The sequence below is a fragment of the Rhopalosiphum maidis genome, chromosome 3, assembly GCF_003676215.2.
Source record: "Rhopalosiphum maidis isolate BTI-1 chromosome 3, ASM367621v3, whole genome shotgun sequence".
NCBI lineage: Eukaryota > Metazoa > Arthropoda > Insecta > Hemiptera > Aphididae > Rhopalosiphum > Rhopalosiphum maidis.
This window is the reverse complement of record NC_040879.1, coordinates 52,615,131-52,737,026: the sequence shown is the minus strand read 5'-3', so window position 1 is coordinate 52,737,026 and position 121,896 is coordinate 52,615,131. Positions and strand designations below refer to the sequence as shown.

Here is a 121,896-nt window from a genome sequence, read left to right as displayed (position 1 = left end):
TAATTTTATTTTAGGGGTTGTTGGCTTATATCAGAGTACCTTACAATTCACACGAGCAACAGTCGTAAACTAGGGAATGTTTAAAAATGTTTTTAGTTTTGACGTTTATTTCTTCAGAGTGAGTAAATTACACCTTTTACAAGTGTATCTAAATTTGTCTACATAATGATGGCTTTATATTTTCTAACTAAATCCTACATATTGGTATAAGATATAACTACTTGTAACAGAAATGACTGCCAATTTCACACCGTGTCAAAGTACTTGGATTATAATATGTTCGACAAAACTGAGGAGTCAATTAATTTTTTTTCAAAAAAACGTTTATATTGATTTCTGTTGTTATTTATTTGATTTTTAACGCAACCTAAACCTTTCATGGCATGTTTCAGTTCACGATTTTATTCGCCTGGCCCTCTCGAGTCCACGCAATCAGCATTGCTCGAAATAAAAACAGAAGCTCTGGCTTAAATTAATTCAATTGAATAGATGCCCATAAAATTACGATGCTCTAAAGAAATTCAAGAAAAATCTTTTTGCTTCCTTGGCTTATGTTCAATCGTATTATAGCCCCCCCCCCCACACAGACCATACGCACCTACATCAATATAACAGGTTGGTTTAATGTAAATATTTAAAGTTTAATGTTTGACGACAACATAATGTTTGTTATTCATTTTTCGCCTCTTCGGTGTTTAGTTCTAGTACAAAGTACTTAAGTGTACGTCATAGCTATTGTTTATATCAGGTCGTTTGATAAACTAGTCTTGTGTTGTACGAACTACATGTTTTAATTAATAAAATGAAAAGCAATATTCATATTCCGTCTGCACTTCGTTTAATATCAATAACTATCTTTGTTGTTGCGATAACTTCTACCGCAGCTACATTTGTTGGTAATTATTTCATTATTTACAATTTATTGGTTCATTAAAATATAAAATATAACATTCAATTTTATACATTTTTTTTATTATTTGCATTTTTTAACGTTACAAATTACAATACCAACATATCTTTATCTATATAATTGCAAATATCAATATTTTTTTTTATAATTTTATCAGTAGCGTAACTATGGAATGGCAAGGCAGGCAATGCCCCGGGGCCCTGGTCTCTTGTAAATATAATTTGTATTATAAAAAAGCGTAGGCAAGTGGGTATTGCTCTGCTGTATGACAGGTATCATTGTATACGAAAAACGATTCTGAACGGAGATGATATATCAGTCTAGGATAATTAGTAGGATATACTATGTTATTACCTATATTTAAATTATAATATATTGTTATTTTATGTGATATCGTAAAAAATTAAATTTCATACGCTCACAAAATGTTTTCTATATTGAAGCTGGAGTTCTTTTTCACAGTTATTTGAAGGAAAACTTATGGAAAACCTTGTATTGGGTTTTTTAACCTTAGGTATAAATCACAAAAATGTTATGAATTTTCAATTTCAAAATTCCTCGCTAATTTTTGTGATTTTGACACATTTTGTAAACATTTGAACTTTTAATGCTTATAAACAAAAATTGTGACTAATGGTTTTCGATTTTTTTTTTATTACGATAAGTACAACTTATAATAAATCTTGTATTAAAGTTTAATGAATTTTTGGAAAGCCAAGTTATTTTTATCCACATTTCAAAAAAAAAATTTAGAAAAATCGAAAATTTCAATTGTCTGCAAAAAGCATTAAAAGTCAAGATATTTTGAACATTTAATCGTAAATATATAACGCTAATATAAACATTTTGTAAAATTTCAAGTATTTACAATGATTCATTTTTGAGTTACAGCAAAATAAATAAATCGATTTTGTCAAAAACTGATTATGCGTAAAAATTCCCGTTTTTTTTGTTACTTTTTTAAGGTTTTGCCGGGCGCTTTTGAAAACTACTGGACATTTTTTGACCCCCCCCCCCAAAAAAAAATACTTATTACATTAATTTTCCTCTTCAAAAAGGGCTGAAGTAAAAAATCAAAGCATTATTTTTATTTCAAAAAGTGATGACAGACACAAAAATAAAAAAAAAACACGCATCATTGTAAAATCAATAGATTCCTCACTCCGTTTAGAATCTTAAATGATATACAAACATTTGAATTTCATTTTAAAATTCACGAGACAGGTACTGTAAGAAATTCTAACAGTACTTAGAAAAAAGTGCAAAACATTCTTATCATATTATTAGAAAACAAACAAATGGATACTAAAGAACTGATAGAAACATTTTCTGAGATGGAAGCTAAAAAGAAACTTTGAATTGCTACTTTGCAGTTTTGTAAATAAACTATAATTATAATAAGTAATGACTGTTTTTTTTTTTTTTTTTTGGTAATATAAATATATGGGGGGGGGCCAACACTTGATACTGCCCCGGGGACACAAATTTATAGTTACGCAACTGAAATTTATACCTACTATTTTACCTTATTAACAAATTACATTTTATGCCGCTAATAATAATTGTATTTATCCTTTTAATATAAATATTATTATTATTCACTCCCCTATTTTATGGATTGATATTATAATCATGTATATCATAATATGTGAGGGCAACTGGTGCATTTTGTTATAGGTAGTTTGGGGGAATTGGTATAAAAAAGTTATTTTTGAGGGCAATTGGTACACGTTCACTGTTTTATTTTAAATATCAATATCAATATTTTAAAAACTATTAAAAAGGTTTTTAATTAAAATGTTTTTTTAATTAATTTTTAGAACAGTGTAAAGGTAATATATTATAAATTATTGATTTATTAATACCTCTGCTTAATTTTATTAATCTTATAGTTTTATTTATCAAACAATTTCAAACTGTATATGGAAAAAAACTACATTAATGTAATATTAACTAAAAAGAACTAAGAACTATGCATTCAAATTATATAAGAATTCTTTTCAAAAACGTAAATATTTTGGGTTTATGAGTTTTTAATGTCAAAAAAATCAACCAGACATTGTATCAATATATATAATTTTATAAGGTTTACTGGCTAGAGTTTCGTAATAAGTTTTATTTTTATAAATATGATTGCCATTCATTGCAAGTAAATACTACGCTTTTCACTTCCGTGGATTGACTCAGTGTTGAACGAAATACAATAATATATAAAAAGTATTTGATTATTAATCAAATCAATTAATTTAATTAAAAATAATTATTAATTGCAGTTTGTAATACTACCTATATTGGCGATTTCACGTTATGAGGAACGAGGTAACCATTCGCGGTCGGTGAGATTAATCAGCCCCTAGCCTACTCTCGCCGACCGCGGATGATTACCTCGTTGCTCATAACGCGAAATCGCCAATAGTATTATAGAGTGTAGACGTTGGTTTGTAGAATCTGAAAATTTGTTAGTTATTTATATAACACTTAATAATTATTTTTTATATTTTAACTATTATTATCTAGGTAACACCTATCCCATGTACAATATTATTAAAACCTAAATTTTAATTTAACATACTTGAAAAAAAACCTGTTAATATTTTATTGTCGAAAGTTTTATTAAATTATAATAGGATAACAAGCTAACCTAACTTACGTGATAATCGTTTTTCAATTATGTTAACGATAATATACAGTTTAAAAATATAATATTTAAAAATCGAGTACAGAAATAATTGTAGCAACTTAAATAAAAACTTTTTAGTACTCTTATATACAATTTTTATAATGTGCCATCTATATATATATATATATATATTATTTTTTCTACATCCATATTAGTTTAGACGACTTAGGTAAAGTGTTGATATTACTACCGCTTAAAAAAAAATGTGCCACTAATAACTATATAGATATTACAGAAAGCTTGCAAAGTGCTTAAAAACTCTAGGAATTCGTTACACACATGTCAAATCATCAGGTTAACTCGTAATTGAGTAACAGTATAATAGACAATAGTGAGCGTATTAATATACTAATAAATACAAGTGTACACAAGTATTCATCATTACTGTTTACAGAGAATGAACATTATAAAAATTATAAAATATCTGCAATAAAACACACCACATATTGATATTAAATATATAAGTTGAACTAAAAGAAAATGAAAATAAAATAAATAGAGTATTTGGCTTCGACGAATTAGTTACCCCCTCGCCTTCCATCAAAAATAGCATTTTTATATAAAAATAAAATTGAAACATCTTGCCACATAATATTATCAAATTTAATTTAATAAATAAAGCTTTATAAATCTATGTATATTTTATAAGCTTATAAATAAATCAACTTATACCGAGTAGAATATTTAACGGTTTTTTTTTTTTGTCATTAGCCATATTAAATTGCGCTGGGTTTACAGGTACGTAAATGTTGTATTTTATTATCAGTTATACCGGTGGTTTTCAACCTTTTTGGGTCCACGGCTCCTTTTGATTTTGAAATCAAATATACGGCTCTCTTACGAATAATGGAAATAATGAATAAAATTTTTACAATTTTATTTTTAGTTTATACTGCAGAAGCGACTTCCTTGATAATAACCGACGACGACCCTGAGAGCCATTAAGCATAAGTTGAAAACCACAGAGTTATACTATTCAGTACCTATACTTATTAGATAGTAAATTTATTATGATATGAGCATTATTGTAATAGTCTTACAGGACTTGCCATAATATGACATTTTTAGACAATAGCAAGTTTCAATCTGGATTTTAGAAAAATAGTTCTTTCTTTACTTTAAGAATTGGCAAAAACCATATTGGAAATCATGTACCATGTTATACTCATACATATTATACCTTATTAGGCTTATTATTACCATAAATAAAAAAGTCCGAAATACACCAATATACTAGGCTAACGTATGTAAAAAGGAAATGTACTAAATTTGGGTAAAAATTATTTTGAATACCTATATCATTATTTTATAAATTAAATAGAAAGTTTTAAATGACAAGTACAAGTACCTATTTTTATTTCACAATCAATGCATCGACATTCAAAAACTGATTTTCATATACATTTATATATAGGAACATTTAAATACATGAAAATTATAATACGAATGGCTATTATAATACTTGTACTAAAACTATATGATTGTCTAGTTTCTACTTAGTACTATAATTTAGTTATAAATTTTTTCCTTTCACATTTTAAATAGCCCAAATAAAAAAAACTACGATTTTGTTCAGTTGAGTTGATTTAATATCAACTGTTTTTAAGGGGATCGTTGACGGACAATTATTTTAGTTAAAACATATCTTTTGACCATCCTACCGATCGACTTAATAATGTGAAAATATTTCTGAAAACTGATTTGAATTCTTTTGATACTTGGTGAATTGGTCGCCAGGATCGTCGAACGAACATGTTTAGCCTTTTTATAGTTATCGTATTATCCTATAGGTTTATATCTGTGTTTTATATTTATTAGTTTGGAATATTAAAATATTCATGTTTATTATTTATTTTTAAATAACAACGAATAGTTAATCCAATTTACAACATTAAGAAATTAATATTAAAATGTTTGGTTATCAAATACAAATTTAAAATTAAATCGAATAAAAATCACCCATTACATTGTTTATGGTTAATAATTGATTAAATATGATAATAAATTGTATTAATAATTAATACGAGTGACAGTTAAATTTAAACAATATAAGTTGAATTTACAGTTGAAATTGAAAATTATAGGCTATTCTTTTTAAAACATTTATTCTTCGTATGATGGTCGTTACACATTTTTATAATTATTTCTGCTCGCAGTTTTTGTACTTCCACAGTATTTCCCGCCATTTGTTTTGTCTGTTATTGTATAGGTATCTTATTCATTCTTTAATGAATCCATACATTTCAACATAGTTGGATGACACGTGTTCATACTAAACAGTGGCGGGTTTAATGGGGTGGCTATAGGGGCCTCACCCCCCCCCCCCACTTGGGACTTAACTATCTTTTTTTCTACGACGAGTATTATGATTTATCAATAATTATTATAAAACATCATCATAGAAGAATAATATGGTTATTAATTAGTTGAATGCTCTGGATGGCTCTAACACACAGCGCGGTCTATGTAAAGTTATATAACTGCCCGCCTCGATCCGCGTACAGCTAAGTAAATCCTTGAACCTCAATAATTAGCCCCCCCTCCCATTAGTAAGTGATAAAACCCGCCCCTAGGACTAGATGCGGTCATTATGCCATATCTTTCAACGGAGTCGTTGATTTAAAATAAAAATGTTCGTTCAACGATCAATTATATCATGACAACCAGTTGTATTTACTGCCAATTCGCTCTTGATCAATTTATCGGCAATCAATTGTTCGCGGCCAATTCACTGCAGCTTTCCGTTCTTAAGATTACCGTGTAATGTGTAAATTATTTTTAAACATTTTTAGGAAGTTATCATATAGATATTATTAAAAAATCGGGTATGTATTAAAATTGTACTTTATCTTTATTTATTATATATGAATATATAAAAAGTAAAAAAAAAAATAAAAGATTTAAATTTTTTTAAATACGATATTTAAAAAATTAAGTTGTTACTCAACCATTGAAAACTTTAAGAGGGTTCTTTCAAAGATAAATACAGATTTTCTAATTTAACGTTTTAAGAATCATTTTTTTTTTCAAAAATGTTGCTCGACGATGACTAAATATTATTAACACAAAAATATTTTCAAAAAACATTGAAACGTTGTAATAAGAGTTTTTACGCTTAAAAATCACCCTGTATTGAATCGTCATTGGGTACCTATGTTTAATACACAATGTTCGTCTATTACATAATCATTGCTATTATATAATATAATTATCTACTTATTTCCTGTTTTTTTTTTTTTAGACTATTAGTCTCAGTATCTGATTCACTGATTTTCAATCATAATTAAATGAATAATAACTTAATCTGACTTATAATAAGTATTTTGATAGTATGTTGTTAAATCGTCTTGCTTGTACTGTGAGTGTTATTTTTCTATGCCCTGAGTAAAAATCTTTTTCATTTTCATTTTAATTCTACAGGATAAATTAAATATCCATTTGAAAGAAATTCGAATCATGTTCTATTCTGAGCTTTTTTAATACCATATTCCTATCGTATATTAAGACTGTTAGGATTTCTCTATTATTTTTAGTGGCTCATTTTAATGGGTTAGATTTACTCACTAATAATCTTTTCAATTAGGATAACCATTCTGTTTTATGTTTGATAATTTTTTCCATAAGTATACGTTTAAAATTTTAAATAAACTTTAACTAAGATTTTTGATTTTCTTTTCATAAGTTGTATTATCTATTTTGTCGTTTTCTCCAACATTGGAGTTGTAATTGAAAATAATAATATTATGATATTATTATTTACGATTTTTCATATAATATACATTATATTATTCATTAATATAATTATGTTTTTACAGCTATAGATGATATCATAAGTACGTATATATTGGTTTTTTTTTTTAATATAATCTTATATAGCAAAAATTTGGGCGACCGTAATAAAACGATTGAGAAGCACTGATTTAAAAAATTTAATCAATTTTGAAGTTTTGTTATTTTTCATTGCTAAAATTTAAATACTTCGTCTATCTATTGATATCTATCGATTTTATTATCATTTTAATAAAATTGAAATTTGATTTATACATGCTTTTATTTGCTTAGGTATTAAAAATTACTTTTAATTGATTTAATATATGTGTTGTGGTGTGTTGTGTTTATAAACAATAATTGTGGCATACAAAACACAAATTATAGTTCTAAATTATCAAAATGTAGTTTAAATTATTTTGAAAATTTTTAACCAGTTAGTGATAACATGAAATATTACATCTTTACGGAAATATTCTTCAAAGCAAATTAATTTTAACATGTTTCATAATATTAACCTTGAATAAACGTTACTTAATCTTTATAATGTTTTCAACAAACTATTATTCATTATAGTTTAAAATGTTAAAAGTAATTTTTAAATAGCTATTACAATAAAAATCACTAGTAAATAATACACATATTGCTATTTTTTTTAGAAATTATAAAACCATTCCGAAATGATATGCCAAAAGGAAGTATGTATTGTTCATTTGATTAAAATATAAAGAAAAAATGTGGTTACTTCACTAACTATACCAAATAAAACAATTAAAAATATCCTATCTAATTATTCGTTTTTAATATATTATGTTGATTGTATTTTTATAGAAGAACATAGTTCCGAAGGTATGTGTATTTTTTAATTTTTGTGATATATTTCTTATTCAAAATTATTTAATAAAAAGTATATTGTTAAGTTATATCATTACCTATAGTAAAATTTAACTAAGTTAAAAAAAAAACTATTATTTAGTACGTAATCAAATTTATAGATAAGTGAATAAGTCCTTAATGAATAAATAGTAGTTAAACTATGTTCTATATTCGTGTTAAGAAGCAACCTCGGTGGCGACCAATTATTAGCGACACTCAAGCAATGCTTATCCGCCGAGTTAACAACATTATGCTTTCGGTGTATAGTTAAGCCTGCTAGAAGCCAACTAGAGAACACAGATAATGTTCTTACCTAAGAGTTTGATAATAGGTCAATTCACTCTAATATTAAAACTAAAAGCACACTATTAAAACTGGTGAACGAAAATTTACTATATCGTACGTATGTAAGCCGGAGACAACACATGCGGATGAGACGTCCTCTTAACTATATTAATATTGCATGAACATTTAATGTCAAATAAGAATGTATTCATTTTTTCAGAAATGCTGAAATTACTGAAAAAACGCCTGGGTGATACACAAGAACCAAAAAGTATGTAACAATTATTCAATCACAATAAAGTAAAATACAATATTAAAACAATAATGTTATTTTTTAAATTTTCATCATATTCATCATATACAATTAAATCAAAACCGCATTATTTTAATTTAATAACAAAGGCTCTCCTTTATATATCAAATCAAACACTAAAACATAACTAAGATCTAAAAATGAATACGTTATTATAGAAATCTTTATAAAATCCGATACAAGTTACGACTACTTATTCGCTTACCAACCATCCAAATATCTTAACAAAAACACTTAACCGAATCAATGACTTGCAATCTTTCCAAATGATTTAAATCCTTACTCCCTGTCTAACTATACTTTATTATTTAACCTATCAAGCTCCCAAAATATAAAATACTCAAGATCCATTTACTATTATATATTATTATAACCTCAAATAACTTAAAATAATCGAATTATGTTTAGCTATTATAATCGTTTTGTATTATACCTATCTTATAATATAAGATATAAGTAAATACAATACAGCTATCTACGTTGTAACTTTTGAAGTAAATGTAAATAGTAATAACTTTTGGTAGATAATAGAGAGTAAATAGGCTATAATCAGTTTAATAGTTTAACTACTATTTATGCTTATTATAACTACATCATAATATTGATTAGGTGTTTAATTGCGAATAACATAGTACATAACTAAAAGTTCTTTTAAAATTGAAAAAAAAAAAAACAAAAATATATATACTAAAATTCATAATTTGTTCAAGAATAATTATATTGAGTTACACAAAATTTGATTATAGATGAAATTTTTTATTATTAATGAGATTTTAGTTTATACATTTTTATATCTCAACAATTACAAAAATAACAAATACATGTATATCGTGTATAAAAGTGATAAGGTAGATCGGAAAAGGATTATGGAATGGACGAAATGGGAAATGTAATTTTGTTAATTAGGGAAGTTAAAGCCAATAGAAGAGGGTTTAAAATACATTTTAAATCTTCTATACATTTGTTGATGACGTGGAGAGGTTGATTGACTGATGATGAGTTGGCTGTGGCTTTGGCATAAGATGTCGGTTTTTGATTTGAGTTGTAACTGGGGACGTTGAAGATTTATGGTGCAACAGGTGCAGCTGATGGTGGGATGGGGTGATTTTTCGATTTATCAACTTTGTGAATAGTACGTATTAGTAATAGATGAAATTCATAATTTAAATGATAATATTTGATGTTTGAACAGGAAAAAAAAAGTATCCTAAATAATTATTATTCGTATACCTTCACAGCTTATGTTCACAGTATACTACACTTAAAACAAATTCATTAATTACATATTATAATATATAAGGTATAGGTAATACTAAACATATTTAAAAGCAATACCCAATACCCATAGTATGAATATAGTATATAGTATAATATAGTACACAAATGTAAAGTTGTATAATTTGTTATACGTTATTTATATATTATTATTATCATCATTCATCAGCTATTTTAGCTTAGGTAAAATATTAAATTATGCCTTATACATAAATAATAAAAATAATATATATTTTTAACTTTAAAATATATATATATTTATATTTATTATCTAATAACTCTTATATTTTGTTTATATAGCTGATGAAGAAAAACGTACGTACTAACTGCTGTTTTTTGATTCCACAAGTTTCAAATTTTTAATATTTTAATATTTTGTCGTGTGTAAGACATTCAAACATAACAATATCTATTTTGTATTTATTCCAACTAGCTAAAACAATAATAATGATAACAAAAATAATACTCTCGATTACAATTACATGATAGACTATTTACTAAAACGTTAACACGTTACCTCTTCTAAGAAAATTACAATATACCCTGTAAATATAACTATTTACTAATTAATTCATTTTTTTTCGGTTAGTATTTCTAGGATAAATGGTTTTTAAAATGTATTTCACTGTCACTATAATAAAATATTATAGCCACGCCCACGCGTTGTTTTAGATAAGTATCAATTTGCCTACACTATACTGTCGTGAATTCGTTTTCCATAATTTTAATCAGAGTTTATTGAAAAACATCTAAAACGTTACCTATATATTATTATATATACCTATATTACCTATATGATATATATATATATATATATTATATATTTTCGAGCAATACATAATTGAATTTTAAAAACATAGACATAAATAATTAATTAATAACGTATGATATATTAACAGAGATAAAATAAAACAATTTTAAATGTAAAATTAACTTAGCATAAAGTATAGTAATGAAACGTTTATAACTCAAATTGTTTGATTTGTATTCATTATAGGTAGTTCATTTTAAAATGAAATCTAAAGGTCCTCATTCACCGACTTTCACTCTTCTTATTTCGAAAATATGGTAATTTTTCATGGTTTGATTAGATTGCATGAAATGAACAATTATTATTGATGCGACTAGTCTCGTCTGTAATTCGTCATCATAGTCATGTGATTCTGAATAACGTAGTCCTCTTTATTTAGACGACATAATATGATCATTTATCTCACAGTATGTTCTGATGTGAATCGGCGTTACACATATTACACCTTCTGTAGGTCATCGAATCATAACTGTTAGCGCTCGAATGATATTATCGTGCACTTTTTCGGCTATATAGTATTATCTTTTTGTATTATACTGTATGTGTGATAATTTTGTAATATAAAGTCAGTCGCGCATCGAAATTTGTACTAAGCACAGCGAGCGACCATACAACTATTTAATTTATATTGAAGTTCATACAGTCCACTTAAACCTCCAATCTTTTTATTTAAAGATTTGTTCCTAACGATTAAGCAAACATTATTTTTAGATAAATAAATAAATTGACTGGTCACCAAATTTAATCATTTAAAAATTTCTGTTATCCAATTTTGTTTCCACATAGAATTGTTAACAAATTTTTCTTGGATACCTCCCTTGCTTTTTTTCTATTGGGGTTTTTCGAATCGAACTCGTTGTAAAATTTTCGACATGACCAGTTCCACATGAATAGAGAAATTAAATTACTAGTGCACTTGCTAAATTTATTAAAGGTAAATCTATGGGTTTTTAAAACTATATGCATACACAGTTAAAATAAAAACGTAACCATATCGACGTGATAATCAAACCTGTCATTTATTGCATAATAAAGGTACTTACTCGATTCTGGGTTTTAATTCCAAAACTCTAAATTTTGTAACATTTTAATGTTTATAACTGAACGATTTCTAAAAGAGTCATTTATATAAATTATGAAAAAACATTTTTGTTATTATTATTATAATTATTATTTTTATTTTTATTGTCATTTTGTTTTATATACACAAAATTATATAATTTAAATATATAGCTTGTCCTGCTTAATATATTTGATATACTTATATATATATATATAATGATTTTTAAATACTATTACATTTTTTTTAGACATAAATACAGCCAAAGGTATGTAATTTTTTTTTTTTTTTTTGATGTAGTGCATTGGCTTAAAGAACCATCCTGTAAAACGAATTTTTATCGAACCCTTTTGATCAGCCACTACATCACTCCAGTTTGCTCTTGGGTTAAAACAATTTAAAATTCATAAAAATGTCATGAACTTTTTTGAAACTAAGACATATGTAACAATTAATATTGACTTCTTATTAAATATATTTTAAAATTTGAAGATGCTTTACTTTCACTTAATAACACTTTGGACAATATTGTTCAGAACTACTTCACAGCATAATTTGCTATTTTATATTGCATATGATTCCTAATTCTAATGTTACCTAATGTTACATTATAACCACATATTCATTTAAAAAATAATAATATTACTATACAATTATTAATTATTATATAATATATTTTCAGTCTTTTAGTTAGTTCATAGCCCATCTGTATATTGTAAACAATGTTGACTAATTCCAATCACTTATTAATTGATCAGATAGAATATTTAAGGTATACAAATACGATGATTAGATATTTTTCTAACTGTGACAATTAGAGTGAAATAATAAAACACTGAGGTACATGATAGTAATTGGTAATATGATACTTCATATACAATTATTTAAATTATTTGGTACCTATCTATAGGTACTTGAAAAAATTATCTTAATGATACTTAAATACCTTTTATAATATTGCTGAATATTAATACCTAATTGTTTTAAGTAATTTTAAATTTGATAAAGAATTACATTACTATATTATAATTGTTGAACTAATTACTTTTAGAAATATTAAATAAATGTTCCAGTACCTTAACAGAAGATAGTAAGTATTTACTTCTTATCAAAAAATATTATTTTTGTTTTTTAGATTATTTTGTAAAACATAGGAAAATTTTCAATTTAGTCCCACCAAAGTTAAAAAAATTAAAGAATTTTTACTGTTGTTTCAAATAACGCCACACATCAAAAGATTAAAAAAAAAAAAATTAAAAACAAACATACATTATAATTGTAAAACTGATATATTTAACGCTCCGTCCAGAATTTTAAGTTACTTGGTTATAAAAAAATGATTCTAAGCAATACTAAATTGAAAATTCAATATTTTATGAAAAAATATATTTTTGAACTATTTAAAATATCCGTATATTCCTCCGAAAATTTTCAAATTGTTTTTCTTAAAAATTTAATCATATTTATATCATAATATTAACATTACAATTCTCTGGTATTGATACATATATTTTTAAGAATATTAAAAACAGTAAAATTCTTTCGCACTATATCTAATTGAAGACGAGAAAAAATCTTTAAATAGGTATAATTTTAATCTTGTTAAAAACATTTATGTGTACACGTTTTTCCGAAATTATACGATTGATAAAATTTTTTTTGCTCTAGCGAACATGAGGACTAACCTATTTTATAATTGTTTTTATTTGTAGATTGGGTAGATATATTCCGTATGTGTACAAATTAATTTCTATTGATTATAATAATATTGTTATTTTATTTTAAGTGATAAATTTATTTTAATTACGGTTTAAAATTTAAACTGGTTAGCTATTGTGTACATTTAAATAGCATTGATAGTTACGATCAGAATACGCGTTGTAGTTTTAGTAAGGTTTTTCACTACAACTATAGAACGCTAGTAGTAAAGAGGGTTAAGTTTTCATCGACTTGTACTGTATTTTCGGTTGTCAGTAGGCACTCTTGCACTACGCTGAATTATATATTATCCACATTTATAACATTAAAATAATTTATAATTGTATTCAAAATTCAAAATTTTAACTTTTAATACCGCTATAAAAAAATCTATACAAAATGTTATTATGATCCATGGTAGGTACATATTATTTGAGTTAATGTTTAAAATAATAATAATATATATTTAAAAAGTTTAAAATTTCTATAAAAAAAAATTTACTTAAGTATTTTTTGATTTCAGTCTGAATTACTTATGAGAAACTTCGTATTGAATTTAAACCTTTACTATAACAATTTCGCATCATATATATACATTTAAAATTATAAATGATTTTCACAAGTTCACCTTCCCCTCCTGGGTCAAAATTTTTGCGGGCGCCATTGATCCTGATCGTTTTATTTTTATATGATTTTTTATCATGATATCACAGCGTTAAAATAATTAAATTAAGTACCTATCAATAAAAGTATAACTTATAAGTATAGTACCTATATTCTTAATTAACACATAAAAATAAATAATTATTGTAAAACCAATATAGTAACTCCTAGTAATTTTATAAAAAATTTTTATACCACGATTAATTGGTAAAACGATAATGGATAATATTATCATATTACAATATTATATTTTAATGTAAGTGAAAATTAATGAAGTCACTTCCATTCCGTAAAAATGCGTACCTAACTAATTAAATCTTAAACGCCATATAAATATATTTTATGTTTTTTAAATACTTTGCACTTATGATATATAACCACCATTTAACATATAAATATGTTTATTTTGTCAAACCTTATGTTATTGAATATACATTGTCATGCTTCAAAAGTATGTGGCTAAATACCAAATACGATTTTTCAATATTATGACGACATAATTTTCTATTATTATATCTAATTCTTTCAGAAATATCCTTACATTATCTGATAACTATTGAACAATTAAGTAAGTATTGTGAATTTGTGATTAAGTATACATAATATATAAACAAGTCCTTATAGCATCCGTTCGAAACGCTAATCCCCTATCTTAAGTCTAAGCTCTTCTTCTGTTCGGAATGTAAAATGTTAAACAATGTCTAAATCTCATCGAAAAAATAAATTCACTGAAGGGTGGAATAATTTGTTTAATAAATTAATAGAAACGACTAATCCGAAATTTTGACAGTTTTTCGGGGAGTACAATTGGACGAATGTGGCAAAAATTCAATGCTGGTGACAATAATAAACTATTAAAATTATGTAACCAGTATAAAAAAGGAAAATAATAAATTTAAGACATAATACAAATTTAAAATATGTATTTAGTTTTAGATAGTATAAGTAAAGTTAGTTTGATAGAGTTTGAATGTATCGTGTTTAATAATTATCATCTAAATCGTAGTTATTCGTGCATGAAATAAATTCTCAGGTATATATCATGCAGAGTCAAACGTCACCATCTCAAATTACATTGAAATCCCCTTGAAACTACCATAATAATTAATAATGTTTTGCTCTCGATAACTCGAAACAAAGTAATTGTTTTTCGTTACCTATCCCGAATACATTAATGATATTTTTATTACAGTAAGAACAACAAATTAAGCAATACATTCAGTATAATGATTGTGATTTCACGCGTTTGTAGTCAATATTTGTAAAGTCGTTCATATACAATATAGTGAAATGGAAAATAAGCATAAATTAAATTTCCTTAGAATTAATTTTTACATTCAAAAACAAAAGTAATATTAAAAAAAACTTTAATAACAGATTTGTTTAAAAAAAATTAAGTTAATCATTATTATAGTTTATTATGTATGTACTACTAGTACTTAAAGTATAGGTATTCAAATTATTTAGGTACCATTTTTTCAATTTTTAGAATTTTAATAAAACTCGATATCTCAAACTTTTTATTTATTTAGTCCAATGATTACACGTATGTTACATATTACGTGGGTATTCATCTTTCTCTTATCTGCTGAATAATTTTCACTGATACGAAACTTATTTGTTTAGCCTAGTTAAGCCAATCAATTACGTGTAATACACAATACCACGTTTCCGTTTCCGCGGTCGAAGCAAACATTTTAATATCGTATTATACTATTATACTATTAACTATAATATAATATATTTTATATATATATATATATAAATACATATATTATACACATTATCCAATAATTAACTTTAATTTTAATTATTTATTTTCCAGGTTTACTTAATATATTTCGTACGTATAAATTATATATTACTCACCGTATTATAGTCATTTTAAATGTTAAAAATGATCGTCACAAAAAATATTATATTTGTATTTTGAAACGATTATATGGGTATATAAAACCATTGTTCAATATTATCTACACATACTGTATTTTGTTATTATGTTATTAAGTAAAGTGAAAAGAAAAAATGAAGAATTGGTTAAAAATGTTAAATTATATTTTAAATACGTCAATGTACATACTAGTATAAATTATAATTATTTCACATCTATTTTCTATATAATTATTAAAATAATAACAGTGATGGATATCTGGTGCATATTTTTTTTTTCGGAGAGGAAAAATAATTTACAACATTTATTTTATATATGTTCTTAGGAGAGCTATTATTTATTTATTTATCATTATAGTCACAAGGCCCAATAGTGCAATTAAATTTTTCATATATTTATTTAATTAAACCAATATATCGCAACAGAAAGTAATGAAAATATCAGTTAATATAACTTAAAACTTTCAACATTTTGACGACATAAAGTAATTAAAAATTAACAATATACATATTAAATATAATATTATAGACTAAATAAGGCAGTTTACTTATTAGCCAAACGTATCATTTGATCAATAGGATCGTTCTAACCATAGTTAGTATGATGGAAAGGAATTACAAAAGGACAACGTGATCTAGAAAAACGAGGTGAAACTTTAAAGTTAACTTGGGAGAGTAAGGAGGGAGCATCAAATTAGTCCAAATATGTATCTATAGGCAGTAATATGCTTGAGTTATATTACATGCTTTACACATCCTCACTTCGATTACCTTATAGACTATAGTATAAACATATTTATAATATGTATAAAAATAGGGTGCTTACATAATTCGTTTTGAAAGTATTACAACAATATATGCCATGTCAGTTCTAGAACAGTAATACAGAAAATGAATAATTAAATTAGTATAAATAACCTAGAAAATATTTGTCCTATAAATTGTATTTGTTCAAATGTAAACATTATACGATAAACTCAAATACAGAAACTTTATAGCAATATCAATAGTAAATATATGATTACGTTCAGAAATCCACAAGGTAAAAAAAATATACGATATGTTATTATACCATAGTTTGGAGAAAAAAATGCCCGTTTTTATCCCACACTGATTCTATCACTTGTTAGTAGTGTTTCCTATGGGATATTTATTATTATTAATATAGATAGTCTGTGTTTACACGCAGTTTTTGGTAATTTAAAAGAAAATAATTAAGAATTATAAAAGTAATTTATAAGATAAATAGTATTATATAGGTATTAAAAATTATATACATTTTTTTCAGAAGGCACAATTAACCAAATAGCTTATGAATTACTAAATAATGTGGATTCTGTAGACGGTACGCAATACGTATGTTAATCAATTATAAAGTTAGAAACCTAAATTCAGGATGTAGCGAAAAAATGTTTTGTGGTATTTTAATATAATATATATGCGATGACTGATAACAATAAATTTCTGAAGATCACATAAAGTGAGGGGGGCCAAATTAAACTTTAAAAAATGACTTATGTATATGTCGCATCCACTTAATGAAATCGCTTATTTCATGAAATGGACATCCACTTCATGAAATGTATCCATTTAGTCATTTAGAAAATGACTTTTTATTACATTATATGGACAATTTTTTTTACCTTTTCACGAAGTGGATAAAATTCATTTCATCCACATTATGTAAAATTACTATTATATACTTTTGATATTGGGTAATAATATGATATAATTTAATAATATAATACAGCCTTAATGAAAATTAAATTACATATTTTCTTAAACTTTATTTATACACGGTTGAGAATTATGGCAACGACTATTGCACAACATTTTTTTTTTAAAACAGGCACATCTTGATGTCTGACATGGGCTTTTCGATTTATATGAACAAGAAGAAAAACCTTGTCCTCCTGTTATAACTGCCACAATTTTTCAAACAGTTAGCTCTATATGTTGATATTTTGTATTTTTTTTCTAGACATAAACAAAATTAATGGTAAGTAATATTAAAAAAATACATTTTTGAAATTGTGATCGATAGATTAGGGCTCTTATTTTATTAATTGTATTAATTATTAAATCTATAGTTCAAAATATATGCACTTGATAATTTTTATTTTTAGCTGCAGTCTATAAACATTTCAAATTGGCAGTTTTCTAACTAGAATACAGATTTCAAAGCACACTAAAAAACTATAGAAAAATATTTAAAATAAGGCAATTAACCTCTACACACATTTTAAGACATTGAAAGCCATACAGCCATATCCTGTGGCATAAGGAATCTGGTTATGGATTGATAATTTTAAGCCATCGATCACTATATTTCCTATAATTTTTATATTGAACTAAATTTAATGGTGCTGTAGTAATGGGCGATTGTAAACTCTTCCGATGGTAAACTCTCTCGGGTCTACTCTAGTACTACCTGACGGAAACACGTAAACTTTCCTGGGTGTTCAGTAATACTAATTTAATTAATATCATAAAATAGATCTAATATACATTTAAGTTTCATTTAAAAATAGTCAATCATATATAATAATAATAACGATAATATAAATGAATGCCTTTAGCTGTAGAGTTTACACATTTCCTACAGGTAACCATGATGTTGACCCGGGAGAGTTTACAAATTTAGTTTAGGTAAACAAAATATTGACCCGGAAGAGTTAATCTATTTTTAAAAATCAGGACTATCATACTCACCCAACAATTCCTTAACAACACTTGTATCACCAATCTTTTTGCCATCAGTGAATTTATTTTTATAAGTGAAAATACAAAAATTGTCACACGAAATAAGTCAGCCAAAATAATAATCTATGAATAATAAAAATAAATATTTTGTTTGGTAATAAATTCGTGTTTTAGTTCTACTTGCTCAAGAAATAACACTTCGAGCGTTTTAGGAATTTCCTGCTTAGGATAGTCCAACGGTGTAATAAAAAATAGTAATGTTTAGCAGTAAACGTGTTAACAACTTTAAAAAAAAAACTATATGATTGTTTTTTAAAACAAAAACTTTATGATTACTATAAAATTAAATTATTAACTACTAAATATGTTTTTATTACAGTACTACAATAATTACTAGTTAGTTATTATAAGGTTATTAATACCATAACAAAAAGCCGACTAGTGTACATTTATAAAATAAATAAGTATTTTTTAGAAATTCAAACCAAATTTTTACTTTTGTTCTTATACCGACTAATACATAGCTATTTTGAAATTTGAAACCATTTATACTTATAATTAAATAATTTACAAAAAAACCTATAAACGTTTAAAATACATATTTGAATACTATTATAGTATTCTGCTGTATGATACCATTCACAACTGCAGTAGCTTGATTGAGAACGAGACACTGCAGTTATTATTAGGTACTCAAAGCAATAAAATAACATTTACTTTATTTAAATATTTCAATTAGGAAAACTGTGTAATATATAAAAACTCCAATAAGTACACGAATTAATTATATAAACTAAATTAAACTACTAATTTTATTTTATTTTCAGATATGTTAAAAAGATACTGGACAAATTCCCAAGTTCCTTTGGGTAGGTATTATTAATTTGATACAATTATAAAATATCGTGGTAATAAAAAAACAACAATAATTGATAAATTGTCGATAACTGAAATATATATATTTCCGATTTCCATATAAGCCAACATAATTGATTTGATATTATAATATGCAAAGGAACTAGACGGGTACAAAATTATACTACCATATTATATAATAATTTCAAATTAAGATTTTTCAAAATACTTACCTATATGAAAGGTATGAAGATATACCTGCATGGCTACAAATTTTTTAGATATCTAACAAAAATAAAAAAGACCACATAATTAATATATTATTATAATTGTTTAGTTTACCTAACCTAACCTAAATAAGCTGTAAATTATATTAGTATTTGTATGTTTTTTTTTTTTTAATTGTGTAGATATTACGATTCAATTAAACAAATAATTTTCCGTCACTAAATAGGTACTTTAATAATAAAATAATAAAAACTAACGTTTAATAAATTTACGTTTTAGGTATAACACTTACATTTTATTGAATAGTTACATAAAAATATAATACAAAATCCAATTAGGCGTTGTTTTAAAATTGTTCTTAAAATCGAATAAGTTCATAAAATCATTATTTTGTAAACTTAATAGTAAAAGTTTAGCTCAAAATTGTTTTTGGTTATAATTCAGTATTTTAATATTGGTTAACTTATTATATTATTATATTGCAAACTTAATAATAATTGTCAATAAATATGGCTGATGTGGTATATTTCAATATTTGCAATTAAATATAAAATATTAATACATAACTAGCATAAAACGATATGTGTAAGATCATCTTTAATTTTTCAGGCGAATACACAGACAGCTCTAATTACAACAACGCATACTGCAGATCGATTGATTTAACTGGAGGCAAGGAAAAGCCAGCTGATGCATTTTTTTATTTTAATGCATTACTTCCAAAATTGCTTGAATAATAATATTTTAATAATAAATCAGACACTACGATTTTTTTACCACAAAAGTTTATGATAAGAGTTTATGCTCGTGTTATATCACCTATTATAACTATATTATTAAATCACCCATATTTTGTATAAGCCACCATACTGAGTGTTAATTGATTTGTATAATTATATAATATATTATACCTTAGGTATACTAATCAATACAGGTTTCATTACATGTATATTTCCTTTTATTTTCCTATTTAAATTTTATAAAAATAACAAAATAAAAATTGTAAAGAGCTAGGGAATTATTACGCAACGTAAGCATAAGCAAGTTATGATAATATAACTAGACACAATTTTAATTTAAGTTTAAGATAATCTGAAAATTCGATTCGTAATAATACATATGATACGTACTGTGAGTTGGGTACCAATTGTTTCTCATAACATAATGTAGATTTTTGGTAAATTGTTAACTTAACCATGGCATTGGTGATAGATTTTTTTGTCGATAATTTAAGAGGATGTCTTATGTGTTATCTCCGTCATACTGACGCATATTATACCACAATAAATATTTACAAATAATTGTCTTACCTTTAAGTTTGATAATAAGTCATTACACTCTAATATTTAAGTTAAACTACACAAAATCGAAACTACCTAACGTATATTTCAGTATAGTATGCATCAGGAAGACGGTGACAAAATAATAAGACATGCGGGTTTTCTAAATTATGAACTTTATACACTTATTAAAACTATAAAGTCAGAAAAGCATGATTCATATTAATCATATTATTTTACTTTTGATAACATGATGAAATTATAACATTTATACAAGAGAATATCTTTTGATAATTATCAATCGTCATTCAATAATAAGCAAACGCCTTGTAAAATCCAAAAACTGTCATGAATATATGTTTTTAAATCTGCTTCAAATACTAAACCGATACCCATTGCATTTCGTCGCAGCGATGTAGTGTACACCGGAGTACGAATAGTGTTCTGAAAATAGAAAGAAAAACGATGGTATCATACAATACTATAATAGCGACTAAATGGTATGGTATATATTATTTGAAAATAATAAGCTGGCATTTAGCCATAAGCCTACAGAAAATAATAGAATAAAAAGCTATCAGAATTCCTTTGTTCGTTAAAAAATATTGCCGTTGTTTTTGAAATAACTTTTTCCCGTGATATTCTTGAATATGTGTAGTGTATACGGTTACATCATCATGTAGAACTAGGAAATGGGACTCTTCGGCGCGGCCATTTTGGCGATAAAGACAAAATACAAGCTAAAGTGAAAATTAAATAATAAAAAAATTTCTAAAAAATAATAATAATTAAAATAAATAATATAAATTTAAAAAAAAAAACTAGTTTATGTAAAATTAATAAATTACAAGCAGAAACGGTAACGAGTAAATTGGTTATAGTCCACTGAAAATATTAAAACATTTAGACGCGGACAAGTGTATTTTTAAATTAGTCGATAGATTTATGATATTCCCACATTGGCCACATTTATCAGGGGAATATCTAATAATACAGCATTAAAATAAAATATTGACTAAAATTGTAACTATTTCATTATAACATACTTGACTATATTAATTTTACATAAGGTGGTGTTTTTTTTTTTAATCTATATTATTTTATTTTATTATTATTATTTAAAAATTTTTTTCATCTAAATAAATGTATGCATTTATTTTGTTTAAAATGTTATTTAACTCACTTAACCTTAGATATTTAATTTTCACTTTAACTTGTATTATGTCTTTATCGCTGAAAAGTCCTAGACCCAGAACATAATGTTATATAATGCTCAATAAATGTAAGCAAATCAATTAACTGATTTTTCGTTTATTCCGTTATATTTTATGACCTAACCTAACTAGTCTTTCCTCTAATATATTTGTAATTGTATTAGACACTACAACCAGGTAATTAAGTTATTTTTTATGTAAATGGCATTATTATGTATGTTACTAGTAATTTTAGCTTGGTAGCTTCGATAGGAACAATTAAGATGATTGGTAAGTTTTCGATCAATACGTTTGTTTTTGAGACAGCTAAACACTGTGCGTTCATATCCCAATGCGCTCCTTCAATAAATATTCCACTTATATAACAACCCTGAAATTAAAAATTATTTGTATTACCTACTTTATTATAATGTTAAATCTATCATATTGTAATTGTAATTGTAAAAGTAAACAGTGCAAGGGCTGTAACAAAATAATGAAATGCATTAACATACACCCGTGGTCATTTCAATAGTACGTTATACCTTATTTATATGGGCGACATATAGATTTTACCGTATTTGGTGAATTTTGGATATCGTCTTTATCTGTATACTCAGTAACCGTTGTATATAAAGTAGAATGATCTAATGACCATCCATTCGTTCTGCACGCCATCTGTACGATTGCTGTTAAATATGATCCAGGAACATGAAGACCAGCTAGCCATATAACTAGAGGTTCTCCAATCGAGCTCTGTAATTATAATCAATACCCAGCATTAAGCATTAACTACTTATTATTATTATTATTGTTATTTAGTAATAAAAGTATCATACCCACTCTGTATACTGTTCGGTTCTTGAAACGAAATGTTCTATCCATCCACCAAGGCTTTTACACGTTTGTGGTGCCAATTTCATCCAAGCCGTTGGTATTTGGCCGTTATATAAAGACGAAGAAACGCTTTCTAAAACAGAATCCATTCCAATTTCACCCAATAGAGCCTGTATGATATAATTAAAACAAATTTCTAGATTTATTTGATTTACAAAAAATTGTATACATATAGTTAAAAAACTAACTTTTTGTAGCATTGATAATGTGACCCTAATTTTTTTTATCAGCAAATTGAATCTTTCTAATTCTTGGAGCAAGACAACAGTACTGGGTGTAAAGTTTTGTTCGTACATTTTTCTGACATTTCTGATGACGTATAGATCTGGTAATTTTTGTAATATATCTTGAGCTACAGAATCTATTATTTCTTCACGACTCTCTCCAGAGCCAGATGATTCTAAACGTAAATGCATAAGTACATTATTTTCAATTAGTTAACTATATTAATTTAAATAACTGTACACAATAATGAATTCTTCAGCTTACCAGACTGTGGTTGTAATCTGAGTAGATTATCCCACATATTTTTTGAGGCTTTTGTGAAATATCCCATCTCAGCATTAAAATGCAGACCAAGTACCTCCGGTCCACAAATAATAGGTAGTTCCTCGATTGAGTCTAAAAATAGTTTAATATAATATAGGTAGGGTGTATATATGTTACAAGAAGACAAACTTAAATAATCTTCTTTAATTTTAGCCATTGGTAATTCATATTGAACATTTTTATCATAATAGAAATAAAATTTTTGAAATTTATCAAGTATAAATTGCCCAAAATATTCTTGCATAAACGTATTTACAATTCTCTGGTCATAACTATCAATCACGCGACCACCATACATAACATTTCCAATCAAATACCTCAATGTATCCCATGGCAATGGAGCATCTATACCGTCATCTAAAGTTTTATTCAAATAATTAATCAAAATTTGCACGCAAACTGAAAAGTCTGATTCGCTAAAATCATAAGCAATATTCCAACCAATTTTATCGTATTTTCTTCTCTCCTGCAATAATTAAATTTATAATTATAAACATATTTATAGCTTAAATGTATTTACTTGAACAACTGCGTGGAAAAATGCAAGAACATATATTAATGATTTGTATGCTGGGTGAGCACATTCGTCCAAAGTGTCTTGTTTCAATTTAGTATAAGTATTTCTAATATTTAATTTCAGCCCATTGGGTGGTTCAGTGACCACTAAAACATTTTGTCAATTAAATACATAGAATTAAATTAATTTAAACAATTTACCTTTTAAGGATCTTTGTAATACTGATACGGGGAAAAAAGGTGTTGCTTCAGTAGCTAACCATAGTCTAAAATCTGGATGAATTTTGTTTGTTCTATCCAATATCTTTTCAAGGTCATATAGAAAATTTATCAATAAATGACAATTTTGGAACATTAACCAATGACCATCATTCATTGCTAAGTTCAAAAACTTAAGTGCAATCTGAAATATTGAAATTTTGGTAGTAATTATTGATGATGTATTTTTAAGTATTTACTTGTTCCTGTCCTTGTCCGAGTGATAAAAATTCAAATTCATTTGATGCAACTCCACAGCGACCAGCAAGTTTCATCAAGTCAGGGGTTGGATCGGATCCAGGACTTAAAATAAAAAGACCAGGATTTTGAGGTTCAGTTTGTGAGTATATCACATCATAATCAATAGTTGGTGTGGTAATGTACATTTCGTCCATCACTAGGACTATATAATTGCTAATAGCCTGATAGGTGCGATCCACTCGAAAACATCGTAATAACATGAGTTTACAAAAGGGTTCGTGTAATTCAGAAAACGGATAAGGTGGATCTGTAGATTCTGGCATATCTAGATCATACCAGTTTTTCCAATCCGTAAAATTATTTATTACATTCTCACTCAAATTAGGGAAAATTTCTGGAAAATCTTTAGTTAATTTAACAATATCTTTCCAGTTTTGCGGTGACAACCAACTGATAGGATTTATATATTCTGGATTTTTATCTAATGTAACATTTCCTTTAATGAAAAAATCTAGTTGAGATTTGGATACATGGTTTGTACTTATCTGAAGTTTCACTGCGATTTGAAATGAAAATAAAAGTTTATGCCTTTCAAAAATACCTTAATTCAAAAATTAAATAAATGTAACGATTATTTGTTTTTGATTTACAGTGTATAGTTTAAAAATTAACCTGTACATCCATATCTATACAGATTTTCAGTAAAAGTATTAATAATGTTCATTAGTCTTTTTTTTAATTTCTTGTGTGGCATCGCTTTTTTTAGAGATGTTTTGAACACGTTTTGGTAGCTAGAAAGCGAATTCTGATACATTGCATTAATTGTGCTCATATCTGACAGCACAAAGAACAATATAGCTCCTCTAGTTGCAGCTGAACGAAATTGGTTTCGAAGTACATCGATTTCTATTGCAGTAGTAGTTGCTAACGATAATTTTTCAATGACTTCACTTGCTTTTGATTTAGTTTCTTCTAATGTTTCTATCAAATCTATATTGTCTAATATATTTCCTGACGACGAGGCCAGTTCACGAAGCAGAGAATCCTCAAGATTTTTTAATAGACTTTTGTTTGAGCTGATTTCCATAACCAATTCATCACTTTGTTGTTCTAAATCGGGTCTTTCATTTTTAACTACATTACCCAATAATTGATCTTCAAGCCCCTAAATATAATTATTATTTTAAAACACATTTTATTAGTTTAAAATAAATGTATATAACTTTTTGTGTTATTAAGCAATTTATAACAGTTGCTTTTGTATAAATCGATGGAGAAAAGAATGGATTTGCTATTTTTGTAGTTAGATAAATACGAAATTTTTCATCATAATCTACTTCTTTGTTACCCAAAAATACAAACTTTCGACCAGAAATATCTAAACAAATAATTAACATCTTCATCTGAATATTTGAATAATATAATTATTAATCAATATTAACTTTTTATATTTTTTTCCAAGACATTTTCAATTATTGAATCTATGTACTCCACATCTTGAAAAAGTACAGGTGTTCCGTAAACAATAGCATTTTCCACGTGTTTCAAATAATCAGAATCGCTAAATGATAATGTTTTTAGACTATTTGGTTCTTCTTTTTGTTTTATCCAATTCAATGCCTGTTGTTTTTTAATACTAACTTAAATTATCAATATATATTTTTTTAAAGTACCGATTATATTACCTGTTGTTGTGGATCCACACACAATGGAAATCTACTCGCCCTTGTTGTAAGAATACCATTTTGAATTGATAAATCATCAGATGGCAGTCCTTCTGAATTCCATCTATAAAATAAGAACATTTAAATAAACAAATAAATAAATAAAAAAGATTTTTATTATTATATTATTACATAGAAATCATAACTTCGTCAGTAAGTTCTATTTCAATTTTAAATGGATTAGTTATCGGTATTTTACTTTCTATTATACTTGGAAACCAATTATTGAACAACATATCAACACGAAATTCATACGAAAATGGTGCAGTATAAGCTAAGAATGACGAACTCATCAAACAGTTTCCGAATATTTTTTTCTTATACTCTTCCAAATCGACTAATTCGTTCTTCCATCTAGTGTTTTCTGAACTTAACCCTTTAATCAATTTATCAGCTGCAATTAATCTACGTTCCATAAGATCTTTTTCTTCTTGAATAATAGTACGTTCGGTCATTGCATTTTTATACTTTTCATTCAATTTATCTAGCGTAGACATTATGTCATTCAATTCCTTATTGAGATGAGCAAGCTGCTTAGTTACCTTAATGATAAATGAAACAAAATATGGTAAACGAAGACAATAAATGCTTGTTGTACGAATAATAATATAATGCTAAATACAATATATAAATATCTATAATTATTTATCAACAAAATAAAAAAAATCTTCAAATAATACTATAATCAATTATCACTTCAATTTAGTTTTAACATCACTATCATATTGTTTTATAATATATAACCTAATTTTGTTTCCCGGAAACATTTATTCAAAACAGAAAACTTCTAACTAAGTGAAAAAAAATAATTTAAAAATATTCCATCAGTAGAACTTTTTGGTCCTAAACCGAAGAAATTACATCACCGTTTTTTATACTTTAAATTTATCTTGACGTAGAATGACTTCGTTAATTATTAAGTTTAATATTCATTGCGAAAGAAAATATAATATATATTGTTTTACATTATTAATTGCTCTATTGGATTTTATAATTTGTGATAGAACTTTTAGTTTTGACCCTAATAAATTATAACTTCTATAAAAGCTTAAGTTAGTACGAACTAGTTCATAGTCTTTTTCAAGTTCTTTCAGTTTATCTTGTTTTGGTTTAACTTCTTTAAACACAACACAGTATTTCAGAACCGCATCAACAAAACACAGTAATCCATATCCTGCTTTACTGATATCTTGCATAATGGCAATTTTTTTAGATGTCTGTTTATAAGAATAGTAAAAAGTATATTACTCCAGTCTATATATATATTGGTATATTGATCATACCTTTAGTTTCGTCCGGACTTGAGATTGTAGTTTTGGAGTAATTTCGTCAGCATTCAATCCTTTCAATGTATTTAAGAATTTTGGATCAGACATCATTTGTTTTGAAACTTTCCAATTAACTTCTTTATAACCAAGAATTAATGCCACACATTCGGTCACTACTTGTACAGGTTCAGGTGGTGTAGCGAATGACCTTATTTCTGTTATATCGTTTTTATTTAAATTGTTTAACGCTTCCTTTGCAGAAATTAATGCTGGTAATGCTTGGCTTAGTATTTCTTGAGCTTCATCTTTCTCAATGGCTATTCTTTTACCAGCTTCTTTACTTTCAATTGTCTTTTCAACAACAATTTCTTTTTTTGTATTTGCTGTTTTAGAAGCTATTAAAGAACAAAAGGAATATATGAAACACGGTTTAATATTTAAATATGCACCAACCTCCTTCCCATCAACCAATGTCACCATAGTTAGTAGACATAATATTTCGATAAATTTTAAGAGATTATATAATTTGGGTGACCTATAATTTATTTTATAACATCTGATTACTATAGGGTTTAGCATTTCAAACACAATGTTGTTAGTCTGAATGTGTAAGTATTTGTGACTATTATAGTTAATATTAATCATTATGTAAGTCATTTTAATCATTTAATATTAATTATTTAAATACCTTCTGAAATTTCTTGTAAAATAAGTTCACACGCTAATGTTTTCTCGGCTACAACAACTTTTTGTATTTCTAGCTGTTCGTTAAGTATTATTAATTGTTCTGTAGCTTCATCAATTTTTCGAAGACCAACCAATAATCTTTCACACTATACATTAAAATATTTTTAAAATTATACATTTAACGTATATTCTGTCTCAAAGTAGAATACACCAGTTCTGAGCACTATTTTTCCCTTCCAATGGTCACTACTTATGCCCCCTTATATGTGAGATGCGCGCCGCCAGGTGTATTCTACATTAAGACAGAGTATAGTAACAGTTTATAATTCTGTACACTTATAATTACTTGGCGTGCAATAATAGTAGATTTTTCATCAATTAAATTTAAATATACATTTATATAGTCTAGATAATGTGTGGGAGTCAAATAATTTTTGCGTTTTAATTTTACCAAAAAATCATTAGTATAAACACTCATTGTTTTATGCGTATAAACAATATGGTTTGTGATGGTTTGTTTGTAATCTTGGGGTATTGAATGTGCCTTAAAAGTATCAATCGTTTAGTTTTAAAGATTAGTTAATTTATATATATCACCTACTTTGTTTATGAATGATTGCGCAACAGCAAGCAAAGCCTGATCTGGCCAGGGAAAAATCCAATTAATGTATGTTTTGTTTACTAAGCCAGGAAAATTTCGACATCTTTCTCTGAGTTCATCTCCAGGTGACATAGAGAGTACTACATGAAGATTGTTCACGCATGTTTTCATAAAATATTTCCAACCACCATCCCTGTAATCAGTATAATAATAAATAGCTACCTACCTAGTTTATTTATATTTTCCTCGATTATATATATTAAACTTTTCATTCTTTTTCTGTCTTAGGATTAATTTACTTGGTATTTTCATAACCAGCATTACTAGCAGTATTTCTAACTTCATTTGCTATTCCACTTTTTTCATCTTCTGTATACAATGCTTGTACGGTTCCAACCATTAATATATTATTGATTGTTTCCAAAAAACCTTTAATAATGCATTTTTTGGTTATATTAAACACACACATATATATATTATAATAATTCATTATGTTTTAGGTAAGTATACATACTTTCTTCGGAAATTTGAGACTGGGTTAAAAAAAATACTAAACGTTTATTTTCAACGCCTAACATTATAAATAATTTTTTTAAATCTTCTTTGAATGCAGTTTCATTATATCCCCGGCTTATAATGATAGAAAATATTTCACATCCTAAAAACGGTAGAAAACAATATTATTGCTTAAACAAAAAAACGTTTTATCCAAAATTATACCGGCAGTAAAAGCTGCTAATTTAGTCATCAATGCTTTACCGCTACCACCTACACCAATGAGCATGATATGCCCTGTATCCATTTTCAGTACTCTATGAATTCTAGTTAAATGTTCTAATGCCATGTCAAATAATACCATGTCAATTTTTTGGTTTTGTTCGTTATATTCTGCTAAAATCTAAAATTATATTTTTGTTTAGACAATATTTTTATAACTATTGCTGAATTAATGTTACTTCAACAAACATATTCAGTACAGCTTCATACGTTTGATAATCTTCATATAGTTTAATCGGGATATCTTCGTTTAAAGCATATTTAAAATCACCAAAAATTAATGGATTTATTAAAACTTCATCCTTTTCATTTGGAAAAAAAATTCCTAACGTTTCTTCTAGTCGCATTGTTATTAATTGTTCATCCTTTGAACAATCAAAATATATTTACTAATACTTAATAAATAAATAGATAGACTACCTGCTCGCTGTTAAATCTGTCACATATTACACGAGTAAATTCATTTCTCCATACTCTAACAAAACTCAAAATATTATTAAATATCGTTGGATTTGTGAAAAGCATTCCATTAATTATCCTACTTAAATCCCGAAGGTTAAATATGTAATGGAATTTATTAGGAGTAGGTGGAAGTTCTGCTAATGTAATCTAAAAAAAAATTATTAAAATGTTGTTCGTATTTGATTATTATTAAATTATTCTAAGACTTATAATTATATTAGTTTAAATTATACTAATAAATGATTATACCTTGTATAATCTTAAAGTCATTTCTAAGATAATCGGAACAATTCTTTTGATATCTTCGTTAAAATGTTGTGTATGTCCCGTAAGAATTGAATTAAATATATGATTTATTGTATCATCTGAAGGAAATGCCATACAATAAACTGAAAACATTGAAATAAATCTTGGATCTACTTCATTTCTACCACTACCAGGTTTACCCATAGCTGCATACAAATCTTAAAAATATTAAAAAAATATGTTTAAATATAATTAACTTAATTTGAATAGAAAATTGACTCACAAATTTCAATTAGTGACTTCCATAATAATTCTTTACCACGATCATACATGCCTCCTGATTCCAAAAATAATTTCAATAGCGCTATTGGTTGTTGAGTACCATAAGTATCGACTTGAGGCATATTCATATCGTCCACAAAGCAAACTAGTTTTTTACCAATTGGGGGTCCATATATGTTTTTGTTTCGCTTTGCAACATTTGCTTCTAAGATCATTTGTACATCTAAAGAAGTTGTTCTAGAAGAAAAATTTAAATTTGTTTGCATCTATAAACAAATAAAATACAAATACAAATGTATATATAGTAAAGTTTGATCGAGCAATAAGTACAAATTGATTAGCGTCTAGCGTTCTTAAAAAGTTTTGCATTGTTGCTGTTTTTGAAGTTCCTGTTTCTCCAATTAGAATCACTGGGCGTTTTACATCAGTCATGAGATTTAGTAACCATGTGATTCGAGTAGAATCAACAGTTGGCACTAATATTTCGTTGAATTTAATAGTTGGATTATGCTCATAATTAGGTACAAGAGTGTTCCATGGCACCCAAATTTGTTTATCAATATCTAAATAATATTCATACCAGGTTTCTTCGTGAATAGGAATGAATTCTGTTTAAATACATTTATATTTTTAGAAAAGTTATATTCATTTTTACATTTATAGTGTACTAACTAATAGTATCTATTTATAAAATTCATTTTAAGGTTTTAATATTATGATGATTTATAAGTTATTTAATAATTCATGTTTAAGGTTTAATGTGTAACATGTTTCACATTGAACATTTTGATGAAAAAATAAATATATTTTAGTTAAAAAGGTACCTTTTAAAAAGCATGTTAATAAAAATTAGGTTATTTACCTTGTTATATATAAATTAATATTAGCCATTAAACATATGTAATTAAATTGAATTGATCGTAAACTAGTTTATTTATTAATTTTATTTATATTTTCATCCAAAAGAATTTTGAAAGAAAGTTTTATAACAAAAATAACTATATCCGTCGATGATTCTTTTTCAATCATATAGAAAACTTATTTTAAATGTTTTATTAAATTAATCTTAACTATTTTTTTTTTTTTTTATTCTTTGCATGAATTTTAGGAAAAGTTTGTTCAAAGGTATGGCAAAATAATAGAAAATTTGTTTCTTATAAAATGGATTATAAAGCTCTGGATCACGTATTTGTTTTATAATACTTTTAAACTATATTTTAACAATGTTACATCAAAATGTTTTTATCAATTTTAATAACTAGAAACTTTTTCGTTTTGTTCCTTGGGTAATTTGAAGCACAAATCGATTGAAAAATAAAAGTAGTATTAAAAAGTACTATTTTTTCTAAAATCTATTTAATTATATTATATAAATAGTACATAATATAAGACATATTTTCCAGACATGTTCTAATGTTGGAAAAGCAATATAAAACACTTGACTTTGATAATTGAGAAGTTAATTATTTGTATTGCCCTATAAAAAATGAAATAAATCACTTACTAAAAGAAGCTCGTTTTGACGGAGAATCGTCCATTTTAATGAATCCTGTAATTTTTTTTACGAATTCGTCAAATATTAATCGAGAGTTGCCTTCTATTGGTGCCCCTAATGAAGAATAAATAGCTGAAATGAATATTGCTTCCATTTCATCAGTTACTTCAATAGATATAGGTAAATCATCGATTGAACTTGGTGTATTATTCGACGATATTTCAGTAATTTGATCCGTATCATTGTTTAAGACTGCATCTAAAATATAACACATTTGGGTAACCTAAACATAAATATATTATTATACTATTATAACCATAATTAATTTATAAAATAAACACAACTATAAAACAATTGTATTATTCATACCAAATTTAATTTAGTCTGAAATATGATTAACTTTAATGGACTGAACATTTCGAATCCGTAATTACCATCGAATATACGATCCAAAATAACCGGTACATATTTTTCAAATAGTATATTTAAAGGTTCTCTATCAATTAATCTCCTGCTTAATAAGAATTTACTCCAATATGGAATATATCCAAGATTTTTAGGATCTACATATACCATACCGGCTCTGGAGACCGTAGCAGGTGAAGCATACCTTAAGTCACCTACCTAAAGATAATTATTATGTTAAATGTCTATTATCTTAATAAATTATGTTAAAATAATGTATTAACTTCAAATAATAACGCGCAATGAGGTAGCAATCGTATACGTTCACCATTTGCTAATGTTAAAAGTTTATTATCATCCATAACTGAGTTCATATTTTCTATCCATAAAGCATCTACATCACCATCAAACAGTATATACCTTCTTTCTGGTTTATCTTCTGGTATAGGTTTGTTAATTTCACGAAATATATTTGAAAGAAGTCCATCTGTCCAATCTCTAGTGACGAGATTAAAAAAACCATATAGTTCGACTACTGTACAAGCCTGCAATTTTGTTTTGTTTTAAGATACATTGATAGGAAATACATATTTGAATAAGTACTTTAGGATTCAATGTATACAGTGTTGTTGGTAGCCCAAGTGAAGTCTGGGCACTAACTAGCGTATTAATAACTACGGTTTTTCCACCTCCAGTAGGCCCTACAATCATGGTTGAATGTCTTGTCATCATTGTTTCATATAATTGAGTAACTTTATCCATCTAAGAAAATGGTTAATTCCATATATAAAATAAAACTATGAGTCGGATATGATAATTTTTATAACTTTTAAATATTTACAATAAAAATATATAACCTGGTTTTCTAATGGTAAATAATTCTTTTTTCGTAATTCTTCCTCGATTGCATTATTCAATTGAGGATACGTTATTCGATGACACTTAAGACCGGGAAATAAATCCGTAATAAGTCCCAAAAACAGTGGCACATCGTCATATACAAATTTAGGTAAGTTCATATCTCTATAAAATAAAATAACTTCTTTGACTATATTATTGTACACAATACAAATTTAATTATCAAAATAATTATATAATTAATAATAAGTATAAACATTACGATAAAAGAGTGATCATTTTCAATTAATTTTCATTTTCATTAATTTACTAACCTCAGCGCTCTCATGAGTACTACATTTTCATCAAGCTCTGGCGAATTTCGTTTTAATTCTCCAGCGATAACAAGCACAGATTTTAATGCTCTCAAGCCAAAATCATAATGTGATTGTTTTGATAATTGTTCACGAGCTAAACTATACAATACAGACATTTTTTTTGCTAATATTTTAGCATTTAAAAATCCTTCCGAAAATAACATAATTAAGCAAATTAGTTCTAAATCGGGTAGTACACATATGACTGGTCTGAATAATGTTTTCACAGTTTCTGGTAATTCGGTACGGCCTGCGTAACCAGGATTCATTGTAATAAATATCCCAACCTTATTGTCGATGACGGTATATCTACCCCTAAACTAAATTACACGAATTATATTATGTCGAAAAAAATACTTAAATAATATATTTCTTACAAAAAACATTTCTTTTTTTTCGACTAATGCGTTTCTAATTGTGCCTAATTGCGTCGAGATGACAGACAGAACCGAAATATCGATTCGATTAAATTCATCGAAACAACCCCATGCTCCACATTGACATAATCCATCCAATATCATACCAAATGCTTGAAAGTCCATTCCTTCTCCGCAATTGGTAACCATGCATAATATTCCTAATGCCTTCGCTAAATCTTTAACTGTTTCAGTTTTCCCGGTACCAGCAGGACCTAAAAAAATAAAATTAAACTTTTAATGGAATTTAAGTCGTTGTTTTTAGTTTTGTTTTAATTTACCAGCAGGTGCACAACCTAATTGCATTGAAAGTGCTTGAGTTATTGTCAAATAAATTCGATCTGTTAATGGTGTTATAACCAAACGTCCATTTAACCCCATATAGTCGTATCCGTACGAAAATGTCCCTGAACACTGATCGATGATTAAATTATTAACATCCTTTTTCCAGTAAAATCTTAGCTGACTCTCCCAATCAAATTCTTGACTTTTTACAATGCCATCTCGAACTAAATTTTCAATTACATCTCTGGCGTGAACATCGACGATTAGAACTGTGTTAAATTTTTTTCGATCGTTTGATATTAATTCCCCTCTCACTTGTATAATCAATTCGTCCATTTGTTGATTTAATTTTTCCAAATAACTTTTCATTGCATTGACATTCCCCTAAAATAATAAAACTATTGTTCTAAAATTAACAACACATTTCATTACATACTTTTTTTATTTCCGAAAAAACGTTTTCAACTTCTGCTGTCCACCACACACTATTTGCCGCTAAACACATCTGTCCTTGATACTTCATCATCCATTCACATCTAGATCCAGTGGTATTTCCGTATTCAAGTATTGATTTTTTTATTAAATACTTATTAGATCTCCACATTTCTATTAACACGCTATACATCCAAATTTCAACTGATCCATCGATCATCACTTGACTCTTAAATGGCATTATTTCCTTTTCACACGAAACCATACCGTTTACTAATGTATTAGCACGAGAATCATTTACAAAAATTAAGCTTCCCACATTATCATACATCTTTACAATATGTTCTTGAACGCCATTAGGATTAGTATTACCCAAAATTAATAATAGTTCGTTATCAGATAAAAAATAGAACCTTGGAAAAGAGTTTCGTTTCGTTTCTAAATATTTATTTAGCATTTTTTGACATGTTTCAAGCCCTTCAAATAAACTTTTTAGTTCTATTAATAATTCTGGCATTTCACTAAACGTAATTATTTTAGGATTTTTTAATGTGTTTTTCATAATATCTTTAAATTTTTGATTTAGGCCATCAAATTTCAATGCTTCATTTGGCAATTGTATTCGAAATTTTTCATCAAGAAATATTTCTTCTAAATACATCCATTTTGATTGCACTAAATTCCATACGGTAAGAATACTTATTATAAATGTTAGATCTTTATCCCATTTATCTACTACCGATCGAAATGGACCAATAAACCTACATATGAGTAAAACTCGGTTAATAAATTCTAATTTAATTTAATAATATTTTATGTACTGAGAACCAGCCATGCTTTGAAGAGTCATTATATTATCTTCAAGCAATTGAAAAACTTCTGATAAATCTCCCAAAATTATTCCTCGAATAGTATCATTTTTTATATACTCGACAATAGCCAAATTCGTAATTTCCCAGGTCTATTGACAGAAATAATTATAGTTAGTTACGTATACACAAACAAATAATTTTTCAATATATATGTCAACTTAAAATTTACAATAATTTAATTAAAATTAATTGCAAATTTCTTCTAGGTACCAACAGTACTAATCCAAATAATTTCATCATATTTTTTTTATGCAAATAATGGTAATATTCGACATCGACATTTTAAGTGAATCAGTATAAAAAATAAAAATTACTAATCTATGTATTCATATATACAGAGACCTAATAACCAACTTTTTGATTTTTTTTAATATATTAAAATAATATGATATATATTATGATAATAGCAACAAAAAATATATATGATTGTTTTTATTTAATAAAATTCAGTAGTTATTCATAGTTATGTGTATTTTTGCATTCGCTACTTAATATATTTTATTATATTTTATTGACATGCATTTATTGTTGTTGTTGATTATAATACAAAATTAATAAATACTTTTTCAACGTCATTGATACTACGTTCAATACTCAGTTCTTTTACTGAATTAGCAACAATTTCCAAACATGTGTCTTTATAACGAGCTAAATCCATATTGAAAATATTTTCTAACGTTAATACTTCAGGATCCATATCGAAATATTGACCTTTTAAAACAATAAAAATAATTACATAAATATTTAACAGTGTTTTTACTTCTACGCGCATTGTAGTCACCAGTTTGGTCCATTAGCTTTTTCCAATGCATTTCTTTCATTGCATCGTTTTTTAGCTCAATAAATAATGGAATGGAATTTTTAAATTTTTTCATTTGTACGTTTAAGACCAACCCAACGGGTACTGAACGACATTCTTTAGAAAGTTGTTTAAACTCTTTAATAAAATTGTCCATGCCCTCTAATAATAACTGTGGTTTTAATTCTGACCACAGCGTTTTAGACCAATCATCTCTTGCTCTTTTTTGACGTGAATATAAATCATAAATTAAGCACAAGTTATGGTACTCTTGATATGTAACGTCGAGAAGCGTGAAAGATTCTTGCGGCATTTCAAACAATGCCGATGTGTTCTTCATTACATTTTTATCGGCAAGTAATAATTTAAATTTTTCATCGTATTCCTAATATATTACGATACAAATTATATATTATGTTTTTTATACATATAAATTGGTATTAAATGGTAAACATTTTTTACAAAAAGGAAGTAAAATGCAATGATGGGCTAGTTAATAAAGTATTTAATAACTTGTTGAGTTAATATATAAGAAATAGTAGAAATATATAAAAGAAATAGTTTCTATACAAGAAAAATTAAGTTAAGCTAAAAATTAACTAATCTATTTTTCAGAACTCCATTAAATTAAAAGATCACATAATTAACTAAGTAAAAATATAACTTAATTAAAAATAAAGTTTGTAATTAAATCGATAAAAAAAATTAGTATACCTATTTAAAATATGTAGATGAATTTGGATATTTTTCAAGCATGGGGTTTTATGCTCATATATAACGCACAGAATTACTATTTAAGGAGGACAATAAATTATTTCTAATCAAATTTTCCCTCGCAGACATTTATAGAGTAAAACGACTAGTCATTTTTTAACTTTATAGTAAGTTTTATAAAAATATTATACACTGATTAGGTATACGAACAAATAGCATAAACTTATCCGTTTATTAGATATTATTAGCAAATAATTATCTTCCAAATATTATTTATATTTATAAATATATACAAGTTTAAAGAGATCATCGACATATTGTATACTTATTACAAGGGCTAAAAAATTATAGGAGCATAACAGGCAAAATATGTATGCAAATATGCATGAATATACATAAAAAATGTTAAATATGCAAAAAAGTTGTTCGAAATGCCCAAAAAAAATCTTTTTAAATTGAAAAATACAGTAAAACGTCTATAAGGTACGATAAATTTACAAACGAATAAGCAATAAATATATCGTATTATAATACGTTAAGTCGATAACTAATAACTTATAAAATGATATTTTGGCATATTAACGCGACATAGATTAATCACATCGTAAAATTAGTATTCGTTGACATTAGCTTTGTTCATTTTGAAAAAAAGTGTACACTTTTTCAATAATAGTATACACTGAAGCGTTTGTTTTGGAAAAGTATCAGCATACACACTGTTTGTTTTGAAATAGTGTGAGTTTAGTCGCCACATGCCGACATTAATGTATTTAATTTCCGATTTAAACAAATTCCTACACCTGAAACGTTTGTTTTAAATTGGCACACCACACATCACACCGTCCATACCCGTACTTCCACCACATTATAGTATTAACATAAATTTTTAAAACGAACAAACCTAATAAATACCTATGTAAAATAATATTGAGTTTTATATTCAATATTATTTAAAATACAAGAAATTCTAATAAATCATTTTTTTTAAAAAATATTAAATAGGCTTAATAAGCGTTTGAAAATTACTAAAATACCTACTTTTTCTTTAAAATTGACAAAATATTTTTTTTAAACTTGCCATCTTAACCTAACCTTCAAATTCTAGCTTGATCTACGATACATCGAGAACATATAAAACAATATGCAACTCTTATACAACTCCCGGGCCCTAATTTATTATAAGTTATAAACGTTATAATAATCCGATAATCGTACACCATAAATAATAATTATATATTATTATATTAATATATCATAACTGCATGCGCGCATGACTACATTATAGGTTTAATACAAATGTCGATGTTATCAATTACAACAATTTCAAAATTGAAAATATACACCCAAAATAAAAATGTATCATAAGAACATTAAAGACGACAGAAAGCAATAACACTTCTGTTAACCTAACCTAATCTTCACAACATTTTGATTATACCAAGGATTATCCTAATATATTCAATATGTTATAGTGTATATTATACAATACAGAATTTAGTTCCTGTATACAAATCTATGAACTAATATGCACTTTTTCCCTAAAATTAACAAAGTATGAAAAAATGCATTTTCCATTTTTTATTTTAAAACTTAAAATTGTGTAGTTCATACTTGTATTTCCAGCTTTGTCTATCGTATATAGAATAATATGCAACGTCTACAACTCCCAAGCCCTTCTTACCAAACGCAAACTTTTTATGTTATCTTTACATTTTACTTTTTTTTAGAATTTCCTGTATACCTTAAGACTATATTTATATTATTTATGATTTATATGATTCGGTTATTTAATAACCGTATATCTAATTTATCTCTAATGCAGTAATGTGAAAGCAGCGGTACAAAAAAAAACGAATAAATAAACTATTAATTTTAAATTAATAAAAATTTTTATATGATATAGAAGTAACTTGTTAAATTAAAAGTTAGTTTCAAAAAAGGTAACGAATTTAAGAAACTTATTTATTATTAATTTAATTTTAATTTTAAAATTGTTTAGTCGTAAATTCTCAGCTTTCAAAAAACATATGGTAAAATATATTTGATCACCATATGTACACATTCATTAAATATAAATATATTCATATAAATAATATATACAAATACGTATATTTTTTTTTTTAATCATACTTTTTTCAATAAACTTAACTTTTTAAGTTAAATACATCAAATGTCTATTTTATATTAACTTATAATAGTTAACAACCATAAAGTAAAGGATTGAATCTTTCACAAAAAAAAAATAATAAATAAATTACCTTTGAGAAGTAATTATGATGTTACCTATACATAATTTTATACCTATCTATTTTTGAGCATCTAATAAAATCTTACTTCGAGCATTTGGAGACCTAAATCTAAATTTTCATTCACAGAACCAGGACCATTTTCATGAAAATCTTTTACCAATGCATCAATCTGATCGGTATATACTCTTACATCATCTTGACCTAAAATAAAAAATAAAATGGTGCATATATTTTAACAATTCACTTTTAATTAATTAAACAACTATAATATTCCGAATGGTAACAATAATTTTTAAATTAACTAAATAATTTTTTGGAAATGTATGTACTTACTAAAAACTTTAATTTTTGAATTAAAGTAATAATATATTTATCATACACGTCATATTTGCATGTAGCAATTGGTATATATTGGTTATTACTAGGGCTCGGAAGTTGATGATCTTAAAAACATTAAAAAATGACCTAAAAACATTATAATTATTTATTTTAAATTTATAAAAATATATATTTTTTTTAAATTGTATTCTATTTTACTATACAATTCTATATACCTTTATCAAAGCTTACAAATTACTCAAAATATTACATAGAAATTAAAAAAATGTCCTTAAATATTAAATAAAAAAATTACAAATACAGTAAACGTTTTAAGTAAGTTATCGGCATAATGGTCGATAAGAATTGAACAAATGCGAAATCGGTAAAAATGACTAAACATTTGGGAAAATGAACAAAAATGTCAAAAAATGACTTAAAAAGTAATAAACCCCAAAAAATGCAAAATAAAAATTAGTTGTTCAGATTCACATGCTAATTAAACACAGTTCCAAAAAAACAAAAAAAAAATACAGCTTCCGAGCCCTATTTATAACAAGTTCATACTCATTCCAACTACCAGATAGGTACCTACAATGCAATTATTTGATTACTCTTATAATATATTTCGATACAAACTGCAATGTGTAATAGAGGCACATTATATTAATAATTAAAATATATTATAGGTATCAGAGCCGCGTTTAACGGTTGGCAAGGGGATGCAATTGGCCCGGGGTGGCAAATTTTATAATGTTTGATGGGGCGGCAAATTTTTGAATTGTAATTTATTAAGGGCGGCTTATTTTAATTTATCCCGGGGCGGCAACATAGCTTAGCGCGGCACTGATAGGTATTATTATGTAAATGAAAGATTTTACCTTTTAGAAGAGTCAATCGTATTGCGTTTGTGTAGGATGGATCTAAAATATACAATGAACACAAGTCATTAATAATTATTATTATTTATAACATATTATTTTTTTAATTATAATTTTTATAAATTATAGATTAGCTTAATACTTTTAAACATAGTATTAATGATATATTTTCATTAATATATATATGAATATATGTATATTTGTATTTAAATATTTTAATGATTACATTTAAATTCCTGTTTTAAGATAATAATTTATGATAAGTAATTCTTATCATTTAAAAATACAAGAAAAAATCTATTTTCGAAATACAATTTAAGTCTTTGAGTATACTTAATAAACAAAATATTTTTAAAATTTTTAATTACTATAAAAATAAAAGTTACAGATACTAAATTACTAACTGATGATTAATTTAACTAAATACAACAATTAAATAGTTGAAAACATGATACAGGTCCATAAAAATGTTATGGTAAACTAAGTTTCTCCATTATCTTTTTTCCCTTTAACAGAAAATACAAACAATATAGATCAGGGTCACCAATTAATATTTTTTGCGGGCAATCGAAATTCTAAATACATATTTACATTATTTTAAAACCAATAATATTTAAGAAAAAATAATCATTTACAACAATAATACATATTATAATATTGTCGTAATATGTGTTATTTATTATTTATCTATGGGCCGGATAAAATTTGTTCGTGGGCTGCCATTTGGTGACCCATGATATAGATATTTGAGTATAGAGTATCATTATAATAAATCAGGACTATAAATTTAATGATTTTGCTTATCAATGAAATTCATTAAAATTATTAATTATTATTATTATAATAATTATAATTATTATAATAATTATTTATTATTATTATTTATTTATTTTTTTATTTATATTATTCATTCACTTATTTATCAAAATAAGTGAAATGTAAGATTGATTCAAGATATTATCATTCTAAAAACGAAATTGTAATTCCATATTAGCATATTTTAGACACTAATAATATATTTGTTCGGATCATCATTTACATAAACATTTTGTTTTAAAGGTTTTTATTAGAAAAAAATATGATTACCTATAGCGTTTTTATTAAGTTTTTTAATATGACATAATTAACAATTAACACGATTTAAATATTATTTTTTTAGGTAAAATAACATATTTTTGCTTTGAAACAACCCTGTTAGGTTCTAGAATCTAAGGTACCGAAATCCATGTTAAAAGCCCGTTAATCATATTATCGATTTCATTTTATAAATTCTTGGGACAAATAATTTTCATAGATTTTTAATGACTGACATATTTTTTTTTATTAATTCTATTCAATTCATATATTTTGAGTTATCTTACAAATTTATTATACATTTATTATTTGTTGGCTGCATGCTTTTACTTATTTTGGTATATCTGACTGTTCATGATATTTTTTAGAAAGTATTTCCCTATTTTCATTGCATAATTATACGTATACTTTCAAGTTTTTTAGTGCATTCAATTCTTAGTCCGGGTCATAACTATGGGCGATTGTAAATTGTGACCACAATGAACAAGTAGTGAAAATAGTATAGTAAATTGCGTCCGGTATTTTACAAGTATAAATTTCTATGTAGTAAATTACGCTCATAATATCCAACTATCCAAGTGACATTGAATTCATCAATATCTGTCTTAAACAATTGTACATTTATTCATTTATCGTTCTGTTTTTACACCAATAAATGTATAAACGTGTTTAAAATCGTTATGATAGGTAGGTATTAACAGCGATACAATGACTTTATATAGGTATATTACGACTACTAATATTTTTTGTACGTTTTCTTCGCACCACACGACAAAATGGATATACGAACTGCATTTAGTATTTACTATTAACTCTATATTATATAATTTACCTGATTTGTTTATTATTATTTACTGTATAAATTAATCTAACTTAAAAAAAAATTAATTTTTTCAATTTTTATTAACTAGGCAATTTATTTATTTCAAGCAAACTAAGCAACAAGCAACTTTTTGGAGGATAGTGATAATCACCTCCCAGTGATGTCCTTTGGATAATTCTGAATTACTATCATAAAAATAATATTTCTTTGGGGCGCAATTTACTACATACAGTCATAGAAATTTATACCTATTTGGCTTTTGCTTATAACAATTTATACCTGTAAAGTATCGGGCGCAATTTACGTTTGTCCATAACTATCTATATTCTTATCTACTCTGCTAATGTGAACATTAATAAGTATATTATATTTATTAGCCAATTTTATACAAAAATATTACTTTATTAAGTTAAATAATTTGTGAGCTTTCAATTATATATGTATATATATGTGTGTGTGTGTGTGTCATTTTGAATACAATCAAAACAATTTCAATGATTATTATATATATACATATATATTGTTATATAGTATATAATAAGTGTTTTCTACTTACAACTGTCCATTTTATCAAAGCCTCAATCAAAAATAATATGTATGTAATAAAACATTATAACGTAACTAAATTTTAAATATTAAGTCATAATAAGTATGTTTATAACAGTATCGATATAAATGTAAACATCGAAACCACATTATCACTAGTATTGGCCAGTAAGGATAAAATAAAACAACACATATTATTATTAAATAAATACCAAAAAAGTAGCTTTGATGTATATCAGTGGTTCCCAAATTTATTATCTTTCCACCCACTTCAAAAAAAAAATCCGTCAGACACCCTTCTTCAATAAAATGTATTGATACCAACAAAAGTATGCAATGAAACAATTGTTTATTTTTTACAAATAAGTAAATCTTATATTACTTTTATTATAATTAAAACAAATAAAAAAAGGTACCTATCTTAATGAAATGGATATGTCTGGTGTTTTGCTAGAAGTTGATTGATGTTTGGTTCGATTTTTGTAAGAAGTACATTCTTAGGTCTCCACGATTGATAATTTGTAACTGTTATTTTTTTTAGATTCAGCTGTGATGTATAGAAAACACGTAAACGAAAATATATTTGAAAGACACATTCATATTATAAAAACCATTAATGACAACGAACAAGGTCGGAATCTGTGAGTATACTAATACTACACAAATATAATTCAGATAATATAGATCACTCCAAAGTTGAAAAAATGTACGTTGTTACTGTTATTGTGATAATAACGAGTGATTTTTCTACGATGTTTATACTATTTTAGCATTTTGCGCGGAATAAAGCTATTTAGTGTGAATTCACAGTAGAGACTCTTTTTTTTTCTTCAAGAAGAGAAAATTATCTATTATACAGCTTTTTTATTTATTCGATAACACATCTCAATAGCTTTTTATAACTAATTAAAAAACTTGAAATTTTACATACGTTAACAGATGAATTACATGACATTCGTTTATGTTAGTAAAAAACAAAAATCACTACATCGCAAATAATGTTCTCTTCTATAAAAAAAAATTGACCTTTCATTATGAATACACTGAAAACTGAATACTTTTGTCCTGCGGTAAACGTATTTTGACGCTTAAATTGTATGTGTATCACGTCCTCTTAATGTTTTTCCACGCAAATCTGAACTTTAAATCACTACGTTCCGTGCCCAATCGCGGATCAGTTGTTCGCGGCGCAAACAACGTCGGGTGCCGCGTTATGACTGTAGTTATGTCCGACGAGCACCTGCGACCTGCGTCCTCGCCGTCCGCGGAACTGCCGCTACGTTACTGCAAATAATACTATAAAATATGATTTATAGTATTGTTACAGTCAGCCTGACATTTTTATACTCAACCCTCCCCACCCAAATTGTTTGCTGGCTACAGCCTTGCTGTCAAGTGCAATTGCCGTCATCATGCCGTCGTTGTATCTTATCTTCACGCCACGCAATCAAGGTATTTATAGTTATTAGTTATCATTCGGTGTACAGATTTGTCTCGACTCTTGCTCAGTGCGTTTTTGAATTAAAAAAAAAATACGAAAAATGATAATTAAATGTCTAGTTATCAGTCCTCAACCGGTAGAAATCGATACCAGGCTGGGCAATCGGCCTACAGTGAATTGCCATACCTCCTGATGTTGTATTGTAGGAGAAAACGTAAAAGTCGAATGACGTGTTAGGTCAAAAAATTGTAAGCTATAGAAATTTATGATACATTTATCTAGTTTAACGTCCCTCAAACAGAATTGAAAAATATTTAATGAGTGATAAAGTGTATCCAGTTTTCTGGGACACACTGTTTTCAGGGTATGTATAATACATTAATACACACCAAATTCACAATAAAATCAAGTTTTCAACATCATTCAACTATAAATTACAAGATAATAAATAACAAAAAATATAATATTTAAATTTAAATGGAGAAAAATATTTTAAAAATAATTTTAACATAATGTATTATTTTTAAAATAAATTAGAAAAAGCTAAACTGTTGCAATAGGATCATTAATGAGTTAAGTTCTTGGTTAAATTACAAAATGATTACCAAACATAGATTAAATAAAAAGTAAATACATTTTTTTTAAATTTTGCATGAACTTTTTAATTATTTGATTAACATGTTTAATGTGTATTAACAATAATATTATAATGAAATTGAAAAATAAAGTTATTGATAATCCAAAAATATGTTGGTATTTTAAAAAAAAAATATTTATGTTATATTTACCTACATAATACGTACTATTCCAAAAAGTTTGAATACTTAAGTAGATTATTAAAAATTAAATAATGTGTATATTTAAAAAATTATTATCAAGATATTATTATAGCTTAATTACCAAGTTTAAATAATTGCGATCTATTATACATTTTTATATGCCCTAATTCATTTACATTTCTTAAAAAATTATTTAACTTAAAATTAATATACAATCTGATTTTATGAATAGTTATATTAAAAACATTCAACAAATATGTCATTAAAACCAGTCAACATTCCCAAATACTGAAAATATATTACAATAGACTGTTAAAAATATCTAATCATTAAATATAGTTACAACGGAAGAATATAATAAAAGTATCAATGATATTTTTACTTTGTGTACATCGTTTCCAAATTCTAACTATGATAATGTTTAAAGAGTCAACAGAGTTGTTAAAACTGATAATAGGAGAAATCAATTAAAAAAATAGTATTTACTGTGGCAGAACATGATACATGTGTCAAACTCCTAAATTTACTTTATCAGTATGTATTTTCTTAACTAATATTAAATATTAAATTATGTATAACATATAAATGCATTAATATTGATAAAAACTAATTTTTTTTTTTTAAATATTTCTTGATTTAAAATATACAGTAAATTTGCTGTAAATTAATATCATTATTATATACAACTTAATATAATTTAAGGTAAAAGAAACAAACAAGTATTGTAATATTTTTGTATTATAATATTTGTGGCAGTTACATTTATTAAATCAAAGGTCTAAATAATATTATGTAACGTAAACATATTTTAACATATTTTAGAATAATAATAATTAACAATACTGAGATTTAACATACATTTTAATTTTAGCTAAATATTTAGCATATAACATTTAATCAAAATGTTTTTATGTTCAATTGTACGAAAATATTTAAATTATTACATTTTTTTAGATAGGAAATTTGAACAAAAGATTCAAATGACTACATTTTTAAATTATATATATAATTAAATAAAAATGAATAGCAATAATTGTTACTAAAGTACAGTTTTAAAAAAAATGTATAAAATAAAAGAAAAATAATTTGGAATGTAATTTGAATTTAAAATTTATATGTAATTCTAAAAATAATTTGTATCACTGCTTTGTGACATTTGTTCATTATTTATTTTATTATCAGAAGTCGTCATAAACAAATTGTTTTGGACCTGTATAGGTACGTTGTGTAAACCTTGCATAAACTCTTCTGTCCTGCTTTCCTGTCCTATTTGTGATACTTTATTTTGAAGTTCCAAAGCTTTTTGCGGTGATCTTTTTATCATGTTCTTAGAGATTCTTCTTAGAATATTACCACGACGGTACCTTATATTATTTCCAGGTTTACTTTTAGGAGATTTATTTAGAATTTTGTCTAAACCTAATTAATAAATTTAATTAATTTTATTTTTTAGTAAAATGTATTTATTATATAATACTTGAGTGAGTATTTTGTATTAATAGTGGTATTTGAACATTTGACATGAATTGTGGATTTTTATAGTTTTTCAGTTCTTCGTGTAGATTATTGTCATCTTTGTTTAATATAATATCATCATCATCATCATCATCATCACTTACTTCAGTTTTGATTTCATCATCAGCTAAAATTTTAATTATTTAAAAGTTAGGACACATAACACAAAAAAAGCTGTTTAATTTTTCAAAGCAAAATATTAAAAAATAAGAAGAATTGAAGATATGTGAGATATTTACAAATTGTGTATATCTTATAAAATAAATGTCATTAATAACACAAAAATAAAAAATATAATTATAATTTTAATACAGAGTGTCCCGTGAGGATTCACCTATAACAATATTTCCCGAAATAATGGAGATATCATGATTTTTATTTTTTAATAAGTTTCACAGGGACAATAACTACAAATATTTTACATTTTAATTTATTTTAATGTTTTGATAAAAAAATTAAAAATATATTCTTTTATTTAATTATTTTCAAAAAATTGAAGATAGCCATTTTGTAGAGTTTATTTTTCTGAAAATATTGACTTTTCAACATTTTAATTTCATTAATCTCCTGATTTTTAATATTTTTTCTAGTTTCGAGATAATTGCGAATTACACTTAAAACGTTTGGCGGTCGTACAAGCATGTGAGCCACATGTTTGATACATTGATACCACTATATCGTATTAACAATTCGTAGTTAAGTTTAGAAAAAATATTAAAAATCAGAAGATTAATGAAATTAAAATGTTGAAAAGTCAATATTTTCAGAAAAATAAACTCTACAAAATGGCTATCTTCAATTTTTTTGAAAATAATTAAATAAAAAAATATATTTTTTAACTTTTTTACCAAAACATTAAAATAAATTAAAACGTAAAATAGTTGTAGTTCTTGTCCATGTGAAACTTATTAAAAAATCAAAGTCATGATATCTCCATTATTTCAAGAGATATCGCAATGGGTAAATCTTCACAAGATACCCTGTATACATAGTTTTGGTTAAAATAATTTTCAGAAAAAAAAAATGATGTAATGTGCTCTTTGTTAAATAGAGCAATGTAGACATTACTTAGATGAGTGCTCGGTAGAATTCTTATTGTGTAAAGTGTTCACTTCACTGCTTTATCAATTTATAATTAAATTTATCTAATAAAACTATTATGGGTATTTTTTACATTTTAAACACAACAAAAAATATAATAATTTTACAATGAAATAGGTTTTTTTATCAATGTTATGATTTTATGAGTTTCTATTCTTGAATAGGAAAAAAATAATTTAGTGAGTCATAGGTATAAACAAAAAAAAATATTGAGTCCACATTTGGGAAATGAAATATATACTTATTGAGTCTTATGATTAATTTGAGTAAAATATAAAATTAACCTTATAAATAATATATAGAGGTTCCTAAATGATAAAGTTAATTTCATTCTTATGACTTGTTAGACAAAAATAATAAAGATATAATATTATATATAGGCTGAGAATTTTTGGATTATTTTAGTAAATATTTAAAAATATATTTCGGATTTTTATTTTAAGCCTTTTTGTTATAAAAAGTAACCTTCCAGTAGAATACTTTACTGATTATACTAAAAAATAATACTAATGAAAACTTACATTATTCTATTAAAGCTGCTTTATTCAGCCCATCCAAAAATTTAGTTAATTGTAAAATGCAAAATATGTATTAAGATGAGAAGTACTTATATTATTAATATAAGAAATGATCTCAAAAACAGCTGTTGCATTTAATGAAATTAATACAATTTGAATATATACAAAGTTTATCTCATACATTTCACCCATAAAGAAATTAAATTAAATTATTATCACCTACATTTATGTATTTCTAAATAGTATCTATGATTATAACAAAAAGAAAAAAAATTGTCATTTTACTTATAAATAACCAATTTTGTCAAATTTTTAACATCAGATGCTCGTCAACAATATTTGTTGAAATTCTTTAAACTTATTTTTTAAATCCAGCAATAACAACTTATTAAGAACCTTATATTGTATCTCTTTCTATCTCCACTCTCTATAACGTTTTTCAATTTTTTTTCTTTATTAAAATCCTTAATGATATAAGGTTCCTTATAAGTTGTTCTAAGCATTAATTCAAAAATTATAGTTATGTTCAATACTTAATTCTTATAGTTATTTTATGTAATATTATATTCAATAATACTTATTGGGTTATTTAGTAAAGTTTGTTGCCGTGAGGTGATTTCTATATTAGTATGTAAACTGTCATCCATGTTTTCAAAATCATCATCAGCACCACTATCAATCTTTAACTCGTTATCACCTAAAAATAAATTATCAATACTTGTGTTAATTAATTTTTAGTTTTTAAACATATTAAGATTCATACTCATATCTGAGTCACTAGAAGTAACTCGTTTAGTAATATTAATAAAGTTATTATCTGGCAATTTTCTTATATCTTCTGGACCTTCATTTTCAGGCATAAATTCTTTTTCAAAACTATTACTACCTTTATCATCATTGTCATCTTTACCAACATTATCCTAATAAACGAAATAACATTTAGATTATAATAAAACGTTCATCAAAATATTAGAAAAGTTATATTTAGTATTTACTATATGTATAAAAATAAAAATAAAAAAAAAGTTGAATAATATGTGTTAGTTATATTATATATAAGATATTATTATAGTAGTCATGATTACTTACAGCCATTATTTTCATCCCATGTGCCTTAAGAATTCTAATTGCTCCACCAGAAACATCGATGTCTTCTATCTTTTGAGTAGTGGATATCATTTTAAATTGTTTAGATTGAGTTGTCTTTTGAGTAGTGGATTTTATTTTAAATTGTTTAGGTTGAGTTGTCTTTTGAGTAGTGGATTTCATTTTATATTGTTTAGGTTGAGTTATAGTATTCACTTTAGGCTCATCGACAACATATGAATCGACAGATTTACAACTTCCATCGTTTTCCTGCTTATTTTGTTGCTGCAATTATAAAATGGGATTAATAAAAATTAATTACATTTAAAATATTCAAATAATCTTGATTTTACAGCAATAAAATAAGTATTTGTCAATGATTCGAATGGTTCACTAAATTCAGTATATTTAAGTAGTATTTCATCCATATTTGTACTAGCGTACTGGTACAGCTTATTATTGCAATTGTTGAAAATAATGATAGCTACTTCAGAATCACATAATACACTTAACTCATAAGCTTTCTTCATGATACCAAATTTGCGTTTGTTAAACGTAATCTAAAAAAAGTTAATAATTAATATTAAGAAATCGGAAATTATAATAATATTACATACACGGCGCATATTATTGTTTGTGATTCTGGATATATCAATTTTCCTGCGTCCCATGATGCACGATTATTTATGTCAATTGATTGTTTTAATTTGACTTCAAGATTCGGACAATGGAGCGATAAGCCTAACCTAAAACATGTAAATCGATAAGTTACACTGCAAGATTTTTCATGCAAAATGTATACGTACCTCGTACGTAGATATACTTTCCCAAACAGAATTTGTATACAAACAGGCACACTGGCGGCTTTTAAACGGCACAAATATAATGGAGACGAAAAAGTCAGAAAACAATTAAAACTCAATCAAAAATCGAAAAATCTCGATAGTAATAACAACAACGTTTTGATAACCGCTAGAAACGGAGTGTAAACACGAAATGCGATTTTTCGATTAGACGGTCTTACGATACACTCAGCGCTGTGGTGGACAACGTATCAACTCCTTAGCGTTATCTGATACTGTCTGTGAAGCATGGATATAGTATCTATATTATCTATATTTTTAAACTCCTATACCACCAAGATTGGTTAGTACCACGAATTTAGATTTACAGGATACCGAACGAACGTGTGATGAGCACGATTAAAGATATACAGGCTGCACATCGCCCTATAATAAACGGCTCTCAGATTGATTTACAAAGTGACTATATAAAACAGCAGAAAAAAATAACTACTAGCGCTCATGTGTCAACATTAAGAACTAACATAGAAATAAAATATAATTGAATGGTTATTTTACAATAAATTGTCACTATTTACTATTTATTAATTATTTTTATAATAATGTTATAAAATATAATTCAATTATCATTATTGATAATTATTAATTGTTCAAATAAAACATTTATAATATGGAATATTTCCGCTCGGAGCGCTACACTTTATTTATTGCGATAATCATTTCGGATATCACCTTAGCAGAAGTCGATGTGCAACATGTATATCTTTAATCGTGGTGATGAGTGAAGCCCGAACCATCTCACTTGTTGGCAAGGCCACTATACCATCTAGTGCACTATTTACAAACTATGTTAATATTTATCTTCCCTCGGATTTTGAATTTTTAAATTATACAATATTATGAATTCAAATAATCAACATAAATCTTATAAATTCATGATAATTATCACGAATTAAGAAATGTATTATGATAATTAAGATATTATCATACGGCTAATGATTCCTTTATAGGTCTATGATAATAAATAATAATATTATATTATATTTTTTATACATCTTCAATCGCTACGAACTACGGGAATCTCGTGATTCCAAATTTAGTTATTTTTGGGGGAATTGCTTAAAACCTGCTTGAATTATGCCTTTTTTAGACAAGTGCTGTGTGGAAAATTGCAAGGGAATATCTAAAAGTAGATTAAGTGTTCCTAAACTTTCCCATGAAAAATGGGAAAAAGCTTTAGGAAAAATTATAAATAAAAGGTCTAGAGTTTGTGGTGACCACTTCAAGCTACAAGACATTATAAATACTTGGATATCAAGCGAAGGAAGTAGCAAGTACAACCGTAAGTATAAATATTAAATAATTAACTTATATAATAAATATTAAGATATAAGTAAGATCCTACGATATCTTCATTACCTAATTAAAAATTAAAAACCTGAATTGTATAATTTTTAAATTGTGTAAAGATATGTTTAAAAAAACCTCATTTGAGGTCTGGAGCTGTACTTCTACTAAACAACTTCACAAATAAAAACATTATAAGTGAAATGGAAAAAATCATATTGCGAAGATATATTCATTGCTTCTAATGGCTCATATACTCAAGATATCATATGGGAGTATGGTTCAAAATTAGTGTTAACCTTAATTAATATAATTTATTTTTTATTTTTTATTAATAGATAAGCAATTCTAGGAGTCAAAATCAAACCAGTGAAATGGAAAAATCAAACTCATTTTATTATAATATTTCAAAAGTAACAGTTAAAAGCTTTACTCAGGATCCTTCTTATATAAGTATAGCACAATAATTTTACAAGTAAAAACAATATAAATGTACTATTATGCAAGGCTGGGCAAGTTAACGATTTTTTTTAATTCATTAAGTTAAGTTATTTTAAAAAGAATCAAGTTTTTCATCATGAAATCAAGTTAACGCGTTAATCTAAAAAAAAAGGTAACTTATTAAGTTAAAAGTTAATTTGAAAAAAATGTAACGAGTTAATTAACTTAATTTTAACTTTTAACTCGTTAATGCCCAGCCTTGCTATTATGAATTATGATTTTGGAATTATGCAGGAACCTATATTTGAAGTCCTCACAAAAGAAAAACATGTTATACAACTACCACATAATTGGTGTCAAGATCTTTCCAAGAATGAGTTTGATGAAAAATTAACTATTTCATTTTTTAAACTAGGAAATTTTAATACTAACTACCAACGTATGATAGAAAAACAGTTGATAATTATTGAAGGTATGTAATGATTAATATGTTGATTTTTAGTACTTTTAAGTTTTTCTTTTTTGCATTAAAATTAGTTATCATTATTTAAATAAAAAATTTTATATATATCTAATTAATTATACATTAATTTTTATAGATTCACATCTCATAGTTCAAGTTCATAATGAATGTGTCTCTTGATCTACAAACAACTTTATTTCCTTCAACATTAAATACAAAAATATCCATTGAAAACATTCAAGAATACATTAATACGTTTGATTCAATGAATATTTGTTATGGAGCAGTTCTAGCAAGTAAATATCCAAATATTAAAGCTTCATTTGGCCATCAATATCAATATGAAAATGGTTATTAAAAGCATTCAAAATGTCCAAAAATCATCTTTGATAATGGGCAAGTGATAGCTTTAAAAGTAGGCATTAATATAAATATAATATAAAATCAATGATTTAATTCAACATTCAACCAAAATAATTACATCATAAAACTAAAGTTATGCTGATGTTTTTAATTAATTATTGTTTAAAGTTCTAGTTGATTATGGTGTAAAAGATTAAAGTTTTTAATAAGACAAAATTCAATCAAATAACAAATCGAAATTGTTTATGACGAATTCTGGTAATAAAATCAATAATGTACAAATGTCACAAATCAGTAAAACAAATAATTCTTAAAATTACATTTTAAATAACCAATTCTGAATTCTGAATTTTTGGTTTTTAAACAGAAAATGTGTAATTGTGAAATTAGATGGAAAAATAAGTAATATGATATAAATCGTGTACTTGTTTTAATGTAAGGCTGTAAATTCAGTATAATCTATTCAACTTGTCAAGTGGAAGGAACCACTGCAAAAGAAACATCAGGATCATGGGACATCATGATCTTGATGTTTCTATATTGATAAAAAATCAAATCCGCCAAATTTAAAAATGAAATTATTAGGGACTTGAGGGACATCTCAATCACAGTTGACTTTACTTCCTTGCATAGGTCTAAGTTGTCATCATTACAATTTGTTAACCCCTTAATAATTCCATTTTTAAATTTGGCGGATTCGGTTTTCAATAATTTTTCCATTTGTAGCAGGATAATATATTTTTTGTTTTCCTCTTCCTTCAACAAAAGCTCTTTAAAAAATTTATTAATTACTAATTTAAAATTAACCAGTCTAAGTTTATCCACACAACATTCACACTTTGTCTCTCTCCTTGACTCGAACTATCTATATATGGCACTCAAATTCCTACTTCTTCTACAGTGAACTATCTAGAACTTACACTAGATCGCAGACTTACCTGGGCCTCCCACCTTAAATCCTAAAGACATAATGTAAACCTACGGGTGCGCCTATTAAAAACTTTTTGCAATAACAATAAATACACACACATTAAAACTAAACTCCTAATTTACAAATCTCTAATTAAACTCATTTGGACATACAGCTCTGGGGTACTACTAAAAAATCAAACATCAACAAAATACAGACCTTCCAAAACATAGCGCTAAGGAAACTACTTAATACTCCACCTTATGTCTCCAACCACTCCATACACCATGATCTCAGGATGAATTCCGTTAAAGATGTAACAAAACTCTACTATAAGCGTTTTCACAGTAGGTTACCAATCATCCTGACCTTCTTATAAAAAAACTTAGCAATCCATTCGGTTCCGGGTAACCTCGTCAGACGTCTCAAACGTAACTGGCGTCGTGACCTGCTAAATGCATGAATCCTGGATTAAATCCTCCTACTAAACTCTAAACCCTAAAAAGGTAGTGTCATCATTGGGCGGCTTGCTCCATCATACTACTCATGTTTTTTTTTTATATTACTCTTATCTAATTTGCTTATTGTTCTCTATATAGATTGTAAATATCTTGTAAAAATTAAAATTAAAAAATTAAAAAATATTAATTTTTAAGAATACCAATGAAATTTATTTTTTTTTATAGATTACTAAGTTGTCTGTTTTAATTGATAACAATGATTTGGGGAATAGTATTTGAATAATAGTTGGACACATGTTTGACAATAACATTTTGTAATATTATTCATTATTTGGGTTCAAATAAAAATTTTCATTTTCAAGTCTTTTGAGTTATTGTGTGATAATAGGTGAGGAATTAAAATGTTTGAACTGTTTCCATTTAATTTAGTTTTTTACGTTTGTACTATTGTACTGAAAATTAATGAATTAACTTGAGTGACTCTAATAGACAATATAATCCGTAATAATTAATAAAAATCAGTTGATCAATAAAAGTGTCACAAAAATACCTCCTTTCAAACATCTAGTATTTTTTATATTATAAACGGTGTTAATATGTTTAGGGTATAAATAAACAATAGTTTAAAATTAATTAAAACCACTATTTTGTACAGTAAAATATAATTATATATACCTAACTGCTTTTAGAAACGGGCCAAAGATTAAGTTTATTCCTTAAGTTATCGGTAAACAAATATGTTGGCAAACGGATGTATTAGTGAAAGAATTTATTTATTACAAACAACAGCCTTGTTATAGTCTAGATTTTTAAATATAGTTACATCCAAGACAGTAGATATTATTTAAAATACTTATTTAAAAATAATATACTGTAAAAGTATTTTAATACATTCACTTAAATATTTTACTATATTTTTATTTATACTGTCTATTTATGACTGTTGTCTGTTTAATTTTCAACAAAATAACTTAAAATTATTTAATACGAAATTGTGTTACAAACAGAATAATATTGTATTTTTTTAACTTATTTTTTCATCGAGTAGAAAAAAATATAATATACTCAATACTCATTACTCAATGTCCTCCATTTAATAATTTTGGTTTCGACCGAATCGTTATTGTATTCATAATTTAAATAATAGTTATTGTAATCAAAATATTTATAAAAAAAAACACAGCACCTAATCAACTAAAATTCGTAGAACCACTAGAACTTGACTTGGCGACACCCATTGTCACCACTTTACTGGTCGACCCGCCCGACCGACGTTACCACTTTTAATACGTGAACCATACCTATTTTACATTATATTTGTTTTTTTTTTTTTATCTGTATGCGACTATTGTGAAATTTATATATGTGTCTACTGTCTATCGAACGGTTCCGTTACATCTCGCGATTCCGCGATGAACGAGCACTTTTAGTCGAACCAGGCTTCGACACGCTCTTGTCCCGTCGACGAACACGTACACGACGTTCCCGGTCTTGCCACACGAACTCGACGGTTTTCGCGCCCTTGCGCAACCGCTCACGAATTATAGTACGAACTCACGTGCGCCCTGACGCAATTACCGCACGCCCGAGCATCGAGCACCCGACGAAAAGGCATACGCGTCCAACACAAAAATGCCTGTTCACATTATCTCACCTCCATGCCTGTCTAGCCTCCAAAACCTTCCACTCACGGAGTCAGATCGATAACGATATTCAGGCGGTAAATGTATCGGTCCGGTTGAGAACACTTGTGCGCCAAAAACTGTTTGATTTTGACTAGACCATAACAAAATAAAATAGATCTATTTAATCATGAACTAATCATCTATACACATATCGATTATTAAGGTTCAACTCAATGTCTAAATCAGATAACTTATTTCCACCTTTTATCAATGTATCATACACGCAGTGTTCAAAAATTACCGCGACATAGGTACCATAATAATAATTTTAAACAGATAATAGATAATTATTTTGAAAACTAAATTAATTTTCTATACAAGTATATAACTCCAGAATTTTATTATTTTTATTGCTGCAATACTTGTAATATCCATTTGCTAACAAATTGTGTCACCTATATAACACCTGTTCGCCAAATTGACCGAATACCATCACAAATGTGTCTAAGAACGCTCCTGGTAGTATGTGTATATATATATGTATGTATAAGTAAATATATATATATATATGTACTTATTAGTCGGGTAGTGAGTGGGTGCTGGGCATGGCACAATAACCTTAATGTAACACCCGCTCGACGATGAGTGTCGAGTTGGTCAATAACGCGATGAATGGACAAGGATGATGGTAAAAAAGACTAATGAAGTAATCACGGTGATAATAATATAATATAATTGTATTTTTTGCTAAGCGGCTGGTATGACCTGTTCATCTATTTTCTATGGGTATGCCCTACGATTATAGGAAAAAGCTATTCGCCATTCGGCCACTCCGGGCGGCTCTGGGCGTAATGGTCCGTAACGATTTAAAAATGTAAATGTGGTGATGCTTATAGAGCACGGGACCGCGTCGGTTTCGGCGGCAGTGGCGTAGGAGGGGGATAGATAATTTTCTAATTAATTCCGCCCGCCAAACTTGGCGAACGGTGAAGACAGAATATCTCAGTGGTTTTCAAACTTTTATTATACACGGAACACCGTTCACTTCAAAAAGTTTTCACGACACACTGACCTTTTTTTTAGATGAACAAAATTGTTTTGAATTAATTATAATTATATTATATTAGTAATAAGTTATTAAATTTATTTTAATTTAAAAAAAAAAATGTAGTTTATACATAGATACATTTAATGAGAAATGTGTGCCTGATGGGCGTTACAAATATTTTTAATCCTTGGACGAATAGTTGACAGACATACCCGCATTTTTTTATATCACAATTTAATGCAATCAGTAATTTATAGAAAAACCGCGGCACACTTAGTGGATACTCTCAGCACACCAGTGTGCCGCGGCACCCAGTTTGAAAACCACTGCACTAACTGCTAAAATAAAAAATAAATAAAATAATATAATTAATCAGTCTCTATTTACTCTTGTCGTTGTGGTCGACGATTTGATACATTGAATACATTGATAGTATAGAATTTTTTTTAGGCTATCAGGTCACGACACCACTGTCATTTAAGTCTTATAATCGGATTGCCTGGGATAGAAGCAGATGATAGATTGGAGGTTAGAGGATTCTTATGGTGTGCTAGGCGGCTATTGAAACGTTTGTAGTGGGTTTTGGCTAGTTCAGAGACAAATGGAATTTTGAGATCAGAGTAGAAGGTGTGGTTAGACACAGAATGGTGCTTTTAGAATTGTACGTAGGGTTTTTAATTGAAATGTTTGAATATGGTTGATATTGGAAGTTTTGGCAGCTCCCCACAGTTGAATCCCATAAGTCCAAATGGGCCTGAGAAGAAGTTTGTAGAGTAGGAGCTTATTGGAAAGTATCGCGTGCTTAGATGTTAGAAGTGGTCGAAGGAGTCGGAAGCGGGCATTAAGTACACGGGTTTTGCCAATAATGTGGGGTTTCCAGGTGAGACAGCAGTCAATAAGGATACCGAGGTATTGTATACACTGGGCAGGAGGAAGCGGTTGATTATTAAGATAAATTGTTGGGCATATTTAATGGCGAAGTGCAAAGGTATCGTGGATGGATTTGGATTCATTCATTTTTACACCCCATGTTTTGTACCATGATTCAAGGAATTTTGGCTTCCTTGACTAGTGACAATATACGTTTGAGAAGGAGTTTTTCATATAGTTTGGAGAAAGTTGAAAAGAGACTTATAGGTCTATATGAGGAAGTCTGGTGGTTTTTTTGGTTTTAGTATGAGTATTATGATAGAGAATTTCCATAATATATGAAAGTATAATAAACGAAGCATAACATAATAGATTTGGGTTAGAAAGATTATGGTTTACCTGGGAAGGTGCTTGACCACTTTCGATAAGATTAAGTCAAAGCTAGGTGATTTTTTAGGTGAGATTTTCTTTAGATTAAATTCAACTTCGCTAGGGTAAAAAACTCTTGGAGGAGGATACATAGGAAGAGGAGAGATTAGATAGCTTTCAACTTTTTGGATTTTGGTCGGTAAGATAATATTATGGTGTGGTTGAAAAGTGTTAGATAAGTGGTTTGCAAATGTGTCTGCTTAAGATTGTCCGGTTAATGTCAGGATGCCATCAGCACTACGTAGAATAACGGAAGGATTGAGGATGCGTAGTAATTTCCTAGTGGCTTTCCATAGGGAGCCAGTGAGAGAAGAAATATAGTTTGTGTAAGACTAGGACTTAAAGATTGCTAGCAGATGTTTCAATTTTTGGGTAAGTGCGTTGTAATGAGATTTGTCTATAGAGTATCGAGATCTTTGCCAAATAACACGAGCCCGGCGTTTTTGCGAAATGAGAGTTCGTATGTAAGCGGGGTGAAGAAGGAGAGGCTTAACGTGCAGGGGTACAATTTTGGCTGAATCCCACTCGTAGGTTTGAATATTAGTTGTGAGTAGGTTTACTGCGTCGTCGATATCAGAGGGAGTTTTAAAGCGAAGTTCTAGGCAAGTTTTTTCGGATAGAATTTCATTAAATTTGTCCCAGTCAGTTAGAAATTGAGATAGAGGTGAAAAGTTGATTTTAGCTGGTGGTAGACAGTCAAGTGAAAGCATGACTGATGAATGGTATGATCAAATGTCAATGAGATTAAGTGCTTGGGTGTGGAGATTTCTAGGAATCTTAATGACGAAAATATCCAATATGTCTGGCATTTTGCGACGGGAGTTGGGCCAGTAGGTGTAATTTTTAGATGCAATGACAGTAGAGTTTGTGGTTTGTAGTGGTTGTAAGAGAAAATTTCCTCTGGGGTTTGTAGCACGACAGCCTCATTATTGGTGTTTTGCACTGAGATCACCACCAATGATGAAGTTGTTGAGGGTGGAGAAGAATTCGGTAAGTCTGGTCGGACTGATTTTGTGTTTGAGTGCACAATAAATAGCTGCGAATGTGATAAGGGTATTATAAGTAACAGATATATTGCGCAGGATATAAAGTTTTGAATTGGTATGTATTTAAGTGAAGATTTTATATACATATTGCTACTCCTGCATGTGCAGTGTTGTGAAGATGGTTTGCGCGATTGGAATCATAACCAGGGAGATTAACGTATGAGTTGGTGGTGAAGTGGGTTTCAGATATAAGAACAATGTCAATTCTCTTTTCTTGAAGGTTGAGGAGGAGTTCATTTTTGTGATTTTTTAGTCCGTTAGTGTTCCAAAAAAGGGTGAGGAAAGAGTTAGAAGTATAAGAATTAGGCATTAAATTTAGTATCAAGGAACTTGGAGATGACAGGAGTGAGGAGAGTAATTAGAAGATTGATAACTGATTTCAATTCATCTAGAAACTTAGAAATAATATCTTTATCGGTTATGGGGGAGTGATTGTCGTGAGATTGGTTGTGAGTGGTGCTGTTACCTGTTACATTGGCGTAGGATTTGTTGTGTATGTTTTATTGTAGATTGAAAGATGGTGAGCTGGTTGGCGATGTAGAACATTGAAGAGGCTGCTTTAGTTGAGATTTCTGGCTGGGGTTGGATGAGGGAAAAAGCTGACGGCGGCAGTTTTGGAGCCCCTTATGGACAGTGCAGCCTTTATAGTTGGCTGGATGATTGCCATAGCACAGCTCGCAAGTGGTAGGAGTGTCAGGCGTTTTTTTTGCATGCTGTAGTTGGGTGATCCTCACCGCATTTAACACAGCGTGCAGGATTTTTGTGCTAATTTCCCGATTACAATATACATAATACTAATGTATAGCTTTCTATCGGTGTCTAGTGATGTGTGATGTTTGCGAGAGCAGTTACCTTCGAGACTAGAATGCTATACAGACAGAATTTCCAAAACCAAGTGTCTCTAGTGGGTGGTGCCAATTTAATGGAATTATATCTACGGGAGGGCATTTTAAAAGGTATCAACTTAGAGGAATAAGCAATAAAAAATTGTTTTTTTAATTGGTTATAAAGTATTTACATAAATAAATTCAAATTTATTTTTTCAGAAAAAATTTCTTATGCGTTTCTAAAGTGAATAGTGTTGGTGAAGGTGTCGAATGTATTGTTGTCTTCCGTGTAGAACTTTCCTTTAGTCATAACATCTTTGAAAATAATTATATTTACTTAAAGTGAACTTTTTAAGCAAGACATAAATGTCCAGTGCCTTATAGAAACTTATATACAAAAACTGATTGGCTATAAATGGTGTTTTGCTGGTCGACGATAACAAAAGTATACTAAACCGCTTGGCTACTTGAAAATGTTGTTTTATTACGTCATTATAATGTATGCAAATATTTATTAAAAATAGAGATATTTTTGTCAGATATAATTATATATATATATATGGATTAGGGTTCAACAAAGAACCAATTAAAAGCTGCGTAAAGTCTTAAATACCCACAGACACAGTAGTATAGTTTAGGAAAAATAAAAAAATAAAAGCAATTCATTAAAAATAATAGTAGATATAGTTTGAAACATTTTTATTACTATATTATCATTAATAGTTTATAGATGTAATCGAAATGTTTTATGTTGACACCTTATTATACTTACAATGCGACCGGCCGTAGTATCATATATTCACGTAAGGTCGATAATGTTTTCATGTCAATGACCTCCGACCGCTCATTCGAAATACGGGTCGTTGTGTGTTAGGGGAAGAATTGATTTAATCCCCGGCCTGTACTAATCAATATACCGACCACACCGCGTCGGCGTCGTTGGCGTGGTGATTCGCTCACAATTTCTCGTTCGTCGCCACACCTACTATCGTATACGCGCACTACGCTCGTACATATCGTTGTATGCCGGAACAACAACAGAAAACTGAATTGCAGCGTCGTGTCGTCGCCTCGTGATTTATTGCAAAGTAAAAACGCCACAAACAGTAAGTCACATTTTGAATGCCATTGGGTTTAATTTGTATAATTTTGAATATAATATAATTTATAAAAAATATTAGGTATGAATTAAACATTGTAAACGCATATTTGTTGAATAATGCTTTTGATATTTCATAAATTATAAACGTCACTTAAATTAAATGCTAAAATAACTTTTTCTAGGTACGATGGGTCTTTGTTTTGTTTGCGATGAAGAATTGAAAGGTGATGATTATGTACGGTTATCTACGACCCGTACACCATATGGTAAAACATTATTTCCAGAAAAGATTGCCGAGGTTCTTGGAGAAGATATTGTGGTTATTGTTAACAACGATGATCACGCGTGCGAGAAATGTGCAACACAATTGAACCAAATTGACAAGTTGGAAATAGATCTGAAACTTGTTAAAAATGCCATGTTGTCTCATATAAGAAAGAAGCATGGAATATTAGTAACTGATGAGGATGTTGAGGTATTTATTGTACCTACTAAAATTAATCCATCCACAGTGTTATAAAATACATTATTTTTATTTTTAACTTAGGCTGTCAAAATGGAGATGTGTGACGAACCAGCAAAAGTATCAAATCCTTTGAAACCAAGTGAACCTCACAAAATCCTTATTAATCAGGTTAAAAAGCCAATTAAATTTTTAAATATACAACATAAACTACAACAAACACCTACACAGCACCAAGTACTAAGGCCACAACGAGTACCGAGGCCACAACATGTACCGAAGCCACAACGAGTATCGATGCCACAACGAGTACCGAGGCCACAACAAGTACCGAGGCCACAACGAGTACCCAGGCCACAACCACCAAAGAAGCAATTACGAGTAATGATGCCACAGCAAGTATCGAGGCGGATGCATGAACAGAACCTACAACTGCCACAACAGAAACAAATTCAAAAACAACAAGATGACGCTAACAGATTGGAAATACACAACTCTGATACATGGGTTCAGTATGTTTATTAAATCTGACACTTTATTACATTATTTTGAAGCTATTAATGATACTTTCATTTATTTTTAGAAACCATATACCTACTAATTCAAATAAAATAGAAACTGGAAAACCCATTATTAATCAAGATGCTGTTAAAATATTAACTCCGGTAAGAATAAGAAAAAATGTGTTTTTTCTATACATTTAATATACAATTGATGAATATTATTGTGGTATTTTTATTTTGTTTGTTTTGTTTTGTGATTCATGAAACTTTTTATTCCCATTATAAGTATATTAAAAGTACATTAAGTTTAAAAAACAAGTTTAATAGTTTTAATATAGAGGGCCAATAACAATATGTCAATATGTGGGAATAACATATTTTTGGAGTCTCTGCATAGATACCTATGATATTATAATTATAATATACTCGTACATATAATGTTAATGCTAAGTTAAATCACACGTAATACAAGTTTATCACTATATTTCAATAGCAATATCAAAGATAATTTACTTTAGTTGTGAATTAAATATTAGTAGGTAATAATATTATAATATTATTATTTATTTGTTTTATTTATTGCTTTTCAATTTAACAGATATTAATCATGGTTAGGTATATCTTAAGATATATAATATTATACATTATTACTATACTATATTATATAGTTAAAATGCCAAATCCGTATATATCATTTTGTATGTTTGTAATAGGGTATGGTGTCCTTTTAATAACAAACATTTAATCTAATCTCATGTATAAATTAAACACTTTGTTAATATTAAATTTAATTTAGGCACTGAAACAGAAAAAACCACTTTTTATATGCCAATTTTGTGCCAAGGATTTTGACAATCGAGGGCATTGTATTACACATATTCAAAAATATCATAAAAAGCCAACTTTAAATAAGCTGGTGAGTGAACAGTGATCAATTTGAAGACATAACAAACTATATAGTAATTTATTAATTAATTTTATTTTTAGGAAAGAAAAATATTATATTCTAATCCAGGTACTCGCAACATCTTAAAACTTATTCCCAAGTCTAAATTTCGAGCAAATAATCAGAAAGTAGACTATCCTATGGGTGATAATCAAGTGGATAATAAAAAAGGTACTGTAAATATTAATACACTGTTAAATTATAATGTCCTTGTTAAAAAATCTGGAGATACTGATCAAGAAGACAAAATTAAAGGGGAAGTCGGAGAAACTGAAAACTCTTGAACACTGAAAATTTGGAAAACAAAACAAAGATTTGGATATAAATTCATGTTGACTGCAACCTATTTTGAAAATCTTACCAACGGTAAGGATATATAAAACTAATGTAAAGATTGTATAATAAATTGATTAATTGGTAATTAGTAAGTTATGATTTGAATTTTATAAATTCTAATTACATGGTTTAAAATGTAGTATTCTCTTTAAGATTTTTTTATGTATTCATATACTCTTATCTAGATAATATTTATTTTAAAATACTGCAGTTTAAAGAATTATAGACAATTATAGTATTATTTATTTAATAATATATATAAATTGTCTTATTATTTTTATAAACAAGAGAGTTTTACAATAATGATAACAATTCCGTTTAAGTGTCAACTACTTAAAATAGTTTGTAATTATATTTAACAAAATGGCTTCTAATTAATAAATCATTTCAACTAATCTGTTATCAAACAAATAGTTAAATCAAATTTATAAATCGAAATAAAGATATATATAAAAAAAAAATAAATAATTAAAAATTGATTTTATTTCTAACTAAGTCATTACTTAGAATCAAAAATTATTGTTAAATTTATTTAAGCATATATTATATTCTTAATGTATAAAAGTTAAAATTAAAGAAATCAAGACTAACATTCATTTCATAATCATGATTAAATTAATTTGTATTATTTTTAAAATATGTCCATATAAACTTCTAAAATGTTTGTATCAAATCAATGGTTTTATATTTCAGTGTAATCAAAAATTATTAATTATTTAATCAAATTTAAATATTGCATACAATGAAACTTATTAAAAAATAATGATGTTTCTATTAAACAATTTTATAATAAAATTATTATCATTAAAAAAGAATTTTAAGCATAAGAATAAACCTTATTTGTAAAAACCTATATCTATCAATATTGTACTGAACTTGAACATTGTTATCTTACCAATTATTATTAATAATATTATTATTATACTTTTTTAAATGTTATTAAATTATGGTTTAATAAGGATGTATTAATGTAACTATCTTAAAATTGTACAAGCTTGTCTTAAAAATAAGAACTGTTATTTCCTCTAAAAGCCTAGGCATTTGGAAACAATCATTTGTAAAATTATAAAATTATTTAAAATTTATTTGTTTATAGTATTCTTAAATTCAAACAATAAAAATTATTATGAAAAAAACAAAAAATAAAATTATTCATATGTAAGAAATAATAAATTTTTATTCATCACCTATTTGTATGCCATTATATTCTAGAATAAAAAAGTAAAAACTTAATACGCTTAAAGAATTAAAAACTGTGTTTCATATTTATTTATTTTCTATTGGTAACTAAAAAAGCAACAAATTCATCTTCTATGGCAGCATCCAACTCGTGTCCTTCGAAGGTTTTTTCCCCCTACCCCACCCTAGAAGATTTATATTTAAAAAAATCTAAATTTTAAGTTATAAATACAAGAAACATTCGTTTCTTACTTACTGTCCGTATATTTTAAAAATAAATTAATATTATTATTGTCAGTGGTTAAAGTGCAGAGAGACAGAGGGGGCGGAGTCCCCCTTTTTATTTACGGTAAGATTCCGGGTCCCCTTTAATTTAAGTTTCCAAAGTCCGAGGGGTCGCTTAACAAGAAATGTATTGTAAATTTATGTTGTGAGTTAATTTTAATAATTTATTAATTAAATGTCTTACGCACACCACACATTAATAATCACCAAATTTAAACGTGTTTTATTTCGCGTGAATAATTTCCACGTTTCTGAAGATGAAGACGCGTGCGATAAGCGATTATTAAATAATAATTATAGTTTATTAGTGTCATAGAACTAGACCTGATCTATGGTAGTGTGTAATCCACATTCACGCTGTGTCTAATTACAGATACCCGGTCACTTGTGTAGATATCTTAATAACACGTAACGGGCTGTAATGCTGTACGGAAAGGTTAAATAATATTTATATAGCTTAAGATAATATGTGATAAAACAATTACAAATTACAATTTAAACAAATTATTAAACTGAAAGAATACGAATAGTGATATTAATTATAAATTATTTTTATTTGCTTTTTTAATGAAATGTTTAAAACTAAAATGTAAATACATTTTTTTTAACATTTCAGGTAATGTATAGCAATTTATTTTTTATTTAGCAGGCATTATATGTTTAAAATAATTTTTTTAAGAAGAAAATATTATTTTACATACTATTAACATAAACTTTTTTCATTTTGCATAGAAATACAAAATTAAAAATGTCATTTAGAAAAGTAAAGCACTTAAAAATTGTAATGATAAATATATATATATATATATTTAAAGATAAGTCTGTAAATTATGTAAACAAAAATATTTTTAAAAAAGTATATACATTTTTAAATAATGAGTATTGTTTAATAAACAAATTTCTTTATGTATTATATTCATAACTAAATATATGTGTTACGGTCAATGTATACAATTTGGGGGTTTTCTACAATATACATATAAAGGCCTTCGTATATTGGGCAATATAGATAATAAAATATTTAACAGTTAAGTATTGCCAAAATATAATGAATACTATATATTTATACTATAATGTTTATGTTATTAGAAAATATAATTTTATTTTTTTTTTCACATGTACTGTTTCCGTGGTATTTTTATGTGCATAGTCGCTCAACTGCTTTGCACTTGCACTTCCACGTTTAAAATTTTTTATACACATCAGTCATAGCACTGACCACCCAAATCAAAACATTTCCGTGCTGTCTCTCAGAGTTAAATTTTATCCTATCGGGAGGAGTCAAACAATTTAAATTTAAATTAAATATAAGTAGTAATTAGTATTATTATAATGAATATCTTAAAATTAAACTTGAAATTTGAAGCCCCCAGTTTTTAAGCACTAATTAGTCCAATCTGGAAAATATTTTTTCTGTGTACAAATTGCTACACATGCTTTTAAATTGAAGTTGACTTTAGAGCTATAAAATACTATTTGATATAAATATAAGTTTATACTGCAGTATAATATACTGTATAGGTCTGTTTGTCTATATAATTATTTTAAATGATTACCAACCGTCACCGTAATTTGTTACGATGATTATAATACTAACTACTTTATAAAAAGTTTTTGATATAAAGAAATACTATATAATTGAGATATAAATATTATAAATATAATAAGCAACAATTTATACTGAACTCATACTATAACGGGTACAATATTGTATCAAATAATACAATTTATTTTTGTGCTTTTATCCAACTACTAGGGAACAAAAGCCCAAAACAAATTTTTACTTTTGGTCTATTGAAAAAAATAGAAGATTTACGCTTTTGGGTATCACTACAACCGGGTTCCTATTGTAATCGCTGTCGTCCGTACTCATAATGTCGAGTACCAATGTCCAATGAGCGCAATCAGGTCACCGACCCGATCTATCAGCGAACAGGCAAATGTAAACTATGTCAGAATACCGCCGGTTAGATAAAAAGGTATAATGTAAACTCTGCCAGTTTTATTTTCTTTCCTGTAATGGGTACATGGAATTTATGACTACCCAACGTTTGGATGGTCAACATATGTAACAATAACAGTACAATTAAAATATTAAGTAGAACTCGATGAACGCCTTTCAAGTATTAAATATACTCCTGCGTAAATGTCTTAAACTTATGCAATTTACACCAATCCAAAGAAATTTTTATGATATGGATTCTAAGTATATATTTTTAATTTCTTTTAGTATTTTATTAGTTTATTTTCAGACACTTTAAAATTTACTCTTAGATTATCATGGCTCAATATAAACTTCAGCTTGTCGAGGTTATGAAACAAGGATTAATAGTTATGAAACTGATATTTTATTACATGTAAAGCAGTGCCTCCCTTGAAAATTGAGGGAAGAAAATGCAGACTTATTGTTCCTAATTAATTTTAAATTGATGATAACATCATTTATTAGACTCAATCTAGATTGAGATTAATTTAAAAAAAAATTTGAATTCCGAAAATTTAGAAAAAAAAATGATTAACTAAATTAATAACAACGCAAAATGTTCGTTTGTTTTACTGTTTTTCGTTGTTGCCCGCCGCACAGCGCACGCGAACGGGCAACTGCTCAGCAACTCGTGATACGCAGGTCTGCGACGAAGCATATCTCCGAATAGATTAGAGGTGGAGTGGTGGTGGAGTCATCGGTGGCGGCGGCTTTAGCGACTGTGGCGGCGGCGGACCAATGAGAAACGGAGAAATGCTTACGTTACAGTACATAGATGGGCGGAGGGTGGTAAATACACATAAATACACACAAAACAAACATAAAATAATTTAAGCTACGTATGCGCATGCGCAGCACCTGAACGGAGGCAATGATACTATTAATCTCCGCTGCATCTCTAGCGCTCGTCACTCGACATCCATCACCGTTGAAGTTAATATTAGAAAAATATTAAATTTTAATTCGTGATCATTCCTAATTGCTATTATCAGTTAATAATTAATATTTATCAAATGATAATATGTTCCTTATCACTAAATATTTTGTATCTATTATCTATATTCTAGAAAAAATAAAAAGAAACTAGTTGGTTCAAAAATGTTTTTTTTACATATTAATATCATTATTATTAATGTATTTTGTAATTAAGAAAAGTTAATCCTTATATATATATATATATGTATCTATATATTTGTAAGGGATGTGTGGGGGGTGGAGTCCCCTAAGAGTTAGTCCGTATTATAACATGTTGCCTCCTCCAAAATTTAATACCAGAACCGCCACTGTTGATTTATCTACAAAAGATACAGTATTGGACCTATTAAATCAGTTCGATATGGTTAGAATCGGAAACAAAAATTAGATGGTAAGTGATATAATTTTGCATAATAGAAATTTAATTTATCTTTATTAAATAATTTTATGTTTTATATATTTTATTATTTAGATTAACTTTAAAAGTTGCGTTTTTGGCTACAAAGATATAACTCCAAACTATTTACAAAAAGAAAACCTATGTAATTGATGAAATAGATGAAAATGCTGGGCCCAACTCAGATTTTTCCAAAAACGATCAGTCCAATATAATATACAGGTAATATTACAGAGAATATATTAAATATTTATTATTGTAAATTAAAATTAACGTGTAGATTTCTGTATAAGAAATGGTACATAATCATGCATGATGATCATCAGCTGTTATTGATTTCTAAAAAAAAGTTAATTGTCAACCAAAATTACGGGTATTCGATATGCAACGGAAAAACATTGGAATTGCGTTTTTAAAAATATCAATCACTTTTAAAATTTTAATCGTCTTATAAAAATGTGGATATTCTGTTCTACAGCAGCCAGTTATTGCTGTTGATAGAAACTGAAATAAATCATTTTGTGCTTTAGTATCAACTTTGGATAATAATTATACAAGGCAAGGCCGTAACTGAAAAAAAATTTCGAGGGGTCCAAAATTTTTTTTATAAATAAACGTTTAAAATGTATAGTTAATAAACTATATTTATCACTAAAATATTTCTACTTTTAAAAATTTTCGTGGGGTCGGACCCCTGGACCCTCCACCCAGTTACGGCCTTGATACGAGGTACCTATTACAATAATATAAAACCTTATAATAGTATGGAGGAACTTTCTATTAATTTTGCAATCGAAGAATTAATAAGTATTTATATATTTTCTAATTGTCATGCATTTCTAGCTCGGTATATATAATATAATACCTTGAAAAGTCTCTAAAATATAATACCTACCTAACTTAACATTTTATTCAATAGAAAAATTTAAATACCTTTGGAGAACTAAATAATGTTAGGGTTTTTTCATTACTCAATTTTAATTTTTTTGACTCACTAGCATAACCTGTTTTACACCCAGGCACATAACATTTTTTCGGCATTGTTAAATTATTTTTTTTTCACAATTAATGAATATATAAACAAGCTTTCAAACTTTAATGTTGTTTAAAATCATCAAAGTTGAGGGAAGTTATCTTATCTACACCATGACATGAATCATGATCTAGTCATTCAATTGCTTTGTAACTAATTTTATGACTGGTATTTACAAATAAATAAACTAATATTAGAAAATTGTATTTATTTATTTATTTAAACTAATATTCAATAACAGCATTTATACCTATTTAACATAATATGATTGATATAATAACATTAGCTTGGTTTATATCTATAAAATAATATAGATTTTACATTTTTACCTATTTTATATTCTTATTATAAACATTATATTTACATTTAAATACATTTTTAAAATATTTAATAATATATTTTTGTATAACAACTTAAAATAAAATAGATCTCCAGGCGAATAGTGGCGTACTCTGTTGAGAGATTTCCGAATTCCTGGTTTGCTGTACATTTTGGCATCCATTTTTTTACATTGTGAGATAAGGATGTGGTATCACCTTAATATCTCTACATCATGGTTCAGGCGGTTATTAGGATTACCGTACGGCCCCAGTGTGTACCTTGGTCACCGAACATCATGGCAAGCCAGTAGTCACACTGTCACGCACATTGAACATCCCTGCGCCGTTACGATATGCTCGCCAAGCCGCGGTTAGGTTAGGTATTTTGTAGGTATTAGGTAAGGTACGAACGTATCATAACCTGCAAACCATCATTATCGTGAACCGTGGACCGTGACCTCACATTTTTGTGCTCTACGCCTCAACAGCCAACTTTACTGATTTGCAGCGTCGTGTAGGAGCAAATACCAAAGAATAAAATATTAATTTGAATTCAGAGTTCATAAGCACACCGCCGGCCCCACAAAACGGAGTACGCATTACGAGTAAAAAAACACTTGGTCATCCGCTTGCCGGCAACAATAAACGCTAACAGGAGTTTAATCATCGATAACAAGGTTTGCAGCGCAATAACTATCACAGGAACCGAGACCTTCATCGCGAACTCAATCATGGCCGGAGGCGACAATATGGGTGATTTCCATCAAATACTCACTAGTTTGCTGAGTGCTGACAACAATGTGCGACAGACCGCCGAGGTAAATTAATATTTTTTACTGTAAGTCGATTACGGAATGGGTGGCCGTTTGTTCCTCATTACCTCAAGGGTGGTAATAGTTGTTAGAGTCCCTTATTTGTCTCCAATGCTTAGTGTATTATCTGTCTATCATTGCATTTATTCATTGAATAGGTATAATGTGTGCGTTCGAAAACTGTTATTTCTCTTGAACTTTGTAATGTTTTCATAGGTTGTCTGTTTAAGTCTAAGTATTAATATTATGAATACTCGTCAACTACTTGTTGATTTTAATTTGTGCTAACAACTGAAATTATATACATCTACTTTAATCTTCTCATGGATTTCTTAAATGTAACTTTTGTTAACAGGTATTGCAAATTTGTTCGTTGTTATGATTTAATATTTTTTATTTCAATTTTTATTCAGTAATTATTATTATTATAATATTGTTTTACTTAAGTTTGAAGTTTCTAGATTAGACCATTAGAAGGTTTAATTTAAGCCAGGTTTTCATTAAACTGTTTCATGTTGTCTTTTTTTACAAACATAAAATAAATAATTGGTTACAAGTTACCTATAAGTTGAGCTATATTCAACTCTACATGATATTGTAAGATAGAGGTATTTCAGTTCTATACTCTGTTCACTGAGAGAATAGTATCACTTTGCACATACAAATGACAGAAATTACTTGTCCCTATTCGAAAGCAACTGGTGGTAAGAGGGTGAAACTAGCTGTTTAGTGCTGCAGTGGGAAGAAACATTGAGTTTTAATTTTCTGCACGGTACTTTGCTTTCTATGAATAAGAGTATACTTCTCACTGTACAAAATACAGTACTATAGACATCCTATGAATATGTATTGAGGATGTGCGATGATATTAGCTAATGCATATTAAATTTTTAAAGATGTTTGTGAGATTGCTAATGACGGTTGAGCGTCAAAAAATTAATTTATAATAAGTTATGTATTAACGTATATACAACTGCCTTTTGTAATGTGTATGAGATGTGTAATATTATTTCTATAATATGTTTTTTTAAATATCTATATTATGTTCAGTCTTAACAAATTATTTAACATTATTTGGTAACAATTTTAGCCGGTTAAATATACATCTGTGAATGTTATTCAAAAACATAGCAAGGATGTTATTAATGTTTGAGAACTATTTAGTATATATCGCAACGTTTTTAAAGCATAATGTATTATATATATATAATATTGTACAATTACAAATAAATATAATACAAAAATTAATAGAATCATGGTTCATCAGTAACTACTTAATTTTTATTAAAATAAAAAATAATATTTTGATTAAACAATGGTAAAGAACATTTTATAATATAATATATAATAAAATTATTCAATACATATGTATAGTAAAAAAAGATATATAAAAAAGAAATTATAACAATTATGACTTAATTATGTATATTATACAACCTTGTATATATCATAAAAAAAAAAACCTATTAATTTCATAAAATATAAGTAATGCAATAAAGTTAACATTAATATTATACAATATAAAAATATAATAGTTATTTTTAAAAATATACCAAATTATTTTAATGATAAAAATATAATGATAATAATAATAATGTGATAGAAACATATTGTATTCTTTAAATATTCAGCATAACAAGACATATAGACATTTAACAAATTAGAAATCAAAAATTATTTATTAAAATACAGGTAAATGAAATTTAAATTTATATTATTTTATTATGACTTATAGAATCATTACAACAGATTTTCCACTAGTCATAGGTACAAAAAAACATTTATATTTGATATCATCAACATTGATACATATCAAACCAGATGAATGGAACTTAATATCGACAATAACAGAACCAATCATATGTGATTCTAATGGAACATCGAAAAAATTAAAAAATTTTAAAGTCAATACATTTAAAAAAATATTTTTAACAATTGCAATTTCATTAGTAATTAACATTATATAATTATTTTTAGAAACTCGAGTAAAAATAATATAGTTTATACTACCAAGTTTTATAGTTTGAAAAAGAGTAAATTTATGATTTGTATTTGAAATTATGGTATCTACATCATCACATACATTACTTAATATATGAGTTTCATCAACATTTGAGTTTTTATAATTGTCATTATACAAAATATTAATTTTTTCTTGAATTCTATTAGCAGCTTCTTGTAAAGGAAAACGTGAGTGTAAAATAATACTTTTTTTTATAATTCCCAATTAATTTTCATATTTAAAAGCGCTAAAATTATCTAGACATCCGTGTCTTAACATAAAATGGCAAATGAATCAAACTGAATATTGTAAGTAATAAAATGCGCCCCATAATGAGTAATAAACTCCGTCACAAAATCAATTAATAAATTATATGCTACTTCATTTTTAGCTAAACATAGAACTGGTGTTACTAAAATTTTTATGGCACAATACAATTTATGAAGTGTAAATATAATAAAATAAAATTGTTGTTTAGAACTGTGTGCTAATGGTAACCCATCAATATTAAAACTTAAACATGTTTCATTGAAATTTTTCAAACATTTAGCATAAAACTTTAATAAAATAGATAACATTTTTTTAAAATCTAAATGAATATAATTTCCAGGATTTATAATAATTATTTTATGGGTTCTAGGAGTCAGGGGCGCACCCAGGAAATTTTTTTGGGGAGGTTTATGACAGGTATAAATATATAATATTATGTTACACCTAATATTTCAATTTCGTTAGTTGATAATATTTTTATATAATAATTTTAAGTCAATAAACCTAATAAAATTATCAAAATGTTTGGGGCTAGCCCATTAGCCACCCCCTTAGGTGTGCCCTTGCTAGGAATATTCATTAATGTACGTACATATTTTGATATGTATTTAAGCTATATACATATTTTATCTACAATTATATGCTGTCATTGGTGTAGAATCGAAGTTTTGATTGTAATTATTGCAGTTCACTGGTGACTATTGTAGAATTATTTTGTGCAGTGTGTCAGTGTGACTTTTATAGTATTTAGTGTGTTATAAATGTTATAATACTTGTTAAGCCATATTTATAGTTAATAATTTGTTTAATTTATTTTCCATTATGGAATTAATTAATTCAAATAAAGGGGGATTAAAGACATGTTTAAATGGCTATATGTACGTTATAAAATAAAAAGGAAAAGAAAAAATATCATGGCGATGTGTGAAGTCAAATAGCTTAAAATGTCCAGCTATTTGTCAAGCTACGTTAGATTACAGTAACCCACGTATATCAAAACAATATTTAATGATATTATGTAAAAGTAATCAGAATAATGTAGATGTCACAAAACGTTTAGATATTATGCTAAAAACTATTAGAACGAATGAAATAAAACCAGCTGAAGTATTTGCCAGAGAAGTTGCAAATTTATCACGAGAAGTTCGAGCACGAATACTGCCGGAAGAAATTGTAATACAAAGATTACGTTGACAAAAGTCAAAAAATTATCCTGATAGTCCAATTAGTTAGGCTGACTTAGTTTTCGAAGTTGATTCCGAGTGGTGTACTCTTTGTGACACAAATTTAACAAGATTTTTGTTGTACAACAATGGTATGATGGCAGAAAAACGAATTGTTATATTTGCCACTGATAATGGTCATTGATGTTTAACTAAAAATAATGTATTTAAATAAAAAAATTATATAGGTATTAATAATATAGATTTTTATAGTTTTTACAGTTCAAACACCCTTCTTTTAATTTTTTTAACCAGCTGATAGGAATAACAGAATGGGTATTCTCTTCATCCTAGGACCCTATTATATACTAATAAATTCATCCAATAAATTATAATAATAATGTTAGATAAGTACCGAATATAAATTATTACTGATAGAAGTATATATATATATATATCTCGCCTAACCTTAATATCTAACACTAAATAAAGTAAGAGCATTTAGAGTAGGTACCTATATTATATAGTATTATACTATGGTGTATTACCTTTGTTTGACTGTTTAATTTGATCCATTACTGTGCGAAATGACGTGATAACACATATACACATGTACTTCAATTTTAGTGTCGAAAATGCAAACTGCAGTCGGATAATGCACAGTACTCTTCAGTCTTTGTAGTGGCACGGTTGCACGCACACGAGAATAAGAAACAGTGTTGAGGTGTATGCCGCACGCGCATAGTACAAAATGAGTTAAGGTGTAAGGCTAACTATTGCGTCTTACAGTCGCGAAAATGCAAACTACTGCGATATACTTAAACTCTCAAAAAGGCAAAATTATGAAAGTTCGTACGATGTAGCAACACGGTCGGTTGCACACGAGTACGAAACAAATACTGACTAGACAATAGACGATATCATTTAGTATTTAATGATAACATAGACGTGGCGGGTGTGAAACTGTGAATATTATATAAATATATCGATATCGAACAGTCGAACTGAGAATGTGTATAACGCGCGAGTCTCGATTACCATATCGCAGCCGCGACTCTATGCCGGTTGCCGCGGTGGTTTTTCCTGGCAATACCTATAAATATTATATATTATATCACTGTTGTCGCAACCAACTACGTAATAGTTTATTAATATATACATGTACCACGATTAAAGATAAGATGTATCTTTAATATCTTTAATCGTGACATATACCTATGTGATGTTAAACTATTTCAAATTAAGATAATAATTATAATAATTTAATATTTACCTATTGAAACCTCTTTAGAACGTATTAAAAAAAAATGTTTGTTATACATTATCAAATGAAATTATAAGTATAACCAACGATAAAATTATTAACATCCACATAATATCTACGTACAACATCCCAAGTACAATTTCTAATTTTAAGAAACATTTAATAGTTGTTAATTTTGAGATCACTTAAAAATGTTTGTTGTGAACGTTAATTGTATATTATTTAGATGTTCTTTTTTAAAAGTTAAATTCTTTATTTCTTTAACATCCTATTCATATCAAATAGTTTTACAAAGATGTACTATTTAAGGATATCAGTATGATGTTTTGGTTAGTGTATGGGGTACAGTGGGTTGTATTTGTTTTAACATTTTTTTTTTATTAGTTAAATGATTTTCATTAAAATTTAAAATATTTCCTCTGAATTAAATGAATCCAATAAACTTGGTTTCGGTTTATTTAAATTATTCTATTTTTTTTTTATCCTTTATGAACTATATATTTTAATACAGAATATTTTTCTAAGATAACTATTAAGACCTATTAGGTTATATATGATGGTAAATTTAAAACTGTAATTGTTTTTTTATTTTATACATAAATTTATACTATAAATTTTCTTTTTCTTTTTAGGAAACGTATCAAGCGTTACCTTTAGAAAAAAAAGTATCATATTTATTCAGTGCTATACAAAATCAAGCCGGTGGTATAGATGAAAAACAAATGGCAGCTGTAATGTTGCGTGGACTTATGGCCAATGAATTCATGGATTTTTATTCTCATGTTAGTTCTTTTTTTACTTAAATGTATAAATTTATTTGTTTTTTTAACTAACTTCTAATTTTAGTTGTCACCTGAAAATCAGAAACAGTTTAAAAGCAATTTGTTATTAAGTGTAACTAATGAAAAAAATGACATAATACGTAGACGCATGTGTGACGTTGTTTCCGAGGTAGCTAGAAATCAACTGGATGATGATGGTAATAACAGCTGGCCAGAATTTTTGATTTTCCTGTTTCAATGTGCTAATTTTCCTTCAAATGATATGAAAGATTCTGCGCTTAGAATGTTCACGTTAGTAAAGCATTTTTGATACTTTAATTACAAATTTGTCTTTTACTCATTTTTTTCATATATTAGAAATGTACCTGGTGTTTTTGGTAATCAACAATTCAATTATTTGTTTGTGATGAAACTAATGTTTCAACAATTATTAATTGTACCTGATTCAAATGTAAGTCTTAACAGCTATTAGTTGTTAATGCATTTCACTTATTCATTTTTTATTTTTTTTTATAGGTACAAGTACAAGCTGTGAAAGCTATTTGTGCTTTCATATTACACCATGCCAAAGTTACAGAAATTCAAAAACAATTAACTGATTTATTTCCAAACATGATGAGAGTAAGGCTTTACAAAAAAATTGAATAAAATAAAAAACTACTGTATTTTTTTTTTTATAGATAACAAATGAAAGTTTAATAGCTGAAGAAGATGATTCTTTGATTAAACTATTGATTAATTTAGCTGAAAATGCACCAATTTTTTTAAAATCTCATTTATCAAATATTGTAGAAATGTGTTTGAAGGTAATTTAATTATTTTACGTAAATATTGTTCAGAGTTATATTATTTATAATTTTAGTATCTTGGAAACAAAGAGGCAAGTGAATCATACCGTCAGATGTGCCTTGAAGTAATTGTTACATTAGCTGAAACAGCTCCAGCAATAATGCATAAAGAATCATCTAAGTATATCATACAGTTAATTGGACAAGTATTGGAACTTATGACTAATGTGGAAGATGATGATGATTGGGGTACTCAAGATGATCCAAATGAAATTGACCAAGAAAGGTATTACTACTTTTATTGGCAATTTATTCCTTATCATGCATTTTAATATTTCAAAGTATCTAATGTACTTGTGTATTATTTGTTTTAAGTTTGAGTGTTATAGCTGAATCTGCACTGGACAGACTAGCTTGTAGTCTTGGTGGTAAAATAATGTTGCCACATATAATAAGTAATGTCTCATCAATGTTAGATAATCCATGTTGGAAAAATAGGTAAAAAATATAATTTGGATATATTTTATTTCTTTGTATTTATTCAATAATTTTAATATTTTAGGCATGCTGCATTGATGGCAATATCAGCTGTGGGTGAAGGTTGTCATAAACAAATGTTGGCTATATTCCCAGAAATTTTGGATAGGATTTTAATTTTCTCACAAGATCCAGTAAGTAATTTAATGTTACAACTTACAATTAAAAACAATGTTATCATTATTTATTTAGCATCCTAGAGTAAGATATTCAATGTGCAATGCTATAGTACAGATGGCAGCAGATTTTTCTCCCACATTTCAAAAAGTATTTCATGATAAAATTGTGCCTGTTATATTACTGTTACTTGAAGATAATTTGAATCCTAGAGTACAAGCACATGCAGGTAAATTATATTGTTAATAAATTATAATCTACTTAAATTAAAATTTTATTTAATATTTTCAATGTAATTATTAATTGTAGTTATCTTAATAGGTAATGAAATATACAAAATTAGTAAAAATTGTAGTAGAAAAAAATTATTTTATCTTAAGTAAAAATATAATTTAACACAAGGAAAAATTCTTAATTTATTTAATTTTTGGAATTAAGTTATCATAGATTTATGACTTCATTCATCAAAAATATTTATATTTGTGTATTGGGAGGAAAAAATGATATAATAATAATAACTGTATGATGAAATATTATAATTTATAAACCTAATTTATTATTTTAATTTTCATATTCCTTGTTTCAATTATAAATATTTTTAATCATACAGATTAGTATTAATTTTAATTAATTTTAGGTGTTTTAAATTTAGATATATTAGTTATTTATATTATTAAATGTAATTATTTTTAATATAATAAATTAATGATATTGAATTTTTTAAATTATTTTTAGGAGCTGCTCTTTTAAACTTTACTGAAGATTGCCCAAAACGAATACTTTTATCTTACATGGATCTGATTATGGTAAAGCTTGAAAGTATATTGCAAGCCCGTATTGCTGATCTTGTGAAAGGTGGTGGTAAACGACTAGTATTAGAGCAAATGGTAACCACTATCGCATGTGTAGCTGACAAATGTGAAAGAGATTTTGTTAAATTTTATGACCATCTTATGCCATTCTTAAAAGAAATCATTCATAATGCTGTTGCCCCTGAATTAAAAGTGTTGAGAGGCAAAACAATAGAATGTGTCAGCTTGATAGGTTTGGCTGTTGGACAAGAGAAAGTAAGTTAATTAATAATTATAACATTTATTTTATTGAAATATATAAAATTGTATTCTATGTAGTTTTTGGCGGATGCTAGTGTTATAATGGATTTAATGCTGGCAATATATAACAAAGATGAGAAACTCTCAGAATATGATCCACAAACTTCATACATAATAACATCATCATGGGCTCGAATGTGTAAAGTGATGGGTATGTGTTATTTAATCAATTTTGTTTTAGTTACTAATAAAGAACAATTTAATAGGTCAACAATTTGAACAGTATCTTCCTTTGGTGATTGGTCCAGTAATGGCTGCGGCTTCATTAAAACCTGAAGTTGCATATTTGGATAATGATGACATGAGTAATATGACTGACAATGGCGAATGGCAGTTTGTACCCCTATGGGAACAGCAAAACTTTGGTATTAAGACTTCAGGCCTAGAAGATAAGGCATCAGCCTGTGAAATGCTTGTATGCTATGCACGAGAATTGAAAACTGGTTTTGCACCCTATGCAGAAGATGTTGTTAAACTTATGGTGCCTTTATTGAAATTTTATTTCCATGATAATGTTCGAATTGCTGCAGCTCAAATTATGCCTAGTCTTTTGAAATGTGCAGAAATAAGAGGTATGTTAAGAAATTAATTCCCGAGCTACTATACACTAATTTTTTTCTATTTGTCTCATATCAACAATAGGGTGGTCCTTATTTATTGTCTTTTCTAGAAGAAGTAAAAGGATAAATATTTTTAATTTCTTCCTTTGAATAATAAGCAATAATGTTATCAAATCAACTGATGGATTGTAATTGTCAAATTTTAAATTTATATAATAGACTAAAAAAAAAAAAACAAATTATTTAGTAGCGTAGTAAGAAGTATATTAGTTTATTTATAATATCTATTTAGCCAATGATTCTTAACCTTTTATGACATGTGATCTGCTTAATAATTTTCTGTAACCATAATTCTTCGAGTTATTTAATAAAAAAATATCATTTTTAATATTATAAATGTATTTTCCAAAAATGTATTTACATATTTATTTTTAATATAATATTTTTTTATGAGTGGGTGATTGGACATCTTCCTTTATATTTATAGATTATGGTTTTATATAAGATGAAAGAATACATTTGAGAACATATTTTATAATTATTTAGTTAAAGAGGACACTGGGTTATACAAGCAATGTAGAGCAGGGGTCATCAATTAATATTTTTGAAGGGCCACATTAAGGATCTGAACATTTTTCGCAGGTCATCAAAATTCTAAGTACATATTTTTAATACATAATAGGACAATAGGTATTTTAAAATTGGATGTAATGAGAACAATATTATTTTTATTTATGATTTGCTATTGCTTATAAAGTTATAAATATTATGAATAAAATTAATATTAGTATATTACAAATATTTAAAAAAACTTAAAATAAAATTGCATTATAAATACAATAAAATAAATAGCTGTTTAGTGAGAAAAATGACCAATATATCAAATTTTGTCGGTAAAATCCAATAAAATATAACAAATATAATAATTTACAACAATATCACCACATATAATGTTGTCGTAATATGTGTTGTTTATTTTTTGTCTATGGACTGCCATTTGGTGACCCATGGTATATAGTGTATAATATTTAAGTAAATTGTCCTGTTTTTAAAATTTAAAGATTTGTTATTTATAATTTATTATTTACAAATTATTTTATTTGTAACAGGACCAGAATATTTGCAACATATGTGGGGTTATATTTGTCCTGAACTTTTGCAAGCTATTGAATTTGAACCTGATCAAGATGTTAGTGCTGAGATGTATGATGCATTAGGAAAAGTAAATAACTTAAAATAATTATTATAGTTTAATATATATTTTAATTGTTATATTAATTTTTTTAATGTAATTTTAAGTGCATAGAATTATTGGGAACAGGATGTTTATCAGACAAATGGATGAAAGATATATTGCATACTATAGAAAAAAATTTAAATTCTCACTTTGAAAAGGAAGCTCAACGTTTTGAAAGATGCAAAGATGAAGATTACAATGAGGTATAGATTTATGAGATTTTTCTGTTAATTTATTATTGTAAGTTTTTAATGTAAATTGTATATTATTAGGTTGTAGAGGAAAGACTAGCTTTGGAAGATACTGATGATGTCTACAAACTAAGCAAAATGACTGAGATTCTGCATGCTCTTTTTGTCACTTTTAAAACAGACTTCTTTCAGTATTTTGATCTTATTGTACATCAATTTGCTAAACTATTGGTAAGATTTTACTATGTTCATTTATTTCATATTTTAACTTCAAAAATCATGTTTATAGGATTCTGATAAAAGTGCATCTGATCATCTGTGGGGTCTTTGTGTCTTTGATGACCTTATTGAATTTTGTGGACCTGGTTGCGCTAAATATCAAGAATATTTCTTACGGCCTATGATTGAATATATTATGGATATTAACAGTGACGTTCGTCAGGCAGCTATTTATGGCTGTGGAGTGCTAGCCATGTGTGGAGGACCTAGTTTTGCGGGTGTGTGTGCTGAGATCATACCATTCCTTTTACAAGTGATCAACAACAGTGAAGCCCGATCTGCTGAAAACATAAATGCGACTGAAAATGCCGTATCAGCCATCTCCAAAATATTAGAATATAACAATTCAGCTGTTAATGTTGATGAAATATTACCTCTCTGGTAAAATAAAAACAATAGTTCGATAATTTTGTTTAAAATAATATCAATATAATTCTTTAGGCTATGCAACTTACCAATTTGTGAAGATACTGATGAAGCTCCATTTGTATACGGTTACTTGTGTAAACTCATTGTAAATCACCATCCTTTGGTATTAGGACAAAACAATTCTAATTTTCCTAGTTTAATAAAGATAATTATTGAAGCATTTTTGCAAGATGCAATTGACAAGTCACATATTGTTGCCCAAGAAATGATTATGATTGTTAATGGAATACAGGTAATTATAGTATTTTATTTTAACTTGACATAATATAAAATGTATACATATATAATTATAACAGACTTTTATATACATTTTTTTTTTATTACTAATTTGATTGAATTCCTTAATGTTATTTTTCCAAAAAGTCGTAGATTCTTATATTATTATTTTTATTGTATTAAACAATTTTTAATTACTTAAATAAGCTTACTAATTAATTATTTAAGTTCTAAAAATATAAACTTATTTAATTTAGAACATACAAAGGTAGATTATAAGGGATTTTCTAAAAAGTAAGGTTACACAATTTAAAAATATATACATTTTTATAAAAATTTATAAATAAAAATAAACTTGTACCACAAGTTTTAGTTAGCTCAAATAAAGTTATTTTTATAAACTAAATATTTAAGAATCTTACAATTTCAAGACACTTTGGTTTTGATTCAAGAAAAACTATTATTGTTTTAAGAAAATTTTTTATAAGTGTACAAAAACTTCAGATTTACAACAGCACATTTTATTGACTTCATGGTTTTATTTTGTCTGGGTAGCAAGCTCTTAACCATTTTTTGGCAGTATTTAAATTAAGCACCCTGATGAGAAAGTTCTCTCTCCACTATTAGAACGGATGCAAAATATGCAATATAAAATCAAAACATTATTGTGACCTATAGAACCTACACTAAAATTGCCATTTTCTCTCTGACAATGATATTTTTTTGGAATTTATTAAAATGAACATATGTTCTGTACAGTGGCGGATTTTCTTCATTTTTTTTGGGGGGGGGGCAGAGAGGGTTTTGAAAAATAATATGTAAAAATTATATTTTATAATATGTATTATTATAAATTGTATAATATTATATAAGCATCTGGGGGAGGATCCAGATCCCTCATGGACATTCCCCCACTCACCCGTAAATCCGTCACTGGTTCTGTACCTGATTGAGAAACTGTTGAAAGTTTAAAAACGCAAGGACTCTGTGTTCTTTGGATAGGAAATTGTCGTTCACCCCTTATAGTCTAGATTTTTTGCACAGTGATCAACATTTTTTAATGAGCTCAAGAAGTATTTAGGTGGAAAACATTTAACAAACAATTAGGTGAAAGAGACCGTTGATGAGTGACTAAAGGATGTGGGTATGCAAGTTCTTTAACACTGGTGACAAAAATATCTAGTGCCAAATGTGCCATGCCAACAAAAATGTATCATTTTAAAAAGAAATTATTTGGAAAAATAACTCTATGCCTGTGGTACTATTTGAGTATTTCATAAAAATATATGTTCTTCTCAGTTAAAAAAAAAATCTAATCTCACCTTTTAGATGATTCTCATACATAAAATATTAAATTACAATAACTAACTAAAATTGTATGGGAATATGATGTGATGCCTTATGATATAATAATATTATAATATTTATAAATTATGTTTATTTGTTATTTATTAATACAAGTTTTGTGTAAATATTTAATTTTAATTAATTAATTTGTTATTTAAAATATGATTTTAGGCAAACCAAGAGGTATTTAATGCATGTTTAGCTGTATTGAATCCAGAACAGATGAAAATGTTACAGAGTCTTCTAATGACAAATAATTGATTTTGACATTTACCCGTTAATGTTATTTTTGTGAAAAATATGAATTTTTACTATAACCTCGCTTCTATTATTTTTAATTTATGTCATCCACTTGTTATTTTTTGTTATATAGTAACAAAATTAAATGATTTCAAAGATGTATTGAAAATATTTGAAATTTTAATACTCTTTAAAAATTGAAATTAAATTAATGTTATAAACTTATTATTGTATTATTTAAATTGATAATAATATGTACTATAACTTTTGTAATAAACATTTTTTTTAAATCTTATTTTATATCTTTAGATATCATTGATGATAATTTTTACTCATAATTTTATTTTATAATGTATGGGCTGAAGCATACCATATGTTAAGGACTAGTGTTTAGGCATTTCATATTACATGTACATTTTGGCTATGTCAATGTGTGAAAAGTAAATGAACATTAGTGTGTGTGATCCATTATCGCATTTTTCACGACGAAATTTGAATTCCTACGTTTACGATAATAATCAAAATAAACAATGCCGTAAGAAAATTCGTCTGAAAAAATGATGTAATTATAATATTCATTCATAATATAGTCGCGTCGTACCTGCATCATAGAACATGATAAATATATTAACATTTATAAATAAAAATAATTTACATAAAATAAAAATAGTAACTATATATTTTTTGCTGTGTTATTTTTGACCACAAATCATAACAAACAATAACAATAATATTATTTAAAAAAAGAACAGAATACTATAATAATAATTAGCTGATTCCTTCAGCAAGTATTTGAGGCAACATGTTTTTTAAATAAAATGTTTTTAATTTCATTTTCATTTTATTTTCCCAAAAACTGTCGTCACGTTTTATTTTTTCAAACATCAAACCTATATAATTATACATAAAAAATTATAAACCATAATGAGTATAAATACAATATAGGTATCCACAAAACGCCACAAACCTTTAGGCATCCAAATAAAAATAGCAGTATAATTTATTTGAAATGTACAATTGCCCTTGTACTTGATAATAGTAGTCGTGACTGATGATTACGTTTTAGATGCAGCTGTCCATCTTTTATTTAACAAGATTTTATTTTTTTCGAAGTGATTCCATCTTATAGACTCATACTTTTCGCTGATACTGAACACTTTATTTCAACTAAAGCATTATTGTCCACAAGACCATCAGGAGATGCTACTAAAAATGATAGACCCTGATCTAATATTAGGCCTCTATTTTTTATATTTTTCCCTATAACTTTTTGTAGCTGTTCTTTGGCCATGTCTTCGTGCTTTTCCATACCTGGTGGCAGCATTTATCGTTAAGCTATATTAATTTACATACTGAAAACTAATAAAAATAAACAAAAATAAATAAATAACTAATCAGAAACTTTGTATTAAATTTTCAAGTATTTTGACTCGGCAAAAAATAGTTATCGATATTTATAAAAAAAAAAATCTTAACACAAACGAATATTTTTAATGCTTATAAATAGCATTAAAATAAGCAAAATATTTTTAAAATTAAATCATGTAAAGAAAATGCCAATCTAAATAACTGGTGAAATTTTCAAGTAGGTATCTATGACTTTTTTAATAATAACAAATATTTAAAATCGTAAATCGTTTGTGGATAAATCGTTGTTGTTACGCAATTTCATAAAAATTTAAATTCAAATGTTCATAACATTTTTCCTATAATAACGCTTCGAGTTTTCTCTATAGCTATTTGAAGGAAAATTTATGGAAAACTTAGTGTTGAATTTTTTAACCTTAGATATAAATACAACAATTTTTATGATTTTTCAAATACAAAATTTTCGCGATTTTGACATATTTCGTAAAAATTTGAACTATAAACGCTTAAAAAAAAAAAATTGTGACTAACGATTTTTGATTCTTTTTAAGTACAATATAAAAAACAGCTAAGAAACTTTGCATTAAATTTTCAAGTTTTTTTGGAAGCCAAAAATTTTTTTATCGACACTACAAAAAAAAAAATAAGAAAAATCGAAAATTTCAATTGTCTATAAGTAGCTTAAAAAAGTCATATTTTGAAAAATATTTCGTAAGTAGATAACGCTAATATAAACATTTGGTGAAAATTTCAAACATTTACAATGATTCGTTTTTGAGTTACAGCAAAATAAAAAAATCGATTATTTCAAAAGCCGATCGTGCGTAAGAATCAGTGGCGTATTTTCAATTTTTTCCGGGGGGGGGGGGGGGTGTCTAATAAATCCGACAAAAAATAAATTTGATTTATCAATATTGGGCGATAAAGAACGTTTTTTTGTTGTATGTGGTTCAAGAATTTATAATGTTGGATATTCGACTGTCTGATGTGATGGACAGGCGCAACGCAACTGGTGCAATAATAAATGATTTCAATGAACATTGTTTTATTTTTTTATTTGAAGACATATTTATTTCAATTCCAAACAATACATAGATACAAGTACAAAACTATAAAAAAAAAATAAATTAGAAAGTATTTATTAAATAATTATTAAATGTAAGATTTTTTCAAATCTGTTTTTAAAATATCACAAATCAGAAATTATTTAAAAATAAATATTCTACATTAACTCACTTTATACAAAAGGTTAGTTAAAAAAAAAAAAACAATCATTGCATTTGACGATTTGCACGACGATTCTATGCAATACCTATGCACAATTCCTATCAGAGACATTTATGAACCGAAACACATCACAGAGACTTAGAGTACAGATAAAGCTACAGATAGATTTTTAAAGAATAAACAATATGTAGGCGCCGTGTAACACCTGCAATGTGTGGCGGTCGGTTACGACGAATCGCGCCGGTACGAGATGAGGATGACAATATAACCTACCGAAAAGTCGAACACAGTATATAGGTGTAGCCGTTCTGGTATAATAAATAAAAATATGGCAGACGTCTCTTGACCGGTACACACTTACGATGTACGTGTGGATGTCCGGTACGGACACCGGACGTCCCACGCGGTGCAGCTGACCGGCAGCGGGCAATGACCCGTGTGATCGATACAGATACAGATATCGAAGTAGGCGGCGGCGTCGGCGGCTCGATGATCGCCGTCTAATGTATAAATATATATGTGTGTCGCACACGCACCGACGGTTTTTAATGTAATACGATGATAATTAAAAGGGCGCACTACACGGCACGTCCGTTGGCGAATTCGCGACAACGCACAATAAATATGTTCGCCAAAAGGGCTCTTAATATACAGTTAGCCCCAATGACTCGCACTATAAGATGTGGTAATATGTAGATAATATAAAAAGAAAAGAATTTTGTCGAATTATTGTTTTAGTTATATCAAATAATAACAATATTAATAATAATTATAATAAAGGTGGACGTCTCCACAGATTACAATAAATAAATAATAAAAGGTTCATACATAACCGTCCAAAAGGACTAGGGTAACAAAATAATAATAATAATAATAATAATAGTAATACGACCGTGATAGCGTCGACGACGTGATACGACTGTTATCACGATGATGATTGGCGATCGGGTCCGACACCTGGCACGACGACGGCGATTTATCGGCACAGCCGGAGGTCAATGACCGTAAGTGCGACACGGCAAAACGTCGAAATAATCGGGCAGCGAAAACCACGCGGTATATAAATAAAAGCGGGCGAACAACACACGTACTGACCGAAAGCAGGTGGCACAACGAACACAGTTCGCAATTCGAAATTGCAAAATTCAGTCTGAGTACCACGAGACTCAGGATCCGTAAAATGCGGCGCACGCAAACCGACACGGTCGCTCACAGAGCAAAAAAAACCAAAGGCCGCAAAATGCCGGACGTACGGCGGAGCAACAACTGGTGACCACACCAAAGCACGGCGGGCGGCTTGCTGGACGTTAGATAGCCAGACGGACATCGTCGGCTATCGCCGATTATCATCGTTAACGACAATAATAGCACCGATAAATATTAGGCCGTGTGTGAGTCGCGAACAATACGTTATTAACAATATTATGTTTGAGCCTTGAGGAGAAACATGTTAGAAATGTGACCCAACCACCTGCAATATTAATGAATTTCCATTACCAAATTTTGGTATTCAATGCAGTGTTGATAATATTAATGAATTTACAATTGTTTAATGAATTATATGTGGAATGTATTTAAATGAAAAATTATGATTATGTTCTATAAATAGACTACTGAAGATTACATCGGTTTTTTCTGAATCTTTTCCAGTAACTTGAGTATGATACTTTTTTTTGATAAATATACATTATTTTATATGTTATTGGAACTATTCACAAGTTTATGCATATGGAACATTTTAAGGCAGTGTTTCTCAACCGGTGAGTCGCCTGGTAAGTCCAAACGTGTCACGGGAAGTACTAATATTAAATGTACGAACCTTGTTGACACTGTATTTACAAAAATCAATAGATTTTATTCTTATTTTTTTTTATCGTGTGTCACAAAGTATAAAAAATTTTACTAGTGTGTCGCCATAATACAAAGGTTGAAAAACACTGTTTTAACTGTTTTAAGGTATAAAATATATATTTTATATTTTATCATTTTTCAATTTTTGTGCTGTATTTTTGTATTTTTATTAAGAAATTCATAATATGTTGATTTTTGTTTTCTTAATGCAAAATATTTTAAAATCTGAGTGAAGTGATAAATGTATTGGTTTTACAATGATGGGATTTTATAGTGAAAATGCTTCAATTTTTAATTTTAAGGGTGGTTTTAGTTTGGTTCTTTAGAATATATAAATATAATATAATATATAATAGAAAACAATATACTATATTTTTAAAATAATCCGTTAATCAAAAAAAAAAAAAAAATACTGGTTTATCTTTACAAACTCGCACTTTTTAATATCTTCGATCTAGTTAATTGTTGTAAAGTTGTAATTCAAAAATATATCTGTGAACTTGAATTTTTCACCAATTATTTACGAGTATATTATTATTTTCTAAACATACTATAATCTTTAAAATATTTTTGCTTTGTGTGTTATTTATAAACATTTTAATATTATAGGTTTTTAGATTTTATTTTTAAGTACGATACAATTAATTGATAGCGGGCAGAAAAACTGAATAAAATAAAAAAATATCCATAATATATAAATATAATTTTTTTAGATATTTCGTGTTCGAATTTACGAAAATTGATAAAAAAAAAAAGTTATGTTGTTTTGCCTAATTCAAAATATACGTTGGGTCTTGATTCTTTTCGTCAGTTCGTATACTATTATTTACAGTACGCAATGACGTTTTAAAATAGTTATTAAGTAGGTATTTAGTATATACACTGTTCTAAGGTACATAAGTCACAGATCACGATGCCAGTAGATATTCACTTCTTCGAGTTCTTCCCATAGCCGGTTGTTAGGAGTGCTAGGACCATCTCGTTAAACGTCCCATTTCTGTCGGTTGCACGTTCTTTCTAATCTGAATCTCCACCTAAGGCTTTTACGTCTTTTTTCACCACATCCTCTCATCTCATACCTATTTAGACAATATATTATGCGATTTGTTTTTGCTAAAAGTTAGTTCAATACATTTTTATTGTAATGCAATAAATAAACAAATTATAATACAATCACACGTGTTATGAGAATAGATATTATTTAAACATCAATATATTTCTTAATATTTTCGATAAGCACCAATAAATATCTTAAATTAGTTACCTAAATACCTAGTTTTAATACATTTTTAAAACCTAAAATTGATCAATTTATCTACATCGTTTTTTCCTACATAGCAAAGCAGGACGATTTCTTTATTTGTTTTTTCTTATCTATAACTATTATTGCTATTTATTATTTTACTTATCTATAGGTACAATAATATGCTTTAACAACACAAACCAAAGGCTATCATTAATAAGACAGTGGAACATTTTTGAGCTATGCAGAACGTAGACTATACATTTTAAAATCCTCATTTATTGCTTCAAAATTAAATTATAATAAAAAACCTAAGTGGGGTCCTAGGCCCTTAGATAATACGTATTCTTACATTTATATTTGATAAATAAATAAATACCTAATATAGGTCAAACCACTTCAGTGTTTAAAATAACAAAGTAAAATGGATTTTTCAAGGCGTACCTACAAATTTTTATTGAAGCGTTACTGTGTATTAGTAAAACAGAACTGTTGAAAAATATAGGCAATATGTTTTATCATATTGTTTTAGCCCTTTAAGAATTAAATAATTAAAATAATTATAATATGGGATCATAGACTCATGCCTGATAATATAATATAATGTTATATAATAATAACATTATAATACATTAGGTTATAATATATAACATTTAAATTAATTATAAGCATTATATTATTATCATTAATATTTATATTTTTTTGTTCATATATATTACGTTTGTACATACATAATTTATCTATCTTCCCTAAGCTTACCGAATCATAACTGATTTTAAAATACAAACTAAAAAAAAAAAAATGTATACAATTAAAAAAAGAGAAAAATATATATATTACAATAATATGTGATATGCAAGATATACATTTAACAGAACAGAATATAATATTACTAATTATTTAAATATATTTTATTTTATTCAGTACATTTTTTAACCTTAACTTCCTAATATTTTTAGTATTTAATATTATTCAATTAAGGTTATTTAATCGAATAAATGTTCTGGTTCTGACACGACACCGAACTACTTCAACTGGTACATCTAGTGTTGTAAGTTTAATTTTTTCTATTAAAGAAATAAAGAATATATTAATTTCTTCATTATACCTTCTTTTGATAGCTGATTTCCATGATGATCAATGAACAACTTTTCCATCATGTTTGCGACTTGAATTAATTGCATGGATGGATACCCCCCCCCCCTCTGGACAGATATGTAATCCAATTTTCATCATTGGTGGTTTGCTCATCCGATGCCATTAGAGGATATTTTTTTACATATAAAACATATTGCTTCCTTCTCAAGGCCTTTGAATTGTCATCTATGCAAAAGGCCTGTAAAGTAAATAATTATTGTAAAGTACATACATTATATTTCTTAAACATTTAACATAAACTTTATACATATGTATTATTTTTAGTACATACCTCAGATTCAAATTGACTTAACAAATCCATATTCCATACAAGTGTTTTAAATTTGAACACTGCTTGTTCCAAAAGTTGTTTCAATTTGAGCCAAATCATTATCCATTTCTTGAAATTGATGGTTAGATTTTGTTATTAAATTAGTAAATTCAATAATTTCATCGGTTAAACATTCATTAGCGTTAAGTATGTTCTCATCTGTTCCATCTTCAGTGATTTTATTTTCGGTAATCACAACATTGGAGTGTTTACTTAAAATATACCACCTAAGACTGTATAATATAAAAGTTATTTTAAATTAATTATTTATGTAATAAGATTTAAAATTAAATTTATCTTAAATAATTATCTCAGCAAAATACAAACCAATACATAAAATCTAATGCTGTTATACAGTTATTTGCCGCTTCTACCATTCCTTTGAGGTAGCTAAAAAGATTTTCTACTATATCTTAATTTAATTTCCTTGTAATAATGTAGGAAACATCATATTCTTTCAAATCTCCAAATAAATTTATCAGCAATGTATTGGAAATTACAATACCTAATTCATGTTTGTAATTATTTTAATATAATATGAGAATGTAATATTTTGCTAACAAATATTCTTTTACCTTTTTGGAATGGCAGAATTGACTTCTTCCCATGAGCCCTCATGTTTAATATAAATTCACTCATTTTGTTCAAAAACTTGGTTTGTTTTTTTCATCTAGCCCATAGCTTGAAGTGTTTTTATCAAACATTTGACTGGTATTCATTAAGTCAAACCAGTCATTAAATAGACTTATAGTGTCTGAAGCCTACATAGATTCAATTGGTCAGTATTAATATTCTAATAATTAATAATGTATTAACTTTACTTCTTTCCAATTGTAACCATTAATGTATTTGTTGTTTCCACAAAACAATATGGCTTTCACAACTGTATTTGAAAACAAGTTTGCAGCTAACTGTACATTCGTTCGAGATATACCCTCTAAAGAAATGTGACGGTTAGAAATCTTGTATGCCAACTTGAAATCTTTTCCTTAGTTTAACTTGATTAACTATTGCAATATATTTTTCTCGATATATTTTCCATTAGGTAAAATGAACCCTCTAGACGAGCACCTACAATGGTGATATTATAATATAACTGTTAAGTAACTTTTTATGATTTCAGATATTCATTGACAACTTACTGATCGATAAAATAGTTTCTTGCAAGTTTAAACATATGCGACACATCAGCAAACACATATACATTTTTATTAGTCATCGGGTGTTTAAATTATGTAATTGTTATAGAAACACCCAAATCTTTACCAAACATTTCCACAATCCAACATTTGAAGAACCCATAACACTCACAATAGCGATTACATTAAAACTATATTTATGTAAGTGTATCTATTATGTTATAAAGTAATTCTTTTGTGATAACAGTATCGTAGTTATAAAATATCAGTTGTTTTCAATTGCTCAATAACCCTGTAGGTTAACCCATTCAATTACATTTTATAGAAATTTAAAATTATTAATTAATTTTCATACCTCTAACTACAATAGTTTGAACAGATCTATGTGGACCATATATTTTTTCAATTTTTTTGTCGTAACATATTTTGTGTGAAATATATATCTCATCAAATAAATTACTGTTAATTTTTCTTCCGCTGTGAAGAAATCTATATATGGAAAAAAAATCAGAGTAAATAGTACTAAAAAATGTAAAACCTAGAAATCTTCTTAACACAATTATACCTTTAGCTTTCATAGGTGTTAATACATTATTTAAAATACCCGGTCGAATTGTAAATGTAGAAGCCTATGTCCTTAAAGTAGACATACCTAAACATAACCTATTTATACTGTAATATAATGAAATTAGTAAGTAATAGTATACCTATGTCATAAGTGTTTCAATTTGTAAACAACTAAATCTACTTTTCTAAATGAAAATTCGTATAAACAACCAATAACCAATCACAATTTAATGTCACACTCTGATCAAATGCATCGAAACTTAAGTCAACGTAGCTCAAACAGACAAGACCCACAACAACGGTATTAACAGCAACAACTAATAATTACTACTCCTCGAACTCGTACAAATGTTAGGACTCAAATTAATAGGAGCACAGTAAGTGAAATGATTGATTATTGATAACGTCTCCTCCATCTATCCCAGCTCCTACAATGCAACAAGATACAGTAATCTACCCTATTATTACCAAGGAATTTCAAAGTTGGAAAGATATGGAATATGACTCATTAAAAACTAGTGAATATCAGGTGAATATTTTTTATAATTATAAGATTGACTATAAATGTGTAAGACCATAAAAAAGAATAATATTAATTTTCACAGCTTTATAAATATTAATGCTTGATACTTTTATTATATATTTTCTTCTCCGTGGTTAGGAGGTTATTATGTCAGATAAGTAGAAGAATATGGTCGAACTGTGTCTTCAAAACGAATTTAGCAAGTTACCTGTTTAATTGACTACCTGAAAAATTTAACTTTTTCAGTACACAAATAGTATAGGCAGTCTACCAATTGCGCCTGAAACTACCATTTTATATACCGATTGCTCTATACATTATACATTATTACAATATTACAGAGAAGTACTTAATTTGATTTATTAATATATTCATTATTGTAAATTAAAATTAACATGTCAATTTCTGTATAAGAAATGGAACATAATCATGAATGATGATCATCAACTGTTATTGATTTCTAAAAAAAGTTTATTGTTAATCATAATTATCAGATATATAACAAAAAAATATCGGAATTGCGTTTTTAAAAATATCGATCACTTTTAAAGTTTCAACCGTTAAATAAAAACGTGGATATTCTGTTCTACAGCAGCCGGTTATTGCTATTGCTATTATATTCTAGATGTATAAGTAAAACAGTGAATTGTTAATGTGTTAATTTAAAACTGTATTTCATATTTATTTATGTTTTATTGGTAACTAAAAAGAACAAATTATACTTGCATGTTTTTTTGTTAATCAAATTTATTTTGACATTTTCCATTTGAAATTCCAAAAAACAAAGTATCAGCGTAAGACTTTGATAGTATGTCAAAGAATTTTCTAAAACAGCTTTTAATACCAATAATAAAACCCTAATTTTTAGTATTTGTGACTTAGCAGTTATATCAGTGTCATATATTTTTGCATATTTTTAATAAACCAAATGCATATTTGACTGCAGTTTTGTATTACATATTATATAAATCCTAGTGCTAAATAACGCGTGCAAGTGATATTATTAGGTAGGAACGTTTTGGCGGAGAAAACGGTTTACTAAAAATCGTTATGGTAATAATTTTGTGGCAAACCCACGGATACTTATATTATACAATACGTACTTTGCACTAAAAATATGACGTGTTATATGTCTGTGGTCATTATCATAACTTAATGTTGAGTTTTTTGCCCAGACAAGTCGGAACTTAAAATCACGACATTCCGCGTTCAACCGCGGACCATTTGTTCGCAGCGCAACAAGCGTCACGTCGCGTGTCGCATTATGACTGTGCCGCCGATGATCAATTCGTCGTTGTTCGCACCACGCGAGAGCACTATAGCCAGCTCCTCATCCTTGACGTTTCTCGCCGTTCACTCGTATCGTCAGAGAGCGATTTTGTCATAGATTTCCGCACGGCCTCGGAAAAGTTTCCAATCCCGTACACGGCAGTCTGCTTCCTTATACTCCGCCGGTAAACGCATTAAATCTCTTGGACACGTCACACGTGATTTGCGTGACAGTAATAGTATGATTTTCAGACCCATGCGCGTGCATTGACGACCGTCGTCACCGTATACATAATATGCCGCGCCATATATGTATCATGTATGTATGTACCTATAGATCGGTACGCGCACTCAAGTCGCCCAGTAAAAAATGTAGTATTTATTTGATAATCGCGCCGTTCACCGTCCGAATATCAACCAAGGGCTGTATCGAAAAATATGACCTAAATGCCACCCAAAAGCACAAAAAAAAAACCTTTTTAACAAACCATAGACCCAAATAAATTTTACAAAAATGAAGAGTATTTTATCAAAATCATATAATAAGTAATTAAGTTTTTACAGTGATACCTATCGAAATGAGTCAATCAATTTAAATTAAAATTAAATATAAGTAGTGATTAGTATAATTATAATGAATATCTTAAAATTAAACTTGAAATTTGATGCCCACAGTTCTAAAGTACTATATAAAAAGTTTTTGATATAAAGAAATACTAAATAATTAAGATATAAATATTGTAAATATAATAAGCAACAATTTATACTGAACTCATACTATAACGGGTACAATATTGTATCAAATAATACAATTTATTTTTGCGCTTTTATCCAACTACTAGGGAACAAAAGCCCAAAACAAATTTTTACTTTTGGTCTATTGAAAAAAATAGAAGATTTACGATGAGCGCAATCAGGTCACCGACCCGATCTATCAGCGAACAGGCAAATATAAACTATGTCAGAATACCGCCGGTTAGATAAAAACGTATAATGTCAACTCTGCCAGTTTTATTTTCTTTTATATGGAAACTCTACCAGTGTAAAGGTCCCAAATTCAATACGTTGATATCCGTTGCGATTCCATAAGTCAAATTGCTAAAATCGATAATAGTTGCAGTTTAATTTAAAAATTATTTTGTCTTCGTAATATCTGAAAACAATATTCATTATGATGATATCATCAGTGTATTATACTATAATATATTACAGGTATATATTTTATATTATAGTCAAATTTAATTTTCTGGCGGAATTTATATGAATCCAATTTTACCGTTTTTTTCGCGCCACTCGACCTGCTTGAAATATGGTAATTAATTAATACATGCAAATATCATTAAAAAAAGTCAACAGTCATTGTTTATTTTTTATTTATCATATTTGTGTATAGGTATATAGATTAATCACGCTAAATTTGTTTTATATATAAATAAATATATACCAGTGTGCGGTGGCGTGCGGTAATACTTTATAATGGGTAGTGCTAAATTGTAGTTCAAGTTAATTTTGTTGAAGAAAATAATCATTTAAGATGTATTTATAAAATAAAAGTTTATTGATAATAATAATTATTAAATAATCCGGTTAACGGCAACGGCAAAATATTGGGTTTTTTAAAATATTGATCATTTTTAAAGTTTCAACCGTCATACAAAAAAGTTCTACAGTAGCCGGTTATTGCTATTGATAGAAACCAAAACAAAAGATCTGATATTGAGTAGTATGCTTACTAAGGTTCCTGGTCGATTTTTTCATTTCGTGAAATATTATTTAATCTGGAATTATAAATATTGTTAAACGTATTTTAATATTGAGCTATAGAATTTTGAATTAATGTCTACCCGTCGTTCGGATGATCAACACATAACAATAACGGTACAATTAACAAATTAAGTAGAGCTCGATGAACATGCCAGCATTCAAGCTTTAAATATACTCCAGCCAAAATGTCTTCAACTTATGCAACTTACACTGATCGGGAGAAACTTTTATGATTTAAATTCTAAAGTATATTTTTATTTCTATTAGTATTTCATTAGTTTCTTATTTTCTGACACTTAATATTTTAATTTTAGATTGTTATGGCTCAATATAAGCTTCAACATTTTAGAGGTTATGAAGCAATTATTGATAGCTATGAAAATGATCTCTTACTACGTATTGATTTATCTAATAAAGCCACTAGTAGAAGTACAATATTAGATCTTTTAAACCAGTTTTATGTAGATAGAATAAGAAACGAAAATTGGATAGTGAGTTGATATAATTTTGCATGATAGAAGTATAATATATTTTTAATAAATAATTTTATGTTTTTTATATTATATTAATTTTGAACGAAGCTAATCATTGGTTGACCAAATAATTACAGTAATTTTTTTTTTTTTAATATGTTTTTATTCGATTTAAAAATCTAAAACGGAAGTATATTACATCTATAACATACTAATAGGTACTAGTCTTATTTTTTGGGTACGTATCCTCAAGTTTTTTTTTATTTACGCTGTTTTTGTTTTTTTATTTTATTTTTAAGTTTTTATTATTCTTATAAATATGTACCATTTTTATATAAAAAAAAATACCAAAAAACGAATTATATTTTATTCTTTATAAAAATTAATATAATAATCTAGTCTAGATAATAAAATCATGATCATTTTAAAATAAATAAAACTCGTTACTGAAGAGTGATGAGCATAAAAATATAATTTATACGTGAACCAATAATTAATTTTTTAATCATATCTGATGTGTACGTGAATATAATTGGATAAGTAAAATGTATATAACCCACATGGCAACATGTTTTATATTTAAATTTATTACTTTATATATATATAAATATGAAATTTTTTTTAGGATGTTCCGGAAAGTCGGTTGAGTTATTGGCCAATTATTTTCCAATAGTTTCGATAACAGATAGGTTTTCGTGCTTATACCAATATAGGGTCGACTTTAATCCCGATGAGCAAATAATTACTACTAAAACAGAGTTATTAGCCCAGCATCAACAACGTCTAGGACTATATTTGTTTGATGGAACAATGTTATTTTCCATTAGACAATATGATCTAAATGTGAGTTATTAACTTGCTGAGTAAAGCCAATGATTTATATAAGTTTTTTCTCATTTTGTTAACTATTATTTAATCTGGAATTATAAATATTGTGCTTTAGAATTTTGAACTAACGTCTACGCGTCGTTCGGATGGCCAAGCCATAAATATAAAGCTACAAATAGTTGATTCTGTACAAATAGATGAAGATGCTAGCATTCAAGCATTAAATATACTCTTGCCCAAATGCCTGCAATTAATGAAACTTACACCGATCGGGAGACAATTTTATGATTTAAATTCAAAAGTATATTTTCATTTCTATTAGTATTTGATTAGTTTATTTTCTGACACTTAATAATTTAATTTTAGATTGTTATGGCTCAATACAAACTACAACTTTGTAGAGGTTATGATGCAGAAATTAATAGCTACGAAAATGACCTATTACTTCGTGTTGATTTATCTAATAAACCTATTAGTAGAAGTACGGTATTAGATCTTTTAAACCAGTTTTATGTAGATAGAATAAAAAACAAAAATTGGATGGTGAGTTGATATAATTTTGCATGATAGAAGTATAATTTATCTTTAATAAATAATTTTATGGTTTATATATTTTATTATTTAGATTAGCTTTAAAAATTGTGTTGTGGGCTATTCAGTCGTCAGTCATAACTAAAGCGTGGATTTGTATACATTTGCATATTTATTTAATTTGTTTTTATTAGCGCGTATTCGGTTGGTTTTTAATGCATATGAATCCGCACTCTAGTCATAACTATTTACAACAAAAATCATAGTTTTAATATTTATTTAATTAATTGATGACATACGCGAAAATGCTGAGCCCAACTCAAATTTTTCTAAAAACGATCAGTCGAAAATAACAGACATGTAATATTACAAGAAATAGGTACTTTAGTTCCTAATTTTATTTAAGGTTATGAAGCAATTATTGATAGCTATTAAAATGATCTCTTACTACGTATTGATTTATCTAATAAAGCCATTAGTAGAAGTACAATATTAGATCTTTTAAACCAGTTTTATGTAGATAGAATAAGAAACAAAAATTTGATGGTGAATTGATACAATTTTGCATTATAGAAGTATAATGTATGTATGATAAATAATTGTATGTTGTTATATTTTTTTAATTAGATTCACTTTAAAAGTATCAACTTTGGATAATAATTATTCAAAGTATCTATTAAAATAATATAAAACCTTACAATAGGATGGAGGTTCCCTCTATTAATTTTGCAATCGAACAATTAATAAGTATTTATATATTATATAATAGTCGTAAATTTCTAGCTCGGTAAACAGAGTGTCCCGCAAGAATTTACCCATTACGATATCTCCTGAAATAATAGAGATATTATAATTCTGGTTTTTTAATAAGATTCACAGGGACAAGAACTACAAATATTCCATGTTTTAATTTATTTTTATGTTTTGGTAAAAAAGTTAAAAAATGTATTTTTTTATTTAATTATTTAAAAAAATTGAAGATAGCCATTTTGTAGAGTTTTTTTTTACTAAATTCAAAGTAAATAAAATACATTTATTTTATCTATTTATTATAATTATTATAATATAACCGTATTTAATACTAGGTATAACAAAAATGTACATATTAATATTTTGTACCATAGTTATTAACTGTATTTAAAAATGTAACAATGTTAAGAGAAATGAAATATGTCGTTTATTGCGAGCCTCACTGAAACCCGTTCGCCAGCCGTACGAGCACTATCGTATTAAATGATTCGCAGTTTTTTCGAAACTAGAAACAATATTAAAAATCAGGAAATTGATGAAATTAAAATGTTAAAATATCAATATTTTCAGAAAAAAATTTTTACAACATTTTCCAAAAATAATATTAAATAATTAAATAAAAAAATATATTTTTTAACTTTTTTACCAAAACATAAAAATAAATTAAAACATGAAATATTTGTAGATTTGTCCCTGTGAATCTTATTAAAAAACTAGAATTATGATATCTTCATTATTTCAGGAGATATTGCAATGGGTAAATCCTCGCGGAACACACTGTATATCGTATAATATCTTAAAAAATCTCTAAAACATAATACCTACCTAACTCAACATTTTATTCAATACAATGATTCGTATCGCACAATTAAATAATAATTTTTATTAAGCTACAAGACACACATTTTAACGTAATATATATGGGGGTATAATATTAAACTCGGGAGTTAAAATCTAGATTTAAAAACAAAATATAATTTATATTAAATTTGAACTATAATAATTAGATTGTAAAATTTATTAAATGATAGGTTAAATATTCAATATATTGAAATTGTAATGACAAAAATAATTGGTCAAATGTTATTCTAATGTTGCTAACGCAATCCAATCAATGATTTATCAACATATAATATCGTCATTGAGCATTTGCATTTGGTAAAAGAGGAGTCTATATCAATTATTCACTAAGAATGACTTAATGACATGCACAATATTTACTTTTAAACTAAGCGACATTGGTTGAACAATTAAAAGGTTTATTTTATAAAAAATAAACCTTCTTGTAATTTTAATATTTTTCGTATAAAAAAGATGCAATATCTTATATTCATGAATGTTAATAATTTTTTTTTTTAGTATTGCTTTATTTTACTTACTTATAAGATATTTTTTTTTTCGATTTGATTAATTTGAAACCACAGAAACACTTGTTTCAACATTCAACATGTCAATTTCATTAATGTTAATACATTTTTTAGTAATTGATTTTTTCTTTTTTGAAAACATTGTTAAGTCTTTAAATTTATATGTTATACTAACAAATAGTAATACAATATTATCTTATTATTAAATACTATTTGTATGAGAGAAGATTGCATTAATATAATAGTTTAACATTCAATTTTCATTTGATCAATTTGAAACCAAAACCACTTGATTAAACACGTCATTTTCATTAATTTTAATACATTTTTTGATTATTTTTTTCGTTTTTAAAAACCATGTTAGAACTATAATGCAATACTAAGTACTATCTAACAATTAGTTATATAATAGTGTTTTATTATAAATACCACTTGCATGTCAAAAGATTGCATTATTAATTTTTTTTTATAAAACATTCAATTTTTATTTGAGCATTTTAAAACCAAAACCACTCGATTCAACATAACATTATAAGTAATGTTAACTGCATACAAGGTTTTTTTGTAAAATACATAAACCTTCTTTCTTTTATTATAAATACTATTTGTATGAAAAAAAATGCAATATGTAATTTTCATTAATGTAAGTAATTTTTTTTTTTTACACTGACTGCTGACGTCGACAAATCGTACTTTTCATATTTTTATTATACTTACTACTTACCTTCTATTATTATGAAAAATGTTCCGCACAGGGGAATCGCTAAGGTCAACTCATGCCGCAGTCAAAGTGTTAAAATTGCTATATTTTACTTGTAAGATATATTTTTTTATTTGATTAATTTGAAATTACAAAACCACTTGATTCAACATGTCATTTTCATTAATTTTAATACACTTTTTGATTACTTTTTTGTTTTCAAAAACCTTGTTAAAACTTTAATGCAATACTAAGTATTACCTAACAAGTAGTTATATAATAGTGTATAATAGTGTTTTATTAAAAATACCACTTGCATGTAAAAAGATTGCATTATTTTTTTTTTTTTTTGTAAAACATCAATCTTCATTTGATCAATTTTAAACCAAAATTGCTCGATTCAACATAACATTTTAAGTAATGTTAACTACGTACAAGGTTTTTTTTGTACAAAATATAAACCTTTATTCTTTTATTATGAATACTATTTGTATGAAAAAATATGCAATATGTCATTTTCATTAGTGTTAGTAATTTTTTTTTTTTTAATATTGCTATATTTTACTTGTAAGATATTTTTTTTCATTCAATAATTTAAATCCAATGCCGTTAGTTTAAAAATATCATTTTCAATAAAGTCAACTCAACATAGAATTAATTTTATTGTATATTCAATAGAACATGTCATTAAGAATTCTTACTATATTTCTGAATTCAGGGGTGTTATTTTCGGTTTTTTTCGGGTGTCAAACAGACCATTTTGAAATTCTACCAGGCCACATAAAAATAGATATACTATGTATATGTACATTAACTTGTTTCCAATTATTTCCATACATCATGGACCGAATCAATGCATAAACATAAATAGTAAAAATCAATTTACAAAATAAAATACAATAAGAAAGGAATAGCACAATATTTGTTTATAACCTATGTAATTTAAAGTGATAAATGATAATCATAAGTGACAGTATACCTATATTGATAAATTTCATTCTAAAAATTAAAATATTTTTCTAATTAATTAACAAACTTATGAATTTCTTAAAATATTATAACTATGTAATAATTATACCATAAAAAATTTAGTTTTGTAATTATTTTTTAACATTAAAATGTTTTTGTTGGTTTTTATAGGCATTTTAATAGGATACAAATTACCAAACTTTCATCTAATAAAGTTCAAGAGCATTGTTTTCAAAAGCTAGACCCTAATATACTACTAGATAGTATGCTATACAAAATTTGCTGTAAGGAAGAAATCCAAGTTGCTATTATTCCTTGCGATCATGCCATTGCTTGCATTCGATGCTCTTTAACATTCATATGGTGCGCTGTGTAGAGATCTATCCTTTAGGTTAATGAGAGTTTATTTATGCAAGGACATAAAAAGATATAAATACCTCAAACTTATACCAAACAGTTCTAAAACGTTATCCAACAATACATTGAACCCAATGCTTTGCAAAGTTTGTTATAAAGAATGAATGACAACAGTATTTTTATCCTGCAGAAATGTCATGTCTATACCTGTGGAAAATGTGCAGAAGGAATAGACGAGTGCCCAATATATAGAGATGATATCTTTTCCTTCATTCAATTATATTTTTAAGCTTTACATTTTACATAATACATTATTATGTACTTATGTTCTTATACATTAAATACAAGTATACTAATTAAATAAATGTATTATTAAATTTTTGTTTGTGATGAAATAAAAAATTGAATATTAAATAGTGTTTATATTCAATCCATAAGTCAATTACTTCATATAACTTTTTTTTTTAATTTTTAATATTTTTATTCAACGTGTATTATTAAAACTATGTATATGATTATGATAAAATAAAATACATACATGATTCCTCACAAGTTTTTTTTACAATTATAAAATATCAAAAATACATATTCACATTGTTTTTTGTCTTATATGTCAGTTAGTTCCTTAAGGATGAAATAATCAATAATATAGATGTAAAAGAAGTCAAGTTAGACTTACTATATCTATATATTGTAGTCAGGAATCGATGAAAATAATATAAAGAAAACTAAAAATAGCTTAAAAAGGCTGTATTCCACAGCTTTTCCTGAAGGTAAATCAAATTAATATAAATTTATTACGATCACCCTCTTGAAGAATATAATACTATCTAATTGCATTGAATTCAATTGTTAACATTGTAAAGGTTAATTTTTTGATAAAACTGATGTAAATTAATTTTAAGTTTTTATATTTTATTCTATATGTTGTATCTAAATTGATGGTTACTTTGAAACTATAATATAATGTAATTAAATAAAGAGTTTCATTTTTTTAAATAACAATTTACATGAATTTGGGGAAATTTGGAATACTCATAAATTATTTACTTAATTTGATTTATGTTTGATATTTATCTTTATCTTAAATATTTGTCTATTACCTATACATATTTCAAAAATTTCAAAAACATTGCTTCAAGTTTGAACAAAATTATTTACATTAATAGTACCCTAAAAATGCATTGAAAAAACGCTTAAAGTAAATTTTGGTTTTTTAAAAATCATTTTTTTTTTAATTTTAATTAATTCTAAAACAACAATATTCCTTAAATCATTTTTAATATTGATATTTTGTTGTAAACAAAAAGTGAATATCCGCAGATACTTAAAACTGAAAATGTTTACATATTAGCAATTGAAAATTTTTAATAAATAATAATTTATGTAAGAGTAATATAATTGATTGTATTCTTGTATATAGCTTAAATGCTTTTTGACTAATTACATCCTCACATTCAAAACATATTATTTGCGTATTTAAAAATGAGCTCTAGAGTCTTTATAAAACGTATCTCTTACCTCTCCACCACATTCTTTTCTATATCTTCTTTATATCTACTATTACTTAAATATTACTTGATTCTAAAATGTAACAAATTTAAAAACAAACCTAATTAAATAATATGATTAATAGAAACCCTCGTTTTTTACTTAACATCTTAAAAGTAAATTTACATTGCTAACTCCATTGTTTAAAAAAAATTACCAGTATGTGTTATAAGTAAGGCAAGATTTCACTAAATTAAAAATCTTTTATTCCAAATACATCAGATTTGTAAAACTTTTTTTCTAAAACAATTGTTATTGTCAAAATGTGATTTTTTTTTTTTGTTTACTTCAATGTTAATTACGGCTTTCAAACAAACTATTATTTTATTAATATAAAATTTGTTAAAATAAATTTTAAATTCATACTATCTAAACCAATTATATTATGTAAATATTATTTATTTTATTATTTTATAACTCATGAGTATAAGTTATTAGAACTAAAAAAATTAGAATTAGACATTAAGTAGTAAACTTATTAAGGTCCCTGGTCGTAAAATTGTCTATGTCATTTGACAGAATATAGCGTGGAATTAACAGATTGAATAAGACATAAAATCTATATTTATGTTCATCTCTACGATACTACAACATTGATTAATTTATTAATTTTGATTCCTCGGATATTTCGAATGACATGGAGATTTTTTCCCAAAAAATTATACAAGCGGCAAAAAACATGACATTTAATCTACCTAAACCTATTAAGTAAATATTATTTATTTTATTAATTATTTACTAGAATACTCATATGTATAATTTTTAGAGTCCCCGTAAATGATTGAAGATCAAATACATTCATAAACAATATCGAAGAAGTTATTAATCAAATCAAACCAGAATTATTTAATATTTAATTTCATCGTGGAACAGTTTTATTTACGGGACGATTGAACGGAAATGATGTATTGATTGAGCTGGTAAATTTCTTATACCATATAAAACATCATTGATTTTATAAGATTCTGTTGTATAGCGCACACACAATTTAATGCCTTTATCATCAATATTATTTATTTAGTATTTTATGAGTTTATTTTCTGACATTATATAATTTTTTTCTCATTTTGTTAACTTTTATTTAATCTGGAATTATAAATATTGTGCTTTAAAATTTTGAACTTACATCTACGCGTCGTTCAGATGGCCAAGCTATAAATATAAAATTGCAAATAATAGATTCAGTACGAATCGATGAAGATGCTAGCATTCAAGCATTAAATATACTCCTGCCCAAATGCCTGCAACTTATGAAACTTACACCGATCGGGAGAAATTTTTATGATTTAAATTCTAAAGTATATTTTAATTTCTATTAGTATTTCATTAGTTTACTTTCTGACACTTAATATTTTAATTTTAGATTGTTATGGCTCAATATAAACTATAACTTTGTAGAGGTTATGAAGCAGTTATTGATAGCTACGAAAATGATCTATTACTTCGTGTTGATTTATCTAATAAACCTATTAGTAGAAGTACGGTATTAGATCTTTTAAACCAGTTTTATGTAAATAGAATAAGAAACAAAAATTGGATAGTGAGTTAATATAATTTTGCATGATAGAAGTATAATATATTTTTAATAAATAATTTTATGTTTTTTATATCATATTAATTTTGAACGAAGCTATTCATTGGTTGACCAAATAATTGCAGTAATTTTTTTTTTTAATATGTTTTTATTCGATTTAAAAATCTAAAACGAAAGTATATTACATCTATAATATACTAATAGGTACTAGTCTTATTTTATAGGTATGTATCCCCTCAAGTTGTTTTTTTATTTTATTTTTAAGTTTTTATTATTCTTATAAATATGTACCATTTTTGTGTAAAAAAAAATACCAAAAAATAGATAAGTTTATTGAGGATTAATCAAAAATCAAAATCTTTAATTATATTATATTCTTTATAAAAATTAATATAATAAACTAGTCTAGATAATAAAATCATGATCATTTTAAAATAAATAAAACTCGTTACTGAAGAGTGATGAGCACAAAAATATAATTTATACGTGAACCAATAATTAATTTTTTAATCATATCTGATGTGTACGTGAATATAATTGGATAAGTAAAATGTATATAACCCACATGGCAACATGTTTTATATTTAAATTTATTACTTTATATATATATAAATATGAAATTTTTTTTAGGATGTTCCGGAAAGTCGGTTGAGTTATTGGCCAATTATTTTCCAATAGTTTCGATAACAGATAGGTTTTCGTGCTTATACCAATATAGGGTCGACTTTAATCCCGATGAGCAAATAATTACTACTAAAACAGAGTTATTAGCCCAGCATCAACAACGTCTAGGACTATATTTGTTTGATGGAACAATGTTATTTTCCATTAGACAATATGATCTAAATGTGAGTTATTAACTTGCTGAGTAAAGCCAATGATTTATATAAGTTTTTTCTCATTTTGTTAACTATTATTTAATCTGGAATTATAAATATTGTGCTTTAGAATTTTGAACTAACGTCTACGCGTCGTTCGGATGGCCAAGCCATAAATATAAAGCTACAAATAGTTGATTCTGTACAAATAGATGAAGATGCTAGCATTCAAGCATTAAATATACTCTTGCCCAAATGCCTGCAATTAATGAAACTTACACCGATCGGGAGACAATTTTATGATTTAAATTCAAAAGTATATTTTCATTTCTATTAGTATTTGATTAGTTTATTTTCTGACACTTAATAATTTAATTTTAGATTGTTATGGCTCAATACAAACTACAACTTTGTAGAGGTTATGATGCAGAAATTAATAGCTACGAAAATGACCTATTACTTCGTGTTGATTTATCTAATAAACCTATAAGTAGAAGTACGGTATTAGATCTTTTAAACGAGTTTTATGTAGATAGGATAAGAAATAAAAATTGGATGGTGAGTTGATATAATTTTGCATGATAGAAGTATAATTTATCTTTAATAAATAATTTTATGGTTTATATATTTTATTGTTTAGATTAGCTTTAAAAATTGTGTTGTGGGCTATTCAGTCGTCAGTCATAACTAAAGCGTGGATTTGTATACATTTGCATATTTATTTAATTTGTTTTTATTAGCGCTTATTCGGTTGGTTTTTAATGCATATGAATCCGCACTCTAGTCATAACCATTTACAACAAAAATCATAGTTTTAATATTTATTTAATTAATTGATGACATACGCGAAAATGCTGAGCCCAACTCAAATTTTTCTAAAAACGATCAGTCAAAAATAACAGACATGTAATATTACAAGAAATAGGTACTTTAGTTTCTAATTTTATTTATTAATATATTCATTATTGTATAAAAATTAATATGTTGATTTCTTTATTAGAAATGGAACATAATTATTCTTGACGACCATCAACCGATATTGATTTTTGAATAAAAATGTAAGAGACTTAATGTCATGTACATTATTTACTTTTGAACGAAGCTAATCATTGACTGACCAAATAATTGCATGATTTTTTTTTTAAATATGTTTGTATTCGATTTTAAAATCTAAAACGGAAGTATATTAAATCTATAACATGCGAATAGGTACTAGTCTTATTTTTTAGATATGTATCCACTCAAGTTTTTTTTTTATTTTATTTTTAAGTTTTTATTATTCTTATAAATATGTACCATTTTTGTGTAAAAAAAAATACCAAAAAATAGATAAGTTTATTGAGGATTAATCAAAAATCAAAATCTTTAATTATATTATATTCTCTATAAAAATTAATATAATAAACTAGTCTAGATAATAAAATCATGATCATTTTAAAATAAATAAAACTCGTTACTGAAGAGTGATGAGCATAAAAATATAATTTATTCGTGAACCAATAATTAATTTTTTAATCATATCTGATGTGTACGTGAATATAATTGGATAAGTAAAATGTATATAACCCACATGGCAACATGTTTTATATTTAAATTTATTACTTTATATATATATAAATATGAAATTTTTTTTAGGATGTTCCGGAAAGTCGGTTGAGTTATTGGCCAATTATTTTCCAATAGTTTCGATAACAGATAGGTTTTCGTGCTTATACCAATATAGGGTCGACTTTAATCCCGATGAGCAAATAATTACTACTAAAACAGAGTTATTAGCCCAGCATCAACAACGTCTAGGACTATATTTGTTTGATGGAACAATGTTATTTTCCATTAGACAATATGATCTAAATGTGAGTTATTAACTTGCTGAGTAAAGCCAATGATTTATATAAGTTTTTTCTCATTTTGTTAACTATTATTTAATCTGGAATTATAAATATTGTGCTTTAGAATTTTGAACTAACGTCTACGCGTCGTTCGGATGGCCAAGCCATAAATATAAAGCTACAAATAGTTGATTCTGTACAAATAGATGAAGATGCTAGCATTCAAGCATTAAATATACTCTTGCCCAAATGCCTGCAATTAATGAAACTTACACCGATCGGGAGACAATTTTATGATTTAAATTCAAAAGTATATTTTCATTTCTATTAGTATTTGATTAGTTTATTTTCTGACACTTAATAATTTAATTTTAGATTGTTATGGCTCAATACAAACTACAACTTTGTAGAGGTTATGATGCAGAAATTAATAGCTACGAAAATGACCTATTACTTCGTGTTGATTTATCTAATAAACCTATAAGTAGAAGTACGGTATTAGATCTTTTAAACGAGTTTTATGTAGATAGGATAAGAAATAAAAATTGGATGGTGAGTTGATATAATTTTGCATGATAGAAGTATAATTTATCTTTAATAAATAATTTTATGGTTTATATATTTTATTGTTTAGATTAGCTTTAAAAATTGTGTTGTGGGCTATTCAGTCGTCAGTCATAACTAAAGCGTGGATTTGTATACATTTGCATATTTATTTAATTTGTTTTTATTAGCGCTTATTCGGTTGGTTTTTAATGCATATGAATCCGCACTCTAGTCATAACCATTTACAACAAAAATCATAGTTTTAATATTTATTTAATTAATTGATGACATACGCGAAAATGCTGAGCCCAACTCAAATTTTTCTAAAAACGATCAGTCAAAAATAACAGACATGTAATATTACAAGAAATAGGTACTTTAGTTTCTAATTTTATTTATTAATATATTCATTATTGTATAAAAATTAATATGTTGATTTCTTTATTAGAAATGGAACATAATTATTCTTGACGACCATCAACCGATATTGATTTTTGAATAAAAATGTAAGAGACTTAATGTCATGTACATTATTTACTTTTGAACGAAGCTAATCATTGACTGACCAAATAATTGCATGATTTTTTTTTTAAATATGTTTGTATTCGATTTTAAAATCTAAAACGGAAGTATATTAAATCTATAACATGCGAATAGGTACTAGTCTTATTTTTTAGATATGTATCCACTCAAGTTTTTTTTTTTATTTACGCTGTTTTTGTTTGGATTTTATAAGTGCTGGGTGTGGCGTTATTATAATATGTTGGTTCACCGGTCTCTTATAGTTTTAAGTTGGCCCTAGAACACGACTAAATGTAATTCGAAATGGTTACAAAAGCATACCACCAATAATCAATGTATATGTATATTCATAATAAATAGTGCGCCCCGAATCTACGTACTTACATACAAATATGATAAAAAAAAAATAATAATATATTTACGTGGCGAATCTAAAAGAGTTGTTGACTTACCGCAGTGTCCGAAAATACGCCGCGTCGATGACCCGTTCTCGGAGGTCGCGCGTTCGGTGGGCAGCGATGAAAAAACGGCCAACGTCTGGATCCTGGCCGCGGGTGAGGATTAAAATTTGGCAATAATGACAGGTGACGTGAAAGACGTGATTTCGTAAGGCACTGGTGGTTGGTGCCCAAAGATCGGGAAATGAAAGACAGTGAGGAGACACCGGAATGTCGAACGGTAACTGATATACCATATAATTCCGATATAATCGATTCGAGTGACAGTCGCGACGTACTACACTCGAACGGCACGAAGTACACTGACAGGCGGGTTAAAACAGATACGGCAATAGCGAAGGCGTAAAGGCGACTAAGCGTCAGGCGCGTCTGACCCGCGTGAGCGAAGGACCGACGACAAGTGACTGACCCGGAGCGACAAACGAGAACGCGAGACGCATCAAAAGCCGCGGGCGACGACGGCACTGCGGGTGTGCCGACCGGGGGAAGTCGTTAACTTAACGACCGTTGCGATATTGTCAACTGATACGCGGTTGGGCACAGATATAGTCGTGTTCAAAGTTCAAACTCGCGTGTGAACGTATCTAGATAAATATAAAATCGTAGACTAATAACAATTTAGTCATACGATAATAAATAATTTAATATATTATTTATATATATGTTGATTATCAATAACGATTATTGCCTATATATTGTTGAGACTTGATGTCAATGTTAGTCAACGCTAACTTTTTTCTATAACGGCGATTATAACATATACAATGAAACCTCTGTAAGTCGAATTTTGGAAGATATGCCTTGGCCCCTGCATTTCAATAAAATGATATATGTGCGATAAATTTTCTCGATAATTTGAATTTCTCGGTAAACAGAAATCATTTGAGTTGAATTTTGGCTTATAACTCGAATTGTTCGACAAACATTACCAAAAATATCTAATTTCTTCCAAAAATAGTGTTATTTTAATAATTATTAATCTTTATTATTTCTTTATTTTACTATAAAATACTTTTTAAACATTTATAATACATACAGATACTATCATGTATTATGCATGGAATAAATAAACAAATAAATACATAGTTAGAAAATAAAGTTTTTGTGTTATATAAAAAAATATTTTTGATAACTCGAATTGTTCTAATAAGGTTCCGCTATACGTGTCAAACACGTAATTATTAAATTATAACTTCTTATATATTTACTTATTGTTTGAGTCAATTTCAATAAAAACAAAAACAAAAGTAAAGCCTAGTGCGTGAAAAAAAATACTTATCAATTACATATTGAAATTTAAAAATCTTTCTACAAAGGAACCTAAAACGACTTTAGTAATATGTTTAAGTTTTGGTAGTTAGTATTACTTAATTTTTTGTTATAAATGGCACAGTTTTTAAAATGTATATTATATACAATACACAATTGTATATATCAAAACTTTAAAAAGATTTTAAATGTCGATAAAAATTTTTTAAAAAATCAAAAATGTTTGTTGATGATGTTTAAAATGTATATCAAATTGAAAAAACTTAAATCGATAATTTTATTAAGATATATTATAATAATAAGAATAACCACACCTATTAAAAACAGATCAATTTGAAATATAAAAAAAAAATATAACTCAAATAGTTAACGTTCAACAGTGAACATATAAAATAAATAAAATATAAATATAATAATAATCATTGGAAAGTTATAACTAAAGTAATAAATAAGTACTTTGTAGTTCTTAATTTGTTTTCTTAGAAATTCTACACTGATAACTGTTGCGATAAACTATCTGCGCGTTCGATAAGCAATCATTTTGAGCACAGAAATTGTATTTTTACTCACAATTAGAATGTTTGGAAAAATATTTTTTCCATTATTATTCTTGATATTTTATTCTGTATATTGGCGAATTCGCGTTGTGAGCAACGAGGTAACTCGAAATCACCAATAGAAATGTATCATAATTCATACTGCATAGCAAGTCACAGTTATATAGAATCTTCAAGTATTATAAAGTTCTGACATCTGTACATTGGAAATTTGAATTGTATTAAGTTTAACTATAAAAAATATGATACACCGGACATTCTGTATAATATGTATAAAAATGTTCGACAATTTGTAAACAATATTAGAAAAATTATATTTTCCCATAATAATAAATTATATATTAAATGTTATATCAAAATTAAAATTGTTTAAATGTCTTCAGCAATATATAATTAAATACATTTATATCATTATTAAAGATTAAACCAAATTTTAAAAATTAAAATTAAAACTAAAATCAAAAAAATAATTTGTAATCTAAATAAAAATTAGAAATCAAAAAAATCGATATTATGCGACAAAATTAATATTAATATATTATTATGGTTTTTTAAAAAAAAATTTAAATGTAATAACTAATAACAACTCAATTATACCTACTGTATTATAAATTATAACGAGTTATTAATAATTATAATAATGAAGGCTTGGAAGATGTAGGAGTTGCATATTATGTTCTATAACTATATACTATATATTATATTATCAGTGGCATGTTTACAAGGTAGGCCGATTATGCCCTGCCTAACTGGTTTTTTTTTTATCAAAAATAAAAATGTTACTGTTAATATTATTAATATTTATTATTGAATATTATTATCATACCCATATCCCATAAATCTTCCCTAATAGTTATAAGCACACTTACACGCTACAGAACAAAACTGGCTACTGGCGTATACCCAATTATTTTGTGCTGGACTCGTCACTGTATATTATATTTTCTATACATTCTCGATTCATAGCTTACCAAGTTAGAAATCCAAACTATAAGATAATAAGTTTAAAAATGTTAAATGTATTTTTTTCATATTTCGTCAATTTCAGGGGAAAAGTGCATATTATATTATTGATTTTCATACGTTCATGAATTTTGAATAATATTAAATTTAAAGCTTAATATTAATTTTAGTAGGTATCTATTGTCATTGTCGCAGTCGAGTATTAATTTTATAACAATAATGGTGCGATATACATTTAATCTATATCGTGTTATTAATGTACCGAAATATTATCTTATCGTCAATAGGTTACTGACTTGCCATAAATCTATTTATTCTTTATTCGTTAATAAATTATTATACACAGTTGACGTTTTACAGTATTTTTTGAAAATATTATTTTTTTTTTTTTTAATTTTAATATTATTTTATGCATATTTTACAATATTTTCATGTATAATTACATGCAGATTTTGCCTATTTTAGCTCCTTTAACTTCCGACTTTTAATTATAATGATTATAATTAAATATGTTACCCCAGTATTAAATATTAAGATTAATATTTCTCAAAACAAATTTAATGATCATCTGTTGACTATTGAATACTTACACCACTAGTCAAATGATTTTGTTGTGGGGGGGGGGGGAATGTGACTGAATTTTTTTACAAGCAATATTTAATCATAATAAACTATATTTAAAAATATAATAGTAACAATGTTTTTATTATATTATTAAATCTATTTTTATGCCATTGAGACGACCTTAAAAATAATATAATTATACAATTTACATATACATTACATACTATATCAAATGGAAATACATTACAAGAGACTATCAAGAATATGATCATTAAACAAAGTTACAATGAGGGAATGGAGTAAAAGTTTAATTATATTTTTCAGTTTGTGTGTATCTTACCCAAATTCTCATGTTGATGAACTTTTTAAGTCAACAAAGTTGTTGGTAGAGGAGCATGTACTTAAACTATTACCTGTTGTCCAAATTGAAAATAGCTGAGATAAATTAACTCAATTATTGAAGTCCAGATGCCTGGAAGAAATCAACTAGAAGTAAGTGTTTATCTTTTTTTGTCATAATATAAGAATTAAGGAACGGGTTCACATGAATTCACCAATAATCTCAAGGTATTTTGTTAAATTATTATTGAATTGTTATTGTTTATTAAGCATTATTAACTGCGAATTAATTATTTACAAAAAAACATAGATATGTAGTGAAACTACAGGCATTACAAGTAGCAATACTGTTACTATTTGAAGATTGCGACACATTGATACACAATACTCGAAAATTTACGATTTACTTAAAGTAACCAATAATGAATTTATTGACCACTTTGATAGGTTAGTCAAACATAAATTAGTATTGCTTAATGGTGATGTAATTAGACTGATTATAATTTTTAATTGTCTCTAATATTATTAACAAATTATTATTTCTTTATTATTTTTAGAATGTAAAATTGAACACGGCATTTACCAATAATCGTACAACATTTCAAGTAAAATTAAATGGCAAAAAAAAACAGACCGTTAGTGGCTGAACGGTCTGTTGAAACTGTCAATGATGAACGTAAAATATACTTACAGGTTTACTACTCGTATAATTATCCGACTAATGAAAGCGCGTATGACATTGAGACATAAACCACTTGTAGATGAAGTAAGTTAATTATTGATATTTTGATCATATAATATAATATATTGAATTTTAGAATAATATGAAAGTATATATAATACTATAATACAGTACTAGTCGTCACTGATTTAATTTATAATACTATCAGATTCAAACAGGCTGATTTTAGTGGTCTTACACATAACACATATACCTAATGCATAGAAAAATATTTGTTAATTGGACTCACTACACTAGTTAATGAGGTCCATCACAATTTCAGTCTTTTTCCAATTTTATCGTAAATATTTTGTAGATTAATACTATTTCTATGTCTTATCACATTTAAAATTATTATTTTTTTTAATATTTATTTTATTGTAACTTAATTTTAAATCATTATTCACGAAACAACATTTTTGAAAAAAAAACCATTTCCTATTTTTTTTTTGTTATTAATTTTCAGGTTTTATTTTTTCATGAAAGACAGCATATATTATATATTAAATAAAAACATAATATAATGAATATTTATTATTACATAGCTATCGAATTATTATTTGCTTATTCGAACTCAAATACCATCATAGTTTAAAAGTGAGTCCAATAAGCGGCAACTATTGTTTACTATTTTTATATTAATGTTTAATAAACATTATATTTCAAATCTTTTTCCAGTCAAAATTGTGTTTGCCCACTAACGCACTTATAAAAACGGCTATTGAAATATTCGTTGATAAATGATATCTTGAGCGCAATCCAAATGCAGTGGTTTATGAGGGGTGCTAAGGTTAAGTTATCGTATTCTGTATACTCCATTCTCAAAGAGAATCCTTTTTTAGTCCTTAAAATTAATGTGCTCTCATCTAGTGTGTATTGTTTTTTTGATAACAATTTTGTTTAAAAATGTGCCCAGCCTACTGAAAAATACATGTTGTGTAGAGTATTTATTTTCCAAGCAGCGGCATTCCAAGGGGGGTGCTATAGTACTCTAGCACTCCCTCTAGATGTGCGCCTGTCTAAATGTATCTGATGAATACAATTATTTTGCATAACATTTTTAAAATATATTTTTACATAATATTAACTTTATTATTAATTCATTATTATACGCGGTATCTAATTAATAATTATAAATTAATGTAATACCGATTTTTTGTTAAATATTTCATGTTTTTTAATATATATATATATTGGCAAAAATATCAACACAAATATTTACATACCTAATTTGACTTTTTTATTGTATAAAAATACACGCCTTACAGGATACTTAATTTTTTATTTTCAAAATGAATTTTTTTTTACCTACTATTAGTATTTTTTTTTAGAACTATATTTGTATATTTTTGTAAAATTTTAAGTTTAGATAGTGTATTTAACGGCGCCTGGACAAAATATCTTCGAAAAAATATTTTTTAAATTTCTTATAAGTATAGGAATTTATTTAGTTATAAAATCAATAAATAAATTTAAAAAATGTTAAATTCCAACTAACCTGATTATAATTTTATAAAAACATCTAATAGTTTAAAATTTGAGATTGTGTGCAATTGATAATTGATCATAAATACTTCAAGGCGGTTTTTTATCTTACTGTTCACCTTCTGTTAGTAATCATTCATTAGAAAAAAAAATTAATTTCTTATGAGCATTTGAAAATCAAAATATTTTTACTATATTGAATATTCACCCCTAATACTGATATTTTCGCCTTAAACGTTTTTATTTTTTTGTTGCTATTTTATTGTAATTCAAAAATTAATTACCGTAAATTATTGAAATTTTCACCAATTGTTTATATTATCATTTTCTATACAAAATATAATTTTTGAAATATTTTGATGAAATCTTTTTGTATATTTATTTATAACTATAAAATGTGTGATAAAAGCTCATAGATTATCTCTACTTGCAATCATTTTTTGTATGTAATAAGTATTAAAAAGGTAAATGATTTATAATGCAGTTAGAAGAAACATCGTGGCCAACTTACTCTTACAGTCTTACAGTATCTTACTTCACATAATTTACACAGAATATGATTTGACTATCAATTGAAAAAAAATCCCATTAAATAATACATAATACATAACTTACTATACTAAGACGGTTATATAATGACAACTCATGCTACGGAACTTGTAAGAAATCAAACTGATACATCATATTTATACAACAGATACATAAGCGTAGTAAATATCTTATTTGAAATAATATCAATTGTGTAAAATCGGAATTAATATTTTCCTATCTTGTAGTATCTTACATATTTTTTAGTATATTAATTAATAATTATTTTTAAAATATATAAATATAGTTTTTTAGTTAATATATACGGGCTTCCCTTTTTTAAAACATATATTAAATTAGAATAAACAGTACAGTAACAAGTTATATTATAATATAGTAAAATATTCAAGATAATAATTAAAAAAAATAATGACTATTGACTAATACAATAAAATTGGAAAAAATAAATAATAACAAAACAAAACAAAATATTAAAACAAACCATAATCAAATGTGGGTCCCTCATTGGCCGGCAAGTGACATAATACGTCGCAAAGGTCCATTTTGTAAATAGTTTATATGGTCTCATAGAAAAAAGAAAATATTTTAAAAATGAGATTTATACGAAGAGACTTTAAAATATATTAGAGATAAGCAAAGATGTAGGTTAATATTTAATTTGGTTTGTTACTAGATTATGAATACATTAATATGAATATATTATATTTAACTCTTTCTGTATTTATCAAGGATAGGCTGGTCAAATATATTTAATGTATTAATTATTAATATAACTATAAGCTAAATAAGAAATAAAATAAGAGAATCTCAAAAATCGACACTATTCACGCTAAAGTTTATCAGAGACGTCAATAGTATAAGGATCTCAGAGTATACATACAGATCTGAACTCTAAAACTAGGTATTAACAATGCGCAATAAAAAAAAATTTTAGCGATTTCACTAGCGACTAATCAGTCACTACACTATTGACTAGTCTAGTCTACGAGTATAATCATCTCTATGTATTAAAAAAAAATTTGGATCTGTCGCTGTATACATCACGCATACGAGAAGCGAACATATACGAATTTAAAAGGCGTGGACAAAGCCGGATGAAAGGGGGGCTAACAGGGCTGTAGCACTGGGTGGCTGAGACCCCAGAGAAAAAGGGGCCCTATAAAAACTTTTGAAAACTTAATAAACATCTACAACCATTTAATTGTTTAAAATGTTATAATTTTATATACTACCTATATATGTTATAATAAACATATAATTTCTACTTGCCTACGATCGCCGATCGAGCCGTTTTATTTTTATACATATTTGTAAATAAACCTAAAATTACGATAATTTCCGTTGTTGTGTGTAAGTTGTGCGTGTGTCGGTTATCTGTTTAGATTATTTTATAGTTTTTATACCATAAAGGTCTGAGATATAGTCGTTGTCAAAATATCAGGTATTCGTGCACTCTCGTTACGACGTTACTACTTTGTTGATCGTGATATCAGTTTATTTTATAAAACTAATGACTTTATAAAGAAAAAATATTTTTTCCTTGTAATTATAGACACAAGTTGAGTAATGGACTTGGCAGAAGACCAAATACGTATAACCTATTTTATTCACAGTTAAAATATTAAACTTCAAAACTGACAATAAAGCCGACATTGATTTCTTAAATAATAGTATTAATTTTCATAATAACAATGTTGATGAACACAGACACACACAGTCCGTATAATCTACGTTAATAATGTTTATATCAAGAGCAGTTTTGATTTATCTACACTTACCATACGTAGTTAATATTTATATAATAAATATTGTATAATATACGAAAAGATAAATTTATTTGATTGTAAATTGTTAATACATCTTAAAAAAACTCATAACTCGATTTAAAATAAAAATATAATAAAACGCTTATGAGATGCCCTAGACAATGTTCTTAACTTTAAATTCTATAATAGGTCATTTCATTCTAATTTGAGAAATTAATATGGTTATAGTCATTTTTGTGAACGTAAAATTTGCCATGTTGCACGTGGGTTAGAGAGAGATAACAAATACTGAAATACTACGCTGGCATCCTACAAAGTACAGGCACCGTAGCGACCGGTCTACGCCTTATCAACCGCCAACACAGGCAACGACGGCACGACACCGTCGACTTTTCCCCCACGCTACAAAAGCACAGGGTGGGTCGTAGAGCCCAACTTAGAGGGGGGCTAGGGGGGCTGCAGCCCCGGGCCCCGATATTATTTGGGGTCCCAGGCCTCAGGCCCCTGTTGATATTTAATTATTAAAGTGGCACTGTGAAATTTTATGATATTATTGTTTACGTAGTTAACCTTTCAGTCTACAGTTTATCTTTACAAAAATTTTGTTGGTCAGTTTCGCATCATTAGTACAATCGGTGCATTAGTTGCTAGTATTCCGTCGACAGTCGTAGTGATGTTAAATTATTAAATTAGTTTTTAGTCGAGTTTGTGAGTTTTGTTCGTTACTAGTGTGTGCCAAAAACTATTGAAATTTGTAAATGTCTGAGAAAAAAGCATTTATCTCAGTGATTATGCAAAACAAAAATTAGAGAAGGAGGCTGAAGACGCAGTAAGCAAGTTACCTAAATTAACGAATTTTTTTGAAACTATCAAGAGTGCAAACGAAGTAACTTACACGCTTGATTTTTCAGATCTAATTCAAAAGTTTAGTGAACTAAAATCTAGAAAAAAATCGTTGTCTTAAATTCTAAATCATGTAAATTTTTTTATTATTTACATTGATTATTATGTTGAAAAATGCATTACCACTTTGACTTTGTGTACAATGTACATGATGTATATCAGTAAACATTTGTTTAAATTAAAAACTGTATCTACAATTCTTTACTCATATTAATAATTTTAATTTCATCGTTTTATTTATATTAATCATCATTAAATAATGACTTATAGACTTATGCGGTAGTATAATTTATTTATAATCCTATAAAATAAATTGAATATAAAAAAATTATATAGCAAAAAGACTGCATTTATAATAATTTAAGTTGATAATTTAGAATTTAGATAATAATTAATTTTGGGCTCTGGACTGGGACAGGAAGACAAGTCGGTCCGAACGAGTACCGACCACGTCGTCTAGTCGTGACACAGCGTAAAGCTTAATTGTGTGTTCTCTTTTATGTCGTCAACACCTGACATAGTGACATTTAACAACTAGCTATTGACGCTATTGTGTACCGTTGTTTATCGTCAATAAAAAATACATCGTACAAATAGTGAAATTCGTGTTGTTCTTTTATCCTGACCGGCTCACCGCGGACTCACCGAGCACCTACCGCCGTAGCCGTGTCAGTACCTATGCGGGGCGGATCACGTATACCCCGTACCCGTTAAAATATTTCGTACGTTTATGAATAATTAATTGGTTTGTCGGAGGTCGCGCACGCCGACGTTGGTGTGAAATGCCATGTACATTTTACGTCTACAGCTCATACTGTTCATAGACGAGTTGTCGATATGTTTATATCAATTTATTTAAACGTACCGCATTGACGATTTTCAATGCTGATCGTACATTTATTATGTATATCAACGGTTCCTAAACTGTGAGGCGCGAGCCGCGTGGTAAATATTTACTGTTAACTTTCATATTAAAAATAAAAATGTTTGTATATTTAAATACTATAAATTTGTAATTTAATTTTTTACGGGAGGCGCAATTATTTTTTTAATTTTTAGGATGGTGTAAACTAAAAAAGTTTGGGAGCCGCTGATATACGTATATGTTACTGCGAATGTCCGCAATTGGTGAGTGCTGACAGTCACCGGTTAATGTCGTCATACACCAAAGCCATTGGTGAATGTTGGAATATTGATTAAATGTGTACTGTTTGTAAACATTTACTAGCGAATGTCGACATTTATATAACGATATTGGTGAATGTTGGTAATGCCGATATTATTTAATCTGATCTTATCTAAAATTCTAGTACTTACCTGTACAAGATGTAATTGAAAAACAAAATGCTCCACAAAAAAGTGTGGTAGTAGAAATGTTGGCATTTTATGCAGTTCAACATGTCATGACAGTTTGTCACGTTGCAATAAATAGAACAATTTTCGCCGTTGTTTTAAAATAATAATTTTTGTATGGCAAAATAATCGTAATTTAAATTAATAATACAGGTATAATATTGTTCAATAATAATAATCATAATTAATACAAGTAATTGTTAATATTTATAACTAAACATATCTTTTCTTTACGTGACCTATGTCAACATTAGCCAAAACCGTGTTGTGTATGTCAACATTGACCAAAATCCTAATGTAAATGTCAACATCCACTAGTACATGTCTATATTATTTTAATTTTTCAACATTCACCAATTTAGTAGGTGTATCGCATGGGCGGATAGGTAAGTTTTGGCCTACCGGGAAATATTTATAAGGGCCTCTTAGTATACATAATGAAAAATATATTTATGTATATAGAGGTATTTTTTTAAATATATTATTTTTAAGCAAACAATCCTTTGTCACTTCTGTTGGAAAATAAATTTCAAAAAATCTATTAAAATATTATATTACAGAATTTATAATGTATAACTTTTACCTAAGCCCTAAGGTAGTCCAAATAACACTTTATTCTTATGATTTTTTTGAATTTTCATGTTCACTTATACGAGTATAAACATATTTCCAATCGATAAACCTTTCGGAAAATAGACCAATTTCATCACCATAACAGATAAAAATACAATAAAATGAAGCTTTATGTTTGAAACTATAAGATACCCATTTACGATTCCCACCATCATTTCGATTAAAAGCTTTTGTTGGTGATGTAAAAGGAACAATAATCCACATTCTTCGGTTGAATATGATAGAATAACCAAAATTTTGAAAAATGTGCAAGTGTTGGTTTTTTAGAATAGTTTTTAGATAATGCTAAAAAAAAAAATAAGAAACTTAATAACATTTGTTACAATATTAAATATTATCGTTAAGCTATTGTGTATAAAAAATTGTACCACTATTGAGTTCATTCAATTGATTTTATGAATAAAAAATGAATTGCCGTTTCAATAAAATGAAAATGGTGAAACGATTAAATGAAAATAGATCAACTATGAACAAAAACCCTAACGGTCGACTGTAAACAGCGGCGGTTTACGAACGAAGGCAATACGAGTAAACGACGCGGTGTGCTTATTATAAGATTAACATTGCCTATTGGCATGTGTGCGAGTTTCTAATGTCTCTATAGAAATATCTATGATATGAGTGATATGACTATATTCCATACGGTTGTATACACTTCAATACTTGTATTTTATATAAAACGTAATACAACTGATACGTATACAAACAATAACGTCAATAACCGCCTGTCTACAATTGTCTACTGTCTATACTCTATATTATAGGTAGTGTACACTATGATTGTATTATAACTGTTTTCCGCTTTACCAAATGATAATAGTATTTATTTTTTTATTAATTTTGACGAAGCTGGGCTACCTTTTCTCGTCTATTACCTATCTGCACTTACCGGATTACCTTTCTTGCGTAAGAAATTTCATTTCAACGGTTATTACTAAAGCATGGATTTTCGTGTATTATAAACTTTATACTACTAAATAGGTACTATAGTATTTTTGATTACAATAGCATATTTTGAAAGTTTATGGGAAATAAGCACTTCAGTAAATATGTTTAGTGAATCCAGGTCAATGTTTTAGTTAAGCTGTGAATTTGGCTGCATACTAGTTGCGGTCGTGGTTGATTTTTGAGATATATGCACGCATAACAGACAACAGTTGCGGTCACAGCAAAGACTAAGCTATTACGGTGATAATAAAATGAGTTAAAAAATTTAGAATTGAAATTACATATTAGTAGTTACTAAATCAGTATGATATTACAATAACGAGTACTTACAATTTAATTTGAAATACTAGACTATTGGAGTGACTTATGAAGTCTATTGACTATTCAATTTATTGATTAACTCACTTATAGAAGACTTCCCAACATAATATTTGCACGGTGCTTTAAGTATATTTTCACATCAAAAGGACAGCTAGTGCAATTACCTCAGTAATTATTACTGTTTTTGATGTTGTGTGTTATTAGACAATGACGACCGTGAAAAAAAGGTTACATACTTTTTTTATTAAGTGACATTTTCCATCCTTCATATGGGTACACATTTAAAAACATTTATGATTTCAATATTTATTTTTACCCATATTTAAATCAAAAAAAAAGACAATATATATACAATTATATGAAACAATTTCCAAGCGTTGTGTTTCATAAAAAAAAATAACAAGTAGTATTAAATCATTCATGTTAAATATTGCGGACTATTTGCAGAGTAG

The 121,896-nt window shown here is 27.0% G+C and overlaps 4 protein-coding genes, 1 long non-coding RNA gene and 1 pseudogene across 6 annotated transcripts; 3 read left to right on the top strand and 3 right to left on the bottom strand.

Annotated features, from left to right (window-relative positions):
• The first annotated feature begins 720 nt into the window (after nt 1–720).
• Nucleotides 721–20,890, top strand: LOC113557420. The gene is made up of 18 exons (XM_026962929.1): nt 721–896; nt 2,731–2,742; nt 4,302–4,328; nt 6,383–6,415; nt 7,406–7,423; nt 8,018–8,056; nt 8,190–8,207; nt 8,740–8,790; nt 10,408–10,422; nt 12,229–12,246; nt 13,030–13,068; nt 13,691–13,708; nt 14,869–14,907; nt 16,165–16,182; nt 17,518–17,574; nt 18,211–18,228; nt 19,760–19,801; nt 20,625–20,890. Exons 1-18 carry the CDS (start codon nt 803–805, stop codon nt 20,750–20,752), a joined length of 684 nt encoding a protein of 227 aa, XP_026818730.1. The 5' UTR covers nt 721–802; the 3' UTR covers nt 20,753–20,890.
• Nucleotides 20,891–21,592: 702 nt separating this feature from the next.
• LOC113557941 (dynein heavy chain 10, axonemal) lies at nt 21,593–43,499 on the bottom strand. Its single transcript, XM_026963479.1, has 42 exons — nt 43,490–43,499; nt 39,923–40,038; nt 36,857–37,208; nt 36,638–36,786; nt 36,025–36,164; nt 35,208–35,964; nt 34,768–35,155; nt 34,448–34,701; nt 34,029–34,390; nt 33,714–33,879; nt 33,460–33,618; nt 33,141–33,401; nt 32,821–33,075; nt 32,461–32,734; nt 31,287–31,564; nt 30,958–31,222; nt 30,678–30,892; nt 30,387–30,575; nt 30,146–30,331; nt 29,910–30,087; nt 29,704–29,847; nt 29,489–29,618; nt 29,190–29,382; nt 28,935–29,132; nt 28,590–28,734; nt 27,917–28,296; nt 27,698–27,850; nt 26,766–27,175; nt 26,595–26,697; nt 26,352–26,529; nt 26,133–26,287; nt 25,582–26,074; nt 24,909–25,510; nt 24,652–24,853; nt 24,455–24,597; nt 24,064–24,400; nt 23,875–24,006; nt 23,574–23,785; nt 23,328–23,495; nt 23,065–23,244; nt 22,733–22,879; nt 21,593–21,739 (listed from the first exon to the last, which is right to left on the bottom strand). The coding sequence occupies exons 1-42, from the start codon at nt 43,497–43,499 to the stop codon at nt 21,593–21,595; spliced, it is 9,906 nt and encodes a 3,301-aa protein (XP_026819280.1).
• A 3,323-nt stretch (nt 43,500–46,822) lies between these two features.
• LOC113557942 (MADS-box protein JOINTLESS-like) lies at nt 46,823–50,590 on the bottom strand. Its single transcript, XM_026963481.1, has 7 exons — nt 50,537–50,590; nt 50,273–50,479; nt 49,923–50,204; nt 49,597–49,753; nt 49,411–49,530; nt 47,177–47,341; nt 46,823–47,118 (listed from the first exon to the last, which is right to left on the bottom strand). Exons 1-7 carry the CDS (start codon nt 50,588–50,590, stop codon nt 46,823–46,825), a joined length of 1,281 nt encoding a protein of 426 aa, XP_026819282.1.
• Nucleotides 50,591–51,859: 1,269 nt separating this feature from the next.
• On the top strand, nt 51,860–54,986 carry LOC113557943 (annotated as a pseudogene).
• A 15,820-nt stretch (nt 54,987–70,806) lies between these two features.
• LOC113557073 (importin-5-like) lies at nt 70,807–83,442 on the top strand. The gene is made up of 19 exons (XM_026962368.1): nt 70,807–70,893; nt 76,219–76,368; nt 76,433–76,659; nt 76,726–76,819; nt 76,885–76,989; nt 77,049–77,174; nt 77,231–77,442; nt 77,532–77,654; nt 77,719–77,827; nt 77,886–78,039; nt 78,546–78,877; nt 78,941–79,073; nt 79,129–79,494; nt 80,592–80,704; nt 80,782–80,922; nt 80,992–81,141; nt 81,200–81,570; nt 81,631–81,850; nt 83,353–83,442. The coding sequence occupies exons 1-19, from the start codon at nt 70,807–70,809 to the stop codon at nt 83,440–83,442; spliced, it is 3,303 nt and encodes a 1,100-aa protein (XP_026818169.1).
• A 6,682-nt stretch (nt 83,443–90,124) lies between these two features.
• On the bottom strand, nt 90,125–94,743 carry LOC113558940. Of its 2 annotated transcripts, XR_003405764.1 has the most exons (8): nt 93,911–94,743; nt 92,073–92,206; nt 91,721–92,009; nt 91,400–91,649; nt 91,154–91,339; nt 90,906–91,083; nt 90,540–90,811; nt 90,125–90,446 (listed from the first exon to the last, which is right to left on the bottom strand). It is a non-coding gene; the product is annotated as an uncharacterized LOC113558940 (long non-coding RNA). The 2 variants fall into 2 exon arrangements; XR_003405763.1 differs by having other exon boundaries at nt 91,400–92,009.
• Nucleotides 94,744–121,896: the final 27,153 nt, after the last annotated feature.

Excerpts from the sequence above, each read along its gene's own strand:
- LOC113557420 (XM_026962929.1), top strand. The coding sequence starts at position 803 with ATGAAAAGCAATATTCATATTCCGTCTGCACTTCGTTTAATATCAATA. Across the intron at positions 4,329-6,382 it reads AAATTGCGCTGGGTTTACAG|GAAGTTATCATATAGATATT; the intron begins GTACGTAAATGT and ends AAACATTTTTAG. Across the intron at positions 19,802-20,624 it reads AAATTCCCAAGTTCCTTTGG|GCGAATACACAGACAGCTCT; the intron begins GTAGGTATTATT and ends TTAATTTTTCAG.
- LOC113557941 (XM_026963479.1), bottom strand. Across the intron at positions 29,619-29,703 it reads GTCTCAAATTTCCGAAGAAA|GTTTTTTGGAAACAATCAAT; the intron begins GTATGTATACTT and ends GCATTATTAAAG. Across the intron at positions 26,075-26,132 it reads ATTGCTTAATAACACAAAAA|GGGCTTGAAGATCAATTATT; the intron begins GTTATATACATT and ends AATTATATTTAG.
- LOC113557942 (XM_026963481.1), bottom strand. The coding sequence starts at position 50,590 with ATGGGACGCAGGAAAATTGATATATCCAGAATCACAAACAATAATATG. Across the intron at positions 50,480-50,536 it reads CAAACAATAATATGCGCCGT|ATTACGTTTAACAAACGCAA; the intron begins GTATGTAATATT and ends AACTTTTTTTAG. Across the intron at positions 49,531-49,596 it reads TTCTAGTGACTCAGATATGA|GTGATAACGAGTTAAAGATT; the intron begins GTATGAATCTTA and ends ATTTATTTTTAG.
- LOC113557073 (XM_026962368.1), top strand. The coding sequence starts at position 70,807 with ATGGCCGGAGGCGACAATATGGGTGATTTCCATCAAATACTCACTAGT. Across the intron at positions 76,660-76,725 it reads TCTGCGCTTAGAATGTTCAC|AAATGTACCTGGTGTTTTTG; the intron begins GTTAGTAAAGCA and ends TTCATATATTAG. Across the intron at positions 81,142-81,199 it reads ATCAATTTGCTAAACTATTG|GATTCTGATAAAAGTGCATC; the intron begins GTAAGATTTTAC and ends TCATGTTTATAG.